Source organism: Tachyglossus aculeatus, chromosome 19 (genome assembly GCF_015852505.1).
Source record: "Tachyglossus aculeatus isolate mTacAcu1 chromosome 19, mTacAcu1.pri, whole genome shotgun sequence".
NCBI classification, from domain to species: Eukaryota; Metazoa; Chordata; class Mammalia; order Monotremata; family Tachyglossidae; genus Tachyglossus; species Tachyglossus aculeatus.
This window is the reverse complement of record NC_052084.1, coordinates 37,944,725-38,088,903: the sequence shown is the minus strand read 5'-3', so window position 1 is coordinate 38,088,903 and position 144,179 is coordinate 37,944,725.

The following is a 144,179-nucleotide window of genomic DNA, read 5'->3' as shown; positions in this document are numbered from 1 at the left end:
AGGGCTCTAATGCCTCCACGAGTCCCTTTCTGACTGATAATCTCCCCACCCTTTAACCCCAATTCCAGGACTTCCGCACTATCTAGACAAGACACTTAAATACACTCAACCACCATAGCACTTATGTACATATTATACTCTATCCCTTCCTCCTGCCTGTAATTTATTTTAGTGTCTTTCTCCCCAGCTAGACTATACCCTCTTTGAGGGCAGAGAGATCATGTCTACTAACTCCCCTGCACTCTCCCAAGCACTTATATTACAGAGCTCTGCTGCCAGCAGATTATAAACTCTTCAAGGACAGGGATCTTGTCTACCAACTCCACTGCAGTCTCTCAAGTGCCCAATCCAGTGCTCAGTATACATTAAGCACTCCCTCAGTATTATTGATCGATAGTAGGTGGCAGAGAGCGGGTGTTCCCGGTGGGGATGAGTGGTGATGGAGAGCAAGGGGCATCTGGTTGTGGGTGTAAACATTGGCCCCATCCATAGCCCATATGGGAAGCAGGGGGTGGTCACTACAGCTGAAAGGGCTGGAGCAGAGGCCCCCTCTAGGCTACAATGGTGAAAAAATATCAGAATTGAAGTCCATCCTAAATCCCATCCTGGTGGCTGGAAGTGAGACTCATCCAAATTTAGGGGATGCCTATCTGGGAAGTGTTATGCAGAGACCACAGGAAGTGTAGGATGGAGACCAGGATGGCCCAACTCTTAAAAGTGGAGGGATAAGGGGAGGGCCTGGGGAGGAAAGCACTATAGAAATCACCTTGCCTGTGTAGGCAGGGGCAGGGTTCATTCATGAACCTTTTCTTAAGACAGCTGGCTACGCCTAATGTATCCTACCCACTTTGGTTGTAAGAACTATTTAGACAATTGTAAGAAAAAACCCCCCAAAAGTTTGACATTATTGATAGAACATTTATTTCAAGAACCATGCCCCTTATTCCCCATTGATTTAATGATTTGGAAGAGATTTTCCGACACAAATTTTCACTATTTATTTGGGGTTTCACTCTTCAGATCATGGACAAAATGGTGCAGGTGGATGGTTGAAAGCAACACAAGTCATTTTCACAGTCTGGAACAGGTAATATTACAGCAGCGGGGCCATTGCTTTATCTGGGACATTTTCAGCTGTCTCACATTTGGGAGCCAATCACAATTACTGAGAAGAGTTTTGTGAATCTGGAAAAAATGAAAAAAGCAACTGAAAATAGGCATAGACAGGAAATGTAGTGATTTGTCTAGCAGACCAAAAAAAAAAAAATCTTCCCCCTAAAAATCAAATGGTCTGCATTCAAATTGGATGTTCTGAGCAAATGGAAAGACTAGGCTAGCAAAGTCCTGTCTGGACTTCCTCAGTGCAATGCTATTAAGAATTTAGGCTGTTGAATATAGTCCATTTTCATTTCATTGTTTTCAATGCTAATTGAGGCATTTCTTCTCATTTATTTCCCATCTTAAGGTACCAGAGTAGTTTCTGATGGGCTCCTTCAATTTCAGCTGGCTCTATTCAGCTGCATGTTTTCCAGAGGAGAATTTCTAAATATGCTCTCAGTATTATCCATATAGTTGCAGACCAGAGGGAAAGTACAGTAGATGTAGCTCTAGCTCAGGTGGATGTTGCCAGAACTAAATGGATGTTTGAGAAATATCTACTTTAAACATTTTTGAAGGTAGAATGTTATTCACAGAAGGGATAATTCCTTTCTAATGAAATGAGGGGAACACGAGACAGGCTTTGACCCTGGAAAAAAATGGAATGGAGTGCTAAATAATTGCAGGAGAAATCACAGGTAATAATAATAATGATGGTAACATAGGATCATAGAGTTGGAAGGGATGTCTAGATCAAAGGGTTCTTTCCTCTGCCTCTAGCCAGGGGACACAGGGCTGTGCTCAGTAGGTCTTTCTGTATATTATTTCCATGTTCCAGTGTCAGTGCAGTCCTTTAATGTGGGCCCAATTAAATTTTATTCTCCCAGGCTGTCAACAGTCCAATTTGAGAGAAGTTCCATATCAGTTGAACAATAGTATTTGTTGAGGGCCTAGTACTGCACAGGACCACTAAAAGTAGGAGACCCAGTCCCTGCTCCAAAGACCTTACAATCCTATGGATGGGACTATGTGATTGGAGAGAGGGCATCGTGGAAAAGGTTTCCCTAAGTCCTCAATTTCCCTATTTGCTTTCCTTCCTGTGTCACCTATACACTCGGATCTGTACCCCTTAAGCACCTGATATTTGTTCCACTCTCAGAACTACTGCATTTATGTAGATAGCCTTATATTCTCCCACTTTCCCTGTCTGTAATTAATTATAATGTCTCTTACCCTTTACACTCCATGCATCTTGTGGACGGGCATTGGGTCCATCAACTCTATTGTAGTGTACTCTCCAAAGCACTGAGTACAGTTTCCTGCACACAATTAAGTGCTCAATAAATAATGTAACCTTGAAAATAGTTTCACAGTTCTGACTAGCTCTCAAAAATATTCTCCCCTCCTGCCCACCTGGAGCCAGAGGACTTCCACTGTTTCCCTTCTTCCAAAACTGGTCATTCAGGTAGAAAGAAAACATGCAATGAAACATTCCTTCTTTTTACTACTATCATTGGATAATATAGGAAAAAATGCAAACTCCCATAGAATCACATAGGGATAAATTAAAGCTAGCAATTTTTACCAGCCTGCTGCTACTGTTGCTTATTTGCGAGCTTGGCCTTATTTACTGTGAGACTCAGGGGTACAATGTATTTAAATGTGTGATTAGGAATGGTCAAAGCTATTTGGAGTGCATTACGGTAATTTCCACAGACAGCACTGAACTCAGAAGGCTTATGAAGCTTTGCTTTCCTTGGGACCAATTTTCTCTCTTTCTTTTCTTTCTTAATCTTTGATTTTTGGCTGTCAATGCTCATCTGTTCCTGCTGTTGCTGAAGAATTGGAGTTTTGGCCCCATGCTTACACTGGATGAGAAAAATGAACTAAAACCCACCCAATCAATCATATTTATTGAGTGCTTACTGTGTGCAGAGCACTGTTCTAGCATTTGGGAGAGTACAGTGTAACAATAGACACATTTCCTGCCCACAAGGAGCTTGCAAACTAGAGGCCCCAAATAGTCTAAGCAACCCCCTTAGATTGGACTGGACCCTAAACAAGTTTCCAGCTGCTCAGAACGTTAGTGGCAAACCAGGAGAGTTACTGTTGGCCTATGATGTTGTGTCCAGAATATTTCCTCTGGAAAAGAGAATCAATATCTATTATCATCTTGGAAGGCCCTTGGTGTCTCAGCTACCTCAGGTTGTCTTTCTTGGGTGAATACATCTTCAAAGCAAAATATCTTGAGCTACATTGGCCAGGTCTCTCATACAGGGTGACTTAATATGGTACAGACATATAACAAACACAGAAAACTTGGAGCCAGACAACATGAGACACCTCTGGAATCAATCACTTATATTTACTGAGTGCTAAATGTGTGAAGATCACTGTACTGAGAACCTGGGAGAGTACCATACCATGGAGTTGGTAGACATAATCTCTGTCATCAAGTAGTTCACAGGCCACAGAATTCATTGCTTAGGGGTTTATTATTGGCCTCTTTCCTTCACACTTAGGAAGTTCTGACACAATTAGACTCTCCACTTCCTAAAGCAGAGTACTTTGTATCCATCGATAAAACAAGCTATTGACATGCCATTGGATGGATGCCATTGGCTTCAGGAGGTGTGATTCAAGTCAGTGTGACCTAGTGGAAAGAGCACAGACCTGGGAATCAGAAGCCCTGGGTTGTAGTGCCAGCTCTACCATTTGCCTATTTTATGACCCTGGGCAAGTCACCTAACTTCTCTGTGCCTCAGTTTCCTTATCTGTAAAATGGAGATTCACTACCTTTTCTCCCTCATACCTAGACTGTGAGCCCTATGTGGGATAGGGACTGTGTCTGACCTGAATATCTTGTATCTACCCCAGTACTTATCACAGTGCTTGGCATATAGTAAATGCTTTACATATTATTATTATTATTAGTCCTGGCCCTTCCAGACCCCTTTTGTCTGGATTGGGCTAATATTCAGACTAAAATTCTTTCCCAACAACCTGAATACCCGCTGACAGAAAAAACCCTTTTTAACTACACCTGACATGTGCAAGCTAGAGACTCTTAGTTCATATGCTTAACCTTGGTTTTTGATCATTTCAAATAAATGAAGAAAATGGTCTCTGCTTTTGAAACTTGCCAAGAAACCAAACAAGGAAGGAAGCCATAAAAAGTCAATGCTAGACTATTCAGGGAGAAGCAGTTTACTATGAAATGAAGCCTAATGTGTTTAAAATATAGATTAAGGGAGCAGAAACTCAATAGTGAGGCCAACATGGAGTGAGGACTGAACACTTCTAGCATTTAAGTACATAAATAGTAGCACTAATAACAGTACTTGTTAAGTGGGGTAGGCTAATGGAAAAAGCCCAGATTGGGAGTTGGTGGACTGGGTTTCTAATTTCAGCTCTGCCATCTCTGCTGTGTGACCTTCAAAAGTTACTTAACTTCTCTGTGGCTCAGTTCCCTCATCTACAAAATGGGCATTGACTACCCATTCTCCCTCCTACTTAGACTGTGAGCCCCATATGGCACCTGATTAACTTGTCTCTACTCCAATGCTTAGTACAGTGATTGGCACATACTGAACAATTACCACAATTTATTATTATTACTATTGTGCACTTTATCATCATTATCATCAATCGTATTTATTGAGTGCTTACTGTGTGCAGAGCACTGTACTAAGCGCTTGGGAAGTACAAATTGGCAACATATAGAGACAGTCCCTACCCAGCAGTGGGCTCACGGGCTAAGCTTCATGTGAAGTGCTGGAGTGGATCTAAAATACTCAGATGAGACATAGTCTCTACACAGAGCTCACAGTCTAAGGGAAGGAGAACACATTTTTATCCTCATTTGACATGAGGCGACTGAGGCACAAAGAATTTCAGTGACTTGCTTGTGGTCAAACAGCAGGGCAGTGGCAGAGCTAAGACTAGAACCTGTATTCTTCTGAATCCCAGTCCTGTGCTCCTAGGGCATACTAGCAGCTTTGGCTTATGAAGTCTTTCCAGTATGGGATAGATAATGAGTCTGGGAGTCAGAGGACCTGGATTCTAATTCCGGCTCTGTCCCTGTTTGCTGTGTGACCTTGGGTAAGTCATTTCTCTGGGTCTGTTTCCTCATTTGTAAAATGGGGATTCAATACCTGTTATCCCTCCCCTTTAAACTGTGAGCACCTTGTGGGACAGGGACTGTCTGACTTGATTATCTAGTATCCACCTCATCACTTAATACAGTGCTTGGCATATAGTGAGTGCTTAACGTATACTATCATCAGTATCATCATGAAATTTTTCGAACGTTGTGGTTGTGTAGGATCCAAATATCTGGTCTTGACTAGGTGGTAGAGTCATGGTGCTGTTGAGATTGCTAGTAAAGAATTTTAAATTTCTGCTTAACCTTTGCCCCAGAGAATGACTCTTTATAGCTAATGATCATTATGTAAAGAAGAAACAGAGGTTTGTGGACTAATACTGAGTAACTTAGAACTTTTAAGCTCATCCACTTTGATGTGAGTGGCCTAGTCCTGCCATTTGTGAGTTGACCTTGTGGCCTCTCTACTCATAACTCCATTTGGTCAACTCCTCTTCCATAATTGTCTGTGCCTTCTACTGCCTAACACCACTGCATTTGTACAAATGTTAGACTTGCAGGAGGAAAAAAATAACCTATGAAATTGTTTTTATAGTCTTATTTTAAAACCCAGGCCTCCGTTAGGATTCTGATAAGAATCCTAACCTGTCAAAATTCTGCAATATCTGGAGAAATAAGAGCAATTCTTTTGCTTTTAATTATATTGCTTGGCAGGGGGTGAGGAGCGGGGAGAGATGAAGCTTTAGGAGATAAAATATTTTGAGTTTAAGAGAACTCACAGAAGCTTGAATCAGTATTGTTAAATGAATGCCCGAATGAATAACAATAAAAACCATATAATGAAAAGTTTTTCCCCTCATTTAATTCTAATATGCTATAATGCAAGCCTGCATAGTGCTGGGAGTCTTTTCACATATAATTAAACTGTTGAAAAAAAAAAAAAGCAAAGAGTAAACTCTGAAGGCCAAGGAAGGACAGATAAATGAATGGCAAATTCCACTGAGTATTTTATCAGCTTCCTTCTTTTTTCTGAATGGTGTCTGATAAAAAGCTGGAAAAAAGGATCTAGTGCTTAAAGAGCCTGCAAAAGGCTGTCTGAAGGCTAATAAACAGCTTATTCATTTTAGGAGTCCTCTGAGGAGGCCCATGTTTTCCCATGGGTACAAATACCCGAATGCTTTGCTGACAGAGATCTCTAATCCCTCTGGCTGCTTTGGACCAGAGCAAATTTGTTTTGGGAAATGCCCTTGGATGATTCATTCATTCAATCCTATTCATTGAGTGCTTACTGTGTGAAGAGCTCTGTACTAAGCACTTGGGAGAGTAGAATATAACAATAAGCAGACCCATGCCCCACCTGAAGCAATATTGCCTAGTGGGAGTTAGAAAAATCTTGGTTCTAATACCGGCTCCTCTACTTGTCTGCCGTGTGACCTTGGATAAGTCATTTCAATTTTTCTGTGCCTATTGACTCATCTCTGAACCCCCTTTTAGACTGTGAGCCCGTTGTTGGGCAGGGAACATCTCTGTATGTTACCGATTCGTACTTCCCAAGTGCTTAGTACAGTGCTCTGCACACAGTAAATGCTCAATAAATATGATTGAATGAATGAATGAATTATGACTGTGAGCTACCTGTGTGATAGGAACTGTTTCTGACCCGATTACCTTGTATCTAACCCTGCTTTTAGAAGAGTGTCTGGCACATAGTAAATGCTTTAACAAATACCGTTAGAAAATAGAAGATGGACTGGACCCAAAGCACACGAATGACAATTCGTTCAGTTTCACCACGATTTTCTCTAATAGAGGGTGATTGCTATGGGGACTTAACCCTTTTGCAAGAAAAAGAAAAAGACTCTTCCACTGGGGGTCCCTTTCAACAATGGCTTTTTTAATGGTATGTGTCAAACGCTGTTTTAAGCACTGGGGTATATACAAGTCAGCTGTGTGACTTTGGGCAAGTCACTTAACTTCTCTGGGCCTCAATTACCTCATCTGTAAAATGAGGATTAAGACTGTGAGCCCCCCATGGGACAACCTGATCACCTTGTAACCTCCCCAGCGCTTAGAACAGTGCTTTGCACATAGTAAGCACTTAATAAATGCCATTATAAAAAAAAATTTAAAAAGTCATTCAGGTTGGTCACAGCCCCTGTCTCACATGAGGCTGGGTCTAAGTAGGAAGGAGTAAGATTTAATCCCTATTTTACAGTTGAGGGAATTGAGGCCCAGACAAGTTAAGTGATTTGCCCAAGGTCATGCAGCAAGCAATTGGCAGAATTGGGATTAGAATTTATGTCTTCTGATTCCCAAGCCCATATTCTTTCCACTAGGCTACACTGCTCCCATATCCAGTGGGAAAGGCATGCCATTATCTGCTGCTGTTGTGTTCACAGAGAGAACTTCTCTGTCCCTCAGTTACCTCATCTGTAAAATGGGGATTAAGACTGTGAGCCCCACATGGGACAAACTGATTACCTTACATCTACCCCAGCACTTAGAACAGTGCTTGGCATATAGTAAGCACTTAACAAATACTATAATTATTATTATTATTCTGTTCTGTGACCACAGGCTGGCTGACAGTGTTGGTAATTGTGATATCTATGAAGTGCTGTGTGCCAACTGCATAGATACAGGATAATCATATTGGACATGGCCCCCGGCCAAATCTAAAAGTTAGGGAGAGGCAGGTATCTTATCTTCATTTTACAGGTGAGGAAACTGAGGCTAAGAGGGAATGTGACTTGCCCAAGGATATGGAGTAGGCCAGTAACAGAACTGGGACTAGGAGGAAAAGGAAGAGAGAGAAGAGAGGCAACTGGAAGAAGATTAAGTGACTTTTTAAAATTTAAAGGCCCCTGTCCTGAGTACTCAGTTTTGAGCTAAGAAGAATGTTGCCTGATGGGTGGTAAGCCAAGTTTCTAAGCCCTACAGAACATTAGACAAATGGCATCCATTTTCCAAATGTCAGATATTTCCCTGCAAATGTTGGGTAAAATGAACACTTAAAAATTGGAAAGAGTGATTTTGGAAAAGGACATGTTTTTTGGACAAAGATTGTTTTAAGCTTTGTGATTTCATAAAGAGGATCCCTCACTCCCTCAAGAGCTGTAGGGGTCATTAATCATTCTTTCACCACAAAATCCAAATGAGTAACTAAGAATTTTTTTTCAAGTTGGTGCTTTGAAAGTCTTCATTGCTAGGAATTAGAAATCAGCAGTGCTAAGGGGGCTTATCTGAATTGCTCTCATAACAGGCTCTGGGAATGTAGTACTTGCCTATTACAGAAAGTTCTGTGATAGACAAAATCATATTTTAAATTAATTATTGCTACCTGGCTGAGCAAACCAGTTAAGAATCAGCCAACAATTGCCTCACTAATAAAGACAGAGGAAACTTGTATTCAGAATATGTACAGTGCTGGGCTTTTTCATGATCAAACCATAGGCTTTGCCTTAAAGCGTCATTTTTCTTTTCATTTTTCCCTGCTGTGCTTTGATAAGGACTTTCTCGCTCCTGGTTTTGTGAAGTCATGAGGAGAAAAACCCACTTTAGTCACAAGGCTGGAGGTAAGGGCAAGGAAAAGAGTCCCACTCGGGAATCTCTGTCTCTTTTCTTTGCAAGCTAAAATGGCAAAACCCACCCAAAGCTATGGTTCTTCCATGTTCTGTTTTCTGCCTCCACTTTTGCTTCTTCCCATATCGGGAACTGAGGTGTAGCTGATAGTTTTGGATTTAATTCATTTGCCCTGAATTTCTATGGATACCTTGTTGTTCACACTAGCCCTGATAGAATTCAAGGAGTGCACTTTTCTGTGCCTCTGTTTCCTCAGCTGTAAGTTGGGGTCTCAATACTTGTTTTCTAACCTGAATAAGCCCCATGTTGGAGACTGTCTGACCTGATTATCTTGTATCTACCCCAGTGCTGAGCCCAGTACCTGCAACATAGTGCTTAACAAATACCAGTAATTTTGGTTATTAGGGCCCACTTCTTCTTGGGAAAACAGAATTGTTTCTAAGCTCTGACCTATATATGTGCATTCCACCTACAGTAAATTATCCCTCTACTTCCCCAGCTGCTCCAGACTGAGTTTCTCAGTCCATATTACTTATTGGTATTGAACAAAGCTCACGACTAAACTAAGCATTACAAATCTATTGGGTAAACTTCCCCCCACCTCCTTTAAGCTTTAGTGTCTGTGCTGTATAGATTTGGCAGTTAATAAATCACTCTGGGGCCAGCCGGCACATTATATTCCTATAGTATAGACTGTCTAGACAAAGGGACATGGAGAGATGTTTCCACTTTAAGTGGGGTATAGCATTTGTTTGCAACAAATTGGTTCTGAATCAATTGCTCAGTTGCTTGGCATATACAGTCTGACTTGGTCTATGTGTGTGGTAAGGGCGGGAGAAAAATCTATAAAAGGCTCTGCTTCACTTCCCTATCATTAATTTAACAACCAAGGAAGTTAGAACTATACTAATCCAGTGAAAAAATACCCTGAAAGTGTCCTTTTTCCCATCCTGCCATTATTGCATTAGCCCTTCCTGAACTCATATAGTTTTTGGGGTTTGTGAAAAAGCTCTTGTTTTAAGAGGACATAGGATGGTGAGGTTTTCGTGTGGCTGTTTCTGTGTGGGTGGGTGTGGGTTGTCTGAGACAGCAAAAGAGAGAGAAGAGGAGGGAATGATAGCGGAAGACTCTTCAATGTGAGATTAATTCCACATTGCTTCTATCCTCTCCTACTGTCTTGTTTCCTTGTTCCTACAGTGTGATGATTTTTCCACAGTGCAACACTGCTCTGTTTCTCAAAAGAGCTCAGTTTGATGTTGGGGTTCATTGGAGGGGTGGGGGTAGGTTGACTGGGGGGAGGGGGTTGAAGTCTGCTACTGTTTGCCTCTCCTGCTTCATTTTTCTGCCATCATCCCACTTCTGCAGAGTTCCCAGAACCAAGAGTTTCATCCATCAATCAATAGCATTTATTGAGTACCTAATGTGTGCAAAGCACTGGAGCTAAGCACTTGGGAGAGCACAGAAGTACAAAGGGAAAAAAAGTTCCTTGTAAGTGCAGCAAGATTGCTTTCCAAATAGGGGCTCCTAAGGTTAAAGAAAGCTATGTCTTCCAGGATAGTACATCACCAATAGTGGACGTCACTGTAAATTTAATTAGCCAGACCTTTCTCATCCAAATGAGAATGCAGAGAGGATCAATCTTGCACACTGTGCATTTATAATGTCTATCGTCATGGAAAACAAGAAGCAGGAAACACACCACAATTAACAAAAGCTATTTTGGGTACTTAACTCGAATGCTCTCTTTCATCTTGAATCCATTTAAAAATAAGTTTGAGAGCTAATTTGTAAGGACAATTTTAAGAATCCCCGAAAATGGAATATAAAGTAAATCCACTGGCTATATGACTGAAATGGGCAGTTTTGAAGAAGGTTTTGCTAAATGTGAAGTCCGGCCTAATAAGTCTTCTCAACAGTGTGTGCTGCTGACCAAACACATTCTTCTGGGTTTCAGAGATCCAGAACCGCTGTCTCCCTTTGGGGTCTGGTGTACCTCAGCTTTTTGCTTTTGAACCTGGTAAGATCATCTGTGTTTCTGTAATTGAGCTTGGCCCCTCACGTGATCAGCACAAGGCGAGCAGTTTATAAAGGTGGAGGAGCCCCATGGGGCAGGTGGGCTGCATCGAACCTGGCTCCCAATCAATTGTGGGTATCACTGAGCAGGGTTGGATTTCCACTATGTCATCATCAATCAATGATATTTGAGTACTTTGTGCAGAGCACTCCACTAAGCACTTGGGTAAGTACAACAGAGTTGATAGATACTTTCCATTCCCACAGCAGGCTTACAGTCTAGTGATAATCATTGCTAATAGCATTTATTGAGCACATATAGTGTGAAGAGCAGTGTTTTAGTGCCTACTGGGTGCAAAGCACTGCTCTGGGTGCCCACCATATGCTGGGTGTTGTATCAGACTCCTATTGGGTACAGAGTACTGTATTAGGTGGTCAATCGGTTATAATGCAGAAGAGTAGAATGGATTAAATGTCAGTTACAAAACAAGGGGGATTGAGTTGTCATTGGTGTTTCATCATCATTAGTTGTGGTGACATCATTCAGTGTGGCTTGTGCACTGAACTCCTCACAGTTGACTACTCCTTATTTCCTGAAAGCTTCTGAACTTTCCTGGATTAGAGATATCAAGTGGCCAAGAAAGATCCTTCACTCTGCTCCTCATTCTGTCCTGATAAAGATGATCAAATTCCAGATATTTTCTATAGCATTTTGGGAAGGAGGAAGGGATTGTTACCAGGACTTTCTGTAGTGTAAGGGCAGTGGAGGTAACAGCCCAAGGCCCACCTTGTCCTGGGTTCCCCCTACACGTGTCGGTCAATTGGACTCCAGAGATGAGCCCCCATGCTGGCAGTAGGGGAAGGGCAGGGTTTTGACCGATGCTGTAGTCAAATGTCTCGTTCTTCTGCTCTCCTCTACATATCTCTGCTAGTCTCCCCTCCAGAATCTTATTCCTAGGGCTTGGGACTTTTTCAAGGTTGATCCTTGGATGGAGGGGTGAGGGGAAAAATTTAAGGGAGAATTTCCTCCTCTCAATCACTCGGTAATAATAATGATAGAATGTATTAAGCGCTTACTATGTGCAAAGCACTATTCTAAGTTATCAAGTGCATAATATCTGCAGACCATACTTCCAAGTGCTTGGGCGAGTACAGTAGTGTTGGGAGGCCCTATCTCTGCCCTCAAGAAACTTACAATCAAGCAAGGGAAGCATACAGTAAAATAAATTACAGGCAGCGGGAAGCAAAAGAGTAGAAAGGAGCTCGACAGAAGGCTGATTTCTGTAGGCTGCCTATGCCCTAGAAATGTATCTCTGGACGGTAGCTCCCAGGTGGCAGAACAAAGTCGATATAAGCAACAGTAGTAATAATGGTATGTACTGCACATCCACTGGGTGTACTGAGCTGGACTGAGCTCTTGGGAAAGTACAACATGAGGAAGTAGCACACAAGGAGCTTACACTCTAGCAGGGGATATAGACATAAAACTATTTACAGATAATCAGAATAAATAATGAACTATACAATTGATTATATATGTGCACAAGTGCTGAGGATGGCTATAAAAAGATATGTAAATGTTTCAAATGTTTTCTCTTGCAATAGAGCTATCATAAAGAATGCTAAGGAAAAACATTATGATGAGTCTGTGTGCTATGATGGCTAACTTTTGATTATCTGTGATAATAGAGGAGAGAAGTGATCTGGATAATAGAAAGTGATACAAAGTTCTAAACCAGGGGAGTGGTTTGAGCCCCATCGGTGGAAATTCTGTGGTTCTACCATTAGCCATTTTTGCAGCTGCAAACACGGCAGAGGAAGTGGGTTGGGATGGGCAGGCTGGAGGGAACTTTAAAAACCTGCGGGGGATGATCTAGAAATTGAATAATCTATCCTTAGGTGATGGAAAATGGGTCAGACTGGTTAATTCAGACATTCAGTTGTTCCCCAGGGGAAACATTTATGCTCTAAATGGCAACCGCACTGTGTTGTTTCCTAGACTTTCTAACCAAGGGTCAATCTCACATGATTCTGCATTTTGGTAGGCGACTCCATGCCTTAGGAGTTGCCCTTCATTCCTGGCACTTCCACTGGCCTTTAAATTCTAGCTGAGAGAGAGCTTTGATCCTAATCTATCGTTCCCCCTTCTCCCCTCCAGCCATCACTCTTGTAAAAAAACAGCTCATCAATATAAGTGTTTGTGTCTATGTCTGATTTGTTTCCCATGTTCAAAAGGAAAAAAAAATGAGATTGATTGCAGGGGTCATAAAAGTAATGATGCGTTTAATGAAAACATATATTTTATGGACAAAATAATTTTTTTAAAATTACTTGAAGCCGCTATGCTCGAGATAATGAAATGAAGCGTCCTTCAAAAATTTACTAGTTTAACCTTGAAGTCTCACTTTTAAGCTTTTAGCCCATTATGTGTTTGTTTAATTTTTATGACCACATTGTTTTTCCTGATCAGTTTCCCCTGTTAAACAGCCCTGCTAAGAATGGCCAATATTCCAAAGGGTCCTGTGGAGGCAGTGATGGAGAGGGAGAAGTTGGAAAGAGTACATCTCAGCTGTAAGGAGAAATAATTACACCTCTCCTCCTCATCTCTAATTATATGGGATCTCAAGTTTGAATTTTGGGATAGGTCACTGAAATTTGTATAATCTGAATGAACTTCTACCAATTAAAATAAAAGTATCCTGAAAGGTTTACATTTTACCAAAGCACTTTCATTTTTCTGATCCCATTTTGTCCTCACAACAGCCCTGGGAAGGTAGAAGAGGCAGGTAATGTCATTCCTATTTTACAGATGAGGAAACTGTGTCCCAGACTGCTTAAGTGACCTTAATGACAGCAACATTATTTTGTTGTTGCAGAGGCAGAATAGTGGGCCATTGGAAAGAGCATGGGACTGAAAGACCGAAGTCTTGGGTTCTATTCTCAGCTCTGCTACTGGCCTGCTGTGTGTCCCTGAGTAAGTCACTTCACCTCTCTCTACCTCAACTTTCTCATCTTCAAAATGAAAATAATACAGTTGCTCTCCATTCCTCTTAGAAGTCCCAGGTGGGACATGGACCATCTCTGATCTGACTTTCCTATATCTTTCCCAGCTCTGAATAAATGCCATTACAAGACAGGCTTACTAATCTGACCCAATAATGGCCCTGTATGTGTTCTTATTTTCACATGGCTTGATTGGTTGCTATCCAAAAATCTGAGTAAACAGCATGACCCATGACCTCCAAGAGCTTGCACGTTAGTAAATGACAACACGGACAAGACGAACAGAGATGACAGAGCACAGCAAAGCGACTGGGTGCAGAAGTTGAGATTTGACCTGGTGGCACAGAAACATTTTGAATATGAGGTGAAAAACATCACCGAACTGGTAACCTGGTTGTGACTAGCATCGAACTTTGAGAGCCTCTAGCCCTTTCCCACAACTTACAAAGAAATGTGTCTGGCCTGTGTCTGCTGCAGGACTTTAGTAGAGTGCATGGCACATAGTAAGCACTAAACAAATACCACAGTGATGATTATTACACAATGATTATCGCTTATCATGATCAACTCGAGTCAGGAAAATGAATGGTGTTATGTTTTTTTTAATGGCATTTATGAAACGCTTAGTATATGTCAAGCACTCTGCTAAGCACTAGAGTAAATACAAATTAGGTTGGACACAGACCGTGTTCCACATGGAAATCACAGTCAAAGTAGGAGGGAAAACAGGTACTGAATCTCCATTTTACAGATGAGGAAACTGAGGCACAGAGAAGTTGTCTTAACCAGGGTCACACAGCAAGCAAGTGATGGAGCAGGAATTAGAACCCAGTTCCTCTGATTCCCAAGACATGACTTCAGAAGATCATGTAACTTCAGTCTTCTAACTATAGCAGATGTTAGCTTTCAAAATGAAGTAAGGGCAGTTAGAAGCTACACTAGGCAAACTGTTCAGTTCTACTTCAGATACTGGGGATTTGATTTTGTTCAGATGTGCAGAAGCTGTACAACTTATTTCTTTCCCTTATGTTCTGCCTTCCCTCCCTGAACATATTTCTCTGTCTTATGTCCCTGGGTTCTGCTAGGAATCTTAAATTTCCCCAAGGTGAGCCTAGGGGGTTTGGATATTCAGGATCGATAAATTTCCCCTGTAGAGACAGCCATAAATTCCAGGATGATTGCAGCAGAGTGGAGAGCTGTTGGGTGCCTGGGCCTGTTGGCCTCTGCCATTTGGACTGACTGCACCCCTTTCCCTCTGGCCATGCCCATCTTCTGGAAGGGGATTTTAATACCTGTGGTAGTGTATTCTTCTTAATTTTCAGTGGCCCGTTCCCAACCATTCCATGCAGAGAGCTCTCAGAGGCCCACTGTTGAAAACCAGGAAATAGAAGCAGTGTGGCCTACTGGTAAAAGCACAGGCTGGGAGTCAGAGGACCTGGCTTTTAATCCCAGCCCTGCCAGTTACCTGATGTGTGATTTGGGTAAGTCATTTAACTTTTCTGTGCCTCAGTTTTCCCATCTGTAAAATAGGGACTTAATGCCTGTTCTTCCTCCTACTTAAACTATGAGCCCCATGTGGGGACAGGGACTGTGTCTGATCTGATTAACCCCAGCTCTTAGAATGGTGCTTGACATATAGTAAACACTTTACAAATATATTAATAATAACAATGATAATGACAAATCCCCAAGATTGTTCATGCATCTTTTTTTAAATGGTATTTAAAGCATTTATTATATGCCAGGCACTTTAGCGCTGGGTTAGATATGACAGCTCTTGAAAACCAAATTCTCTTGCTTCTCTCCAAATACAGTGAGTGAGAGGAATGCTTTTGAGGGACAGTAAGTAGACTGCATCTTTATACTTTGAGGAAATTTTTTCTACGAACCTCATACACTGTTCAACGGTCAGAGGATTGATTTTTTTTTTTTTTTAATGTAACCACCCTCCCCGTGGTTTGCAGTTTACAAGGGAAAAAGCAATCAGTAAGAGTTTCAAAAAAGTTTAATCTCTGTTCAGACTAGCCTTTGGGAGAAGCAGGATAACTCACTTGCCTTCACTTTATTGGGTACAAGCAACCATGTGAAAACCTATATAATCCCTGAGTAAATATTGACCATGCAATTACCCAGTAAATACAGTACTGCTTTGGGAGGGAATAAATAGTTGCTGCTCATTTCGGTCTTCCAAACTGCTATTTGAGGGCAACATGTGAGCACTGCAAATTAGATGGTAATTATGTTGGCAAAATCTTGGTCACTTTCAATATTGTCCCTTAGTCCTCTAATCTACAGACATTTAAATGTAGTGTTTTCATCATTGCTGTTGTGCAGATTATAGTCATTTCAGACATCACCTTCAATTGGGGTGTTTGAGAACAGCAATAGGTCTTGGGATAGAGAGGAGTCAAAGAAGCCAGTGAGATATTTAACTCTAAAACGATTCCTAGTCACTTTGCATAATTGAAAGATACTCCCTGCTCTCCAGGGAGAGGGGTGAGTGGGCAACCAGCTGATGTTTGTGTTAGTGTGTTCTTGGGCAAGTCACTTAACCTCCCTGGGCGTTACTTTCTTCATCTGGAAAATGGGGGAGTATGATACCTGTTCTCCCTTCTTCTTGAATGGTGAGTTCCGTGTGGCATAGACACTGTGTCTGATCTTATTTTTTGTATCTAGCCCTGTGCTTTTCTCAGTGTTTCAGTCCAAAGTAAATGTTTAGTAAATACCATAATGTTATGTGAGTAAAATAAAATAGAAGGGGGACCAGGGGAGAGAGTTGGAATTCCAGACCCAGAAACTGGTGTAGACAGCCCCTCTAGAGGAGCCAGTGTAGACCGAAGCCCCCCTAAAGTAGCTAGGAACTAAGGGCCTTAGGAGGCACAGATTGGGTGTGGGCACTTTAAAACCTGTGGCTCTCTGGGAAGCTTATATCAAGACCTCAGGTGAGTACACCCATGTTTTGCTGAATCTAATAAAATCCCTTAAATCTGCATCACCAAAGGAAAGGATGAATGAACTAGAATCAATCAATCCATGCTATTTGAATGCTTAGTGCATGCAGAATACTGTACTAAGAGCTAGGTAGAGTACAATACTAACATTGGTAGGCACATTCTCTGCCTAAAAAAGCTTACAATCTAGAAGAGGAGACAGACATTAAAATATAGTACAGATATGTACCTAAGTGCCATGGGACTGAGGGTGGAGTGAATATCAAGTGCTTAAAGGGTACAGATCCAAGTACATGGGTGATGCAGAAGGGAGGAGAAGTAGGAAAAATGATGGCTTAATCGGGGAAGACCTTGGAGGAAATAATAATAAGACTAGTAAGGAAAGATTTGAAGGTGGGGAGAGTGGTCTGTCAGATATGAAAGGAGAGGGAATTACAGGGTTTCATGCCAGAGGAAAGGACTGGGCAAGATGTTGGTGATGAGGTAGGTGAGATTGAGGTACATTGAGTAGGTTGGCAAGAGAGAAATGAATTGTGTGGATTGGTTTATAATAGGAAATCAGTGAGGAAAGGCAGATGGGGGCAAAATGATTGAGTTCTTTAAAGCTGATGTTAAGGAGTTGGTTTGTGGAAATGGATGGGCCACCATTGGAGATTCTTGAGGAGTGGGGAAATGTGGACTGAATTTTTCTTTTAAGAAAAATGATCTGGGCAGCAGAGTGAAGTAAGGACTGGAGTGGGGAGAGGCAGGAGGTCAGTGAGGAGGCTGATACAGTGGAGAAGCAGTGTGGCTTAGTGGAATGAGCCAGGGTCTGGGAGCTGGAGGACGTGGGTTCTAATCCTGCTCCACCGCTTGTCTGTTGTGTGACCTTGGGCAAGCCACTTAACTTCTCTGTGCCTGTTACCTCATCTGTAAAATGGGGATTAAAACTGTGAGTCCCACGTGGTACAACCTGATTACCCTGCACCTACCCCAGTGCTTAGAACAGTGCTTGGTACATAGTACTTAACAAATACTGTTGTTATTGTTGTTATTATTATTATTATTATTATTTTTATTATAGTTGAGGTGGGATGTCAGAAGAACTTGGTTAAAGAATAAACAAAATATAGAAATACAAATTTAGATTGGGGGGAAAAAAATCCCCTTTTCTAAATCTCATGAGATTTTTAAACCCATGATAAAACCTGGTCATATAGTCATATCTCTTTCTGAAGAAGACATTATCTCTAAATAAACATTAGTAATAATGATACTAAAGGAAGAAGAATATTTTGGACTCTAACAAATTTCCACCAAAGCAGGAACAAGGGACTCTTCCCACTCCATCATTTCTTTAACCAGTGGCTTGGTATTAGTATTAATTGCTCCCCACAATCCCATCTCTTTCCTTAGAGAAGCAGCATGGCTCAGTGGAAAGAACCCTGACTTTGGAGTCAGAGGTCATGGATTCAAATCCCGGCTCCGCCAATTGTCAGCTTTGTAACTCTGGGAAAGTCATTAAACTTCTCTGTGCCTCAGTTCCCTCATCTGTAAAATGGGGATTAAGACTGTGAGCCCCCCGTAGGACAACCTGATCAACTTGTAACCTCTCCGGCACTTAGAACAGTGCTTTTCACGTAGTAAGTGCTTAATAAATGTCATTGTTATTATTATTATTATTATTATTATTATTATTATTATTATTATTGAGAGTTTCTCCCTTCTCCCTTGTCTGCACTATCCTCTTTGTTCCCAATAATTCATTATTCTCTCTCTTGGATCCTGTCCATTTTTCATAGATTAGATTTTGGACACAAAGTGCAGTTAGGTAAAGACCAAAACTGAATGAAGGGGCTGCCTAAAGAAAAGATCCAGAAAGTGTTTTGCCCTCATTCTCAATTAAAAACATGGGTGAAGATGATAACCTAGCACTATTAAGCTATAAGCCTCTCGAAATTGTACCTTTTATATGTGGCCTAGTGAATAGAAGACAGGGCTGGGAACAAAGAGACCCATGCTCTAGTCCCAGTTCTGCCTTGGCCTGCTGAATGACCTTGGGCAAATCACCTAATTTAGTCAGCTCTTAATTTCCTCTTCTGTAAAATGGGGATAATAATACTTGCCTTTTCTTACCTCAAGGAGATATTTTGAGGATATAATGGAATAACTGACATGAAAACGTTTTTTGGGGAAAAAATGCTGAACAGGATGTGATTATTATGACATTTCTCTCAAATGAGCTCCCACCAAGTATTTAGTATAGTAGTCTGAACCAAGACAACACTCAGTAAATACCATTAATTGTCAGCATGAGATGTAGCAGCATGGTTAAGATATCAGATGAGCACATTTGCACATCACAGTGTTAGAACAATTCTCAGGCCAATGTTTTCCAACTTATTCATTTTTTTATTAAAAAAACCCAACAATTACTTAGAAGCTCCCATCCCTGACATGGTGCCAAAACAAGTTAATTTTTTTGTAGTCTGCTATTTTAAATTTGCAATGGAGTCTTATTTTGGTGTTCTTTTTGAAATTCTACACTTAAAAAAGATACTTCTCAGTGGTATTGATTGAGCACCTACTGTGTGCATAACTTTGTACCAAGTGCTTGCTGTCCCTGACCTCAGTGAGTTTAGAATCTGAGGGGAAACAGGAAGATATAAATATTCACATCAAGCTAAATATCAGTGAATTCACAAGAACTGAGGATACTCACTTGCTAAGAGTGGTCAAAGGCAAAGTTCAAGTTATGAGCAGTAGTTGGGGAGGTGAATGTAAATCTGTTGATAAAATTTAAGGCCATTGCATTTGGAAGGAAAAGATGACTCAGTATTAGTATGTAAACATGAACAGAGTCATCTTTACTGGAAGATTACAGTATCAAGAATCAGAGTACAGTATCAAGAATCAGCCAATCAATAGTATTTATGGAGCATTCACTTGGTGCAGGTCAGTCACACTGTGTTTGGGAAAGTACAATAGTGATAGTAGACATGATACCAAGCCTCAGTGACTTTACAACCTGAGGGGGACAGACACTAAAATAAATTACAGGTAAGGGGCAACAAGCATCATAAATGCTCTCAGGAATGTGTAGGTATCCAATTGTTTAGGTGGCACAGAAATGGCTGAAATAGTAGTAGTTGGGGAAATAGGGTGGAGAGATAAGAGATTTATCAGGGAAGGCCTCCTGGAGGAGATGTAATTTCAGAAGAGCCATGAAGATGGGGAGAGTGGTGACCTGCAGTTAAGTGGAAAGCATCACCCAATGTAAGCAGGCCAATCTTGACATTAGTTAGGGTTATTAAGAATGTGAAAGATGGTAATGTTCCTTTTGAGTAATGGCATGGATTTTAAAGGACATGGATTTGATTTGGGAGCAGCTCTGAACTTAGCCTTTCAGAACTTTTTTTTTCTAATTAGCAAATTGGAGTGCTCTTATTCATGCATTTTGAGAAATGGGCGTGGAAGATAAAAACAAAAAGCGGGATGAAAATGGATGAAAGGAGCTTGTCCTTTCAGAACCTGTCACTAGGAACCCCCCTTGGAAAGCAGACGTATAGACAAAATATAAACAGCCCTCGATAAAACTGCTAGGATTGGTATTTAGATTTCATTTCCCCAGTAAGCACAGTGAGCACTATTTTTTCACTGGTCTCTGACATGCAATTTTTGAAGGAGGAGAAAATGTTTTTGTTACCATGGCAACAATGTCCTTTCTCTTGCTTTCCATTACAGACCATAGTTTCTGAGTATAACTAGGAAAATTGAAAGTGGGCCGCTCTGGATGATAAGGCCAAGCATAGTAAGTATTCATCTAAATGAATATTTGTATCACCGTTCTTGCGTTCATCCTGAAGCTGAAACTTTCAAGGTCAGCATATCTGGTCCTGGTTTTCCCGGCACTGATGGCATATGATCACTGCCTCTACTGTATGGATAGGTACAATTTTCTCTAACTTGGATGCCATAAGTTAAGAATTAAAAAAGAAAAAAAAAAACTAAAAACACAAATCTATCTCAACCAGTCCATTTTTTGATGCTACTTATGCTTAAGAGGGCAGTGTGGCTTAATGGAAAAAGCACAGGCCTTGGAGTCAGAGAACCTAAATTCTAATTGTACTCCATCACAGATGTGCTGTGTGACCTTGGGCAAGTCACTTAACTTCTGTGCTTGTTACTCTTTCTGTAACATGGGGATTAAGACTGAGTCCCATATGGGACATGGACTCTGTCCAACATGATTAACTTGTATCTATCCCAGTGCTTAGTAGAGTGTCCAAATAAATGATTGACAAATGCCATTAAAAAAAAAAACAGCCAGAGAGGGGCTGGGAGTTAGACTATTTGCGTTCTGCTGTGCCACTGGCCTCCTGTATGACTGGGCGTAGGCCACTTAACCTCCCTGGGCTTCAGTTTCCTCATCTGCAAAATGACGTAATAGCAGCTGCCTCTCCCTACCTGTTCTGATGTTGTGATGACAAAAATGAGGTAATGGGAGAACGCTTTGGGAAACGAAGGCTCTCTGTAATATTCATGACATTATTTACCACTTCTCCCCATAAACAAATATTTATCTTGCAGAGTTCCAGCAGGGATCAGTCTGCTTCTGGCTGCCTCACATTCCCCTTTATTATAATAATAATAATAATAATGGCATTTATTAAGTGCTTTCTATGTGCAAAGCACTGTTCTAAGCACTGAGGAGGTTACAAGGAGATCAGGTTGTCCCACAGGGGGCTCACAATCTTAATCCCCATTTTACAGATGAGGGAACTGAGGCCCAGAGAAGTTAAGTGACTTACCGAAAGTCACACAGCTGACAACTGGCAGAGCTGGGATTCGAACCCATGACCCCTGCCTCCAAAGTCCGTGCTCTTTCCACTGAGCCACGCTGTTGCCTTTCCCCTCCCCACTTCCCACCCCCAAGCTATGATAACTGAAAAATCCCTGGGCCCATTCCCTGGGTCTAAGGGCCTGGCAGAAATCCTGAAGAACAGCTGGCCAGGGTAGACAGCAAAGAGTGAAGTCACTAATGAGTCAGCTTTCCTAGATTTATCAATTAGTCAGTGGTATTTCCTGAGTGCTAAGTATGTATGGAGCATGGTGCTAAATGCTTGGAAAGAATACAAGAGAGAAAATAGGTGTGATCCCTGCCCTCAAGGAGTTTACAATCTAATAGATTATTTCTTTAAACCTAGACTTTTGGAATCAATAAGTATCAATATCCATTTTGTCCCTCAATAATATGCAAGTGCTGCTCAGCATGCAAACATATCTATCATAATTTTGACATGGGAAGCTTTAGCATTTTACAAGCAGAAGCTTTAGCAGATTTATAATATAATAATAATGATGGCATTTATTAAGCACTTACTATGTGCAAAACACTGTTCTAAGCACTGGGGAGGTTACAGGGTGATCAGGTTGTCCCACGGGGGGCTCACAGTCTTCATCTCCATTTTATAAATGAGGTAACTGGGGCCCAGAGAAGTGAATTGATTTGCCCAAAGTCACACAGCTGACGTGGCGGAGCTGGGATTTGAATCCATGACCTCTGACTCCAAAGCCCGGGCTCTTTCCACTGAGCCACGCTGCTTCTCTATAAGGTCTAATAGACATGGGAAAAGTTTCCAAAAAGTCCTTCCTTTCTAACTTCTAGAAGATGACTCATATTCCTTGGTCCTAGTTATTAACTCTGTCCCTTCTGTCCTTTTTCTTAATTGCTCATTGCTTTTTTCTTTTTTTTTTTTGGTTGGGTAGAGTTGAAAAATGCCATTTTTTTTAAAGAACAATTTGAACCTCTGCACTATTTTGATGCGTTATCATGCCAAGATAAATTTAAGGCACTTTGGAGGATAAGTGCTATAATTTAATAACATACAGCTGGTGCCAAGGGAGGAAGAGCAAACGCTTGAATCTGTATGGGAATCAAATAGCACCTCTGGGAAGGGAGTGCCAATTGAAGGTACTCAAGAGTTACAGGAAGGGCATCTGGGATTGGAATGGTTTGATCAAAAAAAACCAATTAGAATGATATAGAATGAAGTCAGTTTCTGAGTGGCAATGTGGATGTAGAGTTCCAGTGGAGATCAGAGATCCGGAGATGATGTACTTGAGAGGCATCAATGCTCTGAGATCCAAAATGGGCTCTTCTTCCTATTTCATGCATTTCAATCACGATAATGGCATCAATAATTCATACCTGCCTAAGTTTTTCCATTTTTCTACATAGGTCTATTAGCAAGGGTTTGCAATAGAGTAATAATCTAATGGAAAACAAAGTGAAATCACTACTAAAGCTATGAGCATCCCAAAGAATGAATGTGGAATGAATGTGTCTTGAAGAAATTCATTTTGAACGTAATAATGATGGTATGTATTAAACACTTAATATGTCCCATGTGTTAGCCCAGATACAAGTTAATCAGATTGTACATAATCTTTTTCCCATGTGGGGCTCACAGTCTAAGAGGAAGGGAGGATCATAATAAGAATAAAAAAATGCTGTTTATTAAGCAGTGACTACCTGCTAAGGACTAAACTAAGTCTGGAATAGATACAGTATTAACAGATCTTCCCACATGGGGCACAGTCTAAGGAGAGAGAGAGAGCAAATATTTAATCCCATTTTAAAGATGAGGAAACTGAGGCAAGGAGAACTCAAGTCACTTGCCCAAGGTCACACAGCAGGCAAGTGGTAGAGCCAAGATTAGAATCCAGGTCATCAGATTCCCAGGACCTTTTCCTTCTCCTTAGGCCATGCTGCCCCCTACATTTTACTTTTTTAGGCAGAATTCCACCTCTAAGATCTGTTTAAATATGACTGAGTTTTTTTTCAAAATCTTGTTTATCCTTGTAGTTAAGGACATCTACTAGTTGGTTTGCTGAAGATACCATGCCATTAATTACACCGTTGTTCTTTCTTCTGCTCCCACTGTTTGTAAATTATTGGTATCTGACGCTCACTGTGGGCAGGGATTGTGTCTACCAACTCTGTTATAATGTTATATAGGGCTTAAAACAGAGCTCTACACACAGTAAGGGCTTAATAAATACCACTGATTGATTGATTTGCCTGTCTCCCCCATTCTGTAGTAAGATCTTTGAGGGCAGGGACCAGGTCTTTTCCGTCCAGTATACTCTTCTGAGTGTTGAGGACAGGGCTCTGTTTCCAGTGGGTGCTCATTAGATAACATTGTTGGATTGAAGAGTGCAGTGATGAAATCAATTCTGGACATCAGATCTTAGAAAAAGAAGGTGGTAGTGATGAAGTGTTTAATGGGAAAAGTAGTAATATTTCTAATTCCTGCCCTTCCATTCCTTGAAGTATCAACAGTAGTATTCAGGAAACATTACTAATAAAGTCACAAGAAACATCACTCTCTCCAGAGGATATAATTTCCTGATTCACCTTTTTGACTTGCTGGGTTCTGGTGATTTTTCAGGGACAAAGATCTATGGTATGCAAATTCTCATATTGCACAGTCTATGGATGGGCATGGACTGTCACCCAGGAATTAGCTTCCTACTACAAATTAAGGACTTTTTACAGTAGTTCTTGCTTTCCCTTGACTTCTGATAGTGCTAGTAGTAGCGACACTATTCACTAAGTGCCCCAGTGCAGGCAAAGCACTGTACTAAGCCCTGGGAAAGAATAAATGAGTGAGAATTAGAAATGGTCCCTTGTCCCCTTGACAAGGGTTCACGATCTAAGTGTAAGGAGTGGAGGAGAGGGGACTGGTGTCAGACACATAAGGAAAGATGAAACAATGAAAGTGCGAAAACAACGTAAAAGACAAGGGTGACGATAAATGCAAACAAGAGCTGTAGGGTACTATGGCTAGAGAAACAGAGTTCCTCCTTGTGGTTCAGAGGCCAATGGTGACATCAGTCACAGCCTCAGCCTTTTTGGAAAAGAGAGAAAACTAGAAGATTAAAAAGTGCCTGCATTTTTTGGTCATCAAGAAATTAATAATAATAATAATAATGGTATTTGTTAAGCACTTACTTTGTGCCAGGCATCATATTAAGCACTGGGTGGATACAAGCAAATCAGGTTGGACACAGTCCCTGTGCTGAGTGGGGCTCACAGCCTCAATCCCCATTCGACAGATGAGGGAACTGAGGCACAGAGAAGTGAAGTGACTTGCTCAAGGTCTCACAGCATAAACGTGGCAGAGCCGGGATTAGAACCCATGACCTTCGGACTCCCAGGCCCTTGCTTAGTCCACTATGTCGTGCTGCTTGAGAATTGAGTTTTAGCTGGATTCTAGTAAATACAGTTTTTTATCCAAATTCCCCTCTTTCAGATCTAATTACGGAAATTTTTGTGTGCTCACCAGCCTGTTGGAAAATATTCTGCTGTATATCACAACAGGGACAGTTTTAGTTATCGTGGAAATATCCTGCTGCCTCCAGCTGGGGGCCCAGGAGACCATGTGGTATTTTGCTTAGGCCAATTGTTCCTTAAACTACTTAAAGGGTCTATTCAATATGACAAGCAAATCAATCTTGCCCATTTGGGACCTGATGGAATTCTACATTGTATAAAACACTGATATGAGAATATCAGTTGTAGAGCTGGTTCTCTGGCCCATTCAGCATTAAAGTACTTGGATCTGCTAAAATTTATACAAAAGGAAGACCCCTGACCCAGTGAGGGAGTTAAGCATACATCTGCTAGACTGAAAACCCCATTGAAGGCAGGGATCATATATTTTACTTCTACTGGACTTTCCCAAGTCCAAAGTACAATGTCCTGCACACAGTAGACACTCAATATATATTTCCGACTGATAGCTAGATCCACCTAGGTAAGTGAGGTACTCCTCACTAGGTAACTCCTCACCCTGGGCTTCAAGGCTCTCCATCACCTCGCCCCCTCCTACCTCACCTCCCTTCTCTCCTTCTACTGCCCAGCCCGCACCCTCCGCTCCTCCACCACTAATCTCCTCACTGTACCTCGCTCTCGCCTGTCCCGCCATCGACACCCGGCCCACGTCATCCCCCGGGCATGGAATGCCCTCCCTCTGCCCATCCGCCAAGCTAGCTCTCTTCCTCCCTTCAAGGCCCTGATGAGAGCTCACCTCCTCCAGGAGGCCTTCCCAGACTGAGCCCCTTCTTTCCTCTCCCCCTCGTCCCCCTCTCCATCCCCCCGTCTTACCTCCTTCCCTTCCCCACAGCACCTGTATATATGTATATATGGTTGTACATATTTATTATTCTATTTATTTATTTATTTATTTATTTTACTTGTACATTTCTATCCTACTTATTTTATTTTGTTGGTATGTTTGGTTCTGTTCTCTGTCTCCCCCTTTTAGACTGTGAGCCCACTGTTGGGTAGGGACTGTCTCTATGTGATGCCAATTTGTACTTCCCAAGCGCTTAGTACAGTGCTCTGCACATAGTAAGCGCTCAATAAATACGATTGATTGATTGATTGAGGAGCCATCTTAGAACACTATATTGCAGGACTAGAGTATAGTGGTTCACTTTCTGAGTCTAGCACATTTCTACAGCATGAACATAAAGCTGGAAATCACAGAGCAATTTCTCCTATACTTTATTATGTGCTCAAGCACTTAGGATAGTTTGAAGCACTTACTGTACTTTGCACTAGTGAATGCCCAGTGAATACCATTATTGCTATCTTTAATGGTGTTAAGGGTTAAGCATATACTAGGAGTATTCTTTCAATAATGGGCATCTCTAGGCTAACCATTTTCTATCACATTTTAGACATTTTGTCATAACAAACATACCTCCTCAGAACAATTGCTATCACTGAACTCCATTGCTGCCTTAATGTTTTTGATTTTTCTTTTTTTTTAATTTGCATAATTTACTGGTTACATACTTTTCCATCTCTCCAACTTTGCTGTCTGTTTTTGTCGCTATTGGTAAATTACTTTGTGGCTGACTGCTCCATTAGCTTGTACTAACCTAGAGATGAATGAAATGATTGTTAGAGCGATGACAAATGATCAACCGTCAACTGGTGGTACCTATGGGGAGATAAGTTCTCTCTGAGGGAATGTCTGAACTCCATGTGGTTAAATCATTGCTTTCTGGTTCCAAGATGTCCTTGTTGCATAGTTGAATTGGGAGAAGACTCATGGTTTGGCTAATGGGAGGTTTGAAAATGACTCTCATTAGATCAGAAGATTTTCTAAGGGTGAGATGGTTAAATGATTATTCAGGTGTAATTAGGATTCTTTTTTTAAAATGGCATTTGTTAAGCACTTACTATGTGCTAGGTTCTGTACTAAGCACTGGGATAGATAGAGAATCAGGTTGGACTCATTCATTTTATTACCTGAAATCTTGCTGGGAGCATGGCTCAGTGGAGAGAGCATGGGCTTGGAAGTCAGAAGTCATGCATTCAAATTCCGGCTCTGCCGCTTGTCAGGTGTGTAACTTTGGGCAAGTCACTTAACTTCTCTGTGCCTCAGTGACCTCATCTATAAAATGGGGATTAAGACTGTGAGCCCCACATGGGACAATCTGATCACCTTGTATCCTCCCCAGCGCTTAGAACAGTGCTTTGCACATAGTGAGCGCTTAACAAATACCAAAATTATTATTATTATTATTATTATTATTATTATTGTTATTAAGTTAAGCACCATGCACTTCCCTTAGCTGCTAGTACCCAGTGCTATAGTAATAATGATTAATAATAATTATATTTGTTTAGCACTTATTATGGCCCAAGCACTATGCTAAGTGCAGGGCCAGATGCAGTGCAATCGGCTCGGACTCAGTCCTTGTCCCACTTGGTGCTCACAGTCTAAGGAGGAGAGAGGACATGTATCTAATCTCCGTTTTACAGGTGAGGAAACTGAGGCAAAGAGAAGTTGTGACTTGCTCGGTGTGACCTAGAAGGCAAATGGTGGAAGCAGGATTAGAATCCAGGTTTCCTGACTCCTAGTCTTATGCTCTTTCTATCAGGGCACACTGCTTCTAGTGGTGGTATTAGCAGCAGCAATAGTAATAGCATTTACTGAACTCCCACTGGATGCAATGCACTGTACTAAGTGCTTGGGAAACTGAAAACAAAGGGGAAGTCCATTCCCTGCCCAGGGGGAGTTTGCACTCTTAAGGGAGAGGCAGGTATACAAATATTGACTAAAAGAGTAGTTAAATTATTTGTACAGTTACATATACATGTCTGCTAAAGTGCTAAGGATGGGTATAAATTACTGTTAAAGATGACTGGGTTTATGACTTGGGTTGCTGGCAATTAGGGAAAGCTTGGGGGTGGAATTTCAGGAGGATTTCGAAAATGGGTAAAGCTGTTAAATTTGGGGAGGGAAGAAGTTTGGGAAAACGGGGGTAAGATGGCAGAGTCGAAAGTGGGGCATCGATAGGAAGAGGATGGAAGACAGCCAATTGGAGAGTAGCAGGTGAAGAGACAGATATATAAGGTGAGTTGGTGGAGAACTTTGAAATTAATCAATAGAGAAGTAGCATGGCCTAATGGATAGAGCACAGGCCTGGGAGTCAGAAGGTCATGGGCCACTTGGCTGCTGTAGTGACGTCCCTTCACTTCTCTGGGCCTCAGTTACCTCATCTGTAAAATGGAAATTAAGACTGCGAAGTCTATGTGGGACATGGACTGTGTCCAACCTGATTAGTTTATATCCACCCCAGTGTTTCGGTGCCTGGCACATAGTAATTGCTTAACAGATACCATTGAAAAAAAATTGATTGTGAGGAGATTTTGTTTTCCTCTTCCCTGTTTTGATTGGCCAACTCTTCTGCTTCTTTCTAGGCTGATGAAAGTGCAAAGGGAGAGTTGAGGACTAACTGACTGCTAGGTATTAAAGTATGAGGAAGGCCAGAGTAGAATGAATCACTTTCTTCCACTGAGGACACAAAACATCCAACTATTTATTACCTCTTTTGGTGACAGGGATTGGGACGAGAACATAAAGTCTCACAAATACGTCTCGGTGACAGTGATCACGACACGAGCAGGAAGGAATAGGCACATTAACCTCACCAGAGTCAATTTGAACATTGTGATCAGATGGCCCTTCCCAGACATCGCTTGGAGTGAGTGATTAAAGTACAGTTTCTCATTTATAGGTGCCGCTTTGGAGGAGGTGAAAGAATTGCAATGTAACACCTGACAAAAAGACTTGTAAGCTCACTGCAAATTCCATATTAGGCATAGATTTTTCCCATATTGCCAGGCTATTCTGGGCTTCCCATATTCCCCACGGTGTAAATCAAACCCAGGGCAAAAGGGTAAATTAAACTTTCAGGGAGCACAGCATGGGCTTGTTGTAGCTGTGTACAGTAGTGATTTTGGAATGAGATTTTACTTGAAATTTTGATACCCTGTACTGCTGTGGCCTAGTTAGTTGTGAATCAGTTCCATTTCTTAACAGAGGGTTAAGAAAGAGTAATAGTGCTCTCATAGCAAAGTATAACTCTCCAGAGAAAATCATGCAGAATGCATTATTATGTTGTCCAAAATCCAAGACATTGACCAAAACCATATAAATATATTGAACATGTTTTTAAATTCGGTATACACCAATAATGAAAGATGGAATTTGCTTTTTAATGTACATTTGTAAATGCTAACTTTCAGAGTGTTACCTTTCACATCCCATCGTGGCTCAGTGGAAAGAGCACGAGCTTTGGAGTCAGAGGTCATGGGTTCGAATCCTAACTCCGCCACTTGTCAGCTGTGGGAACTTGGGCATGCCACTTAACTTCTCTGTGCCTTTTACCTCATCTGTAAAATTGGATTAAGACTGTGAGCCCCTCGTGGGACAACCTGATCACCTTGTATTCCCCCCAGCATTTAGAACAGTGCTTTTCACGTAGTAAGCGCTTAACAAATACAATAATCATCACCATCATCAAAAAGGCACTTTGCTATCAGAGAAGACCTTACCTATGAGAAATCAATGTTGTCATTACCTAATATTAAATTGAAATGGGCTTTAATCAGTCTATTCAAGTTAGTCAAAATACTTCAGAAGAGGAGTACTTAAGCCAAAGTAAACATTACAGGGTCATCTCACACTGAGAGAGCTTTAAACAGTATGGGCATTAACATTCAATAGCACCATTATTATTGGGTTTTTTTGGTTAAAGGTTTATCCCCATTTTATAAGGAAGAATCTGAGGCGCAAAGAAGTGAAATGACTAGCCAAAGACCACATAACAGTCTAGTGGCAGAGCTGCCATTAGTGTCCAGGTCTCCTGACTCCCAAGCCCATTTTATTTCCGTGAGGCCATACTGATTCATTCATTCATTCATTTGTATTTATTGAGCGCTTACTGTGTGCAGAGCACTGTACTAAGCGCTTGGGAAGTACAAGTTGGCAACATATAGAGACGGTCCCTACCCCACAGTGGGCTCACAGTCTAAAAGGGACTGTGCTCTGTGGGACATGACTGTGTGTTATCTGATTCCAGTGAATCATCATCAGTCGTATTTATTGAGTGCTTACTATGTGCAGAGCACTGTACAAAACCCTTATCTGATTACATTGTATCATCAGCATCAATCAATCATATTCAGCACATTAGTGCAGAGCACTGTATTCTCACAGCTGAAAAAGGGCTCTTGGAGTGTCTATTATAACAGAGGTGGTTGCAATAGATTATAAAGATAGAGGTAGCATCGATTCTGGGTTTATGAATCATTACCATCTATAAATCAGTTAATCTGGGATATTAAACATCTACTGCGAGTAGAACACTGATTTCAGCACTCGGGAGAGCATAATAGAGTTTGTAGTCACAGTGCCTGCCCTCAAGGAGCTTACAGTCTAACAGGGATGACAGAAACTAAATTGCAGATAATAAATTACAAATCTCTCCTAATAATCAGTTGTTATTGATGCCTGGAAAAATGTCCCTGCTCGGTCATTCTTTGATATGTTATGCAAGACAAGAACATTTTCTTAGATAATGTCAAAACTCTGATCACAGTACCGAGGACTTGGCCAGTGTCCCTAAGTCCAAAGAGGGCATTAAGGCGGTGGAGTCGGTTTTTCTGCACGGTTGAAACAGGATGTCTCGACTCTCTCCTAAGCAAACACCAACCAATTTTGAGATGCTTTACTAGGAAACAGGGACCAACGACCGAGGTCCCACTTGATGGCGCTCTGACACAGCTGCACGCCACTCGGAAAAAAAACTAAGAAAACCGCATTCCCTTCTCAGGTTTCTGTCCGTGACGATAGTTCTCGTAAAAAATGCACAGATGAAATCCAAAGCTCAGAAAATAAGCCTTAAATAGTACCATGATCTGTTATTAAAACATGTAGTGCGTTCATGGCTGACTGCAATATTAGCAAGGGGGAAGGCAAAGTACAGCAACTACACATCTCTGTTTTAGCAAACGATTTCTTGGTGTAAAATGCTTTTCCTCAGAGTTCCTGGATCTTGATAATTAAACTAAATTTCCTAATAAAGCTCTATCTGGATTTTTTTTTTACATAGGGTTGTCACACCTTGTGAGCCCCATGTGGGACATGACTGTGTGTTATCTGATTCCACTGAATCATCATCAATCGTATTTATTGAGTGCTTACTATGCGCAGAGCACTGTACAAAGCCCTTATCTGATTACACTGTATCATCAGCATCAATCATATTTAGCACTTTAGTGCAGAGCACTGTATTAAAAGCTTGGGAGAGTACAACAGAACAGATTGTAACTTTCTCAGTGTTAGCACCGTGTTTGGCACGTAGTCAACATTCAACAATTATTATGCAAATTTACCACAGTTCTGAGGCAGCTAATAGTGCTCAAATAAGTGTCAGGTCACAGAAAGAAAGAGTTTTCAGCTCCTGTGTTAGTAATGTTTCTCGATTTGGAGAAACCTGAGTTCACTGTAAGTGAACAAATTCAGACTGATTGCTGCCTAAACAAATGCCAGGACAGGGCTCTTAGGGATATTTCAGTGTGAAAAATGAGATAAATTGGTCAGTTGCTCTTGAAGCTTGGAGAACGCTTGGTCTCTGAGGACTATCTGTCACCCGCTGCCTTAATAAGAAGAAAACATCACTGTATCGTACACATGAACTCAGTGTGAAAATGGCATTCAGAAGAGCTTGGGAAACATCAATTCGGGTGTAACATTCAGATTTTTTCTCTCAATTTTCTCCAGGGGATCAAATATATATTGCCTAGATTGGGACTTTATGTGGTACAGGGTTTGTGTCTGAGCTGTTATGTTTAATAACTACTAGTAGTAATTATGGTACTAAGCACTTACTATGTGTCAAGCACTGTTCTAAGCACTGGGGTAGATATAAGGTAATCAGGTTGGACACAGTTCCTGCTCCACATGGGACTCACACTCTTAATCCCCATTTTACAGATGGGGTAACTGAGCCCCAGAGAAGTGAAGTGACTTGCCCAAGATCACACAGCAGACATGTGGTGCCGTCAGGATTAGAACTCAGGTCCTTCTGACACCCAGGCTCGCGTTCTATCCATTCGTTCAATCAATCCACTAAGCTGCACTGTCTCAGTGCTTGGTACATCATCCTAATAGTAAGGATGACATTTACTGTAGCGCTTTTTAGGTACTAAGCTCTAGGGTAGATTCAAAGTTTAAAATTGGACACACTTCTTTATTCCACATGGGGTTCACAATCTTTCATATCCCTATTTAATAGATGAAGAAGCTGAGGCTCAGAGAGCCTGACTCATCCAAGATCGCACAGCACTGTTCTAAGTGCTGGGGAAGTTACAAGGTGCTTATTGTGTGCAGAGTACTGCACTAAGTGCTTGGGAAGTACAATGCTTAGTACAGTGCTCTGCACACAGCGTTTTCACATTACCTAATCCATCAAAGGTATTTATTGAGCACTGACTGTGTGCAGGGCACTGTAGAAACGTTATATGAAATTAAGATATTAATTTCAATAATTAATAATAATCATTAATCCCATGACTAAGTATTAAAGTACGTTGTCATAATTTTCTGCCCATTTTATTCTCTGCGCAAGACAGAATAGGTAATTTTACAAAAGAGATAGCTACGGCTCTCTGAGTCTGCTTTGGCAGGATAGGATCAGCAAAATATTGGCTATCATCCCCCCACCCCCCAACCTCCGCCTGGGACTGTATTCTGCACTGCCAAAGGAATTGACTCAATCAGCCAAATAGGTCTCTCATATCTCTTAGGGCTGTGAGTTCTCCTCTATTAATAAATAAAATTGAACATCTTTACTGCTTCTTTTATGCTGAAGACTGCTCAAAAGTACTTTGCATTTTTTAAAAAATGTATTAACCATATGGAAGTGGCTTTGTGCCCCATGGGAAAATTATCCATCATTCAATTAATCCATGGGGTTTATTCCATGCCTACTTCAGTGCTTTGTCCTGTACTAAGCTCTGGGGAAATGACAACTGAAGTAAGACACTTTCCCTGCCCTCCAAGGGCTTACAATCTGACAGTAGTATTTACTGAGTCCCTGCTCTAGGCTGAGCACTGGTCTAAGTGCTTGGGGGAGGACATGAGGTCAGACACTTTGGGTGAGGTGTATTTTAGGATGGAGAAGGAGCTGCGCACCCCTCTTTTGCCACTGAACCGAGACAGGCTTGTGTTGTAGGAAGAACACTCCCCAATTCTCTGATAATGCTCTACCGAAGTGCAGAGTTCAAGGACAATCTCTGGCAGAAACTGAGTGCATATACTAGGCATCTTGATGGGTGTGGAGAGGACTGAGTAAGAAGGAAAAAGTCCTATTCCATGAGGGTTGACTTCCCCCTCCCTCCACTCCCACCACCACAGGGGTCTTACCCACCCTGGACTTCTTACTATTCTTACTATTTAAGCTTTAGTTGATCCTACTCTTCACTTGTCCTTCTCCCTCCTCCCCCATCCCCCCTGCCTTACCTCCTTCCCCAACCAACAGCACCTGTATATATGTATATATGTTTGTACATATTTATTACTCTATTTTACTTGTACATATTTATTCTATTTATTTTATTTGGTTTATATGTTTTGTTTTGTTGTCTGTCTCCCCCTTCTAGACTGTGAGCCCGCTGTTGGGTAGAGACCGTCTCTATATGTTGCAAACTTGTACTTCCCAAGCGCTTAGTACAGTGCTATGCACACAGTAAGTGCTCAATAAATACGAATGAATGAATGAATGAAGTATTTCCGTGTCTGTCTCAACCTGCTAGATGATAAACTCATCGAGGTCAGGGATTGCATCTTCTAACTCTACCGACCTCTTAGAAAAGTGCTCTGCTTATTGATGGAGTGATTATAATAAGGATAATAATAGTTGTATTTAAGCACTTACCATGTGCTAAGCTAAATACAATCAGACCAGACTCAGCCCCTGTTCCATTGGGGCTTCCAATTTAGGGGTGAGGGAGAACGGGTATTTAATCTCTATTTTACAGATGAGGAAAATGAGGCCCAGAGAAGCTGAATGATTTGCCAGAAGATGTCCAGCAGGAAAGTGGCAGAACTGGTGTTAGAACCCAGGTCTTCTCATTCCCACATCCCCCCCATCTTACCTCCTTCCCTTCCCCACAGCACCTGTATATATGTATATATGTTTGTACATATTTATTACTCTATTTTATTTGTACATATCTATTCTATTTATTTTGTTAGTATGTTTGGTTTTGTTCTCTGTCTCCCCCTTTAAGACTGGGAGCCCACTGTTGGGTAGGGACTGTCTCTATATGTTGCCAATTTGTATTCCCAAGCGCTTAGTACAGTGCTCTGCACATAGTAAGCGCTCAATAAATACGATGATGATGATGATTCCCAGGCCTGTCCTTTTTCACAAGTCCATGCTGCTTCTCAAGGGTTGATTACATAAGTAAGTACTGACAACCCAAGATTTTGCATTTCACTAGAGGGTGTGCCTTTGGGAAAATGTTTTTAAGCAGCAGCCAAATTATGGCAGAGAAATAAAGAGGTTACTTTATATTGAGCAGGACAGTTTAATTTTTAAGCTTCTGAGAAGACAATTATGGAAAACACTGTCTATTCTTACATCTTTCTTGGAATGCTCTTGGAGCATCTCATTATTTATTTCATCCCTTTCAACAAATTGCAATGGCAAGGTATTTTAGTTAAGAATCCCAGAATGCCCAGTTGATGCTTAGGGCTGTCAACTTGGAAGCAACTTGTCCAGATTCACTTTTCCAAAGCACAGAACGGGTGAACAACTTTGCAGTGACTGAGCAGATAGTCTGCTGCAATTCCAAGAGTAGAATCCAAATGTCTCTGTCCTTCTCAGTGCTTGGGAACAAGCCTCCTGATTCTGGAATGACCTGCATGTGTGCCCCACCCCCACCCCTCCATTTCAAGGAATTGGGCTGAGACTGTCAAATCATTTGTATGACAATCACTGCTGATGTCATAGACTAATGAAGTGAGTCTTAACTAAGTTCTAGAGGATCAGGTAAATAACTATATCAAGACTGAGACAAACACATCTTTGCCAGTGAGTGGCTAATAATAATGTCAACCATGCTCTCATTATCGGTCTACTCTTACTGCTTTTTATCCCCCATTAGTTTATGCAGGAACAAAGCCCGATGATGGAGACACACGCTAAAATCAGTGAATTGAGCCACACTCTTCAGCAACAGTAGAAACAGGAATCATGGATACATTTGAGGGCAGAGTACCATGTGTAGTGCTTGCTGTTCCCCCAAGAGTGTAATCAGGCCGGTCAGCATTGTGCTTTGCTCAACAACGAGTGAATGGCTGAATTGTTAAACTGATAGCTGGGCTCCCTGTCAGGGTTTTGTCTGCTTAATTTAACTGTTACCAGTGGCAACGACATACATTATGTAGGTTACAGATGTCGCTGGGGCTGCTGCAACAAAGCCAGAGCTGGCAATTTTGTTACAAATTTAGGCATCCAGAGTCTTGCTTTATCATTTGCTTAAGAATGAAAATAGAGCTGTAGGCAGTTTGGAAGATAGACCTCTGGTCTACCCAAGGCAAGTGTATTCAATCACACCGAGTTTTCCCCGATGCCTTACTGTTGGACACAAAACTCTAGGGGAAAAATCACTTGCTCAGCGAGGATAACTGGGGGGTTGAGGCTCTATCAATCAATTAATCGATAATATTTATTGAGCACTTACTGTGTGAAGAGCACTGAACTAACTCATTCCCTTTCCACAATGAGCTTACAGTCTAGAGGGGGAAACAGAGATTAATATAAATAAACTACCGGTAAGTGCTGAGAGTTGGTGGGGAGATGAATAAAGGAGTAAATCTGGACAACACAGAAGGGAGTGGGAGAAAAGATAATGAGGGCTTAGTCAGGGAAGGTCTCAGAGCGTTTGTGCCTTCATTAAAGTGTTGAAGGGTGGCAACAGTGGTGCTCTGTGTCCCTGCCATCGTCCCCAACTCCAGTTTGGACTGGGCCAACAAAGATAATTTCTGGGTTTGCTTTATCCTTGGGGGGTGGGAGGGAGGGAGGGAGAGAGGTGTGTGTGTGTGTGTGTGTGTGTGTGTGTGTTTACTCCTGCTCCAGGCAGGCTCTCTCTGCCTTCTTTTCTGGGAAACCTGGTTGGGCTGGGCCTCTTTCCCTTTATTCATCCTTCTCCCAACCCCACAGCACTTATATATCTACAGGTGATTTATTTATTTATATTAATGTCTGTCTCCCTCTCTAGACTGTAAGCTCAGTGTGAACAGGGAATGTGTCTGTTTATTATATTGTACTCTCCCAAAAGCTTAGTGTAGTGCTCTGCACACCGTAATTACTCAATAAATAAAATTGACTGACTGACTCTCTGCTGGATTGTGGGGCCCAGGATTCCTTGGAGAGGCATGCCCTTGAGCATAAACAAAGTGCTTAGCTCGGTACCCCACATTCAGTGGGCCCTCAAATACTGTTAATATTTGTGCCGAGGCATTACTCTCTCTCTAGTGCCACCAGGACAGATGGAGAGGAGTGGTAGAGGTCCTTCAGGAGACTGGCAGGTAGAGCAGAGTGCCAGTATGCCACTAATTTAACCTTCAGACCTAGCCAAAGGACCATAAAACAGTTGCAGTATCTTACTTTTGATGTAGCTGGGAGACCAGGTTTTTTCCAGACACCACATTATATTCTAATGGGGAGACAGCCAAAAGAAATTACAGGTAATTACGGGAACAGATTTTTAGGCTGCTGGCTTAGAACTCAGAGCTTGATGCTTTTGCTGGTCTTTTCACTTAGTTCATGAATCTTCTGGTTTGTTTGAAGCAAGGTAATTCAGAGATAGGGAAATAATAATTTAGTCTTCTTTACCAGAAATAGAAGGTGACTTTTAATCTGATAATGCATTCCTCCCTCATTCCAGAGCTTAGTGAAGAAGGCAGCTATATCAGTTGCACAGTGGGTAATGATTCTGAACTAGGTATCGAAGGAAGATAAACTGTTTTGGGCACCATAAAATTGAGGGAAGGTGGGATCCATAAGAATGTAGCTATTTATGTTTTACAAAATAAATTATAGAAGGGCATGAGGAGATCCACTGTATTTTTCCCCTTGGGATGTTACCAAAGTTGATTGGTTATAAATCAATCAATCATATTTATTAAGCACTTACTGTGTGAAGATCACTGTACTAAGCCCTTGGGAGAATAGACAAATTCCTTGCCCACAAGGAGCTCATAGACCAGAGGGAGAGACAGATATTAATATAAAGTGTAGATATGATCATTAGTGCTGTGGGGATGAAGAAAGGATGAATAAAGGAAGCAAATGAAGGCAACTCAAGAGAGTGGGAATAGAGGAAATGAGGATTTAATCAGGGAAGGCCTCTTGGAGATGTGCCTTCAAAAAAGGTTGAAGGTGGGGAGAATAATTGTCTGTTGTATATGAAGAGGGAGGACATTCCAGGTCAGAAGTAGGACATGGGTGAGAGGTCAGATTGGTTGTTGCCTAGTTGTCACTGTTGTTGATGTGGTGTTTGTGGTAGAGCACCTGCTTTATTGTTATTCACAGCCAATCCTTCTGTTTAGTGTAATGGTTGTCTTCTTTCACTGTGCTTTCAGAAAATTCAGCACATTTGCCAGAATGGCTAATGGCTTATGGCTACATGACTTCCACGTGGCACTGAGTCAGAGAACACACAGCTCAGAGGGGTTCTAGCACCATTTGTAAGGCGACAATCAATAATAGCTTCAGAAACAATAGTCCCAATAATTAATAATGACTGTGAGCTCGTTGTGAGCAGGGATTGTCACTGTTTATTGTTGTATTGTACTTTCCCAAGCACTTAGTACAGTGCTCTGCACATAGCAAGCACTCAACAAATATGATTGAATGAATGAATACTGACGTCCGTACACTTCATTTTCCCTTCTTTAAAACAACTTTGTGGTTGTCAGTGACTGATCCTTGGGGGATTCTGATGAAGCCAAGATATCCAAACCCTCACTTCCCATTGTTCTTCTCCATTGTTCACCATGGGAGAGGACGTTGTGATCTTGAGTCAATCAATCATATTTATTGAGTGCTTAATGTGTGCAGGACACTGTACTAAACATTTGAGACTGTACAATACAACTGAGTTATTTAGAAACGTTCCCTCGGGGGAGAGACGTGAATATAAATAATTTATGGATATGTTCAATTATGCTGGGGCCTGAGGAATCTAAACTCTTTTACTTCTACACTGAGAAAAAGAGAAAACCTGGAGAGAATTATGCAGGTGGCTGGCTGCTGTGAGGTTGAGTGTTGTGGATGTAGCCTGAAACCCAATGTGTTAGATTTCAGAACAAGAACCCTAGGGCATCAGAGAAGAAGGTGGAAGGGTTACAATTGTTGAGTGGTTTTCATGCGCAATTCGGTAGATAAAGGTTATCAGAAAAGTCAATACACATGTGCCGAGAAAACATAATGATATAAGGAACTCCCCTGGTAGACATCTCACAAGAAAGCTGAGTTCTCAAAATGTTAACCTGAGAGATTCTATTTTTGGCTGTGTGAATAGAAGGAAAAGGATTTCCTTTATAGGAAAGTTCAATCTTATGACACAGGACTCACACCTTCAATTCTGGATATATCCTAAAGGGCAAAGGCCAAAGCCAGATTTATGATCTTTTCACTACTAATCTAAAGGGAAGCTGGGTAGATTTCCCTGGAACGACCATTTTGGGAGTGAGGAGACTTAAAGATTGGTGCTTTGAAGCTTGAGGGGTTAAATCCTGAGTTCATTAAAAACAATGAAAGCATTTTTCCCAAATTCTGACACCCCTCCCCGCTACACACACACACACACACACACACTTTCTCTCTCTCTCTCTAGCTGCTTCTGTACCTTTTTGGTAATTGATGGAGTCTCCTTCATGCAGATGATTGGCTCACAGTTCCTGTCCAGGAACTCTCCAAAGAAACCAAGTCAGCGGGTCATGCTGAAGTTATTAAATGTCCTCTGGGGAGAGGTAGTGAGGAGAAGGGAAACCATTGGAAAAGATTTTTGAAAGGAAGGTGGCATAATTGCCATGGCTGAAGGGCAGTGAGACAGAGGAGACTCTTATGAGAGATGAGTGACGTTCACTTGGACCCTCACAAGAAAGATGTTAGCTGGCTACTGCCATCTCACAGGAAAATCATTTTCCGAGAGATGGGTGCCAGCTACAAGTTACAGAGTCCTGTTAGCTGGAAATCACCAGCACTTAATTGATGCTAGGAAAAAAAACCCCGAGGGGAATAATGAAATTCTCTCTCATTTGATATCTTTGGATTCATGGAAGAGAAATTCTTGGTTTGAATTTACAATATCACTAGTTTTTAGACTGTGAAGCTGAAGGATCAATTTTTCCAGAAGAGAAAGAGTATGGGCACATTATTTGGGATGCTTTCAGGTAGGCAGATTTTCAGGGGGTTCCAGGACTCTGGGCAATGGGGCTCAAATGCAGGGAAAGAAAAAAGATGCAATTGGCAGAGAGAAGAGGGAGGAGAAAGAGAGGAGAAAAAAGGAGACAATTGAACAGAAACAGAGGCTGAGAGGAGGAGATAGAAATACAGAAAGAAACAGAGACAAGTTAAAAATAGAAGCAGAAGAGCAACATAGAAATCAATCAATGGTATTTGAGTGCTTACTATGTGCTATTAATGCCTGTCTACTTGTTTTGTCTTGTTGTTTTTCTCCCCATTCTAGATTGTGAGCCCGTTGTTGGGTAGGGATTGTCTCTATCTGTTGCCGAATTGTACTTCCAAGCACTTAGTACTGTGCACAAAGTAAGCACTCAATAAATATGATTGAATGGAATTAATGCAGAGTACTGTACTAAGACTTGGGAGTGTGATACAACATAATTAGCAGATATATTTCCTGAACATAACAAGCTAACAATATAGATGAAAGACACAAAGGTGGAGAGAGAACATAAGAGAAAGGAGGTGATAGGGTGGGAGTGGACACAGGCAACCCCTGCCCTTACCACTGCCCACCTGGACCCGTGCCCTCAATTGTCCAGACCCTTAACTGCTGCTGGCAGTACCTGGTGGTGTGTTCAATGGCTCTTCAGGCAAATCAGGTCTGTGGTGGCCTCGGAGTCAGGGGAAGGGCTTGTTCCCGTAACAAGTGCCATGAACTGGCCAGCTTTCCATGGCAGCTCTTGGGGGCAAATACCGAATGCTAACCTCCTACAGCAGGCAGAGCATTGTCCTGGGTATTTACTGTGTGCAGAGCACTGTTCTAAGTGTGTGGGTGTGTACAATTAAGTTAGTAGTTTACAGTGCACTGGGGAACATGGTCAAATGTCCTCTCCCCCTGGCCCAGTCCACCTGAGGCCTTTGGGTGGTAGGGCAGAACTCCCAAAAGCTTGATAGACCCACCCAGAGTGGCACACCTGGGCCCACTAAATCTGGATTGACCTAGTGCCAAATGGGACAAAGTAATTCAGTCATTTTGCCCTGACTATTGATGCTAGTTTTTTTTTATGGTATTTGTTAAGCACTTCTGTTTCAGGCACTGTACCAAGCGCTGGGGTAGATACAAGCTAATCAGGTTGGACCCAGTCCACATCCCCTCATGAGGCTTACAGTCTTAATCCCCATTTTACAGATGAGGTTTATGAGGCACAGAGAAGTTAAGTGACTTGCCCAGTATCACACAACAGACAAGTGGCAGTCCTTCTGGCTCCCAGGCCCTCAGTCTACCCAGTTGGCAACACTGCTTCTCTGGGGAAGTTTTGTTTTTTAGATTCCATTTAATTTCCACAGAAAACAAGCACGATCTTTTGCTCCCTGAAGTATGTCTTTCAACACGTCCCTCGTGTTCATTTCCTGCAGTGGATTTGAGCTCCTGGAAATCAGCGAAAACAAAAATGAGAAAGAAACTTACTGCAGGCAGGAGAATGAAAAGCATTTTCAGAAATAGAAGCTTTGGACTTGTAGAGAACTGCATGCAATTTTATTTCAATTTGTCATTTTCAATGAAGGCAGCTGGAAAAGTGCAGATTATTTCAGCAGGAGATAATACACTTTAATTCAGATTTCCTTGATTCTCTGAAGGATTTTGCAGACTCTGCCATTCATTGCTGGAAATTATATTTTTTTCAGCTGTTCCTAGTATAAGAATGTTGCAAAGGCTGACTATATGTCCCAGTTTAGCAGGACAGTTCTGAGGTTTTAAGCCAGCCCCAGATAGTTAAAACAGCATACAAATGGGACCGTGTTGCCACACAGATGTTCCCTAATTCCTGACAAACAGGCATGCCACCTGGCAGAGCTGGGTGTGCTTGGTGCCCAAACCCTTGTGGGCAAGCAGTGTGGCCTAGTGGAAAGAGCATAGACCTGGGAACCTGGGGTCCTGGGTTCTAATTCTGCCTCTTCCACTTGCCTGCTGTGGCACTTCAGGCAAATCACTTAATTTCTCTGGGCCTTAGTTTCTTCCTCTGTAAAATGGAGATTCAATATCTGTTCTCCCTCCAACTCAGACTGTGAGCAACCTGATTACATTGTATCAACTCCAAAGCTTAGTACAGTGCCTGACAAATAGCATAATTATTAATAGTATAATAATAATAACAGTATTTTGTTAAGTTCTTACCATGTGCCAAGCCCTGTTCTAAGCGCTGGGGTAGATATGAGGTAATCAGATTGTCCCACGTGGGGCTCACAGTCTTAATCCCCATTTTACAGATGAGGTAACTGAGGCACAGAGAAGTTAAGTGACTTGCCCAAAGTCACACAGCTGATAAGTGGTGGAGCTGGGATTAGAACCCACCTGTTAAGTATTAAGCTAACATCACCAATAGCTGTGACTCCTAGTAAGGTACTGCCATGGGAGAGATTGGTTTTGGGGCCTATCCAGAGCAGAGAAGCCTGGAGCCCAGACCCTGCTGCTTTGCTTTCAGCCTCTCCGGGAGGATGGGTGTAGGTGGGAACCAGGAATTAGCCCAGTGGCTTTTGAGGCCTTTCACTCCTGCTCCAGGCCAGTTGCGGGCTCTAGTCTCTCTGAAGAGAGGGAATTTGGCTTTTCAGCAGATGGTTGGCCGGAATCCCTTTGTAGGGGATGTCGGGGGAGTATTTGCCTCGTTAACACTCTCTCTTCTTGGATACAATTGAATAGAGGCTCCTCGCCTAGACAGCCATAGAGAGAACTATTTCCAACTCTTCTGACAACAGGAGATTCATTTGGTCCTTTAAAGAAGGAAGTGAGATTCCTACCAAAAAAAGCCTGGTAATGAATCTGTAGCCCTGACCTTGTTTCTCTAGCCCTGATCTTGTCTCTCTAGCCCTTACCTTATCTCTCTAGCCCCAAATTTATCTCTTTTTAGCTATGACTGTATCCCTCCCGGCTTTTTCTCTCTAGCCCTGACTTCGCATCTGATCTGCAATCCCACAATTCCTCTTCCCTCTAGCACATCTCTGTGGAAAGAGTGCAGATCTGGCAGTCAGAGGATCTGTGTTCTAATCCCAACTCTGCCACATGTCAGCTGTGTGAATTTGGGCAAGTCACTTAACTTCTCTGTGCCTCAGTTACCTCACCTGTAAAATGGGGATTAAGACTGTGACCCCCATGTAGGAAAACCTGATTACCTTGTATCTACCCCAGAGTTTAGAACAGTGCTGGCACAAAGTAACTGCTTAACAAATACCAAAGTATTATTAAAGTAATTATTAAAAAATAAACCCACTCCTCTCCCAAAATTCCAAGTCAGAGAGCTCTACATGATGACACTTTAGCTTTGGAAGGGCTATGCCAGGAGGGGGACAGTGATATCTGAGCCCCCATCTGAGAGAATGGGCCTGGGGCTGGGGGAGGGCAATGCTGGGGGTGAGAGGTAGACCTTGTTACCACCCTGCCTACTCCCCTGCTTCCTGTCCTGGGGCCCTAACTGTGTCCTGTTGCCGTGGCTGTTGTCCTCCTCAACCCCACAGCACTTATGTACGTATCCTTAAATTATATCTTTAAATTCTCAATCAACCATTATTCAGTGCTTACTGTGTGTAGCACACTGTATCAAGCACTTGGGAGAGTACAGTATAACAGAGTTCATAGACATGTTCCCTGCCCAGAGTGAAATTACGTATTATAGATTACTTATATTAATGTCTGCTTCCCCCTCTAGACTGTAAGCTCGCTGTAAGCAGGGAATATGTTGTACTCACCCAAGCACTTTGTACAGTGCTCTGCACAGAGTAAGCACTCATTAAATACCCTTGAATGATTGCCCTTAGGGATTCTCCAGACCAGGCAGTAAACATCACTGCATTTCAGAGTAGTGATCACATGACAGGGGCCGTAATCACCCAGTTTAGGGTGATCATCATTTAGAGCTTCGTTATAAAAAAAAAACATGGCCTGCTGCTTCCTAGATCTTTGAAGAGCAATAGGTTACCCAGCCCAGCCCCTGCAGAGGAGGGATAAAGCTGGTTCTTTCTGTATCAATTTTAGCATCTTCTGTATCGGTTGAGCTGTGGAGCCTGTCGGTGGAGCCCGGCTGAGTTAAGTGTGCAAAGCCGGGCTGAGCACGCACTGTAATAGATTTGACCTCCAAGAGCACTACAAAGAGAAATTGCAGATAACCGTCTGGGCTGACTTCTGAAGCTTGTAGCTCCGACTCCTAGGATACGGAGGGAAAAGGGAGAGGAAACAGACTGGAATGAACGACTCAGAGACACCAGATTTTTAAAAGCAAATATAGTAAAATAACAGGTGACTAGGGCAATCATTCTTTTCTTGTTTCTTCCCATGTTTTTAAAATGCCCCTGAAATTTGGCTTTGCATTCCCCTGGAAAAAGCATTAAGGTAATCCTGATCCTATTAACGGTAGGTAAAACGGGCATAAAAATGAAATAAATATGTAGTTGGGTGTACATCTATCTGGATGTTAACATCATTTGCAGTGCTACAAAGACAAAGTAGGTAGAAATACTGTAAAAATGCTTTTGAAATAATGGAATCAGAGCAATATATCAAAAGGTCCAGAACCTGCGTTGTTGTAAAGGAACATTTGCTTTTTTATAAGTCCTCATCTAGATAGATGCACAGAGTCTATACACACTGACTAATCAATGCAAATAGAGAGAGATGAGAGGGTTATTACAATAAACTCTGTGCTCTTCCAGAATTGATAAATGTACTCATCTCTCACCCAGCCCTGCACAATCAACACATTCTGTTAAAAAAAAAAAAATAAATACGTGGACAGTTCGTTTGATTGCCTGCTTGATTGATTGATTAAACATGTTGCAACCATGCTCATATTTTTTCTATGAGAACTCAATACCCCAGCAGTAGAAAGACTGGTTTCTCAGTGAGGTACTTTCCAGAGTGCTGGTAACTGAGAGAAATGGAATACTACTCTTACTGGTATTTTTTAAGCACTTTCTAAGTTGCCAAGCACTGTACTAAGCACTAGGGTAGATACAAGATAATCAGGTCCCAAATGGGGTTCAGTGTCTAAGGAAGAGGAAGGATGTGTATTAAATCCCCACTTTGTAGGTGAGGGCATTGAGGCTTAGAGAAGTTAAGCAATTTGCCCAAGATCCCACAACAGCAGAGCTGGAATTTGAACCCAAGTCCTCTGACTTCCAGACTTGTGCTCTTTCCACTAGTTCTGTGCTGCTTCTCATAGAGAAGCAGCATGGCTCACTGGAAAGAGCATGGGCTTTGGAGTCTGAGGTCATGGGTTTGAATCCCAGCTCCGCCACATGTCTGCTGTGCTACCTTGGGCAAGTCACTTAACTTCTCTGAGCCTCAGTTGCCTCATCTGTAAAATTGGGATTAAGACTGTGAGCCCCGCGTGGGACAACTTGATCACCTTGTATTCCCCCCAGCGCTTAGAACAGTGCTTTGCACATAGTAAGTGCTTAATAAATGCCATTATTATTATTATTATTGGAATCTATTCTTGTTCATCTGTGCTGACATGCTGGTGATGGGGAGTGTGAGCTTAACTTTGATTTCTCAGCAATGCCGGTCCAACAGTCCACTTGATACTGAGTCAGTGGAATGACTAGCTGGTTGATGGCTGGTATGTCTTAACTCTCCCTTGGCAGCCATCTTTAACACTCCCTTGGCAGCCCCCCCTCGTCCCCCTCTCCATCCCCCCCATCTTATCTCCTTCCCGTCCCCACAGCACCTGTATATATGTATATATGTTTGTACATATTTATTACTCTATTTATTTATTTTACTTGTACATATCTATTCTATTTATTTTATTTTGTTAGTATGTTTGGTTTTGTTCTCTGTCTCCCCCTTTTAGACTGTGAGCCCACTGTTGGGTAGGGACTGTCTCTATATGTTGCCAACTTGGACTTCCCAAGCGCTTAGTACAGTGCTCTGCACACAGTAAGCGCTCAATAAATATGATTGATGATGATGATGATCTTTATCACGGGGGCAGTGGGATGGGGTGAATAATGGGATATGTGTCTGGACTCATTCTTCCCTTATTCTCTTGGACTTCTTGCCTTGTCCAGGGAGTCTCCTATGAGGTACTGGCCTTTGAGTGTACAAGCTTGGAGAATTCCTCAGGGTAACAGTTACGTGAAGGCCTTTTACCTTCCTAACCCAGGCTGGAGAGAGCCTTAAACCTTCTCCAGAATTACATATATGTATTGTCGCACAAAAACATTAGGGTCTATCATCGGATGACTGGAGGATGTATGCATTGAAGGCTTAGAAAAATAAATTGTGGTCTTTTGGAAAGAGGACTGGGCTAGGAGTGAAGACCTGGGCTCTAGTCCCAGCTCTGCTACTAGCCTGCTGTGTGACTTTGGGCAAGTCACTTAACCTCTCTGGACCTCATTTTCCCCATGAGTAAAATGACAATAAGATATTTGTTTCCACATCCCTTAGGCTGGAAACTTTACATGGGGCAGGGACTGTTTCTGATCTGATGGTATTGTATTCACTCCAGTGTTTAGTACAGGGCCTGACCCACAGTAAGCACTTAAAAAACACCACGATTTTTTGTATTATTATTAGCATGGCTCTTGGCACACAGTAAGCACTTAGCAAATACCAATATTATTGTTATTATTTGTGACTAAAACAAGTGGAGTTGAAAGCAATAGGAAATCTAATCTGCTAATGGAAGTAAATACCCATTTTTATACTATTTGTTAAGCACTTAGTACATGTCAAACACCATGCTAAATGCTGGGGTACACACAAGTTAGGTTGGACACTGTCCCTTTCTCACATGGGTCTTCTGCCCCAAACTCACCATGCTGGTTCAAACCTATTTAAAGGAATGTCTTTTAGGCTGTAAGCTTGTTGCAGGTAGGGAATGTGTCTACCAACTCTGTTGTATTGATATTCCCAACTGCTTACTACAGTGCTTTGCATACAGTAAGCATTCCATAAATACTGTTGATTGATTATTTTGGGCCACCTTGGGGACTGGGTCTTGTCCCCCTTCTCCAGTGGGGTGAAGACGATGGGATAGGATCATTTTCCTCAAGCCATTCTGAAGGTAGGAGCAGCGTTTGCATCTGTCTTTTCTCCTGCATTATTAAAACCAACCTCCAGACTGAAGTTGGGAATCTAGGAAAGTTTTACCTCCTTCCGGAATGCAGAACACAAGCGGGACAAAGCAGCAGGGACAGCCTAGCCCATTGGGGAGAGAGAGAGAGGAGGCAGAGCCAGGGAAGACGATGTGTTTTCTCAACGCTTCTCCATGGCCGAACTTCCTGGGCTGTAATACATCTCTGAGATTCTGCTGAGGAAATTCAGCTCTCACTAGCTCTCAAAGTTTCTCATCTTCTCCCTCTGGGGAGTAGGCAAATGGTTGGCATTTGAGCTTTGTTGCTGTGAAGTACAAAGGAATAAAGTGATTTAAGGTCCTTTGAAAGACTTCAATAGCATTTGGAGGAACTATCTGCATCTTCCCTCGGATGTGCATTTCTTTGTTCTTTCACTTGGGCTTGGAACCTATAAGGGAGGGAAGGGGCCGGTGTACATAGTACAGCATTCTGCACATAGTAAGCGCTCAATAAGTACCATTGCTTGGTTGACTAGTGGAAGGACCAGTGAGGTCTAGTGGACAGAGCATGATGCTGGGAGTCAAAAGACCTGAGTTCTAGTCCAGTTCTGTGTATGTTGACTAGAAATAGAGTGGGGACTCAGTCAGTCAACAGTATTTATTGAGCACTTAATGTGTGCAGAGCAGTGTACTAAGCACTTGGGAGAGTACTGACACATTCCCTGCCCACAATGAGCTTGAAGTATTCATTCATTCACTCATTCATTCAATCATATTTATTGAGCGCTTACTGTGTGCAGAGCACTGTACTAAGTGCTGGGGAAGCACAAGCTGGCAACATATAGAGGGGGAGAAAGACATTACTATAAATAAATGACAGATATGTACATGAGTGTTGTGGGGCTGGGAGAGGGGGATGAGTAAAGTGAGCAAGTCAGGGAAATGAAGAAGGGAGTTGAAGAAAAGGAAAAGATAGCTTAGGGAAGGCCTTTAGGAGAAGTAGCATGGCTTAGTGGCAACAGCACAGATTTGGGAGTCAGAGGATGTGGGTTCTAATCCTGGCTCTGCCACTTGTCTGCTGTGTTACCTTGGGCAAGCTGACTGACCTCTCTCCACCTCAGTTACCTCACCTGTAAAATGGGGATTATGAGTGTAAACCCCAAGTGGGGCAACCTGATTACCTTGTATTTATCCCAGCTCTTAGAACAGTGCTTGGCACACAGTAAGTGCTTAAATACCATAGTAATAATTAAGAAGTCTCTTCCCACCCTAGCTTTCTCTGCTTTGGGTGTGGGAAGTTCTTCATAATCATCATTAGCAAAGGTATTTATTGAGTGGTTTCTATGTACAGAGTTGGCAGATATTTTCCCTGTCTACAGTGAGCTTTCAGTCTAGAGGGGGAGACAGACATTAATATGAATAAATTCTCCAAATTATCAGTCACCCTTTCAATCAGCCAGCGTGAGTTTGTCAGCAGAGGGTGAAGAAACTGCTTACTCAAAACTGCAATGGATGTTCTTCTCATTGACTCCAAGTGACCTTTTAACCCAGACTGATTAGCAAAGCCGTCAGCCCTCTGGCTTTGGCTCTGGCTAATAATGCGAATCATGTTCCACAAATGGCCACAGCTGCCATATTGTCCAGGTGGTCAGCTCTTTCCTCAGCCATAAATTCTGTGGAAAATGATTAATAATCTTCCTCTCAGGAATACAGGAGAGTGTGGAATCAGGAGGGAATAATGACAAATTTCTGGGTCACTCCAATGACCCTGGAAGCCTTTCAACCATACTTTCAATTCATGTTTATTATCAACAGCATATAGTCTGTCCATTTTTCATGACAGGAGGGAAACAGCCAAAATAGAAACAACGCCCCCCCCCACCCCAAATTATTGCTGAAACTTTAAATTTCTTGGATGCCAGGGTATAAGGAGTACTAGAGCTCTGTTCCATTTTGTTGAACATTTAGAACTGTCCCATATGCTATAACTACTCCATGTTATGCTTGGATGCATTTCCTCTCATATAGCCTGTCCACCTTTTTCAGGTCTGGAGTGACCTTCTTAATTTACTTTCTCTCCACTTTGAGCTTTCTCTATTTTTGAATGAAAGCATGAGAAGAAAAGACTTTGGCACCAGGTGAGACCAGGGATATCCAAAAATTAATCAGTCATACTTATTGAGTGCTTACTGTGTGCAGAGCACAGTAGTGAAAGCACTTGAGAGAGTGCAGTAAAACAGAGTTCAAAGACATACATGGTCCCTGTCTACAAGGAGATTACAATCTAGAGGGGAAACAATGGAATTAGCCCAGAAGAATCCTTCATTCTGATTACTTTTGAATGTTATGGAGTCTACCAGCAAGAAAGACTGAAGTAAAAGTCCAACCCTTCCCTGTAACCACTTTTCTTCTGAGGTTCTTTCACAGTAGAGGTATTCAATTTAAATGTCATAATGGGAAATAACAGTAGCAAAGTTTACTCTGCCTTAAATACCTCCCTTCCTCTCTTCAATCTTTGAAGTATTTTGACTAACTTAAATGGAGTGATTATGGTCCTTCTCAATCTAGCATTAAATAAAGCAGATTAGATTTAGTATAGATAATAACAGATATCTTTTTAGCACGAAGGGCCTTGTTAATGAGTAGGATGTGAAAGATGACACTTTGAAAATTAAATATTAAAATAGGTTCACATGAAAGTTCTAATTCAAAATTTTTATTATTTCCATGAATTTGCATTATTTGATTATGATAAAGCAACACTATTATGTGTTCATCATTGTACTCTCCCAAGCGCTTAGGACAGTGCCCTGCACATAGTAAACTCTCAATAAATTTCACTGATTGATTGACTGGAAGAGTAGATGGGAAAACAGAGATCCAGCAAAGCTATTCCTAATTAGATGACAATACAAGGGAAATTAACAGACATCCCCTGCTCGTAATGAGCTTATTGTCTAGAGGGGAGTGCTATTCAGTGCTCTGTGACAATATAGCATTCAGCAGAAGCGTGTTAGTTTGTCTTAGGAAATCATGTCTAGAGTAATAGTGCATTCCCCAGATCCAAAATATTATTCCCTATTTATACAAATACATGGAAGCAAACAATGATGAACATTTTAAAAAAACTGATCTGGGCAGGCGAGTGACTGGAGAAGGGGAAGCTGTAGGCAGGAAGGAAGTTGATACAATAATCAAGCTGGGACATGACCTGGACCAGCATGGTGGCAGTTTGAGTGGAGTGGAAGGAATGGAATGTTCTGGAGGGGATACGGATAGGATTTGGTGACAAACTGGATGTGGGCGTTGAAAGAGAGGGACTGTCCAGTGGGCTTGCAATCTCTCCCTCACCCCCTAGGAGTGGGGATTTATGTGACCAAAGTTGTCTTTTTAATTGAATATCCCACAGCAATCGGATTGAAGACTCAGATTAGTTCTGCCTCATGCTTTCTGGATTGCCAAATTCTTGTTTCTGCCATTCTATTTGGCTTGCCCACTTGGTAAATAATAGCAGATATGACTTTCTTTTCTTGAAGTGCCTCATTCAGTGCCCCACCCCAAATAAGTACTCAATAAATGCGACTCCTCCAACTATTACTTTACTTTCCACTGAGCAGCGTGGCTCAGTGGAAAAGAGCCCGGGCTTTGGAGTCAGAGGTCATGGGTTCAAATCCCAGCTCCACCAATTGTCAGCTGTGTGACTTTGGGCAAGTCACTTCACTTCTCTGGGCCTCAGTTACCTCATCTGGAAAATGGGGATGAAGACTGTGAGCCCCCCGTGGGACAACCTGATCACCTTGTAACCTCCCCAGCGCTTAGAACAGTGCATTGCACATAGTAAGCACTTAATAAAAGCTATCATTATTATTAGTATTACTTTCTGCACCCCAGGGAATCTTCCACCCCAGGGAGCAAACTGACAAGACTTAAGCAACCAATCTCTTCTTCTCTCTTCCTCTTGGCTCAAACCCATCCCGATTGCTGTAAAACTAGAACCTGTTTACTCTCAGCATGGTGGAATTGATTTTAGCCTGTGAGGCTTTCAATTAATTTACCTAATTTAACCTTTAAAAATGTCATCCTCTCTTCAAACTCAAGGAATAAATATGCTTTTTTCTGATTCAATTTTAGAAGCCTCTGCCTTTGCTTTCAGCAGTGGCTGCCCTTTGGGAAAATGAGGGGAAAGGAAAGAATGCTTTTAAAATCCGTTCTTTCTTTTATTTAACTTTTATTAGCACGGGCTTCTTACATTATGCTGCTCTACTGACTATGGACTAGTGTAGTCTCTGGAGGTGTGAAGGATAAATCAATGACAAGTTATTAAAACCTGTTTAATTTTTGAAATCTAACAAAATCTAGCTGTTCCTTTTCTCTCCTGGACAAAGGAATTCAGGAAACAGGGCCAGGGGCTGCCCGTTTGTGGATTTCTTTTGTGGCCAAAGCCGCTGCATGGGGATGACTGGAGGACTTGTAGTGATCACCCCTTCCACAATCACTTCTCATGGTCTGCCCACCCCAGTGCCTGAGCACAGCACTTGGTACCTATTAAGCCTTGATAAATACCATCTAAATGGGAAGGCAAGGTGGACCAGTAGACAGGGTATGGGCCTGGATTCAGGGAAGTGAGTTACAGTCCCAATTCTGCCCTGACCCACTGCATGACCCTGGGCAAGTCATAACCCCTCTAGGCCTTAGTTTTCTCATCTGTAAAATGGGCGTGCGATTCCTGCTCTCCCTTCCTCTTTGACAAAGCCCACTGTTGGACAGGGATTGTCTTTGATCTGCTCATATTGCCTCCACCCCAGAACTTGGCACAATGTTTGACAGCCAGTAAACCCTAAATTGATCCCATCATAATTATTCTTCGGTCCCTAGGCCTCACTAAAGCAGTCAATTGTCAATCTTTCCATGGCAGGGCTGTGGATTCCATCCTTGGGCACTCCATTTGAGGTTGAGAAGTTATTCCCAGGGTACATTCCTTTCTGCATTTGTTTCTAAAAGAGCATCGTCCACCAAGAAACCGACTTGCTGCATTCACATTTCCATGATCCCTGCTCTGTGTCTCTGCCATAAGGATTTTTTAAAATGAGGTTATATAAATTCGCTTGGATTTGGAAATAGCCACATTAGGCCTTATTTCACCAGGGTTTCCCCAAACCAACACCAACATGAAATTCTATTTGGTTGAGGCAGGGAGTTTATTACCACTTTAGCATCACATGCATATTCTTGGAGCAGCATAAAGCCTCAGCCTTTCCTCCCTGCCTTTGTGCCATAATTAGACTGGGGGAAGAGTTACTGTTTTGTGCTCATCCAGTTCGCTAATCTCCATCAGCTGTGGGCTGCCGATCCTCCCTCTAATGTGGTTTTGACAGCTAGCACTACACAGTGTGAAACGCGCAGTAGATTTGTTATTACATTAGGAGCTCGCCTTTCTAATAATCCTCCAAGGAAACACATGGAAGGGAGGTATAATTTATGAGCTGGCTGTACTGATGCCAGCCTGCTGGGGGATAGCTGAACTCTGCTAGAGAGCGACTCGAAGTGAATAGTGGCTTGTGTCCCACAGAGGCAGCTCCAATAAATTGTCTCATTTTAGCAATAAACCGTCACTCACAGGCTGTTACCTCATGGCTGGATATGTTGGCCCTTTTCCTGGAGCAATCTCATGGGGGTCTGGAATCATAGTGGTCATTCTTGCCTGTGTCCTGGCGGGTTCCCACGGTAGCTGCGGATCTTTTGGGGGTCATGTCATCAGCTTACCCGATGTGGTCCTTCCTGGAGGCAGGGGAGAGGACAAAATGGCCTGTAATAATAATAATTGTAGTATCCCTTAAACTTTTACTGTGTGCCAGGCACTCTATTAAGTGCTGGGGTGGATACAAACAAATTGGTTTGGACACAGTCCCTGACCTACATCGGGCTCACAGCATCAATTCCCATTTTACCGATGAGGTGACTGGGGCACAGAGAAGTGAAGTGACTTTCCCAAGGTCACACAGCAGACAAGAGGCAGAGCAGGGGTTAGAACCCACAATCTTCTGGCTCCCAGGCCCATGCTCTATCTACTATGCCATGTAATAGTAATGGTATTTATTAAGCGCTTACTATGTGCAGAGCACTGTTCTAAACGCTGGGGAGGTTACAAGGTGATCAGGTTGTCCCACAGGGGGCTCACAGTCTTAATCCCCATTTTATAGATGAGGAAACTGAGGCACAAAGAAGTGAAGTGACTTGCCCAAAGTCACACAGATGACAACTGGCAGAGCTGGGATTTGAACCCATGACCTCTCTGACTGCAAAGCCCGTGCTCTTTCCACTGAGCCACGCTGCTTCTCTAATGTAATGACCTTACACTCTCATTAGAGCACAAATCCTCTGTGGGCAGGGAGTAACTCTCTTTTTGGTTTTGAACTTCCCAAGTGCTTAGCACAGTGCACAGAACCCGGTGGCCACAATAAGTGTTATTACTGGTAATACATTCCCAATAGAGATCACAGTAGTTGTGTATGTGCTTAACCCTTACTATCTGCCAAGCTCTGTGCTAAGCATTGGGGTAGATGCATTCCCACCCAATCAGACTTGGTCTCTGCCCCATAGGAGGCTCACCATCTAAGAGGAAGGGAGAATGGGTATTCTACCCATGAGGGAACTGAGGCCCAGAGAGGTTAAGTGACTTTTTCAAGCTCACACAGCAGGCTAGTGTAAAATTGGAAGCACAGCTGCTCATTCCACCAGGTCATGCTGCCTCCGCTATGAATTTGTAGCCCAAGGTTTTGAGTATCTCCAAAGAGAAAAAACAAGAAGCCCCGAGTCCTGTGTCTTCTATCTTGTCCCTTTATGATGTATGGATGAACTGATTGATTGGTTGCTACTCTCTGACCCCTTCCATGGGGACCACTTCACAGGTCAGCAGGTGTGAAGCTCATCTGTCCTAACTCCATACTTCCTGTGGAGTGTTTTTCAATCTCTAGATTGAAAAACATAGGTGCCCCAATGAGGAAGTCACCTCCTAAGACACAACCTCACTCATAGCTTTCCATCAGCTCTGCTGCTCCTTGTTACCCACCTCGACATCCCCATTCATGATGCTAGGGACCCTTTGCCACTTGCTGATGAATTCTAGCTCCGTTGGAAAAAGCCTTCAAAAACCCAATTCTGGGCATTGATCCTACTGTGGGAAGAGTGGGTGAAAGACTTCCTTCAAAAAGACTGCAGTCATTATCCCTTACAGCCGGACAGAAACTCCTTGGGTGCTCCAGCAAGTCAGTCAATAATATTGAGCATTGATTGTGTGCAGAGAACTGCACTAAGCACTGGAGAGAGTACAATATAATAAAATGAGACGGATTCCCTGACCACAATGAGTTTACAGTCTAGAGGAGGGGAGAACAGGGGAAGAGGCCCACTTTGAACAGGTAAGTGTTAATTGTTCACTCACTACTGGCAACTGGCATGGAGTTCTATTCCCTGGCTGATTTGCTGGAAATAAAGTCCCTTGTAGGGCAATTTGGGATGGTTTGGAGAGTCAAGGCAACAGCAGCAAGCCCACTGTATAGTTATAAGACCTACCATTGAAAGATTTTCATGCCTGTAAGCTGGAGACAGTGCCGTAGCAACAACTGATTACACTTTCTTTCTACTGGACCCACTCTAAACCTTATAATTGGCAATTAAAAAGTGAGTCATGCTCTGACACTACTCTCCAGGGTGAAACCAAAGGTGAATATGGTGTCTCTTGCTTCCTTTAGTGTTCTTTTTCACTTTGGTGGTTTATTTCCATCCCCAAACTCACATAAACAAAAAGTTACAGCAGGAGATCCAGGTTCAAGTTCTCATTCTAGTGTAGAACTGTGGTGTCCACAGTGGATGCTAAAGGGAAACTGAGGGGAGGAGGAAAACATGAAGTCATTTTCTTGCCTCATTTAGACAAAGCTTTAATATTCCCAGAAATGTAAAGAGTCGTTGGATGCCAGAGCAGTAGATCCAGCTGACTTTTGGGAATCGGATTTATAGCAGAGAAGCACTTTCAAAGTGGATCTGTTTTTCTTAGAATAAATATAGTTTGCTCCAGCAGTTGATTGCCAAAGTCCAATCTCACTCTGTATTTGTTTTTGCTGAATGGCTTCCCATTTTACAGATGAGGTAGAGGTCAGCTTTCTCCAGACTTTGAGACCTGTGTCCTAAAGAGGCACCTGTATCCTCACTTTAGGCAGCACGATAGATGTGGATGACTCCTTTGGGCAGAAGTGAAAAGTTTGGCCTTTAATGACACTAAGTATGTTAGTGTGATCACATTTCTCAGATGTAGACAAATGATTGCTAATAGTTCAATGTATAGGTGAGAGTAGAACAAAAATCAATGATGTGAAGGGTAAAAAAATCAACTGTGTACCTTGATGCAGTTTCCAAAGTAGGCATCCATGATATCATTGCACCCCCCCGCCCCCACCGAGTTCTGACCCAGCGCACCACATCACTATAGTGTAACATAGATGAGACTGGCTCTTCTGCTGTGTGACCTTGTAATAATAATAATAATAATAATGGCAGTTTTTAAGTGCTTACTATATGCAAAGCACTGTTCTAAGCACTGGGGAGGTTATAACATGATCAGGTTATCCCATTGGGGGCTCACAGTCTTAATCCCCATTTTACAGATGAGGTAACTGAGGCCCAGAGAAGTGAAGTGACTTGTCCAAAGTCACACAGCTGACAATTGGTAGAGCTGGGATTTGAACCCACAACCTCTGACTCCAAAGCCCATGCTTTTTCCACTGGGCCACACTGCTGCTTTTAACTTCTCTGTGCCTTAGCTGACTCATTTGTAAAATGGCAGTTCAGTACCCATTTTCTCTCCTACTTGGAATGTGAGCCCTGCGAGGGACAGAGACCGTGCCTGACTTGATTAGCATTTATCTACCTTTCTAGGGTGTTTGTCAAGCTCTTACTATGTGTCAAGCACTGTTTTAAGTGCTGAGGGAGATAAAAATCAGGCCAAATACAGTTCCTATCCCATGTGGGCTTCACAGTCTAAGTAAGAGGGAGAACAGATATTGAACCTCATTTTGCAGTTCAGAAAACGAACCCAGGTCCTCTAACTCCCAGGCCTGTTCTTCATCCATTAGGCACACTGCTTCCCTCAGTGCTTAATACAGTGCTTGGCACAAAGTAAGTCCTTAACAAATGCTATTATTAAAGTTATCTGCCCTCTTTACATTGAAGGGGCCAGTGGTCCTCTGTCTGGCCATATAAAGTTAAAGCGGGTTTAGTTTTCTCTTTCTGGGATGTTCCTGGCCCTTTCTGGACCACAACAATATCCTGAACAGGGAGACTAAGAAAGGTGGTGCAATTGGGTCATTTTCTGGTGCCTTTGTGCATCCATGTTCCTAAGGAAAAACTCATTTGTCTCTCTCTCTTTCTTTCTTTCTATCCTGGTCTCTTCTGGGAGAGAATTTCACCAGACTAAGGGGCCCTTCAGACTCAAACCCACACTATGCTCTGTTAAATCTGGGAGTTCTGCTTTGCTGAGATATTAGGGTGTTTGGATTAAATCTGAATTTCAGGTTCAATTTAAAGCCCAACCTCTTAAACCTTCCATGATTGGCTTAGATTATGTTCTTGCTTAGCAGCAGGGGATTAATTGAAGAGATTGCTCCAGTGAAGATGCTATTTTGTGCCTTTTTTCCTCTCTCTCTCTCTCTCTCTCTCTCTCTCTTCCTCTCTCTCTTCCTCCCCCTCCCCCCGTGTTGGGGAGGGGGGAGCTGGGACACTGGTAAAGCCCATACTCTCTTAGATTGCAAGCAAATGACAATGCTGTTTGTTAAGGGGGAATTGATTAATGCTTTTGCCATTAGCATGCCCAATTGGAAAAATCTGCCACTCATTACAATAATTGTGGTGTCATGTGCTATGAGGTAAGGTAGCTACAAGATAATCAGATAAGACCCTGTCCCTGTCTCACAATGGGCTTTCAGCTTGTAAAGCAGCATGGCTTAGTGGAAAGAGCACAAGCTTGGGAATCAGAGGTCATGGGTTCTAATCCTGGCTCTACCACTTTTCAGCCGTGTGACTTTGGGCAAATCACAACTTCTCTGTGCCTGTTACCTCATCTGTAAAATGGGGATTAAGACTGTGAGCTCCATGTGGGACAACCTGAGAACTTTGTATCTACCCCAGCACTTAGAACAGTGCTTGGCACATAGTAAGTGCTTAACAAAAGCCACCATTATTATTATTAATAAAGTTTCTAACCCACATTTTGTTTCTGAAAGAACTGAGACACAGAAAAGTTAAATGACTTGCCCAAGGTCACTCAGCAGGCAAGTGGAAGAGATGGGATTAAAACCCAGATCACCTGACTCCGATTATTATTATTTTCTATGATTTAGGGTCTACTTGTGCCTGTATCTGTGCAAATTTGCACAAATCACCTTCTCATCATACCATGCATGTTATGGTCATTAAAAATGCTGATGGCAAACATTTGATTTATTAGCTCATGTGGAAAAATTATTTTTCAGCATTATAATTTTACAGATGTTTCACAGATGTCTTTGAGGATGTTTATGTGGCTTACTATCAAGATTGCCTCTGCAGAGCAAGGCGGATTTCCATGGAATATTAATGGAAGTCTCTTGGAATTGTAAATAAACATGTTTGGAGCAATCTAGATGAAGAGCAGAACTATAAAAATGGTTATAAAAATCTAATTAACATTTTAACAGTAAAAAAGCTTGCTACTTTGGTGCCACAAGAGAATAGTCTCAGTCAGTAGATAAAATTAAGTATTCCCACTTTGGTTAAGAGCGGATGAAACACTGCTATCAATATTTAATGGAATGTGTCAGAATTTACCACCATTTGAAAGAATGCAAATAGAGGTTACCATAGAAATCACCTTGACAGAATATTGTACAAAATGCAATATGAACTATCCCTCAAACCTCTTCAGAATTATTATGATGCCTGCTCTACTGTTTCTGTACTCTTTCCTCCTCTGCTTTCTTGTAACCTTTTGGTGGAGGGGAGGAAAATAGGAAGTGGTGTTTACCACTAAAGAAAATGGAGACCTAAGGCTAGTAGATTTTTGTTTGTCTTCTGTTCTAATTATTTTCGTAACAGCTGTAAGTGCTCAAGGCATGACTCAGATTTCATTTACAGAGAGAAAATGCCCCCTATCCGGTCAACAACAGGAGTTAGAGATGAGTCAATCATTTGGAAACCCAAACTCTCATACTGTGTACCATTTCCAATTTTTGGTGAAAAACCCTCCTGAAATATTAATGTGTCAGTGACGTTATTTAGAATGTATCCACCTTAGACAAAATTTTGTTTTCAAAAAAACTTCTCAATCATTAATTGATTCTCAAAGTCCAAAAAGTAATTATTATTTTTTGGGAGCGAATAGACCTTTAGTAATTTTATTCTCCCCCACTCCAGCTAAGGTTAACCAAAAAGTTCTGTGGTAAACTCTTGAGTTTGGGGTTCCAAGTCCTCCACAAATAGGCATCTGTGTACTTGATGAGCCTCACTTCCTGCTCCATCCTAGCTCATTCCATGTCTCTGGTCAATCCAGCTTCACTGACTTACTGGGACCTGAGCCACTGGTTACAATCAATCACATTTGAGAGCTTATTGTGTGCAGACCATTGTATTAAATGCTTGGGAGAGAACAATATAACAGAGCTGGGTAGGCACGTTCCTTGCCCACAAAGAGCCATCACCATCTTTCTTTCACCCTCCAAAGTGCGCTCTCTCATTCTGCTTTACCAACCACTTGGTACTACTTTCTCCGGAGAATATTTCTTCTTCCTCCTGCTCCAACATTTGTAAATACTTTAGTCTGTTTCACTAATTGGTTTTAAGATTCCTGGAAGCAGAGAGCACTGTTTTGTTTTTATTCTACTCCTCCAAGCACTTAGCACAATGCTTTGGACTCCACCACTCAATAAATATCCTTGGATTTATCTCAACGTCATGACAGGTTCTCAATAAGAGTTTTATTTTTTTAACATCTCCCCATTACTATTTGCTATTTGTGTGGCTTTCTTTTATCGAAGCAGAATATTTTTACAGTGGCTGGGGCAAAGTTGAGCATTAAATCCAAGATATTAAAATTGATAAACTCTGTTGTTCCTGTTGACTTTGTTTTAAATACCTGCTCTGTGGTAGCAGTTGATAGCCCTTGGCTTGTTCCAGAGCATAGAGGTTGTGTTCTGGCCTTCCTCAAAGATCCATAGTCCAAGCAACTCAAAGCTGACCTCTGGTTCCTTTTCTAGCCATTTCTGAAAAACAGTTCACCTGCTTCAGCTTTTTACTTCTTTTAGGTCCTAGATTTATGGCAAGTGGTTTGAGATTCCCTGATAATAATAATAATAATAATGATGGCATTTATTAAGCACTTATTACATGCAAAGCACTGTTCTAAGTGCTGGGGAGGTTACAAGGTGATCAGGCTGTCCCATGGGGGGCTTACAGTCTTAATCCCCATTTTCCAGATGAGGGAACTGAGGCCCAGAGAAGTTAAGTGATTTGCCCAAAGCCACACAGCTGACAAGTGGCGGAGCTGGGATTTGAACCCATGACCTCTGACTCCAAAGCCCGGGCTCTTTCCACTGAGCCATGCTGCTGATGAAGGGTAAGGTCATCGAGTGAATATTAAAATTACTCCATTTTCTTTGTTCAGCATGGCCATTCTTCTGCAGAAATTGAAGTTTTCCTAATGGCTAAATATCCACTTCAGCCAACTGGCTGTAATGTAGCATAGTTCCTTTATGCTACTCTGCTTCTCCATGAATCAGTTATTCTCTCTAACCCTCCTCTTTCTCACTTCCTCTTCCTCTCCTGGACTCCTATCCATGCAATCTTTCATTCCAGTGGAAATCCCATCTGGGGCCCTTCCGTTCTCTTCACCATCTTCACCTGCCCAAGATCTCCTGCTCTCTGAGCTCTTGTATCCAACATGGTGGCTGTAGAGTCACTTTTAGAGCATGGATGGAGTTTTCAGTGCAATAGACAAAAAGTTTAGGATTGAGATGAGTCCTGGAGGGAGAAGTAAGAGGAGCAGCATGGCGTAGTGGATAGATAAAGCATGGGCCTGGGGGTAAGAAGGTCATGGGTTCTAATCCCAAATTGGGCACTTGTCTGCTGTGTGATCTTTGGCAAGTCACTTCACTTCCCTTGGCCTCAGTTACCTTATCTGTAAAATGGGGATTGAGACTGTGAGCCCCACGTGGGACGGGGACTGTGTCCAACCCGATTTGCTTGTATCAACCCTGGTGCTTAGTACAGTGCCTGGTACATAGTTAAGCGCTTAACAAATGCCATCATTATTATTATTTCCAGAGTAAAGTGAAGATTTCCAGCAAGTAGTACTAGTTTTCCCCAGACTTATAGTTTGTGCTGTGTGTGTTAATTCATTCAGTTGTATTCATTGAACACTTACTGTGTGTAGAGCACTGTACTAAGTGCTTGGGAGAGTGAAATATAACAATTAGCAGATACATTTCCTGCCCACAACGAGTGAGAGAGTGTGTGTGTGTGTGTGTGTGTGTGTGTGTGTGTGTGTATACCCTCTCTGTTCTTCATGTTAGTTACTGTACCATGATCACCAAAGCTGAGCTGTACCTACATTTAGTAATGGTGGAATGACGTGTGTTTCTCAGAGTGCAGCACATTTAAGTTGTGATTGAATGTCACCAACCCATTGCCCTTTGGCTTCCTTTTTACGTTGGAATTGAGCTTCTTTTTTATTTCCCCCTAGCCATAACAGCCCTCATGGCTGAAGGTTTGGAATGGGACCTTCCAGCCACAGTCACCTGTGGTAGCGGCCACCATTGTCACATCCACAGGGCTAGGAATAAAAGGTCGAAGCCTTTCTCCTGCATTTCTAGCTATGCATGGTGGTGGTTTTAATGGGTTCAGTGAAGAAGTCCTAAGGAGATTCAGTTGATGGTGGAATTTTTCCATTATTCAGTGGTAGAGCCAAACTATCAATTGAATTTTAAGGGACAATAAAGAGAAATTACTTACTGATAAGGGAACACATGGTTCTTTTCCAGGCTGAATTGAAGTGCAAAGCACCATACTAAGAGCCTGGGAGAATATATTGGAATTAGACTGGATTCCTGCTCTCAAGATTGTGAGCCCCACTGAGGGACAGTGACCATGGTTAATTTCCACGTTTCTATTGTTTCCCAGAGCATAGTGCAGTACTATGCACACAGTAATCCCTTAAATACTATTACTACTACTACTACTATTATGTATTAAGTATTTACGTTAAATATTAAGTATTTACGTTATGATCGGGGAGATGGGACTTGAAATAATTTACAAGGTGAAGTGTACATATATGAATTATTGCTTTAATAACAGGGTGTGTAAAGAATTCCAAGACTTGATGCTCCAGCTAAAACAAAGAACCTAAAGTAACTCAAATAGGGGTGTGTGTGTGTGTGTATGTATGTGGCGGGGGGGGGGGGGGTTTAAGCTTTAAATACCCTTTACGGAAGTAGAACGAGAAAAAATCTTGCTTTTAGGGATGGAGTTCTCCTTTTGGAGTTTTAAATAAGGCCACTGTGAAATGTGGGAAGTAGCCTGATTGACTGGAAAATGAAAAGACTTTGGAGTTAGAGGACCTGGGTTCTGAGCCCACTATGCCACTTGTCTGCTATGTGACCTTGGGCCAGTCACTTCACTTCTCTGTGCCTGTTACCTATTCTGTAAAATGGGGATTAAGACTGTGAGCCCTGTGTGGGACAGGAACTGTGTCCATCTCAATTTTTATCTATCCCAGTGCTTAGCACAGGGCCTGGCATGTAGTAAGTACTCAAATACCACTGATTGATTGAAGATTCTTTTGTTATAACCTTTGGCAAGATACTCCTCAATTCACTTTGGACCCATCTGATTTCCTGCTTGACCTCTCTTGGAAGAGCTCTGGTGGCCACACTTTCCCAGTTAAACTACAAGGCTGTGGTTTGGTTGCTTGTTGCTGCTGCTGTTGCTTTTCTCTGACGCACATTTATTTGGGTCTCTAATAGGATATTTAAAAAATATCTTTCAGACCTTTTAAGGTGATCCATATATTTAGATTATTCCTTTCACCTTTTCCTTAAAGTTTTCAGTTTACGTTAGTACACTTGTTAGGTTTGTTTTTTTTTTAAGTATTCCCCTCCCCAGTAAGGATGCCAAATTGAACTGAATTGTGCTCCCTATTGTACAGTGGCTGTCCCATGTGTATTTTCCATTCTAGGTACAGCTCACTGTGAGCTTGTTGTTGGATAGGGACCGTATCTATATGTTGCCGACTTGTAATAATGATAATGATGGCATTTATTAAGTGCTTACTATGTGCAAAGCACTGTTCTAAGTGCTGTACTTCTCAAGCACTTAGTACAGTGCTCTGCACACAGTAAGCGCTCAATAAATATGATTGAATGAATGAAGCTAAATCCAGTATATTATTTTCCTTGTGGATTCCAGGAGGCTTCCAGAAAAGTCACTTATTCAGCCACCGTACCAGCCACTGCTTCTTTTCTAGGTGCATCATTCAGCACTTCTGTGTGATATTTCAATCTCCCTCAGTGACTGCTGACCATAATTTTGCAGCTTTCCCTATCTCCTCTAACATTTTCTGTTCACCTGGTCTGTAGTGAATTCCTTCTACAGTGTTGTTAAGATTGCAGTCTCCATCCAGAGGACTTCTGTGTTGCACCTCTTATAAAGTCAGATTTCTGTTATTCCTCCCCCTGCTATACTTTATTCCAGCCAGTCAGCCCTCCTCCCCTCCCACCCCTGCCCCCCTACATCTTTCTTAGAGACCTGTGGCTTGGCAGCTCTGACTCGCCCGGGTTTTCACCAAGTCTCTGAGAGGCCAATTATTTAAAATCTTTAGCTGCCAACCACTCCAATTCCCTTATTTTTTAAATGGGACTTTCAAGCATCCTTGTAGAAGTATTTGTATCTTTGGTTCTGCTTTGATGCAAATTCCACATTTGTCAGTTTCCCTCTTTGATAAGCAGGTCAATTTATCTATGGGATTTTTCCGACTCCATTCCGCTCCTTACCACCACCCAAATCATCTCCTGCCCTAGAGCCACCTCTCTCGGAATTATTGATCCAAATCCGTACATTCCTGCTCTTACTGGATACCCCTAGGTGCACTGTATTTGTAATTCTTGGGGCCAGCTATAGCAACCACCAGTGATCCTCACAGGACCAGGGACAAAAGTGTCGTGATGACAAACGTGACACTTTGGGGGAAGCCCATTGAACCCTGCAGCACTTATCTGAGGTGACACCAGTTTGCCAAGCATACTCTGAACAAACAGGTGAGCTCCCACCTTGCACTGGGGCTGTCATCTACATATTTTTAAGACCGGGGAGAGATTATTTGTTAACCACTTACTCTATGCCAGATACTGTCATAAGTGCTCGAGTAGATACAAGCTAGTCAGGATGGACAGAGTACATGTCCCAGAATCAATCAATCAATCATATTTATTGAGCGCTTACTATGTGCAGAGCACTGTACTAAGCGCTTGGGAAGTACAAATTGGCAACATATAGAGACAGTCCCTACCCAACAGTGGGCTCACAGTCTAAAAGGGGGAGACAGAGAACAAAACCAAACATACTAACAAAATAAAGTAAATAGGATAGATATGTACAAGTAAAATAAATAGAGTAATAAATATGTACAAATATATATACATATATACGGGTGCTGTGGGGAAGGGAAGGAGGTAAGATGGGGGATGGAGAGGGGGATGAGGGGGAGAGGAAGGAAGGGGCTCAGTCTGGGAAGGCCTCCTGGAGGAGGTGAGCTCTCAGCAGGGCCTTGAAGGGAGGAAGAGAGCTAGCTTGGCAGATGGGCAGAGGGAGGGCACTCCAGGCCCAGGGGATGACGTGGGCCGGGGGTTGATGGCGGGACAGGCGAGAACGAGATACGGTGAGGAGATTAGCAGCGGAGGGTGCGGGCTGGGCTGTAGAAGGAGAGAAGGAAGGTGAGGTAGGAGGGGGTGAGGTGATGGACAGCCTTGAAGCCCAGGGTGAGGAGTTTGTGCCTGATGCGCAGACTGATTGGTAGCCACTGGAGATTTTTGAGGAGGGGAGTAATATGCCCCGTGACGTGACTTGGCCAAGGTTCATTCAATTGTATTTACTGAGAAGTAAGGCTTAGTGAAAGGAGTTTGGCACCTCCTGCCCAAGTTCTAGTCCCAGCTCTACCACTGGCCTGCTGAGTGACCTTAGGCACAGACCACTACAGCTACCATTTGAAGCCATCTCAACAAAGAAGGATGGCTTGGCGAAGCTTCTAATCTTTAAACTCGATTCATCGGGTACTCTGGAGGAAGTTTGGCTAGTGACAGAACAGCTGAATTCTCTAAACCTTTAAAGTTTCCTTTGCTGTGGATGAGGTTAAAGGATTGTTTTGCATGGCTGGGTAGCCTTCTTTCCTTCTCTTTTCTACTTAGCTTCAGGTTGTCACGGAGGACCCCATTTCTGGCCAGAAGGAAGGAAGAAAGACTTGGGGCTACTTCTACAATCGATGCTAATGTTGCTCTCTCTTAGCTGGAAATGAACAGAATGTTTCTCTGGAGTCAAAGATCCTCCAGCACAAAGCTAACATCTCGCAGATCACAGCACAGTCCTATTGAGCCGGGCTCCGGGACATTTACATTTTAAATGCTTCACCAAACAAGTCTCCAACTGGCTTATTTTCTACCTGTATTGTTTTCCTTATGAAAGGAATTGCTGTTCTCTAAGAAACAGCCACAACTCCCATTTGCTTGGTAGGAATCCTACCCATACACTGAAACCAAGTGAGTATTAGGAGAGCTAAATAGGGGCAAGGGAATGGCCATACTCTTGTTTTGTTGTGCATAAACAGTTGGGTTCAAGTTAATGTTTGGGGCTGAATTTTGAGTTTCAGGTTCTCTGAAATGCAAAAGTGTATAGAAATTCAGGGTTTGGGAAAGAAGGCAAACACGTGCTGTGACAGAGACTGAGCAGATGAGGGGGTAGGTCATATTTTTGCTTGGGGTAAGCTGGAGTTTCCTACCCCAGACAGCACTCCTGAAGAACCCTTAGGAGGAGAGCTCATACTGTCACCTTGCTGTTTTTGACGCCTGTCCTAGACCATGGTCTTTTCTCCCGACATTGTGCTGAACCCAGGTGGACTGGTGCTGTGGGATGAGAATTCCCTAATTCCCAGGTGAAATTTCAGTCAAATGGCATGGTGAAAACACCCATTGTGGCCGAATGTAGTGGACTGGCATGCGTACAGTGAAAGATAAAATAGTGTTGATGATATGGAGAGGGATGCTTTAAGCTGAGCACTCTATGACAGTGTAGTCTAGTGGGAAAAGATTGGGATTGGGAGACCGAGGACCCAGGTCCTAGCCCCAGATCTGCTCTTTGCAAGCTGGGTGACCTTGAACAAGTCACTGAACGTCTTTGGGCCTCAGTTTCCTCACCTCTACAGTGGAAATGATAGATTGTGAGCCCTGTGTGGGACAGAGACTGTGTCCAATCTGATAACTTTGTATCACCCCCATCCTGAGCACATAGAAAAGGCTTAATAAATACCATTATTATTAAATTGGTAGGCCTGGTCACCCAGAATACCACTAAATGGTTTGGCTGCATAATTGCCCACAGGTGTGGGACTTCAAGAGTGTTGACTTCCCCTAAATTATGCTTCTGTAGCTAATTGTTCATCCCTATGCACATTCATGCAATTATTTTACATTGGAAATGCACAAATTGCATCACCAAGACCTTTGAACTGGTTTCCCAGTCTCTCAATCAGATGGTCTTGGGGTGAGCATGGCAAAAAAAGAGGGAAGCTATGTGAACTGGGTGCAAGAAGTAAAGAGTTTCTATCACTTTTACTGTGATAGGCAGCCCCTGTAGGGTATGAATGAGGATGAAAGGGTGTGATATCTGTATCTGAGAGAGATGGGAGGGAGCAGAAGACCTCCAAGGAGGTTCCTCTCCTCTTTTAGCTCTCAGATGTCACTCTCACTCAATTGTATTTATTGAGCACTTATTGTGTGAGAGCACTGTACTGAGCACTTGGGAGAGTGTAATACAACAGAGTGGTAGATATGTTCCCTACTCGCAGTAAACTTAATCAATCAATCAATCAATCGTATTTATTGAGCACTTACTATGTGCAGAGCACTGTACTAAGCGCTTGGGAAGTACAAATTGGCAACACATAGAGACAGTCCCTTCCCAACAGTGGGCTCACAGTCTAAAAGGGGGAGACAGAGAACAGAACCAAACACACCAACATAATAAAATAAATAGGATAGAAATGTACAAGTAAAATAAATAAATAAATAAATAGAGTAATAAATATGTACAACCATATATACATATATACAGGTGCTGTGGGGAAGGGAAGGAGGTAAGATGGGGTAACTTACTGTCAAGTGGGGAAGACAGACATTAATATAAAGTCATAGGTTATGGATATGGATGTAAGTGCTGTGGGGCTGAGGAAAGGTTGAGTGAAGGGTGTAAATTCAAGTGCAATAGTGACGCAGAGAGGAGAGGGAGGGGGGAAAGGAAGACTTAGTTGGGGAAGACCTCTTGGAGGAGATGTGCTTGCAGGGGAGAGTTGATCGTCTGTCAAATATAAAGAGGAAGGGTGTTCCAGTCACTCCCTGGGGGAAAACAATTCAGTTTGATTAAAATGATTATTAATCTATCATTCTAGAAATAGACATTCAATCACACAGGAGTCAAATATTTACTGGTGCATACAGACATTGTGTTTATCCTGTAAATGAAGCCCCATTTCCTTCTCTCAGATTCCTCCTGCCCTATCTGTCAGTGATAAATAGTCTCAAACTCCCCTTGGTCCTAGCAATAGCTTGTTTCTAAAGGTAACTTTAAAATGACTGCAAAGTAACCATTCTCCAAGCGATGAAAGTTTTATAGAAAAAGGGCACACGTTTTTCTTGAAGACAGCCCACCATATAAACAGAATGAACCCTGACACTGAGAGCTAATCTGTCAACAAATCTTTCTGGGCTCATTCTGTTTGATGGTTTTCTGTGTAAAATTGAAGGTTAATGTGAGAACTTCAAGGGCAGCTGCTTTAAGCCTCTTGAAAAAGCCCCTTGAGTGAACACCTTTTCCTTTAAGCAGATCGGAGGAGTCTCATGAGTTCTGACTTCAAATGTGAATGTTTCATCCACTTTTTCAGTAACAGCAGTTTCTCAGATCACTTTAGTAGTTTCTGGGATAGCTAGAATCCAATCAGGTTGCACACTATCCCTGTCCCACATGAGACACAGTTTAAAGGGGAGATAAAGCAGATATTTAATATCTGTTTTTCTGATGATGAAACTGTGACACAGAGAGGTTAAGTGACTCACCCAAGCTCATGCAGCAGGCAAGTGTCAGAGCCGGTATTTGAACTCAGGTCTTTTGACTCCCAGTTCTGTGCTCTTCCCACCAGGCCCCACCAACAATGTGGTCCCTCAGATTCTACTGATGAAGCTTCCTCTGGGAATGAGCCTTTGGACCTGAGAACAGCTGGGGCGGGTGTTATTGACAAATGACCATCGTGAGTGGTGCATATGAGGGAGTTGGGAGTATCCGTTACAAAAACCGACTGGTCTGATGGATCTCAGTGAAATCTTGCCCAGCTGTGTGTCCAAGGGAAAGAGCCCAGATCTGAGTTCTAGTTCCAGCTCTGCAGAAGAGAAGTGTCTCCTGAACTGAACTATTGCTGGGAAAAGTTGTTGTTCGAAAGGAGAGTGTTGCTTGAGATGGAAGGGTTCAATAGCATTCCTGAAAAATAGCTGGTCTGCATTACCAAGGCAACCGGTTGCTAGGGCATGATGCCATGGTCCAGAATTGGCACCGTACTGTGGTCGCTGTGGCCAGAAATAGGGCCCCAGGTGACCAAGGTCTCTGGCCATTATATAGCTAAAGGCAGAGAGTACTAGAGTGCTGTTGCGCAACTCTTCCTCCAATTTCTTCAGTAGTTTGTAAGTAGGGGCTTCTGCAGCTATTTTTTCTTGGACACTTGCTACAAGACTGCTGATTCACTCTGAAAATGTCCACCTAGCTCTCGCTTTTGGCTTTGACGACAGATGCTTTATGGATTCTATTCAATCCTGTAATGTTTCCAGACATCCTTAGTGGGGGTAATAAATCCCCATGGGATTGAATAATGTGGTAGTTATACTTACGGATCGAAGATGCCATGTTTTCAACTCGACGGCTTTGGAATATTGTGCGAGGGAAGACCAAACAGAATGGCAGTTGCTTTTCCCAAGTGTGAGCGTGTTGCCAGAACTTGCTAGCACGCGGGCTGCCACTATGCCCTCGGCAGGGGCAGAGATGGACCACCTACCGGCTTCTTGTCTGTGCAATTGGCTTGTCAGCTGTGGACACCAGTTGTGGTTTCCACATGATTCATCCAATCTTCTATGCACAGAAACATGATTGTTTTCCAAATGGATTCTCCACCCTACCCCTAGGCTTCTGTGTGCGGAAGTAGTTTCCGTGAATTATTTTGCAGCAGAAACAATTGAGGCACAGAGCCCTATTGTGTTCCCTTCCTGTAGGGCCAATAGAAGCCAACCCATTCCATGCTCATGCTGGAAATCAATCCATCACTGGTATTTAATGAGTACTTATTCAGTGACGAGCACTGTTCTAAGTGCTTGGGAGAGTACGTACAATACAGTGGGTAGACACAATCCCTCTCCACACTGAGTTTTCAGTCTAGAATCTATAGAACTGAGAAATGGAATGAGAATAATTAACAACTGTGGTATTTAAGGCCTCACTATGTACCCCACTGTACTAAGTGTTGGGGAAGATACAAGAGAGACAGGCTAAGAAGTTATCATGTAAGAAGATAAATGATAGCCATATTTTTGACATTGGAAGATAGCAGCCATTTTAGCATGTTCTTGTGGGCTCTGCTACAGTCTTACTCTATTAATCAAAGGTATTTTTTGAGCACTTACTGTGTGAGCAGAGCACTATACTAAGCTCTTGGGAGAATGCATTATAAGTTGGTAGGCATGTTCCCTGCCCACAGTGAGCTTAGATTGTAGAGAATAGACTGTAAACTATGTGAGGGTCCTTTCTAACGGAGTGGTCTGGCTCAAATGGGGCCCAGAGGTTGAACTGAACCCAGTCTTTAGGTCAGCACCAGTTCTGCCTCTGACCCAGTTGCCAAAGGGCTCTGTAGTCTAAAGTGGCAGGGAAAATGGATATTGAATCCTCGTTTTACAGCTAGGGAAGGTGAGGCACAGAGAAGTCAAATTACATGCCCAAGGTCATCCAGCAGGCAAGAGGTAGAATCGGGATTAGAACCCAGGTCCTTTGACTCCCAAGCCAATATTCTTTCCACCAGGCCGTACAGAATCTTTCCTTATGCTCTGTTGCTCTCCCAATCTGTAAATTATTTTAATGCTTTTTTTCTGCCAAATTATTAGCTCCTTGATGCCAGAGATCAAGTCTACCACCTGTATTGTACTCTTCCAAGTGTTTAGTACAGTGCTCTGCACATAGTAAGTGCTCAATAAATACCTTTGATTAATGGACTTATTTTAGATGCCTAGACCTAGATCTGTTTTGATCAAGATCAGCTGTAGCATTGACCTTTGGTCACCTTCCCTTGGAAACCACATTGAGACTCCCCCAAAACAGTGAGAGAGACTGAGGAAATCGGAGCATCTGAGGAAATTGTAGGTGTATGCTGGCCTCCATGGGGTGCTGACTAGCCCAAAGCCAGTTCCCTTGGTGCTTCAACCTTCACTCAGTTGTATTTATTGAGTGGTTACTGTGTGCAGAACACTCTACTAAACGCTTGGGAGAGTAGGATGAAGACTTGAGCCCCACATAGGACAACCTGATCACCTTGTATCCCTCCAGAGCTTAGAACAGTGCTTCATACACAGTAAGTGCTTAACAAATGCCATCATTATTATTACAGTATAACAATATAGCAGACACATTCCCTGCCCACAGCAAGCTTACAGTATAGAGGGAGAGACAGACATTAATATAAGTAAATCACAGATATTTACATAAGTGCTGTGGGTCTGGGAGGGGAGATGAATAGAGCCTGGGTGGTGGACTCAGTAGTGGACTGGACACCACTATGGAGATGTGGAGATGCCAACCCCCCTCTCCTTTTCTATGGGATAAGGATAAGCCTCCGCAGGCAATGGAGCACCCCCCTCTCCCCCACAACCTTCTCTCTGGGACTGGGACAAGCTTTGGCAGACAGTGGAGATGTTCCTCCCAGCTGGACCTTTCTGTTCCGATGCCAACAGGCCAAAGGTATGATCATTTTCCACAGCTTTGATCATCTTGGTGAAACTGGTCGGAGAAAAGTTCGTGTTTCTGCATCTGGGTAGGCTCATTTTACTTCCTAGAGCCCTGACTCTAGGCTTGAGAGAGAGCTGATGGCTGCTCAGAGCCTCTCATTAAGCAATGTTGTCAGTTTGATATCTCATGAGCATGAAATTCATTTCAAGCTCTTATAATTTTCATGCTACATAGTGTGCGTGCAGATGCTCTGGCTATTATTCAAACAAACGTCTAATCCTTTTTGAAAAACTTGCTAAGCTACTTGCCTCAGGCATCTCTCCTTTGGCACCAGATTGAATGGTTTTCTGAGTCTGCCACCAAGTGACACAGTCTTGGAAAGAGCTGTGAAATTCAAGCCAGGAGGCTGGTCCTGGTGCTAATGATCTTTGCCCCTTATCTCCTGTGGTCCTGGGATGCCTATCTTCCAAACCTCTTTTTCCCTCACCAGTCTCCCCCAATAGAGTATAAGGTGCTTGAGGGCAGTGAAGTTGTTGCTTCTTTTTGTAATTCCCAAGGACTTAGTGCAGTGCACACCTTGGGTGCTCGATAAATATGATTGCTGCTGCTACTATTACTTTCTGAGGAGCTCCAGTGGGAGTAGGTAGTGGCAGCATCTGGCATCTGGGCAAAGAAAAGATTTATTTAATTTTATGTTTTCAAGGTAAGCAGTAGTCCTGGTCCCCAATAGTCAAGGTGAAAAATCCTTAAAATAAATGAGGGCCATTTACTTTAACACAATACATCAACTGCTTTTTTCCTTAAATGCTGAGACCCATGTAGAACAGGGACTGACCAACATGATTATATTGAATCTACCCCAGCTCTTAGTACGGTGTTTGGTATATAGTTAGCGCTTACATAATATTATTGTTATCATTTATCCACTCTCTTCTCCCATTCCACCCCAGCTTGCACTCTCCTTTCCTCCCAAGCTCACCCTACTGTGCCTTGCTCTCGACTCTTCCTCCTTTGACCCTTGCTCATACCCTTCCTCCTGTTTTCTTCCACTTGACATCCACCAGAACACAGGTCTCCCTATGTTCAAAGCCCTCTGGAAATCTCACCTTCTCGAGGAGGCATTCCCTGATGTCTTTTCCCTAGTACATCTCCCAACTATACTTCTGCACTATAGTACCCATAATACTTTTGTAAATGGTGATTTTATCCCCTCTACACTTCACACACCTATCCATCTTTGCATTCTCCTTTTCTTCTATGTGCCTCTTGAATCTGTAAGCTCGTATCTAGACTGTAAGCTCATTGTTGCCAGGGAATGTATCTATCAACTCTGTTATGTTGTACTCTCCCAAGGATTTAGTACAGTGCTCTGCATGGAATGAGCGCACAATAAATGTGATTGATTGCCTGTCTTTCCCTTTAGGAAATAGGTTCTTTAAGGGCTGGGACTGTGCCTTTTACTTTCATTCAATAGTATTTAGTGTGTGCAGAGCACTGTACTAAGCACTTAGGAAGTACAGTTGGCAACATATAGAGACAGTCCCTACCCAGCAGTGGCTCACAGTCTAGAAGGTGGAGACAGACAACAAAACAAAACATATTAACAAAATAGAATAAATAGAATAAATATGTACAAGTAAAATAGAGTAATAAATATGTACAAACATACATATATACAGGTGCTGTGCTGAGGGGAAGGAGGTAAGGTGGGGGGATGGGGAGGGGGAGGAGGGAGAGAGGAAAGAGGGGGTTCAGTTTGGGAAGGCCTCCTGGAGGAGGTGAGCTCTCAGTAGGGCTTTGAAGGGAGGAAGAGAGCTAACTTGGCAGATGTGTGGAGGGAGGGTGTTCCAGGTCAGGGGGAGGATGTGTCTGCCCGCCACTGCCATATCTTTTTCTCTTGAGCCCTGGTGTTCTGAAATTGTTACTGTAATTCTCCTTCCTATCATTTCACAAAGGTTGGCTGGTACAGTTGACTTGGTAGCTCTAAAGAACTATATCTCTAGACTGTATGCTCACTGTGGGCAGGGAAGGTATCTCACCCAAGCAATTAGAGCAGTGCTCTGTGCACAGTAGTGCTCAGTAAATACTCCTGATTGATTTAATGACTTGATGTTTCCGGACCTGAGAATCTTGTAACTTGTTTTCTGATCCACTTGGGATCATCCAGGGTGGGATTTGTTGTTCCATCTTCAGGTCTATAGTCAGGATGCCTCCTTGGTTATCGAGCAGGATCTGGGGTGCACTTCCTTCGGGGGTGGGGAACCCTTCTTGGTGGCAAAGAGGACTTGGAAGTGTTGAGATTCATCACCATAGATCGTTGGCACAGAGACAGGGAGTTTATAGATCACAGTAAAATCATCTTCACCCAAGATACCTTATTATACCAAATTAACATAGCACCTCTCCTGACTAGCTGAACTTTCATTTATCTTAATCAGGTCACTGTCCTCTTTTTCTCTTTGAATAATCTAAGCTTTCATATAAATCTCAGATTTTAAATTCCTTGCCTGTGTTATGAGCCATTAAAGAGTGCAGAGCCCTGCTCAAATCTCTCCTAGATGGTAATTATTAGAACACCTTGAACTATCTTCCAAGTTACAGAAGGTTAAGACTGTACGAAGGGACACAGTAGGATTATGCTCCCACAGTTATTTCCCGATTTATCTCCAAAATCACCCCCAAACATGGCCCAGCCCCCTAGCTCGACACAGGGAGAAAATAGGAAGGCAAGAGATTTGTTTTTGCAGGTCCCTTGGTGCACATCAGTCAAGAGCCTAGCACATCTCTGAGTTGGGAAATGGCCTTGCTTAAAGGTCTTCAGAAAAAAACATAGTGCATCTGACTGGGAGTGAGTGCTGCACAGCTCCAATGCAATATGTCTGTCTAAACAGTGGGAAAAGGGTGGAACTGGGAGTCAAGAGACCTGGGTTATAGTCCTGTCTCGACTACTGGCCTGCTGTGTGACCTGGGGCAAATCATTTAATCTCTCTGGGCCCCAGTTTCTCCATCTGTAAAGTGGAGATTGAATGATTGGCTCTTTCTCCCTATTATTATACTATCATTATCCTGTGATTGTCACAAATTCCCACCCCAATGCGAGACAACTGTCTGTCTCATTGTGAGTGGCTCGGAAGCTGGAGTTTTCTGGATTTAAACCTTTCTGCATCTAATAATGTGGCTTCCGGCTGCAATAAAACCCAGTTTAGGGGGCAAAAATTCCATTTTTCAGCCCGCTTGAAGGGGGATAAATCTGCCTGTGTCTGTGGCAGGTATATCCCGGGCAATAGAGGTACATGACAGGACTCTGCACCAGTAAGTAATACAATTCCAGAAATAACCTATGTGGAACATATTGCTTCAGTTGCACATGTCAAAAAAGGGACTTTGATCGATGCTGTTGCCACGCAAAATCACATACTAAAACTTTTTAATTACGGTGATGGCGGAAGAGTGTGTCAGGGGCTCTGGGTATGTTCGCAGCCCATGGAATTAACAAATGGACAAGCCAGTTCCTTTGGGATGCGGTTCGGGGTCCTCTCTTCCTTGTCGTTGCTGCCATCAGCATAAATGTGAGCAGTAAGGCCTGCCAAGGGATCTGGGCACCCGACCTCCAGGCCCTAGAAGCATTCTCTAGGGGGGTGATTATCTCAAGATTATCCCACCACCTGCAGGGAACATAGTGCTGTTATAAATGCTCATCATTGGGAGGGAAAAATGTGCTATTCACAGGAGAATACAGGTAGTGCCTATTTGTGGCCTTCCCTTTTCATCTCTTGTATGTTACTGTGAGCCCCATGTGGGATGGACTGTGTTCAACAGGGCTTAGCACAGTGTTTGGCACATAGAAAACACTTACAACACACACACACACACCACACCACACCACCTTCCCGCCGCCCCCCCCCCCCCCCCCCCCCAACCCCACCCGACCTGGGAGTCAGAGGAACTGATTTCCTGGTTAAGTGCATTTAAAATGATCATTTGCAGAAATCTCTTTCCTTTCTTTCCTATTGATATCTCTCCCTGGCTGAAGTGTATGGTTCTTGTGGGCAGGAAATGTGTTCCTTCTTTATTCTGACTTTCCCAGGTCCTTAATGTAGTGCACCACACCAAGTGGGTGCTCAATAAATGCTGCTATTACCACTACTGTCAATCAGTCAATCTTTGGTAATTTAATGGGTGCTTACTGAGTGCAGAGCACTGTACTAAGGACTTGGAAAAGTACTTTATAATAGAGTTGGTCGATGCATTCCCTACCCACAAGGAGCTCACAGTCTACAAGGAATTTACCATCTACAATCTGCTAAGTTAATGATCTGTGCCCATGAAGTTCTTGTTTTAGAAGGTGGGGGAAGGGAGGGCTATTTGAGGAGTAAAAATGTGTGATTCTACTTGATTTATTAGTGGGGCATAGTGACCTGGGGGGACCTGGAGAGAGGGTGAGTGGGGCCAAGAAGAAAAAGAGAGGGTGAGAAGGCCAGGAATAAAGAGAGAGTGTGAGGCAGGGCAGGAAGAAAGAGAGAGTGAGGGAGGGCAGGGCAGAATAGAGAGGATGAGGGGGTGCAGGAAGGAAGAGAGAGGGTGAGGTTGGGCAGGATGGACGAGAGAGGGTGAGGGGGTGCAGGAAGGAACAGATAGGGTGAGGGTGGCAGGAAGAAAGAGCGAAGATGAGGGAAGGCAGGAAGAACCAGAGACGGTGAGGTTGGCAGGAAGAAATAGAGAGGGTGAGGGAGGATAGGAAAAACCAGAGAAAGTGGTTGGGGGGCAGGAAGGAACAGAGAGGTTGAGGGGGGCCAGAAACAGAGATGGTAGGGGGGGCAGTACTTGTCTGCTGTGTGACCTTGGGCAAGTCACTTCACTTCTCTGGGCCTGTTTCTTCAGCTGTAAAATGAAATTAAAACAGTGAGCACCATGTGGGACAGGGACTTGGCCCAACCCAATTATCTTGTATCTACCCCAGTGCTTAGTACGGTGTCTGGCATATAGTAAGTGCTTAACAAATATTACAAGTATTAGCCTTGACCTTTAACTCAAGATGCACTTTGATCAGTAAAAGGAGGGTCTTAATGATCCCTCCTCTGTATTCAGAGTGTCATTCCCTGGGCTGATATGGAATGGACTCAAACACGAAACACAGTGGTCTTCACACAGTAGACTCTCAATCAATGCCCTCCATCAATCAGTATTAATTGAGTGCATAACATGGCCCAAACACTGTTTCCTGCACTTGGACAGTTCAATAGTTAGTAGACATGTTCCCTGCCCTCAAGGATTTTACTGTCGATTGCTCGAATGATACCAGGAAGCTATGTGTGTATCTATCGATCTATCTGGTATGTGTGTGTGTGTGTGTGTGTATGCATATATATATATATATATAATACATTCATAATATATGTAACGTATAATATACATATATATATATATATATATATACACACACATCGCACATGTTTGTATCATATTACTCATAGTGGGTTACTCAGAAATGCAAATACAGAATGCAGGAAGTTGAATCAAGTCACTTTTTTATTCTCTATAGACAGTGATATTCATTTTTTCCCTTCTGGAAATGCCTTCAAATCTGTATTCTACATGTATTGCTGGGAATGTTCTGTGAAAATATCCATCTTTCCAAGCTGGCTCCTCTGTTCTTCCTGACAAGCAACTGGAAGACAATGGAGAATACAGGCCTAATAATAATAATAATAATAATAATAATAATAATGATGATGGCATTTATTAAGCACATACTATGTGCAAAGCACTGTTCTAAGCACTGGGGGGGATACAAAGTGATCAGGTTATCCCTTGGGGGGCTCACAGTCAATCCCCATTTTACAGATGAGGGAAATGAGGCACAGAGAAGTGAAGTGACTTGCCCAAAGTCACACAGCTGACAGTTGGCAGAGCCAGGATTTGAACCCATGACCACTGACTCCAAACCCCGGGCTCATTTCCACTGAGCCATGCTGCTTCTCGCTCTGTTTCTTATTATTGAACCCCAGAAAATATTTATCTAGGAGAAATTCAAAATAACCTCTATTATCTGAACCTAATATAACTTTAGGGGAATTTCAGTTTATTCTCTGCTATAGCATAATATCATATTAGAAAAGGACATTTCTGCAGATAATCGAATTCGCCGAACTGTGCTTTGTCCTTTCAAGTTCTGCATAAAACTTTTGGTTTATGGATTTTTTTCCCTCAGCAAGGCCACCAGCTAGAATATAGTGTTTGAAAATGTCATAGGGTACAAAACTTGGTCTCTCTGGCTTCATCTATGGCGGATTCTATGGTTCACGAGTTCTGCCTGGCAAGTTTTTCTTCATTGAGTGCCTCAGCTCACTGCCAGCTTCACAGCTGTTGAACTGCTCTACCTTTGATGGATGTTACTACATTTCCTTAGTGACTGATTTTTATTAGTTTCAAAAGATAACAGTATATGCATGCGTACACGCTGATATTTTTGAAGGGTATCATGATGAAAGATTAGAATGCTTTTTTCCTCCTTTCTGATCAAATAGGGGACAGCAGAAAGCATGGATGCATTTAGTTTCATGTTCTGAAAAGTAATAAACTCTGTTGACACTCTTACTTATCACTTAGTTACATTCATTCTTAATACCAAATTTGGATCATTCTGGGCTCATGGCAACCCCAGGAGATAAGGGTTCAGACCGCAGGGGCTGAATTCCACATCCAAGTTCAGATTACAGGAACTGTTTCTGCTGAGACAGAAGGTATTTGAGGAAAAAAAAGTGAATAGCAGTTGCACAAGTCTGCTAAGAGGGCCAGAAGACATGAATTTAATTCTGAGACAGGGAAAAATAGCACACCTCAATAAATGGTGCTTGAAGTACATTGTATACCAGGGCAATGTGGAGTGCCAGTAATAATAATAATTATGGTATTTAAGCCCTTACTACATGTCCAGCACTGTTCTAGTACTGGGGTAGATACAAGTTAATCAGGCCAGATACAGTTCCTGTCCCACTTCAGGTTCACAGTCTAAGTAGGAGGGAGAACAGGTACAGAATCCCATTTTTCAGTTGAGGGGACTAATATGCAGAGAAATGACTTGCCCAAAGTCACACAGCAGGTATGTGGCAGAGGCAGAATGAGAACCCAGGCCCTCTGACTCCCAGGCCTGTCCTTTCTCCTACCCTTCTTCTCAGTAATGAAGAAGGAACTCTTTTTGGGGAGGTGAATAAATGTTTTCCAGCTTTTCTTCCAAATAATAATAGTGCTATGTGCCAAGCACTGTATTAAGTGCTGGGGTGGATACAAGCAAATCAGGTTGGACACAATACCTGCCCCACATGGGGCTCATAGTCTTAACCACCATTTTACAGATGAGGTAACTGGAACACAGAAATGTGAAGTGATTTGCCCAAGGTAATACGATGGACAAGTGGTAGAGCTGGGATTAGAACCCAGGTCCTTCTGACTCCCAGGGCCACGCTCAATTCTCTAGGCCATGTTGCTTCTCCAGTAAGCCGGTCATCACGTGGTACTTGAATATGGCTATGGGAAGCAAAGCCAAACTTTGTGTGTGAGTGTTGTGAGGAGAAGTCATTGGCTCAGAAAACACATGCCATGGTCTACTGCATAACTATTGCCAACAAAGGAAAAGTGGGCTGTAAGTGACATTTATTGAGCACCTTGTGAATGTAAGAGTACTATACCAAGTGCCTGGGAGAGTACACTGAAAGTCAAACACATTTTCCTGTCCTCAAAGAACTACCAATATAATAGAGGAGCCTGGAAAATATTATTAACAACAAATCCACCAATCACGGAAGTTAAGCTCCAAGCTCTTACTAGTAATCCAACAGATGGACCCTAGTGATATGGAACACTCAGATTATGATGGATGTTTATCTCCCTCCTCAAACCCCCTGCCCCCTCACCTCCCCGCATCTCTTACCCCTGACGTGGTCACATACTTTATTGAGAGAATTCAAACCATCACACATGATTTCCAGAAGATTTCTCCTACTCCTCTCCAATCCCTCCCTCCTCTTGCCCCTTCTTCAACTCTTCCACCTTTCCCAGCAGTATATGAAGAGTAGATCTCTCGCCCTGTGCACACGTTACCAATATTAGAAGACAGAACGTCTGTAGTTGTGAGTTCAGAGGTCTTGGACCTGTTGGCGAGGTGCATAGAGGGATGCAATCATTGGAAAAGAGGATTCTGTCTATCATATCTGTGGTGGGGGACGGTTGGCACCCCCAGCCCTCTCCCTAATTGGCCATGTGCAGGACTAGTTAACCCTGTCATCTCCCCACCCTATTCTCCCTTCTGCTTCACCTTGGGTCCTTATCCTTTAAGCCGTTTGACCCCTACTGAAAGCTCCCCTACTCCAGGAGGCCTTCCCAGATTAAGCGCCCCTTTTTCCTTTGCTCCCCCTCTCCATTACCCCGACCCCCCTCCCTGCCCCACAGCACTTGTTTATATATGTGCATATTTATAATTGTAATTCTATTTATTTTTATTAATGATGTGTATAGATCTATAATTCTATTTATTTATAATGATGTTACTGATTGATGCCTGTTTACTTGTTTTGTTGTCTGTCTCCCCTCTTTCTAGACTTTGAGCCTGTTGGGGGCAGGGATTTTCTCTATTTGTTGCTGAATTGTACTTCCCAAGTGCTTAGTACAGTGCTCTGCACACAGTAAGCGCTCAATAAATACGATTGAATGAATGAATGAATCTCCTGCCTCCTCTCAAAATCCACTCGCTCCACCTGTGCCTCCAACTCTATCCCTTCGCACTTTATCAAAACCCTTGGCCTCTTCTTCCTTCTCTGACCCCCATCTTCAACTCTTTACTCTCCAATTCCCTTTTCCCCCACTGCTTTCAAACATAACCATGTCTCTTCCATCTTTAAAAAAAATCCTCCAAAGATTCCACAGCTCCCTCCAATTATTACCCCACCTATTTCCCACCATTCCTCTCCAAATTCCTTGAGTGAGTTGTCTACACCAGCTGTCTCAGTTCCGCTCCTCCAATTCTCTCCTTACCCCCTCCAATCTGACTTCTGTCCCCTTCACTCTACCGGAAACCACCCTCTCAAAAGTCAGCCATGATCTCCTTCTTGTCAAATCCAACAATGTCCCAAGGTCCTACAATAGGTCAATGGCAGAGCTGTATTTCGAACTCAGATCTCCTAACTCTCAGCCCTGTGCACTTTCCACTAGGCCAGACTGCCTGGACCTAAGATCTCCTGGCTTCCAGGCCTAGGCTCTCCCAGCTGCCCATTTCTAGCAGAAATCAGTGCTCTGCACATAGTAAGCGCTTAACAAATGCCATTATTATTATAATGTGGCTTTGTGCAGGGAGAGAAACTTGGCACACGCAAGCAGCTACATCTTTTCTTTAACATTGGAGACTTACAGGCTTAAATAAAAAGTAAACTTTCTTCTCACTCATTTCCCTCCCTCCACACCAAGCATTAGGGAATCAAAAACTCTAAAAAAAATAAGCAATAACAGGAATTACTTTGAAGCACCCAGGGCATGGTGCTTATAAACATTTCCAAATTGGACTTCAGCCTTTAGGTTTTTTGAGCTTCTACATAGAAATGCAAACTTTTGAGATTATGATCTCCATTTTAATATGGTGCAAGAGAGGACAATGAATGGCTGCATAGTGGTCAAATCCCCAGAAAACCTTCTGCTTGAATTCAGTCCTTCTTATAGTCCTGATTACTACACCATTTGATTTTTTTTCTCTCCTCATTTTTATTATTGAGCCAACTTTTCTTCCAGACTGCTTGATATACGTGTTTCCTATTTCCATCCAGTTCGGAGAAGCAGAAAAAAGCTGTCTTTTACTGGTAACGTTTGTGTCCATGCTGTGGTTTATAATGATTCTAGCCAGACTTCAGCTCATTCATCATTTTTATCACTTCTAAGTAAGGACTACTAAACTGTGATGTCTTTCGCAGTGAGATAAACCCACCAGTGGAGAACTTCGTAGCATCTAGCCCAGGGACACTTATGGGGAGAAATTAATGTAGTTTAATCAAAAGAAAAGTCAATAATAATAATAATTGTGCTACTAAGTGCTTATTATGTGTTTGTTAATGTAGTTTAATCAAAAGAAAAGTTGACAATAATAATAACAATAATAATAATAATTGTGCTATTAAGTGCTTACTATGTGTCAAGCACTGTACTAAGCATTGGGGTAGATACAACATAATCAGGTCCTACATGGGGCTCACAGTTTAGAGGTATTGAATCCCCATTTTACAGATGAGGTAACTGAGGCACAGAGAAGTGAAATAACTTGCCTGAAGTCACACAGCAGGCAAGTGTCAGATTCAGGATTAGAATCCAGGTCCTTCTGACCTCCAGGCCCGTGCTCTATTCACTAGGCCAGCCTGCTTCTCAGTACTTGGCATATAGTAAGTGCTAAGAGATGCTATCATTATCATTATTATTATCACTCTCATAATTATTTAATATAGCCTCTGGATACCTTAAGCACTCAATGGAAATATTGATTGATTGCAGTATGCTCTCCCCATGTCTCCAAAGCCACAAGAGTCGCACGGATTTCATTGTCCCCTCAAAAACATTTTACTCTCTTTGAGGGTGAAAACAGAGTAAGCCTTTTGAACCTGGAAGGTCAAGTGAAGAATGAGTGATCAGGACATCAATAGATGTAATACACATTTGGGGATAAGATAAAATAGTATTATACCTGTCAAAAAACACAGCAAATTAATTGCTTTTACAAATTGGGCGGGACTGAGGGTGGAGACAGTGAACCAGTTCAAGACTGGAACAATTTTGTGCCTTGGTTGTGAGCAGTATTTGTTTCCTTCCTGTTAATCTCAAGTGGGAAAATTTCCTTCTCTTGTCCTCACCTATGAAGCACTTATGTATATCATCATTAAACTCATTTGTTTCCCCTGCCTGTAATGTATTTTAATGTCTGTTTTCCCTGCTAGACTGTAACAACTATAATGCATGCATTATCCATTGATAATTCAATTGCTATAGTTGCTGAAATATCTCTATGTGTCTTTCCCACCAGAGTGTAAACTTCACAAGGGCAAGGCAAGTGTTGTGCTGCTTCTTTTTTTTCTATTAAGCACTTACTTTGTGCCAGGCACTGTACTAAGCACTGGGGTAAATACAAGCTAATCAGATTGGACCCAGTCCATGTCCCACATTGGGCTAAAAGTCTTCATCCCCATTTTACCGATGAGGTAACTAAGATACAGAAAACTTAAGTGACTTGCCTGGAGCAGCAGACACAGTGGAGCTGAGATTAGAACCCAGATCCTCTGACTTCAAGGTCTGTGTGTGCTCTTTATACTGGGCCATGCTGCTTCTCTGTTTCCGTTATACTTTCAATCAATCAGTCACTCATGTCAATCATCCAGTAGGTGCTCAATTACCATAATAATTATGGCATTTAATAAGTGTTTGCTCTATGTTAAGGTTGGGTTAGAGAGCAGATAAACAGTCACAAAGTAAACAATAACTACCACCATCAGTGCCCTTACTGGTGACTAAACAGACCAAGGACAAATGTCTCTGGGCAGTCTCTCCAATTCCGGTTCCTTTGTACCTTTGGACTCAGCAAGAGTTTGAGACAAGGAACAAGCCAACCCATGAGCCGTGGCCAGACGTGGGAGTTCCCACGTGGGAGCATTTGGATGAGAACGCCTTTCCAACTGAAATGGAATTGCTGCCACAGTTAGGGGGTTTGGATCAGCTGGGATCCGTGGGAGTTGCCTCGTGAGGTTATTTGTCTTTGGGAACCGGGCATATGAGGCTCTGTTAGAAAATGTAATATGACTGAATTGCTAAGGTTTAAAAAAAAAAACACCTGAAAAGAGATTCCATCTCGGTGGTGGGGATTCCGAAGGAAACTTGTATTCTGCTCAAGCTGCAGTTGCTTGTTAATGTTCTGCTTTTAGGTAAATGATGGTGGTTGGCTCTTTGGAAGCTGAGTGGAAGCAGATGATAGAAATAGTTGGAATCATTAAAGCAAGCTATATAAACAGCAGAATAGGCAAGTGGTCCACTGTGTCGTGAGCAGGTAAAGCTAATAAATCTGTGCCTGATGGGTCCGGTGAATTGTGCGTATTACGTGTTTTTTATTTAGAGTGAACTGTCAAGCAACATTTTCATTTCAATATGAATATCTTCTGGTGACAATTATCAGTTTAAAGAAATGGAATTATAGGGAAGGGGGTGCTAATTTTTGGTCGCGAAATGTTGAGCCTTCAGGCAGCACCCAGTTTGCTTTACAAAGCAGGATACATGCCCGATGGAGACAAGAAAATTAAATCAAGGTTCCCCAAAAGTGGAGGTGAGCTAAAGCCAGGATTTAGTTCTGTCTCCAATGCTGGGTGAAAAAGTAAGTGGCCAGCCATAAGGAATAAAGGAGAGCAGCCCATTTTCTTTCCATTTGTTTGAGTATTTAAAAAGACAATTACCTTCCAGGAAGCAGGAACATTTTTCAATTTTAGGGTAAAAAGCAGATATTAAAAAAATATTAAAAACCAGGGGCCTCTTCACCTACCCTCTCACCCCCCACCCAACCCAGTTTCAATGATTAAGTACTCTGAGCTCTTTGATGTTTTAAATTCCATTTCCTTTGTTGTGATTGTAAGGTGCCTTTGAAGGTTATTTTGCAACATTGTCACATTTTCTTCCCTAATAGTTTTATCAGGACTTGGTTCTATTACAAGTAGAGCACTTAAATGAAAGACATTATTTGAATGGGAAATGGAAAAGAAGAAAAGATTAAAAAAAATGCCCATCCCCTCCTCACTTGGGAGTACAATAGGGATGACTTGAATGAAATAACTAGAGAATAAATGCAGGCAGGCTTGGAAAATGCACTGGGCAAAGGAGAAGACTTTCCCCTCCCCCTGTGCTCTTTTATTTATCTCTTGACTAAATCCAGCCATGTTTTCTAAATGCTTTTTTCTCTCTGAGTAGCTCAAAGCTACTGTCTGTCTGATCCCTTGCAGAGCACACTCTGCCCACTTTGTGCTGATTGCAGCTGTTGTTTCCAGTGCTGTCTCAGCACCACAGTGGTCCTCTCAACACAGTTTGCCTATTGTGTGCTTGTATAGTGGCTACCACCTCCCATGATAGAGAAATCGGGGGCATGGTCCATTTCAGAGGTTAGAGAAGAGTAAAGGAAGCCCACCATCTTTACTGACTATCAGTATCTCAGGCCAATTTAATCACATAGGAAACTGAAAACCTTGGACTCATGAGGGTAAAATGCAGGAGTGCATGTAGAGGCTGATTGGTCCATATTTTGAACTGTGGACTAAATTCAGATGTGCAAACTTGGGAAGGGCAAGAAAATGAGAAGGTAGCACTGATTTGAAGCCATCCAAAGCATCACTGCCCTGCAAAGTCCCCTAGGGCAGAATCAATGACTATGTAAAAGGAGAAAATCAAACTATTCATATTCAGTTCATGCTCTGTGTCACTTAGGCCAAGAGTCAGTCTTCTGGTTGCTGGTTGGAATTGGCTTCAATCAGTCATAATTATTGAGCACTTTGTACAGATCCCTGTATTAAGCTCTCATGAGGGTACATTATAGCTGAATTGGTAGACATGTTCCCTGCCCACAATGAGCTCTGTGAAGGAGATCACTGGACTCAAAAAGAACTGAGGCAGGAAACAGGCTAGGTAGTGAAAAGTGATGGACCGTGAGCTCAACAGTAATTTGAAAATGGTGCCCTACCCAAACCTCCTCAAAGAGAGGGAGAGGAATTTTTGGCCTGAGGATAAGTGCTAAGGGACTGCATTTTCACCTAGACTGTTTGGAAAATCAATCAATCAATCAATCGTATTTATTGAGCGCTTACTGTGTGCCGAGCAGTGTACTAAGTGCTTGGGAAATACAAGTTGGGTTTTTGCATTTCATTTCTACAATATGAGTGACTTGCTTCTGGTTTGGAGCCAGGCTCACTTTACTCAGATTTTACTCCACATTGCCTTGGGTTGCATTTTTACGGTGCTGTAAGAACCGTTCTATAGTTGGGTCTGTTTATTCTGTGTCATCTGAAATTTTTTTGTCTTGCTGAATCAGTCTGCAAAAATAATTTAACATCTGTCTCCCCCAACTAGATTGTAAACTCCTTGAGGGCTGGAATCATGTCTACCAACTCTATGGTATCCAACTCCCCCAAGTGCTTAATGCAGAGCTTGGCACACCGTAAGCACTCAATAAATGCCACTGATTGATTGATCTATCTGCTTTTTGATTAAAGAATGAACAGTGATAACTCCTAGGTGAATAACCAGTGTTCACCAGCAATGAACTGTGTGACTTAGTTCATCTTAATGTCAGGGGTAATGGACATAGTGATGGGACTTCTTCCTCTGGTGCTTATTAAGTATTTAAATGAGCTGATAAAATTGAGCATCTCCCTCTTTTAGATGCCTCTTCCCCCAAGCCCCCATTTTCATCCCTCCTTTATTAAGAAGACAAAACCAGAAATGTTTCAAAGACAGCTTTCACAATTTAACAAAGGATGGAGAAAACTATAGAGCTTTCCCCAGATATAATTTTCAAATAGGCATGTCCTAATTTCCTCCCTGTGAAATTGTCTGTGTATGGACAAAGCCATGTCTATCTTCCTTCTCTTCCTCCTCCCCTCCCCGGCCTGCTTTTTTCTTCCCTCTGAAGCATCCCTTCTTTCTCTCCTCTGTCCTGTATAAATTGTGTGTGCTGGCTGCTGTGTTCTGGAAGGTGGCGATCAATCAATTATATTTATTGAGTGCTTACTGTGTGCAGAGCACTGTACTAACCACTTGGGATAGTGTGATATAACAGAGTGGGTAGACACATTCCCTGCCCACAAAACACCCAAGAATCAAGTAGGAAAAATAAAACCACTTGAAAAAAGGACTCAGTCAGTGTCAATTAAAAGGCAGCATCAGATGCAAATATCACATCACTACCAATTTTGTCACTTAAGAATTTTAAGATCAAAAGCAATTGCCTTCACTAGTACCTTGTTTTTATGTGTCTAGCCTTCATAGCCTGGGCTACTAACTTAGCCTACACCATAATTTACAGTGACATCTAATTTCAGCAGATCTGCGAGCAATCTAGTTGAAGATGGAGATACTGAGAAGAGAGGAGTCCAGCTTTATCACTGCAGACATAAAGATTCATTATTTTTGCCAATTCAGAAGGTGAATCTTATGAGGAATCTTGGCTTTTTCATCTGTTTTGCATATCTCATTACTTGAATTATTTCTCATTTTAGGCAAATTATTTTAGCCAGCAAACAGATTATTCAACACTACAGTTCTTCACAGAAAGCAGCTGAGTAGTGTAAGTGCTCACTCTGTAGATTTTCCATTTTGAAGGATTTCTGCAAAATGAGGGAACAGAAAGAGGGGGTGGAAAAGTGTGTGTGTGTGTGTGTGTGTGTGAGAGAGAGAGAGAGAGAGAAAGAGGAGAAAACACAGACATTGGTTGCGAATCATTTTCTTTGAAGTATAGCAGTTACTAAGCTATTCTGTATTATATGGAGATAATATTAGACTAAGCATATTTTAAGGAACACTTTTAATAGTTTATAGCTGTCAGGAGGGGCAGGTGTTTGCTGGGAGGACAGTTTTGTTTTCTCACAATCAGTAAAAATATCCTCCACCGGAGTGTGATAAATGCATTGTCTCTATTTTAGTCTAATTGCAAAAATGTGAACATGGAAAAAAATCATATCTTCCCACAGTTATCTGTCGGGTTGTTTAATCCTTATATTGACAAAAAAAATCTAAAGAGATGGTAGTGACGTTGAGCTTAACAAAAGTTTTGGCATGAGGAAAGGGAAAAAGGCATTTTTAACCCTTATTTTATAACTGAAAGAACAGAGCTGCTGAATTATGAAATGCTCATAACCTGGCCCAGATGTCCTTCCTTCTGTTTCAACCTCAAGACTGTTGAGGTTGAAACACCCTACACCCAACCTTTGATCACAGGAACAACCATCCTTTCATCTGGCTGTGTCTGTGTTTCACCAGGTCCCAAGGCTCAGCACAGAGCTTGGTACCTAGTAAGTACTGAATAAATGCCATAATTACAATAAGAGCGATGATGTTGGTTGGGCTAATAGTTGACGGGAATGAATGAGGGGCTAATTTCTTGAAATTTTTTATCATCATCATCATCAATCGTATTTATTGAGTGCTTACTATGTGCAGAACACTGTACTAAGCGCTTGGGAAGTACAAATTAGCAACATATAGAGACAGTCCCTACCCAACAGTGGGCTCACAGTTTAAAAGGGGGGAGACCGAGAACAAAACCAAACATACTAACAAAATAAAATAAATAGAATAGATATGTACAAGTAAAATAAATAAATAGAGTAATAAATATGTACAAACATATATACATATATACAGGTGCTGTGGGGAAGGGAAGGAGGTGTTTATAATTCTTTAGTTTCTTTAAAGAAGCAGTATGGCCTAGGGGATTGAGCATGGGCCTCAGGAGGACCTGGGGTCTAATCCCTACTCCACCACTTGTCTGCTGTATGGCCTTGGGCAAGTCACTTTAGTTCTCGGTGTCTCAGTTACCTCATCTGTAAAATGGGGATTAAGATTGTGAGCTCCATGTGGGACAGGGACTGTGTCCAACCTCAGCACTTAGTACAGTGCCTGGAACAGAATAAATGGTTAACAAATACCATTTGAAAAAAATGGCCTCAAATACCAGTTTCTCAATCAATTGGCTATTTGAGAGGGGGATTCCCTTTGATGCTTTTGTTTGGGACTAATCAGATTAATTCTCTGACTACATTAGAAAGTGTTGGCCACCAAAGATTAAATGGACATTATTTTGCTTTTAATAATGATGGTATTTGTTAAGTGCTTACCAAGGGCCAGACATTTCAGTCGACATGGTCATTCCACAAGCAGTTTCTCTGAGGAAGATGCCCTGTTGACAACATCTATGTCCCGAGCTCTTTTTGAAGAGCTCCATTCTGTTTGAAAGCTGCTAAAGTCACCTTCTTACACTCCTAAACTTTTTGATATGCCATTTGTCAAAACACTAAGGTTCAGCTGCTTTGAAGGGGGTGTTTAACCCTTTCAGTATGGTGTCCTATGTCTCTTTTGAAGAGGTAAGGGAGTTGGCACAGTCAAGCTCAGTTTTTCTGAGCTTTAACACAAGGTAATTAAAGTGAGATCTGATAAAATCTGGCATGGAGCCCTGCTCTTTCAATATTTCTTGCAGTCAGTAATTCGGTCAATCGAGATTGCTCTGGATATTTGAGAGCTTACTATGTGCTGAGCACTGTACTAAGCACTTCATTCATTGTCACTTATTGAGCACTTACTGGGTGCAGAGCACTGTACTAAGAGCTTGGAAAGTATAATACAGCAATAAAGACAGACATTGTACAACAAGAGTTGATAGGTGCATTCCCTACCTAGAAGGAGCTTAGTGAACAGCAGGAAACAGATATTAAAATAGATTAGTATAGGGGAAGTAGTAGAGTGTAAGGATATTTACTACTTCTAGACTGTGAGCCCGTTGGGTAGGGATTGTCTCTATATATTGCCAACTTGTACTTCCCAAGCACTTAGTACAGTGCTCCGCACACAATAAGCGATCAGTAAATACCACTGAATGAATGAATAATTACTCTGGGGCTGGGGTGACTATCAAAGTCCTAACATCTTGAGAGAGGTTCTGGTGGAAAGCTGCTCTTTTCACAGAGGGGGTTCTCATCACCTGAGGAGCTAACTGGAGGATTAAAAGCTGGTAAAGGAGCCAGGGGAGGCAGCCAAATTTGATGAGATAATCTGGACAGAGTTAACAGTGTGGGAGAAGCTCTGGGGATTAGGATCACCTTTTCAGATTCCCGTCTCTGAGAGAGGATAGAGGATGGATTTTTGGATGTGTGCAGGCACCACTTAGAAGTACGACAGTGAAAATGAAATTGGGCCACAAAGACTGATTAGAAAGTGAATCCGATTCTAGAATTGTGGGGGCTACTTGGGGCTCTCTTTAAGGAAAACTCAGGTGGTAGCAGTCACCCTGTGTTGGACACCCTGTCCATGGTCCTTTATCCTGACATTGTGCTGTAGCCAGACAGCCCTATGTTGTAGGATGAACATTCTCCAGTTCTTCGAAAGCTCTAGCTAAGGAGTCAAGGGGAAATATGTTTTACGACAGAGCTGAGCACACAAGCATGTAATAGAAAAAGAATGTGTTTCTAATGAAATAGAATTTTGTGGAGAGGAATCCAGGCATATGAAGCTTCTCTGTACAGACTCTAAACTCCTCAATCTCGGGGCCCAGTCCACAGCTGAGGTGCCCTCTCACTGGCAATGACTTTGCAGAAGGAAAGTGAGTCTCCCAACCACAAGTTCTGAGGAAAATGAATAAAAAGACTAAGTATGAAAAAGTGAAGATGGGGTAAGTCAGCTCCCTAAAAGTAGCAATCAGCCACCTCAATCTGGCTAATATTTCAACTTCCAAAGTGAATTTCCTTTGTTCCTGCCCTTGGTTCTGGCTACAGTGCAGGAATGGGGTAGGAACGTGAAGGGAATTCATTTGAAAAGTTGAAATATCAGCTGATTTGGGGACACATGTGCAGCTATCAGTTAAAGCTGCATGAACCATCTCGGCAGCCATGTATACAGTAGTAGGAGCAACTCAAATGCATGTGTAAGTAGCTCACACACTGATGATTTGTCAATCAAGGATGTAACAGACTGGCTCTCGGCTGTTTGGTAGAAATTCATTCATCCATTCAATCGTATTTATTGAGCGCTTACTGTGTGCAGAGCACTGTACTAAGCGCTTGGGAAGTACAAGTCGGCAACATAGAGAGAAGGTCCCTACCCAAATGAAATGCCTGCCTGTGGTGTTTGGTGGAAATTTGGTGAATGCTGGTCCAAGTTGCTCAACTGGAGAAACTCACATTTGGCAGGAAGTAGAAGTGTGTGTGCTCGCTTCTTACTCTGGGAAGAAATAGAGAGTCTGGGAGACAATGTTGCTGGAGAGAATATTATCATTGTTTAAACTGCTTTAAGTAAAATGATTTAAGTCTCTATTGCTTTGTCAACCAGTGATTCATTCAGATGGGACTGCAAGGTAGAGGCAGCTACCTTAGGCCCAGTAGCTGAGATTAAGGTGGTGTCACCACTCAGTGATTCTTATGTGCAGAGCCAGGCTTCCTTTGGACTCAGCCATACGCTACAGCTTCAAGCACAGTGACCACTCACTGGACAGAAATAGTGGATGGCCCCTCTTCCTATGTGGCTGAAATGTCACACTTGGGTGGACTCATGTTGACCCTAGGAGTACCTCATGTGAAGGTTTAGCTAGGGACGATTGATTGATTGGTTGAACATTGCTAGTGAGAGAGATCATGGTACATCAGGGTTGAAGAATATCAGCTGAAGAAAGCCCCTGGATGCCAAGATGCCTTTGGTATTAGTTCTCGCTCTGGAGTTTCCCCAGAGCTCTTGGTACATTCAGTTGGATGTGAAAGCAGCAGCAGTGAAAGAATGTGTTTGCTCCATCCCCACTTCTATTTCTTATTCGAGAACAAAGTGATTCAATTCCAGAAGAAAATGTTTAGGGGCCATTCGAATTCACTGCAAGCATCCTGGAGTCCCACAGATTAGTATGGTGCTGCCTGAAATGACATCTCTAAATTGGTGTCTCTGCAGCACTGTGCCTCCTAGAGTTTCCTGTGATTTTTATGGCAGAAGAAGCCATATTACTTACTGCCCACTGTGTGCAATGTTGTTGCTCTAATGGACATATTGCTGTGCGCCAAAGCATTACACAAGCATCAGTGTAAGTGCATCTCCAGCAGACAAACAATCACTGAACAACAGATGTATTCACAAGTGGCAGAGCTGATTGCTCGGTGGTCATTAGCCAGCATGTTTCTTTTAAAATCAATCAATCAATCGTATTTATTGAGCACTTGCTATGTGCAGAGCATTCATTCACTCAACGTATTTATTGGGTGCTTACTGTGTGCATAGCAAAATACTAAGCATTTGGAAGAGTACAGATCAACAGAAATAGCAGACATGTACTTGCCCATAAAAGACTTACAGTCTAGAGAACATAGAGATTCACTATTCTTTTTTTATGGCATTTATTTAGCATTTACTATGTGCAGAGCACTGTTCTAAGTGCCAGGGTGGTTACAAGGTGATCAGGTTGTCCCACCGGGGGGCTCACAGTCTTAATCCCCATTTTACAGATGAGGGAACTGAGGCACAGAGAAGTTAAGTGACTTGCCCAAAGTCACACAGCTGACAATTGGCAGAGCTGGGATTTGAACCCATGACCTATGACTCCAAAGCCCGTGCTCTTTCCACTGAGCCATGCTGCTTCTCAAGTGGTGGGGAAGATGCAGGAGAGTCCTCTAGACTGTCCTTGTGAGCAGGAAATGTGTCTACCAACTCTGTTGTTGTTGTATTTTCTCCCAAGCTCTCAGTAGAGTGTTCCACACAGAGTCAGCATAAATGCTATCGATAGATTAATCAGGTCATGCATAGTCCCTGTCTGACATGGGGCTTGTAATCTAAGAGGGAGGGAGAAGGAGTATTAATCCCCATTTTACAAATGAGGCATGTGAGGTATGGAGAAAATAGTGACTTGCCGAAGGTCATACAGCTGGAAGTGGCAGAGCCAGGATTAGAAGGTAGGTCTCCTGACTCCCAGCTTTGTGCTCTTTCCATTAGGCCACACTGCTCCTTAGCTCCGCTGTGTCAGAAACACCAAAGTGAAGTCAGGTAACCTCTTTGAAACCAATTTAAGAGGTTGATTTTTTTTTTTTTTTTTGTAGAAAGACTTCACTTACAGGGAGCAAGAGGAATGCGTCTCTTAGATGCACATGTGACCTTTAGGGCACATGTAAGAATTATGAGAGCCCACTGATGATGAACTGTCCTATCAAGAATGATGGGTGAGCCTTGGTCCTGAGATTTCAGGACATAGAAAGCACACAGAGTTATGGATCCTAGGGTAAGTGGCTAATTCAGCACTACCTGCATGCTCTCATCACTGCCCATTGTGTTATTGCCAAGGCACAGAGTGCAATGAGTGAGCATGTGGGCAGGGAGTGCAGCACAGTGTTGAATATGCTTGTGTAGTCTTCACCCATGTAAGCCAGTTACCTGCAGAACTGGGACTGGAACCCAAGTGTCCTGATTCCCAGAACCGTGCTCTCTTCCCCCCAGCCCGCAATAGGGCTCACAGCCCCTTTAAAGAAGGTTGTTAGGGGCGAGATTTGGGTCATGTTGCATTTTAAAATATGGGTAAGAATAAGTCCTTTTAGAAAAACACTTAAAATGGAAATGCAAGCTTCTTTGAAAAGCCTGTGCCAAAATGTACATTTTAGGACAATCAGTGAATGCAGAGGCAAGCAGATCACTTGAAGTGATTCAGGCTCATTTAAATCTTTGACACATCCACCACGCAGTTTGGCTTTCCCTGCTGAGGCTTCACACCACACACACATACACACACACACACACACACACACACACACACACACACACACACACACACACACACACACTCTCTCTCTCTCTCTCTCTCTCTCTCTCTCTCTCTCTCGCCCCCCCCCCCCCCCCCCCCCCCCCCATCCATTTAGGACTGTAAGGGGACTTGTTTGCTGCGTGACCTTGGGCAAATCATTTTTCTGTTCCTCAGTTTCCTCATTTGTGCATTAGGAGTAATAATACCTACCTTTTCCTACTCCACAGTGATGTTGAGAGGACAAAATGAAATGGGCATTTGAAAAGAGTTTGGGAAAAGTAAGTTTTCCTTATTTAAACTGTTTGTCGGAACCTAGATTCACATGCGAAATAGACCTAGAGCTATAACTTTTATGGATAAACGTGGACCTTTGGACAGAGGATTGAAAATTGTGCTGATGTCATCAATAACTGTGTGACTCTGGGAAATTTACTTAACCTCCCTGGGCCTTTTCTCCAATCATACTAATCTATCTCATGGAATTGCAATGATAAATCACTAAAAATGTTTGGAAAGCAGTTTTCAAAATCTAAAAGGTTAGGCATGGATTTAATAGTAAAATCATGGGGCCAAAGATTGCAGCAATTGGAAATATGACAAATTTGGTCCGATTTAGTCAAATAGCTAGGATCCAGCAATCGTGCTGATTTCAGCAAATAGCACCATAGTTAGCTGTGGGCATCTCCCTGAGACACACCATCACCCTTCAGGATCTTTCATTCTTAGATAAAACTTTCAGAAACTGCCTCAGGTGTCTGTGGCTTCATGCCATCTGCAGTTCAATCAGCAGACGTGACTTAGATACATAAGCACAGGAGATGAGCAAGAGAGGTGAGATGACGTAAAAGTGTATTTATAGCTCTAACTCGCATAAACCCTTTCCACCTGTATTCTTTCCTAGTCCTGAGTTCAGTGCCCTGCTCATAGTAAGCACTAAACAAATGCTATTACTACTAATAGTCAGTGGCTTAGGGTGCTTTTTCTGTCAGTTCTTCATTAACTTTGATGGAGCACCTTTTGTGTGCTGAGCACTGAACACTTGGGAGAGGGCAGTTGTGTTAGTAAACCTGATCCCTCCCCTTAAAGTAGTTTATAGTCTGCTGTATGCAGAGGATTATGTTGAGTGTGTGGGAAAGAGTATAATGATACTGGTAGATATGATCCCTGTCCTCAAGAGCACTGTACTATGTGGTCGGGAGAATCTAATCAAGTTAGTAGCTATGATCCGTGTCTTTAGGGAGTTTACAGACTACTGTATGCAGAGCACTGTACTGTGTGCTTGGGAAAGTACACTAGAGTGAGTAGACAAGATCCCTGCCCCCAAAGGAGCTGTTTCCAATCAAATTTTCCAGATTTTTTTTCCCTTCAGCATATTGGCTAATGAAAGTAAATAGTAAATGGGCAGTTCCACAGATGTGAGCAGCAGCAGTAGTAGCAGCATTTATTCAGTTGTGAGTTGATGCTGAGTAAGTCTGAAATGTGTGGACTCTGACATCACGCATCAAACCCAGTTGCTTAGATTGTGGGTATTTAAAATGGTATGTACTCTTCTTTTCTTAATGAAAGGCTACTGTGAAAATAAATTCAGGATCCACCCATTTTATATTAGTATTAACAATATTCATTGATCACTTAGCTCAGTTCTTGTAATAAGGTGCTCAGTAAATACCCTTATTCTTGGGGCAGTGATGGCTCTCACCACCTTCAAAGCCTTCTTAAAAGCACACCTCCTCTAAGAGGTCTTACCCTACTAAGCCCTCATTTCCTCTTATCCCACTCCCTTCTGTGTCATCCTTGCACTTGGATTTGCACCCTGTAGTCGCTCCCTGCTCAGTCCCACAGAACTTATGAACATATCCATAATTTATTTATATTAATGCTTGTACCCCATTCTAGACTGTAAACTTGTTATGGGCAGGGAACATGTCTACCCATTCTGTGTTATTGTACTCTCCCAAGTGTTTAGTACAGTGGTCTGCATACAGTAAGTGCTCAGTAAATGCGACTGATTGATTGATTGACCAGCATTTAACCCTTGCTCCATTGCACTGCCCAGACAAGATGCAATTATATATGCTGTTTCAAAACGTACTCATGGCCTAGTGGATAGAGCACGGGCCTGGGAGTTCTAATCCCAGCTAAATGAACCAGTGGAAATGGATTTAAACCTACTGGGCCATGTGTAGTTTTAACAAAGTTAAGCGAAGAGAGAATGGAAAGAAAAAGAATGGAGCCACAGATCAAGTATTAGATGAGCATATTTAATGGCTTCAGAAACAGAGATAATTGAATGACAATGCGTAATCAAGGAGAAGAGGCTACTTCCCTGAAGGAAAGGATTTGCTAATTTGCAGAATCACTTCAATGACTTTTAATCTTACATGAAATGAATAACAATTAGGAGTCTAGTTTTAGGGGTGGTACATTTTCTTCTGGGGGCGCTAAAATAGTGTACAAGAGAATGTATGTGTGTGCTTATGTCTTTTCCAAAGGAACTTTTGAGTTCCTCCTCATTAATGAACACTTTCTCATACCCACCTGTTAGCTTATCCCAAATAGATGTGCATAAGATGATATTTCAAATCTACTGAAGTGTTTGCTTAGGTGGTAACTTTGGCCTCTTGAAATCAAATCTGAAAAATCCTTTTCTCAGCTCTTTCACCCTTTCTCCTTCTGCTTCTGTTTTCTTGGCAGCTCAAATTCTGAGCTGCTTGGGAAATCCTTTTCCGTCAGCTGAGCTGCTTGTCAGTCAGCCTATTTCCCCATCACCTGCCAGGTATCCGAGTTGGGGGAAGACATTTGGAAGGAAAGGAAGGGGAAGAGTCAGATAACTGCTGCTACATCAGCTACTGTTTCTCCGATTTTATCTCTCTTTGGCCATTTCCTTTCTCCTTGCTTGGATTGTCAGCTCAAGCACTGTCACCTCTGATGGATCAAGCAATCCTATTTACAGTGTGCACGGCATTGTACTGAGCACTTGGGAGAGTACAATAAATTCAGAAGGCACAGTCCCTGCCCTCGAGGACTTTACAGTCGAATAGGGGAGAGAGAAATATACTAATTATGTACAAAGAGTGGGAATAGGAGAAAGAACAATGGTACAGTTGTTCATGGCCGAGATTTGCCGAAGTACATTAATATGTAAATGAGTGCAAGGTAACAAAATGAGATATACATAAGTACCAAGGATAGATTTGCAAATATGATGTCTGCCGCCCCTGTTAGATTGTAAACTCCTTAAGCGTAGCAATCAAATTTGTCTAAGTATTGTACTTTCTCAACCACTAAGTATAGAGCTCTGCACTTGGCCCTAAATATCATCAGTTGATATGTGTTCTGTGGATCATTTTCCTAAAATGTCATTCTGAACAACAGCACATCTCTCCAGTCTTCAAAAACTTCTCTGTTTCAAGCAAAAGCTCTTATTTGTTGGCTTTAAGGACTCAAACTATTCTCTCCTGCTTACCCACTCTCTTCTCTCACTACATCCCAGCCCACACACTTGTTTCCTTCCAAGCTAACTTATTTTCTGTGCCATGTTCTCAATTTGCCTATCTCTAACCTGTTAGGTCCTTTCTCCTTCATGGAACTGCACTGCATTTCACTGAGACAGCCCTCCCCATCTTCAATACCCTTCTGAAATCCCAAGTCCTCCAGAAAGACTTCCATGATTAATTCTCTTCTCCACAGACTATATCCAGTGAGCAGTCATCCCCTACATATTTACAGTCAGCTGTAGCATGTGGTCCATAACAACTTATACATTTTTACTATTTAACCACTTATATATTCATCTGTCCATCTTTCCATTCATGTTTCATTATCTTTTTTTTGTTTGTCTCCTCAATTAGATTAGACATTATTTGAGGGATTGGTCCTTGTCTTTTCTTTAACCCTCCCGTGAATTTAGCACACTGCTCTGCACAGAAAGCATGATCATGTATCACTGATATATTGAGTATGGGCAGTAGTTGATGGTTGATGCCATTTGGGAAATTGAAAATTAATTAGGGAAGGGAAAATTAATAAGGGAGGAGTAGGAATTCCGGACAGCTTTGATGATGGGGAAAGATATGGTCAGGGATATTGGAAGGGAGAGGGAGTTCCAGAAAGGGTGAGGGGGCAAAAGAGGCATCAATAAGTTGACCAAACATTTAGGTAAACTCCACTTCTTCTCTGAAGGAAATCTTGAGTCCTGCATAAGTAAACAGTGTGTCTCTGCTCATACATGTTGCCTTGCGGGTGACTAAATCACTGCCACAACCTGCTGTGTCCCTGGCCCATCTCTGAACACAGCTCAAAAGCTGTCCTGGTGACTTTGGGCACAAGTGTGATATTGGGTCTATTTACTCAGGGCTGCAGGGTGCTACCAGTTCATCCCTAGCCTGAGAGAAAAGCCAGTGAATCTGGTATTGTGTTGCTGACTCATTTGCTTTTGTGGTTTTCCCTGAGAACATGACTGCATTAATTGTAACATTAAGAAGCTGCATTTTGAAAGGTAACTGAGGGAAGATGAATTTGCATGGCAGCCCAAGTGGCAATGTCTATAAAATGGTTAAGTTGGTTCTGAGGAGTGTAAGAAAACATTTTGATCAACTCCCTGGGCCCTCAGACTTCCTTCTAAGACTTAACTCTCTGTCTAAAGCCATTTAAAGCACTAGGACGTAGTCTATGCCTCTACCTCATCCAGCAAATGCACAGTCCATTGAGGAGCATTTCAGGGGTATGGCTGGTAATGTTGCTTCCTCCGTGGGTTGTCCCATCCCTGCTGTGGGTCCAGGAGAAAGAGTGCAGCTCTGGGAATTGAGAGACCTGGGTTCAGTTACCGGTTCTGCCTGGGGCTGGCTAAAGTGGGCTAAAGACTGTGTGTGCACTTCATCCGTCTATTTAGTTGCACAGGGGGAAAGTGATGGGCAGGGACGAGGGAGCATGAGTGGAGTTGTGCAAGCTACTGGTGCTGAAATCAATTTTTTCATGCAGATTCTCAGTCCTGAAGTCTCAGATCCAGGCTCATCTTTCATTCTCGACAGGAGACTCCATCTAAGCCTCTTTTGGTCGGGTCAGTCATTCGTGATAATTTAGATTATTCTGTTCTCCTTGTCCAAAGTGGAATGCTAATTATTTTAGGCATCCTGGTTCCCCCCAAAATGTCAGTTAATTAAATGAGAAGACATGATCTGAGTAGTCAAAGTAAGATCACTTGTGTTTTACATCACGCTTCTCCTAAGGATTTTCTGAGTGCTTCTAATTAGAGGAAAAGAGATGAGACATTAGATACGCCCCTATCTGATTGTCAAACTGTCCTTTTCCTCCTGCCCAAGATTTCATGTAACAGTGAATGAAGGTATCAAGAAGATCAAATATTCTAGGGCAATGGGGCATTTTGTTTCACTGTGCTCATTAAGCAGGGAAATATGTTAATGCCTGGAAATTATTTTAGGTGGGTGAGGTTTTAATAGACATATGGAAATAGATTGTTCATGCTGTGCTCATGAAAAATGTAATTGTTTCTATCGTTCATGAATCTATCTAAAGGTAAAATATTCATGCTCATAAGAACACTGGATATTTCTAGCATTAAACAAGGAGAAGCACTCTTTGTCTACAAGGGGCTCTACTACTGCTGTAGATGAATTGATCAATCACTGATATTTGTTGAGCACATATTCAGTGCAGAGCACTGTACTAACCATTGGGAAGCTAGAACAGGAACCAAACATCCCATGGTGCCTGACTTGAAGGATCTTATACTCTATTGGGGGGGGCATACAGACAAAAATATGTAAAAATAAGGGGAGTAGGAGGAAGATCAAGGAGTCAACAAGGAGGGACAGAAGTGGAGGAAAATGAAATAGATGGCGAGGCCAGTGGGTGCGGGAGGATAGGAAGGAAGGGATTACAAAGTGGTAAATGAGAATCAGCACCTCAGTTTGACTTTTTCAGTGCACTAGTCTTGTCTTTTACTACTTGAACATCCTAACTCAATTTTTTTCTGAGTTATTTAGCCCCTTCAAGATTAAAGGCTGATATAAATATAATCAACACATTCATTTTACCATTCCTTGTGAAGAGAATCATTCAAATGTAATGATTTGGTTTTCAGTGTCCCAAAGCCAATTTCCAAGGTGCTGAGTTAGTTTCTTTATCTTCCTTTACTCAGTATACTAACACTGAACGTATATCAAGTGCAAAGGTGCTATCCACTCATTTGATAGTATTTATTGAGCATTTACTCTGTGCAGAGCACTGTACTAAGCACTTGGGAAGTACAAGTTGGCAACATATAGAGATGGTCCCTACCCAACAACGGGCTCACAGTCTAGAAGGGGGAGACAGACAACAAAACAAAACGTGGACAGGTGTCAAGTCTGTTGGTTCTATAGATTAGAAGAGAAATGATCGACTCAGATTTCTTTTAAAACACACCCTTTTTGACTATAGATGAGCCAAGTATTATCATTACATTCAGCATAATATGTTTTAGAAAAATTATTCTGTCTTGTGCACATATCAATATGTATTTTATGAGTGAGATAACCTCAGAGTCTACTATATGCAGTTAATGTTTGGAAATCAATACCCAAATATGCCTTAAGATGATCTTCAGGGCTTTTCCTTAAGATAATACTAAGGAAGAAAATTAGGGGCTTAAAAGTTCTAGTCATCAAAAATGATAAAGTCAGATTCCCAGAAAGTCCTATAGGTTGCAAATAAACTTTCTGCATTTTTTCCTCAAAATTCCACTTCCAAAACCCTTAGCATTTAAAGGGCTGGTATTCCTGACATGAATTTGTTTTGTGAAGAAAAACCCTATGACATACTCTACATTCTCCAGCCTTTATCCGTTGGAACTAATGAGCCATATCAAGGGACAGAGCAGAATTCTGTTATGACTCTCCTCGTTTAATAGAAACCTCATTAGACAGGGAAACTATCTTGGCATTGTAATGTGTTTTGACACTGAGCATGAGTGCAGTGAATTGGGCAAGTTTAGATCTCCTTTTTCCCCCTGGACCGCTTATGGGAGCAGCTGAATATTTTGAGTTTCTGGTCTTCTCATCTACAGAAATACTCTTTTCATCAACAACCCTTTCTGGATTCTTCTTAATCTTACACCATTTCCTTCCTTGATTTAAATTTGTCTTTCAATCCATGACTGTCTTAAAGTTTCTTTGGAAGATAATGTATTCTTGCCCTGTTTCTGAGTCTCCAAGAATAGAGTCCCTTTGGACTCTTGGATTGACCTCAAATCTATAAATGGAAATTATTTGGGGTTAGTGGTCCTGGAGCCTCAAGAGCTTTGCTGACCTTGTTGCTGTTTTTTTGAGAAGCATCAGAACCATTATATGGTAATTTTCCCACATAAAAGCACTCTGTCTAGAACTTTGGGACCTCAGTCTGTGACGGTTACACTGGTGTTTATTAAATGCTTACTATGTGTTCCAAATGCTGCACTAAGCATTGGGGTAGGTACAAGGTAATCAGATTAGATGCAGTTCTGTTTCATGTGAGCCTCATTCATCAAAGAGGGAGAACAGGTATCTTATTCCCATTTTATAGATGAAGAAACTGAGGCCCAGAGGGGTTCAGTGACATGTTCAAGGACACCCAGGCCAGTGGCAGAACTGGGACTAGTACTAAGTTCTCCTAAATGAGCCCCATGTTTTTTCCCCCATTCTGTACTACCTACCTATCTTAATTGGGAAAAAATGAATATATGAACCATCAGAAGTAGTACTGATCTTTCAAGTGCAATCTGTAATCCTTCAGTGGAGTTCATAGAGCTGTTGCCCAGCTAATAAAAGGAAACCTGATGAGGACACTGCACATGATGTACCATTGGTCTAAACCAGTCATAGCACTTACTTCCTTGCTTTAACTGAGTCCAAATACCTTAGAGAAAATGACTATGTCAGGCAATGAGTTTTTGGGAACTTGCCTGAAATGCTTTTAAGGGAATAAATGATGATGTCCATGCTTTGCTGCTGTTCACCTTTCCCTACCCCAAAGGTCTGTAAAATCACTGTATGATTTTAACTTTGATTAGCACACAATTGTCTTTTTTATGGTATTTGTTTTGTGCTTACTATGTGTCAAGAACTGTTCTAAGTGCCAGAGTAGAGATCAATCTGGTCAGACATAGTCGCTGTTCCACATGGGACTCACCATCTAAGTAGGAGGGAGTACAGGTACTGAATCCCCATTTTACAGTTGAGGAAACCAAGGCACAGAGAAGTGACTTGCCCAAGGTCACACAGGAGACGGATGGCAGAGCTGGGATTAGAACTAAGGTCCTCTGACTCCCCAGCCAGTGCTCTCATCACTAGGGCCATTCTGCTTTCATGAAACTTTCTTATACACTGTAAGGAGAAGGCTACTTCTTCTAGTATGTGAACCTGTTGTTGGGTAGGAACCGTCTCTATATGTTGCTGACTTGTACTTCCCAAACGCTTAGTACAGTGTTCTGCACACAGTAAGCACTCAATAAATATGATTGAATGAATGACTGAATGAATAAATGTGATTGTTTTAAAAAAATCCTTAATGAATTTCTGGTCTCTAGATCTGTGACCCAGGAGAAGCTTGAAGTGGTACCTGAGGAAAGCATAACAAATAAAATATGTTCAGGGAGTTCTCTTATATGAGGGCTGTGCTTATGTTATGGAAAAATCTTATTACAATAACCACAGATTAAGTGGGAATTGATAGGTCAGGAGATAGATGGCTAGAAGGACCCACCACGACTGACTTTAGTGTTTTTTAATAGTATTTGTTAAGTGCTTACCATGTGCCAAGTACTCTACCAAGTGCTGGGATAGATACAAGATAATCTGGTTGGATGCAGTTCCTGTCCCATCTCAGGTTCACAGGCTTGATCTCCATTTTCCAGATGAGGTAACTGAGGCACCGGTAAGTAAAGTGACTTGCCCAAGGTCACACAGCAGGCAAATGGCAGAGCTGGGATTAGAAACCAGGTCCTTGGACTCCCAGGCATGTGCTTTTCCTCCTAGGGCCTGCTGCTTCTCAGGAACAAGAAAGGAACACCATTTAGGGAGATGGATCAATGTTTTACAGATTTTTTTTCCCATTAGTTCACTCTGCTTCTCCTACATTCCTAAATTTCCATACCGTTAGGTCTGTCATTAACAGAATGTTTCACACCCTTACCGCTCATTGCTGTTTTACAATAATAAATGCAGTAAAGTTGCACAAACACACAGAGACATACAGTCTTGTGCAGCACAATCAAGCGGAGTCAAAGACTGATTGGTGTGACAGGGAATTCGGAATTAGATACATGTACTTTGGGAACACATATTCAATCAATCAGCAAAATGTATTGAGCTCTTACTGTAAGCAGAGAATATTCTAAGCACTTGGGAGAGTATAATACAATAGAGTTGGTGGACACAATTCCTGCCCACAGGGAGTTTACAATGCTTCTTGCCACCTGTCCACATGTTTTGTTTTGTTGTCTGTCTCCCCCTTCTAGACGGTGAACCCATTGTTGAGTAGGGACTGTCTCTATATGTTGCCAATTTATACTTCCCAAGAGCTTAGTACAGTGCTCTGCATACAGTAAGCGCTCAGTAAATACAATTGAATGAATGAGTGAGTTTGACCCTAGAAGTTCAGATATCTGAAGTCAGCAGTCAACAGACAGCTCAGCAGAACTGTGATTATTTCAGATTTCCACCCAGAATGATTAATCTAGATTTCACACCTGTAACGGAGAGGATTTCTCCCCTACATCTGTGAGAGACCCTCAGTTAGTAACAACAACAATAATAATAAAATAAAATAATAATAATAATAATAATAATAATAATAATAATAATAATAGCATTTGTAAAGTGCTTACTATTTGCCAGGCATGGTGCTAAGTGCTATGGTGGATACAAGCAAATTGTGTTGGACACAGCCCCATCCCATGTGGGGCTCACAGTCTTGATCTCCATTTTACAGATGAGGTAAACTGAGGCCCAGAGAAGTGAAGTGACTTGCCCAAGGTCACACAGCAGGCAAGTGATGGAGCCAGATTTAGAACCCATGACCTTCTGACTCCCAAGCCCATTCTCTATCCACTACACCAATTCTGCCTGAGACTCCTGCTGTTTCCTAGTTTAGTGCTCCAGTGGGCTATGTTTTATACAAACATTCAGTCTGTACCAAGAAAAAACTGGGGGTGGCACCCTAGCATTGGAGAGGGCCCTCTCCAATCCTGTTCTGGTACCTGGGAGTTTAAATGATACAAAATTAGGTTGTCATCCTAGTCTTTGTGGTTGAGTGCTTGTAAGCAATAGCCTGCTATTCACTGAGCTCTCACACAAGAGATTACAGTAACTCCTTTCTCATGGTTGTGATTGCTCTTATTTCTCCCTATTGGATTTGGAGCTGTGGGCAGGCGGTGGGAAAGAACAACTCTCCAGGTGGTGAATTTATGTTTATTTTGATAAAAATGGATAGCTGTGGAAATAGCTTTATGTGAGATTTTGTTTAGGATGCCCCTTCGAATGCATCCCAAACACTAGATAATTTTATGGGATGCTGAAAGAGATCATTTAAGCCAGAAAAGCAGCATGGACTATTGGATAGAGCGCAGGCCTGGAAGTCAGAAGGACATGGCTTCTATTCCAGGCTCTGCCACTTGTCTGCTGTGTGACCTTGAGCAACTCACTTCACTTCTCTGTGCCTCAGGTACCATATCTGTGAAATGGGGATTAAGACTGTGAGCCCTATGTGGGACAGTATTTTGTTCAAACTGATTAACTTGTGTTTTACCTGCAGTGCTTAGTACAGTGTCTGGCACATAGTAAGCACTTAACAAATATCATTATTATTATTAGAATTACATCTACATAGTCTTCTGACCATTTCTATGACAAACTGACAGATTAGGTTTTGGTTCCCAAATTAGGGCTGTTGGGCCCCACAGTCCAAGAGGAGGGAAACTCCAGGAGGAAGGACATTTACATATGTCCAGTTCATTCTTTTTAACACAGGGTCCTACCACAGGGTAGGAGGAGGAAGGTTCAGGCAGAGCTATTGATAGTGATGCATGGAAAGAAAAATGGTTGTATTCTTCTGAAGTCCCAAATAAATGTAATCCAGTGAAGACGTTTCAATTCATCAAAATTCCAGCATAGATTGAAAGAGTCCATTATGCAGTAAAAGCAGCATGGCCTAGTGGAAAGAGCATGGGCCTGGGAGTAAGAGGACCTGGGTTTTAATCCTGGTTCTGAGGCTTGCCTGTTATATGATCATGCACAAGTCACTTAACTTCTCTGGGCCTCCTTTTCCTCATCTGTAAAATGAGGATTCAGTGCCTTTTCTCCCTCCAACTTAGACTGTGAAATCCATGTGGGACACGGACTGTGTCTGACCTGATTATCCTGTACCTCCCGCAATACCTAGTATAGTGTTTGGGACATAGTAAGTGCTTAACAAATACTTTTCTTCTTCTTCTTCTTATTATTATTATTAGTAGTAGTAGTAGTATGTGGTCCATAAAGCATATGCTCTTGGGAGATAAATGATTGATCAACTGAGCAGCTGTAATGGTGGAAAATAAAAGGGCCCTTTTTTCCAACATGTGTGAGTGTGTCCTTGGCTGAAGATGAAGTTAATAGTAATTGTTGTTTTTGTTATGCCAAACACTGTACTAAGTGCTGGGGTAGGTACAATATGATGAAATCAGACAAAGCCCTTGCCCCACGTGGGGCTTCCAGTCTAAGAGGGAGGGAGAACAGGTATTTTAGCCAGGATTATTGTTATTATTATTATTATTATATGCTGTCGAGTTATTTCTGATCCATAGTGATTTTATGGATATAATTTCTCCAGAATTTCCTATCTCCTTCCATTATTTGTAACCTTGTTAACAGTTCTGGTTTCTATCGATGTAGCTGCTGGTCTGTCTCTTCTACATTTTCCTTGAACTTTTTCTAGCATTAGTGTCTTCCCCAGAGAATTAATCCTCCCAATGATGTGACCAAGATACACTACTCTAAGTTGAGTTATTTGGCCTTCTAAAGACCACACATTAGCTTAATATGCTCCAAAACCCATTTGTTTGTTTTTCGGGCAGTCCATGGTCCTTGCAAAAGCCAGGATTAGAACCTAGGTTTTCCTGTCTCTCAGTCTTATGCTCTTTCTACTAGGCCACACTGCTTCTCAGTGCCATAGTCATGACATTTATTGATCTTCTACTGAGTGTAGCTCCAGGACTATCTGAAATTAACAAGGAAAAGGAAGGGATGCACTTGGATGTTTAAGCATTTCAGTACCACAGTCAGTGCTGAGGAATTGTTTCTTTATTTGCAGTTTCACCCCTTTCAAAAAGAGTTGAAGAGGGAATATGGTGACCCTGTTGTGGCTTACTGGCATTCCTTATTTCCAGGGAGGTGCTGGACTGACCCCCTCCTCACACCTTGAACTACTTCTTGCCAATGTCATCAGACATCAGGTGCAGGAATAGCAACTGTCAGTGGCAGAATGAGAAACAGTGTGGCTTACTGGATAAAGCAGGGGTCTGGGTTCCAATCCTGATCCATGTCTTATTTGCTATGTGACCTTGGGCAAGTCACTTCACTTCTCTTTGCCTCAGTTACTTCATATATAAGATGGGGATTGACTATGAGCCCCATGTGGGACATGGTTTATGTACAACCTGATTAACTTATATCTATCCCAGCACATAGTACAATACCAGGGGCATAGTAAATGCTTAACCTAAACCATTAAAAAAATGGCATCCAGTTACATGGTCTTGCCCTGAGGCAGACTGTGAGGGAACCATTCATTCATTTGTATTTATTGAGCACTTACTATGTGCAGAGCACTGTACAAAGCACTTGGAGAGTGCAATACAAGAATAAACAGACACATTCTCTGCCCACAGTGAGCTTACAGTCCAGGGATGCATGAAATGGGGTGCTACCCCAAAGTACACATGTGTCTGCTAATGCTGTTGTATTGTACTCTCCAAGCACTTAGTATGGTGCTTTGTATATTGTAAGTGCTCAGCGAATACCATTGATTGATTGACCAATTGAACACAGTTCCCAGTAGTGCACAATGATCTGGGTGATGGTAGAAGGGCTGATAGAATACCTCTGATCTCATTCCTCCCACACTAGGCACAAAATATAGTGGCACAGTAGGTCCTGTCAGTCAGTCAATCAATGATATTTACTGAGCACTTACCATGTGCAGAGTTTTGCACTGAGCACTTGCCCTCAAGGAGCTTACTATCTAGCAGGGTAGGAAGACATTGAAATAAATTACCTGTAGGAGGAAGAAGATACTGGAAAAATGGATATGTGGTTAAGGAATTGCTTAAATAGAGTATGTAAATGGACAAGTACAGAAAGGGTGTGAGTGTGGAGGTGGTGTTTGCTGCTCAGGGCAGTGGCGGGACCCAGCTTTAATCCACCTATTTAGGCAACTAAACTTGGGAACGCAAGTGAGGGGGCAGCTGATTTGGGCCAGGCTTCTACCCCTTCTGCAAGCTCAGTTAAATCATCAGCCTCTGATCATCACATCTCTAGAATAAAGAAGGGAAACCACAACAAGCTCATTTGGTTATTTTAAATCCACATTTCCTCTTTGGACCATTAGGTTGTTTACGTACAAACTCATGCTTCTCTGAAGATGATTTCAAGCCATTTGAAAGTTTTCCAATTTTATCCTTCATCAACTATGAGCTCAGTGTCTTTTTTTGTCATTTGTTTTTTGCTGATTTAACATGAAATTATTTACCAAGTAACTCTCAATTTTACTCCTGGGGTTCAGTCTGAAAGAAGAACCAAAGTTGATTCTTGCCTGTGGGAAACTGGTCTTCCATTGGCCTCAACATAAAGTTAAGACTGTAAGCTCCTGAGGGCAGGGGCCCAAGCAACTCTCTAAAGGGGGATACAGACATAAACATATTTACAAGTAATAAAAATAAATAATTGCACATTTGAATAACTGCATATGTGCATGTGCTGAGTATGGGTATAAATAAGTATGACATTGCTGGGGATGGATGCTACATTTGCCCAATTTGGGATGCTGGGAATTAGTCTAGGAAAATTTGCTGGAGAAGGCAGGATTGCTTGAAATATGCTGGCTAATCCTGGAACCCAAGGAAGTGATGATGATGATAATGGTATTTGTTAAGCGCTTGCTACGTGCCATGCACTGTTCTAAGCGCTGGGGGAGATACGAGGTTATCAGGTTGTCCCAGGTGAGGCTCACAATCTTAATCCCCATTTTACAGATTAGGTAACTGAGGCACAGAGAAGTTAAGTGACTTTCCCAAAGTCACAGAGTTGACTAGTGGTAGAGCTGAGATTAGAACCCACGACCTCTGACTCCCAAGCCTGTGCTCTTTCCATTAAGCCACGTTGCTTGCTCCTGGTGAATGACAGGCCAAGTAGAATAGATCTTAGGTGTACTGGTTCAGAGATGCTCCCAAGGCTGGAGGTGATCCAAGGGGCAGGGACCCTTGTGTTCAAAGCTAAACTCAGAAAGGCGATTACACATGGCCCAGATGAAATGGAGGTATTCAAAGTCCCAGTGGGTTTCATTAATGGAATTTGCAGCAGTAGAGAATGAGGTGGTATTATTGGCTTTCTTCTGGAGGGACAGATGAGACCTCTGCCCCTCCCTCTTGCTTCAGGTTTCCCTCCCAGTTCTCTGTTCACCTAGGTACCACTTTTGACTTGAATGGAGGGAGGCTGGACACTTTCCAGTTGTAACTACGGTCATCCACTCCCACGAGCATCTTGTGGCAGCAGCCTCTATAGCTTACTATCTGAAGCTGGCCCTGGCTCTCAGCCCAGTGGGACTGTGGCTTCCTGGGGCCTGAGAACAATTATGGATTTCTTGGTCCATCCCAGCACTATGTGTGCATGACTAGAGCTAACCTATAGTTTCACAGGTGATTTGACCTCTGGCTTTGGTGAGATTTTTGTCAGTGGGGCTAAAATTTTCATTTATTCCACATTCTTGATGTTGTTTAGAGTGAAGTTATTTTCCTTTAGCTTCTTTTTGTAGTGAGTAGAAGTTTGTGCACTAACTCTTCTCAGAGGTGTAAGGATTCTCATGACCAAACTGGGAGTTAGAGTACCGGTAGAATACTGAACAATGGCAAGTTTTCCAAATGGAAAACAGAACATGCCCTGAAATCATTTAATCAAATGCTGTGAGTAGAGAATTTGGCCAGAACACCCAATAAAATGTATGTAGAGCAGTGTGAGAGAAAACTCATTATGAAACGATCACTTTAAATGGAAGTTCACATGGGTTATTAAGTATCAAACTGTGTGTGTTTATTGCTCATTACTATATTTAGGGGTTTAAATAGCTTCACTGCTTCAGGAGGCTGTTTCACACTTTCAAACATTTAAAACCAAAATGTCTAAAATGTTCATTCATTCCAAGTTCACAATTTTGTTTGGAGAGGAGTATTTTTCTTCTGGATCTTTCAACAGGGAAGGAAATGGTGGGAAGTGACCCTTATTGGGGAGTCTGTCTACATAGGGAAAAGGGACAGCTGAGTCCATTGTTCAGAGAACAGAGGGTTCAGTTAGTTATGGTATTTATTAAACATATTATATGTGCCTGGCACTGTGATAAGCATTGAGGTAGATATCAGTTTAGCAGCTTGGACACAGCTCCTGTCCAATATTGGGTTTACAGCTTAGGTGGAAATAGTCAGAGGAGCACATCTGTTGAGTCAGACTAGACTGGGCTCCTAAAAGGCAGGGGTTGTGTCTCTTAACTCTATTGTACTCTCTCAAGTGCTCAATGCAGTGCTCTGCACACTGGTTTTCAATAAAAACTCTGGATTGATTGATACTCAGGGGAAAAGAAAGATTTTGTTTGGCATGAGTGATTACGTTGGCTGAAGACATTGACTTCCTTTCCTGGACAGCTGCTCACTGCCTACTTAGACACAGCTTTAGTACAAGCTAATAGTCATACAATTGAAGGGATGTTTTTCAAGTGGTCAATCCATCTTGTGTCACTAAGGCCCAGGGAACCTATCAAAACCTTTTGAAAACCTAGTCTCATCAAAGACGACTACTGTTGGGCACCCTTCCTTGACTGAACAAGGGATTCCCTCTGCCACCTCTGATTTCCCTGTTAAGTGTTTCATTGGCGTGTGAGTGGTTAGTTTGCTGGCTATGAAAGAGCGGCATTAATTACAGAGCAGATGGAGGGAGGAAAGAGTCCAAGGACTGATTGATAGAACATCCCAAGTCAGGTTCCCTTTGACAGGAGTCTCCTAATTGTAATGGACAACATTTTCTTTCCAGGAGACCCAAATGACCACAATTGGTTAAAGGCATTATCTTTCTCCCCTAATTGCAGCTGCAAAATTGATGTCTCTCAAAAAGAAGATTACCTTTGAAAATTGAGTCACTAATGTGAAATTCTTTAGTTAATATGATATTGCCTTCAGTTAGCTTTGTCCCCTTCTCTCTTTCTCAGGTTTTTTGGCTCAGGTATCCATAGCAACACTTACTTGTGCTTTAAGGAAAGAGCTCAGCTACGCATCCGCCAGTAACTATTGTGTTGACTTAGGCTGCAAACCTACATAATCAAGGACTGAGTCCCTGAAAGCAATCTTTTTGCTTCTGCAGCACAGAGAAACACAGCGACGTAGGATTTGGGCCCCATTATGACTGGCGATTTGGTCGATTTAAGGGCTGCTCTTCCAAAGCAGAAGATGTTCTAGGTAGTTCAGATAGCACTCCATATGCAAGGGTCTACCATGCCTCGAATAATAATCATACCCTGAGTTTGTATAGTGCTCGCCATGCCTCATCAGTTATTCACATTCCTATCTAGGTGGGAGAGTTGGGTGTTGATATCCCTATTCACCAACAGTGAAACTGAGACAGAGAGTGGTGAAGTGACTTACCCAAAGTCACGTGGCATGGGCTAGTGGAAGAGCTGGTAGAGTTGTTGTTTTCTGACTCCCAGAACAATGCTTTTCCAGACTGTCACAGTGGGTCACAGATTTTGATCCAATTTCCTTCAATTACTGGTAATACTTTTTCTCTTTTCTCTTTATAGTGAAATAGCATAGAGTTTACTGTTTTTGATGCTTATGAGTAGTTCCTGACCGCAACAAGAGTGTAACACGTTTGTACCCAGTGGGACTGGAGGCTTTGGATCGGTATAGAATGAGACCAGGGGAGACCAGCATTACTGTAACTAGTCGGCTCGGTGGTCATTTGGATTTCCAGAGTGGTCAGAGAGGGATTCTGGAAGGGGTCACTGAGGCTGGAGCTGCAGAGCTTTGATCAGATCTTTTGTGGCTGCAGGGACAAACCAAGGGAAGCTTTTGTGAAGGATGTGTTTCAGACACCTCTCCCCCTCTGCTTTCTCTACCTCCTGCTTCCCTTGCTTTGATGCTGGTGGGGTGCAAACTGTTCTTTCTTTTTTCCTTTGTTATTCCTTTGCATGTTTATATATCCTGCTACAATCAAGCTATCATATTTATTGAGCACTTACTGCGTGCAGAGCACTGTACAAAGTGCTGGGAGAGTGCAGTGTAACAATATAATAGAGCTGGCAGACATGTTCCCTAGCCACAGTGAGCTTACAGCCTAGAGGGGGAGACAGGCATGAATATAAATGAATAAATTTTGACTATGTACATAAGTGCTGTGGGGTTGGTGGAGGGGTGAATAAAGGGAGCAAATCCAAGTGCAAGGGTGACTCAGAAGGGAGTGGGAGTGGAAGAGGAGGAAATGAAGGCTCAGGGAAGACATCTTGGAGGAGATGTGGTGGTGTTGTCACCACGGACCACCTTACTTATCCAACTACAGGATAGAGGTAGATAGGTAGCTCTAACTGCTAGCGTGGTGTTGAGGATTCAGGTATTAATATCTGTGAGCATTCTAAGATGTTGAAAGTGGAACATTAAAGTGTGCATATCAAGGAGAAAGATTTGTGGGGGAGCAGGGAACCAGAGAGAAAAAAATAATCCCCAACTAGTCATTTTCCAAGATTCAAAGTGAAAAATGTGCCACTGGATCCAAAACACGGAGAGCCCCTTAGAAGACTGCAGTATAAACAACTGTATGAACCTTTTGAAGCTTTCTTACCACCAGTATTTAGTTTTGGGGGACACAGAATACAAGAGGGCTGCTAGCAACATAAAGGGGTTAAAAAAAAACAGGACAACTTTCCTCACATAGAGGGAATTGTTCTTATCAACCTCCAACTCCCAGATGGAGATAGAGAGAACTAAAACCCATAACAGTAATCAATAGTAAGGTATTACTCTCCCCCTTTTAGACTGTGAGCCCACTGTTGGGTAGGGACTGTCTCTATATGTTGCCAACTTGTACTTCCCAAGCGCTTAGTACAGTGCTCTTCACACAGTAAGCGCTCAATAAATACAACTGATTGATTAACTGCTTATCATGTGCCAGAGCACTATGTTAAGCTCTGGGGAATATAAACAGAACTGGTACAGTCCAAGAGGTGGTGAGAGCAGGGATCTTCATCCCCATTTTGCAGATGTGGAAGCCTAGGTCTGGAGAGGCGACATATGATCAAGTTCTCACAACAGAGTAGCGGCAGAGCTAGGATTAGAATCTGGGTCTCTACCTCTCAAATCCCATGCTCTTTCCTCTAGGGATTGTTGGAGGGTCTGGAGGGTGAAGAGGCAAGATCCTCTCCTTGTTATATAGGAAGGATTAATTTATTCCACCAGTGATATTTATTGAGCGTTTACTATATGTAGCACTGTACCGTGTTTGTCTGTGGACCAGGCAGAATTCAGCTCATCATTTTACAGCTACTTAGGAATGAAAAGGCTCTGCTGATAGGTTTTGGCAGAAGGAGTTGGAAGCAGATTTTCCCGTAGCAGAGCTCAGCGACTATTGCTACGTAGCTGGCAATGTTAGGGCATCCTCCTTTTTAAAGAGAGAAAGATCAGTGACTGACTCTATCTCTCCCCCTCCATTTTTTTCTTTACTATATTCTAGGTACTGTACCAAGTGGTGGGGTAGTTACAAGCTAATCAGGTTGGATGCAGTCCATGTCCTACATGAGGGTCACAGTCTTAATCTCCATTTTACAGATGAGGTAATTTAGGCAGAGAGAAGGGAAGAGACTTACCCAAGGTCACACAGCAGACAAATGGTGGAACTGGATTTAGAATACAGGTCCATCTGACTGCCAGGCCCATGCTCTATCCACTCGGTGATGCTGCTTCTCTCCAATATGCTGTGGGCATCACATATTCATTTGGGAGTGGTCAGGAAAAAGTTACACTTTTACAGGTTGAAACTAGGCATAATAATGATAGTATTTGTTAAGCACAAACTATGTGCCTGTACTAAGTGCAATGGGAGATGCAAGATAATTACAAGCAGCGTGGCTTAGTGGAAAAAGCATGGGCTTGGGAGTCAGAGGTCATGGGTTCTAATCCTGGTTCTGCCACTTATCAGCTGTGAGACTTTGGGCAATATGTTGCCAACTTGTATCATCATCATCATCATCAATCGTATTTATTGAGCGCTTACTATGTGCAGAGCACTGTACTAAGCGCTTGGGAAGTACAAATTGGCAACATATAGAGACAGTCCCTACCCAACAGTGTACTCACAGTCTAAAAGGGGGGAGACAGAGAACAAAACCAAACATACTAACAAAATAAAATAAATAGAATAGATATGTACAAGTAAAATAAATAAATAAATAGAGTAATAAATACGTACAAACATACATACATATATACAGGTGCTGTGGGGAAGGGAAGGAGGTAACTTGTACTTCCCAAGCGCTTAGTACAGTGCTCTGCACACAGTAAGTGCTCAATAAATACGATTGATTGATTGATTGATTAACTTCTCTGTGCCTCAGTTACCTCATCTGTAAAATGGGGATTAAGACTGTGAGCCCCATGTGGGACAACCTGATTTCCTTGTATCTACCCAGCACTTAAAACAGTGCTTGGCACATAGTAAGTGCTTAATAAATACCATCATTATTATTATAATTGGGTCAGTCACAGCTCCTTTCCCTTATGGGGCTCACAGTCCAAGTAGGAAGGAGAACAGGTGTTGAATCTCTGTTTTACTGATGGGGGAACTGAGGCAAGGAAAAGTTAAGTGACTTGCCTGAGGTCATAAAATGGATTGGTGATTAGAGCCCAGGTCCTCTGACTCCCAGGCTAATAATTTTTCCACTAGGCCATGCTGATCATTAGTGAGCCCTCTGAGGGACAGGGATCATGTTTAATTCCCATGGGTATATTCTCTCCCTGTGTTTAGTACAATGCTGTGCACACAGTAGGAGCTTAATGAATACTATCACTAGTCCACTGCACCCAGTCCTTGTTTCTTTGAGACTGAGGTGTCTTGTGAGAGAAAACTTTCTCCAATCCTGCAATTTGGCTCTAACCAAAATGTGTATTGAATGCCTGCAATATGGTGGACCATACTGTACTGGACTGAATGGACCATTGATCTAATCCAGTAGTGACTTATTCTTTTCTGTTCCTGTGTTTATTTTCATGTTTCATGGGTACAGTACAATGTGGAAATGCAAAAATAAAAGTAGTAATTAATTAAAGTCATTCTAAGCACAATCTTAAATGGCTTTTGAAAACAATAGATTTCATATTTATTAACAAAATCCAAATGATGCTTTTAAAAAGCTATCCCTTTTAAAATTTAGAAACCTGATTGTATTTTGCTCAGATAAAAGTTCAAAACCCCCAGAATATACTCCGTGTTCTGACTGTATTTTAAATTTAGAAAACTGTTGTCATCTCCTCCTGTTACCAGAGTTTTGAAATTGTAAATAAAACATTTGCCGTAGATAATGATATTTGGAGTCAAAGATTATGAATTACAATACTTTCTGGTCATAAATAGTATATCCATGATCAGTAATAAAGCTAGATTTCTTAATTACTTTGTTTTTAACCATCTGCCAGGAAATGATTCTGAGAATATTAGACAACAGAAATATTAGACAACAGAATGAGCTATAAATCTTGCCTGAAGCTTTCTGTGCTGGATTTGAAGATGAACGGTAGATGGCTTCATTGAACCTTGTATTCTGTGTCGTTTCATGGCAGAAAATGGGAAGCATGCTGAAAAGTGGGTTGAAAAGAAGATCTGGGCTGAGGTTGTCCTTAGACTCCTTAGTAGGTGTTTTGGAGGTGACTCAGTCCTTTCCAGAAGAGCCCTTCTCCTTATTTTTAATGGTATCTGTTAAGTGCTTAGGTAGATATAAATTAATCAGGTGGGAAACAGTCCCTGTCTTACGTGGGGTTCACAGTACAGGTAGGAGGGAGGACACTGAACGCTGAATACATGCCTAGCACTGAACTAAGCTCTTGGGAGAGTACAGTGCAGCAGAATTTTAGCAGACACATTCCTTGCCCATAACGAGCTTGCAGTCTAGAGGAGAGGTATTGAATCCCTATTTTCCAGATAAGGCAACGGGGCACAGAGAGTTAAGTGACTTGCCCAGTCACACAACAGGCAATTGGCAGGGCTGGGATTAGAATCCAGGTCCTCTAACTCCCAGACCTGTTTTCTTTGCACATGGCCACACTGCTTCTCCTCTCCACAGCTTATATCCCCACCCCAACTGCCGTTTCAGTGTGTCACACCCATCATACACTTGTGTAGCCACAACTTTCCGTGTCACTTCTGTGCATATTGCAAACATCCCATTACTTAAGCACTAACTCATATACAGATCTCCTTTTCCTTGTCCCTTATTCATTCATTCATTCAGTCGTATTTATTGAGTGCTTACTGTGTGCAGAGCACTGTACTAAGTGCTTGGAAAGTACAAGTTGGCAACATATAGAGACGGTCCCTACCCAACAGTGGGCTCACAGTCTAGAAGGGGGAGACAGAGAACAAAACAAAACATATTAACAAAATAAAATAAATAGAATAAATATGTACAAATAAAATAGAGTAATAAATATGTACAAACATACATATATACAGGTGCTGTGAGGAGGGGAAGGAGGGGGGATGGGGAGAGGGAGGAGGGGGAGAGGACGGAGGGGGCTCAGTCTGGCCTCTGAAGTATTTTAGGATACATTGCCCCTCCTACAGTTTAAGCTTCTGAGGATAGGGATCATGTCTATACTGTGAGCCCCATGCAAGTTGGGGATTGTGTCCAACCCAATTATCTAATATCTCCCCCAGCACTTAATACAATGCTTGGCACATAGCACTTAACAGATATTACAATGATTTTTACTAATTCTGTTGTACTTTCCAAAACACTTAATAGCACACAAGAATAATAATAATAATAATGGCATTTATTAAGTGCTTACTATGTTCAAAGCACTGTTCTAAGCACTGGGGAGATTACAAGGTGATCGTGTTGTCCCACAGGGGGCTCACAGTCTTCATCCTCATTTTACGGATGAGGTAACTGAGGCCCAGAGAAGTTAAGTGACTTGCCCAAAGTCACATAGCTGACAATTGGCAGAGCCGGTATTTGAACCCCTGACCTCTGACTCCAAAGCCCGTGCTCTTTCCACTGAGCCATGCTCAGCAAATACTATTGATTGATTATAATTCTTCATGACCTGTTTGGAATAAAACAAATCCAAACTTTTCTTACCAAGAAATATCCAGCCTGCAGCCAGACCATCAGGAATTAGATTATCTTCCTTTGCATCACTTTCCTGATAGTAGATAGGTTTTTGTGGAGGCAAATTCACTCTTTAAAGCCTTGGGGATATCACATATTGCACCATGATACTGTCTTTTTCAAAGTACGCTTGTTTACTCCTGGACCATATACAATTGAAGAAGCAGAAATCAGACAAAACCTCTTGATAAATGAGCTGTGTAACCCCTTGGTTGGTCTAGAGATGGAGACATGTAGGAAAAAAAAATGGGGAGTAAAGAGTTGAGTTACTTCTGCATCTGAAAGGTCATGAATCAACAGAACCTTAGCTCAGAAGGAAATCCTCATCACTTAGGAGGCTTAACTGAGAGCTTGAAAGCCTGACAAGTCGCATGTCTGGGGACAGCAGAAGCCAGGGTTAGGGTGGATAAAAAGCTGAGAGAGAAGAGGTTAGATCAAACCGCTTTGGGCAAAATGTTGAATTTTGTCTACTTCTATTGTGCCCTTTTCATCCAATCCCCTGTTGTACTTTCAATTTATTTCCATGACCATGAACGGACTGAAAACATCTTTTCCATTGTGGACATAGAAGTATCGAGCAAACCTTTCTCTTGTAGGGTGTGGTGATCCCAAGGTAATTGTTTTGTTTTGTTGTCTGTCTCCCCCTTCTAGACTGTGAGCCTGTTGTTGGGTAGGGACCATCTCTATATGTTGCCAACTTGTACTTCCCAAGTGCTTAGTATAGTGCTCTGCACAAAGTAGGTGCTCAATAAATACAATTGAATGAATGAATTGGAGACCTCATTTGTCACATTTGTCTGGGGGCCCTGGGGGTCCAGATGGGCAAGGTTGGGTGGGAACACATTGGTAGCCTCCTCCTTATTGAGTTACCCCAAAGAGATGGTGTTGCAGTCCCTTGGCGAGCACAACAAATGAGCCTTGAGTCAGTCACAAAGTTTTTGGGGCCAAGAACCTGTGCAGAGCAGTTGATTCTAATACTAGTGGCTTGCTCAGCTCCCCTTTCACTCTCTCGTCCCTCCCTGTCATGTACCAGCAGAAGTACGGAGTGCAATGAACGAGAGTGGGCAGGGGTGCAGAAGCATCCCTCCAAAATTTTTTGGGGCAAATTCATTTAAATGTGTGAGACATAATAGAGTGCTCTGCACTCAGTAAACACTTAGTAAATACAATGATATGTTTGGTTGATTTACAGCCAAAGTGACCGCAACACAGTTCCGACACAGCACTGTAGACTCCAGTGCCTCAGATAGCACTCTGCAATTGAAAAGCACTAATAATGATATGATGATGATTATCTAGTGGAGTTGTGGGGGTTAGAGGCCAATGACTGGGTGATAAGGAGCTAAGATCCAGCCATAAAAGAGACTCTGAACCCATGGCAGAGGCTGAGCAGATCTGTCTCCCCAAAACACAACTACTTCTATCCCCTTCAAAGATCTGTTTTTTTGAAATTGGAGTTCCTTCTACTCTCTCCTCCCTAATACACATCCCTCCATTACCATCTTAATAAGCACCCTGCCCTTGCTTTTTGATCCTTCCTTGTCTCTCTCTTACTCTCAGCTTCTTTGCAAGGTGAACTTCTCTTATCTTGGTTGCCTTGGTTACCACTTATTGCAATCTGGTGGATCATGGCCCTTCTCTTCCCAGACCATGTTTCTGCATCCCCAGCCCTCTCCTCCATCCCATCAATGAGGTGGTCTCAACCCCCTGCCAAGTGTCCTCAAGTAACCACATCTGATTGGCCTCAGGGTTTGCCATGGTCACTGCAGGGAGGTCAGAAGGCCTGGGAATGATGGGGCTGGGTGGAGTGATAATGCAAACTGGCAGTCCCAGAAGTGTATGGGCTGGGTGGAGTGATAATGCAAACTGGCAGTCCCAGAAGTGTATGTAGAAAGGAATTTACAAATCTGTGGAGTCAGACAAATCTAGGGATCCACACATGGCAGAAACTGTTACACAGCTGACACTATGAAGGTATAGAAAGGAACCCAGTAGGGTTAGGTTAGAGAGATCACAGGGGGTGCTGGGGATTGAATACCTGAAGTCGAATCAGTGAATTTGCTTCATCGTGAGCTATTGGGAGCAGTTTGGCTTGGGAGAGAAGTCAGTGGTGAGGTGGGGCAAGAGTTAATTGTCCTGTTGGTCTACTGTTCTGAGCATGTAGCCCTGGAGATCACCATGTCTAGTTCTTGAATAGCACACTCCAACACCGAACTGAGCTAAGTAACTACAGAGCTGTATTGTAGAGTTATAGTTAATGATAATAATGGAGGTGGTATTAAGTTCTCACTGTGTGACCTTGGGCAAGTCACAACTTCTTTGTGCCTCAGTTTCTCCACCTGTAAAGTGGGGATCCAATACCTGTTCCACCCCTTTAGACTGTGACCCCCATATAGGGCGGGAATTGAGTCTGATTTGATCGTGTTGTATCTGCTGCAGTTTTTACCGCAATGCTTGGCACATGGTGAACTCTTACCAAAGACCACAATTGTTATTATTGTTACTATTATTTTCTCAGCTTGAGTTGGAGTATGGAAAAGATAGAGCAGCTAGTTTCAGGACAATAAGAAAATCTCCCCTCAAGCCCCAAGTGACTTCAGATTTGATGAATAATAATAGTAACTGTGGTATTAATTGAGTGTTTACTTTGAATCAAGCATTGTGCTAAGCACTGGAGTACATACATGATTATCAGGTCCCACATGGGGCTCACAGTCTTAGTAGGAGGGAAAGCGGGTATTCACGCTCCATTTTTCAGATGAGGTAACTGAAGCACAGAAAAGTCCAAGGTCGCACAGTAGGTAAGTGGTGGAGCCAGAACTAGCACCCAGCTCCTCTGACTCCCAAGCCTGTGCTTTCCGCTAGGTCACATGGCTCATACTGCCGAAATCACTTGAGTGGAAAGAAATTGGGTTTGCATGAAGGGAGAAATGTGTTGGATGTGCGCACAGAAGCTGGGATGGGGCTCATTAGATCAGTACCTAATACAGTGTTTCCTTTTCTTTATACTTGTAATTGTTATTGCTCTTGTGAGGTAGGGCGGCAAATGACAACACATACCTGTCTCAGAAGCAGGTGGTTTCCATGGAAACAATGCCTGGTAATGCTTCCATCCAGGCTTCTTTATTTTGAAATATTCTCCAAGTTCAGAAATGATCATACAGGCTCTTGAAGTGGACAGGACATTTATTCTAAGTGTGCCACTAGGCAGAAGCATCTTGAATATTCCTTTTCTCCTACACTGCAGAGACTTCTATGTTCTAAATATTGACTGAAGCTACTTTAAAAAAGATATTTAATTGCTTACTCTGTGCCAGGCACTGTATTAAACAATGGGATAGGTACAAGCTAATTGGGTTGGACCCAGTCCATGTCCCACTTAGGGCTCATAGTCTTAATCCCCATTTTACAGATGAGGTAACTTGTTGCTCTGCCAAAGTCAGGGATGAGGAAGATTTGAGGAACACTATGGTGTGAGAATTAGTTGGGATCAGTTTCACTGGCTGGGTGGGCGGGGAGGTGGTGAAGGAGAAAGAATGGATTCTTTTGAGGAGACCCTGAAAAGATCTATGGGCTTTATTAAAAGCTCAGCCCATGGTCGGGTCCATTTTTCTCTCTGAGTTCAGCAATGATGAAAGTTAGATACTTAGACCGGGTAGCTCAGGAGGACATTCATAATCTCCTGATATGAACGGTGCTAGTGATGAGTGTCATCAGTGAACCGGCAGGCCTGCTGAGCCTGAGGTAATTGCGGCTTGCCTCACAGTTTCCTGTTTCTCCAGTGATGGTTATTGGCAAGTGGGGAAGAGCCTGTAACTAATCCCTTTCTGATTTATAGTGTTTCTGGGCATGATGGTGTATATGGGTCTCTGCTCCTGTGCCTTAGGTGCAGCTTACATGATGCTCCCCATTGTGCCCTTTGGTGCCAAAGGGTCAATGGATTTAGGGTGATGAGAGGGAAGCACTGTAGCCTGTGAAGCAGTGTGGCCTAATGGATAAAGCAAGAACCTGGGAGTCATAAGGACCTGGGTTCAAATGTGCTGTGTGACATTGGGCAAGTCACTTCAATTCTCCATGCCTCAGTTCCCTCATATGTAAAATGGGGATTAAGACTGGGAGTCCCAAGTGGGACAGGGGCGGTGTCCAACCTGGTTAGCTAGTATATACCCCAGTCCTTAGTACAGTGCTCAACACATAGTAAGTGCTTAACAAATACCATCATTATTATCATTAGTATTAGAGGAAGCATTGACAGCCAGTGAACAATCCCTGGCACGCCGCTTCAAGAGGAGAATGATGCCTGAGGGATGATGTTTCCATTAATGTCTGCTGATGTTACCCAGGGTGTGCCATCTTACTACTGGTCACAACTTTGGGCAATTAATGACTTTGTTTTCTTTGACTCTGGGGAACCATTTCCTTATTCAAAGTTTCACTGAGGGTTGTGGGGGGAACATGTACATCATTTGTATTTATTGAGCACTTACTGCGTGCAGAGTACGGTAGCAAGCATTTGGGAGAGTACAATATAATAGAGTTGGTAAAGATGTTCCCTGTCCACAATGAGCTTAGAGTCTAGAAGGGAGACAAACCTTAAAATAAATTCAGGGAATGGGAGTTTAACTTCTTTGGCCTGTGACTGAGCATAATATTGATACAATCAATCAAGGATACATATTGAACACAATATGTGCAAAACACTAAACTCTGGGGAGAGTGCAATAGAAGTAGAAGACGAGGTCCCTGACCTCTAGACTGTAATGTTCTTATGGGGAGAGAACATGTCTACCATCTTGTTATAGTTTACTCTCCTATGTACTCAGTACAGTGCTCTGCACATATTAAATGTTTAATAAATACCATTAACTGATTGATGGATTGATTCAAGGAGTTTTAAGACCTACCAGGGGAGAAAGAATCAGATTTAATTTTAAATGGTAAAGCAGGAGGTAGTGCATGACTTTGATTTGAACCCCTTGTGCTATGTTTTTGGTGCAAAACAAGTGGAAGAAGGAGAAACTGACAGAGACTCCAGAGGCTCCACAGTAGATGAAGTTTGAGATGTCAAAATGGAATGGGAAAAGGCTGACAAACTAGTCGGCGGCAAGTCAGTTGAATCTCATGGGTGTGTGAGAACAGAGCATTGTTTGAATCGTGTCTCAGTTTATCTGAAGCGAATCCCAAGCTCTCATTCCAATTTATTTTGGGAAAGTTTGGAGTAACTCATAGAGTCAGGAGATAAAGAATCAACACAGTAAAAACTTAACCCATAATGAGGCCCTATCCACTTCCAAGAGGCCATTTAATGCCCTGGTCACTAAAGATATATAGTCTAACAACCAACTCATTTTCTTTCTTTTCTGTGGACTTCACCTATTACCCAAAGTAACTTCTCTCCTTGATCAAATGGCTGTCGGCCTTAGAGTTGATAGGGTTCTGTCAGATACAATTTCAGTCATTGGTGAAGTGAAACAGCAATGCACAATCCAGTCAGTTACGTCTCTGTAGGCGTTCTGCAAGACACAATCACAAATTTATTTCCTAGGGTCAGGTGGGATAAGCAGTTGATCATTGGGGAAACCGTTGGCAATTTCCAGAGTTTATGACCACTAATGAAGGATGTCAAAGCCACCTCACCGGAATGAGTTGGGACAGGGGCCTCAGCGTTCCTTCTGGGGCTGCCTTCTTGGTCGCAGTCCTCCTTCGAGGCTTTGGGGGCCCTGGGAACCTCAGGCTGCAAAGGTTGTGTGGGGTGTGGTAAAGTTAAAAATATTCAAACGGGGGTTGGGGGTGCAGGATTGGTGTGGGTGCTGGAGGGCTGTAAGCTCCTTCTGAGCAGGGAATATGTCCACGCATTCTGTTGTATTGTACTCTCCCAGTGCTTTAGTACAGTGCTCTGAACATAGTAAGTCTTCAATAAATACCACTGACTGGTTGGTGTCAGGGAGCAGGGAAGAACTATGGGAAGGCTTGAGGGGAGATGGTTGGGAGGATGGTGGTTGGGCTAGGGACCACAGGGATGAAGGGAGAATTGGAGTTTCTGGCTGGGGCAGAGAGTGAGAGACCCCAGGATGTGAAAAAAATCCTCACCCTCGCATAGTCACAAATTGGAAAACACCACAGTGCCATGCCCTGTTATGGCTCCCACAGTGCCTCCATTCATTCATTCATTTGACTGTATTTATAGAATGCTTACTGTGTGCAAATCAGTAAGCACCATTAATAAGTGCCAGTAATCAGTAAATACCATTAATTGATTTCTTTCGTGCCCCCCTCTTGACTTTAGCTCAAGTCTGAATGGTTACATCCTACTTCATTAGTTGGAAACGATGGTGGAAAACAAAACAACGTGGCCTAGTGAGAAGCAGTATGGCCTGGCGGAAAGAGCACAGGCCTGGAAGTTGGAGCACTTGGATTCTAATCCTGTCTCCGTGACTTGTCTATTCTGTGGCTTTGGGCAAGTCACTTAACTTGTTTGTGCCTCAGTAATCATCATCATCAATCGTATTTATTGAGCGCTTACTATGTGCAGAGCACTGTACTAAGCGCTTGGGAAGTACAAATTTGCAACATATAGAGACAGTCCCTACCCAACAGTGAGCTCACAGTCTAAAAGTAATCTCAGTAATCTCTTCTGTAAAATGGGAATTAAGATTGTGAGCCCCATGTGGGACATGGACTGTGTCCAACCTGCTTAGCGTGTATCTATCCCAGCACCTATTTCAGCACCTGGCAGATAGTAAGTGTTTAACAAATATATATATATATATATATATATATATATATGTATGCATATATATATATATAAATAACACATATATATAAAACATATATATATATCATAACATAAATATACATATATATATAACAACAAAAAACCTCTTTTGTTGAGAGTGTGTTAAGAAGTTGCAGCTGCCCCCTCCTTCCAGAGGCCCAAGTGGAGGAGCAAGTACTCAACAGTGATATGCATTGATCTTTGCTGAAGGGACATTTCAGGCAATAAAATCACTATTCATGTGGTATTTGGTTCTTGTTTTGGATAAGATTGGTGCACATAGGATATGATGGCATTTGCACTTGGTATTTTATCTTTCTCCAGGTCCTTTGGTGTGGGAGTTCAGTTCTAATAATAATCATGATTGAGGTTTTCATTAAGTATTTGCTATGTGCTAAGCACTGGGGTAGATCCAGGATAATCAGGTTGGACACTGTCCCTGTCCCACACAGGGCTCACAGTCTATGGACCTGGATAATATATTAATGTAAAGCTCCTCAGGTTGAAATGAGAGAGTTAAATTGAATCAAAGTGAAAAATTCAATTTTTTCTGCCTCCTCCTCCTTGGAAGTAACCTAAAGCAATAGATTTCTACAGCTGAAGGGCAGCAATAGTTGTTTACAGAAGTTTCCTATCCTGATAATTTTTTTTTTCGATGGACACCATATTTAACACGTTCTCCAGCAGGGTAAAAGTAGAAAATACTTTATGTTTTAAAACTGGTCTCTTCCTTTAAAATGAAGGAAAACTTCAGGCAGGCTTACTGAACTGTTGACACAGCATGGCAGGGAACAGCTGCTGTTGGTTGACAGCCTAAAGGGCAGAAAAAATCATGGCAATTGACATTCCCAGTCAAACTGAAAACTCTCATCCGCTTAGAATGACCGGGGGCATTAGAGAAAGCGAGGCGATAGCAGCCTAACCCCTCCTTGGAAAAGTCATTGGATGCATTGGATTGGACTGTTGTAGAATCTTTAATGAGAAAATATTCTTATTCCATGAGTTCTTCATGACATTACCTGCTGATGTATGAAACATCCCTGCCCTGCTCTCCCCATCTATTTTTAGCCCAAATTCCCCTATGGGAAGGTGGGCGAGGCCACAGCAAGCTTTCATTCTGTTTCAAGTTTTGGTGAGAGGCTTTTGAAATGCCATTTGTGCTCTTTCACCTACCACACAAAGTTGAAAAACAGCTCTAAGATGCTTTGTTATAGACTGTTAATCATTTCCAAGCAGCCCTCCACCACCTCCTCTACAACACTTCACTCCCCTTCTTTCTCTTCCCTCTCCTCCCATCATTACAGGGCTATTGAATCCACTCCTCCACGAACTGGAAAAAAAAAAAAATCTATCCCCAAGGCATTCATAAGCTAGTTGCAATCATGGGCATTGGTGCATAGTTTACAGAAAAAAAAAGACCGATGTACTGAAGTTTGGCCCAGAGCTGATTTGGGACCTTTGTAAATTTCTAAATCTCCCTCCTTTCTGAATTCGGTGGAGCTTGCTGTACTCTACAGGACCTGTTGAAAGGCCTCTCAGATCAGCTTAATCTATCATAGGTATTTATCAAGCACTTACTGAGTGCAGAGCACTGTACTAAGGCTTGTATCTCCTCCTGCCTTCAAGCAGCGTGGCTCAGTGGAAAGAGCATGGGCTTGGGAGTCAAAGGTCATGGGTTCAAATCCCAGCTCTGCCGCTTGTCAGTTGTGTGACTTTGGGCAAGTCACTTAACTTCTCTGTACCTCAGTTACCTCATCTGTAAATGGGGATTAAGATTGTGAGCCCCCCGTGGGACAACCTAATCACCTTGTATCCTCCCCAGTGCTTAGAACAGTGCTTTGCACATAGTAAGCGCTTAACAAATACCAAAATTATTATTATTATTATTATTATTATTATCTGTATTTCTGCCCACCATCTAAAACTCAACATGTCCAAGACTGAGCTCCTTATCTTCCCTCCCAAACCCTGTCCTCTCCCTGACTTTCCTGTCACTGTAGACGGCACTACCATCCTTCCCGTCTCACAAGCCCACCACCTTGGTGTCCACTCTCTCATTCACCCCACACATCTTATCTGTCACCAAAACCTGCCGGTTTCACCTCCACAACATCGCCAAGATCCGTCCTGTCCTCTCCATCCAAACCACTACCTTGCTAGTTCAATCTCTCATCCTATCCCAACTGGATTACTACATCAGCCTCCTTTCTGATCTCCCATCCTCCTGTCTCTCCCCGCTTCAGTCTATACTTCACTCTGCTGCCTGGATTATCTTTATACAGAAATGCTCTGGGCATGTCACTACCCTCCTCAAAAGTCTCCAGTGGTTGCCCCTCAACCTTCGAATCAAGCAAAAATTCCTCACTCTCAGCTTGAAAGCTCTCCATTACCTCACCCCCTCCTACCTCACCTCCTTTCTCTCCTTCTACAGCCCAGCCTGCACACTCCGCCCCTCTGGTGCTAACCATCTCATTGTGCCTCGTTCTCGCCTGTCCCGCTGTTGACCCCGGCCCACATCCTACCTCTGACCTGGTATGCCCTCCTTCCACACATCTGCCAAACTAGCTCTCTTCCTCCCTTCAAAGCCCAATGAGAGCTCACCTCCTCCAGGAGGCCTTCCCAGACTGAGCCTCCCCTTTTTCCTCTCCTCCTCCTCCCCTCCCCATTGCCCACCCCACCCTTTCCCCCTTCCCCTCCCCACAGCATTTGTGTATATTTGTACGTATTTATTACTCTATTCATTTTATTAATGATCTATATATTGCTATAATTCTATTTATTCCTTTGGTCTTGACACCTGTCTACTTGTTTTGGTTTTTTTTTTTGTCTGTCTCCCCCTTCTAGACCTTGAGCACATTGTTGGGTAGGGACCGTCTCTATATGTTGCCGATTTGTACTTCCCAAGTGCTAGTGCTCTGCACACAGTAAGCACTCAATAAATACGAATGATTGAATAAATGAATAAGCACTTGGGAAAGTACATTAAAACAGGGTTGGTAGTCATGATTCCTTCTTACAAGAAGTTTACAGATTACAGCTAGCTTGGGCTAGCATTTGGGATCCTCTCCCATCGAGGACCATTTGATAACCAGTGAAATGAGGATTTTAATCTGATGATTCCCATAATTGCAGTGTGAGGAGAGAACAAAATCCTTTCATGTCAATGATTTTAGGTTCAATTTGTGCATTTCCGAAGATCATAGAACTGGCTTAATAGAATTATAAGGCAGAAAAGTAAGCCAGCGGGTATTTCTCCCCACTCCTTCATTGAGCTGGCTTGGTTGCCTGTCTAAAGTGCAGCTGCTTAGTGAAGGATATCAAGTGGGGTAAAGGTGTTGGCCAGCCTACACTTTGGAGTTATTCTTTGGAAAATTGAAAAATGTATAATAACAATAAAGCACTGAGAAGCAGTGTGACCTAGACGAAAGAGCACAGGCCTGGGAATCAGAGGACCTGGGTTCTAATTTCAGCTTTGTCACTTATCTGTTGTGTGACCTTGGCATGTCCTTTCTCTGTGCCTCAGTTTCTTCATCTGTAAAATGGAGATTAAGACAGTAAGCCCTATGTGGGACAGGGGCTGTATCCAACCTGTCTTGGTATCTACCCCAGCATATAGTACAGTGCCAGGCACGTAATAAACAGTGAACTGACAAATAATTTTAACTTTCCACAGTCCTTTTTTTGCAAAACAGTCCCATTTGTTCTCTCTGTATTGCTGAAAGAAAGGGAGGAACAGGCACTATTACCCTTATTTTACAGATGGGGAGATGGAGACTCTGAGTTTGACTTGCAGCCCATCGTCCAGGTTAAGGCCCAACACTCCTACTCTCAGGCCTGCACTGTCCACGAGATCAGTAGCAGAAGTCAAGTTGGGTCATAGGTAATTCTAGACTTCAAAGTATCTAGTTCAGCTTTTAGTTATTTTGTTCTCTAGATATCTAGTAGAGAATGAATAGCACTTTAATGAAACATGCTGATAATACCATTTCAAGTGAGTTGCCAAGCCACAGAAGGGCTGAGGAATTATAGAGATGTACTTAGAAATATCAGTAATAAATTACAGACTGAGATTTGGCTTAGAAGCACACAAATGAACCCATCTGGAAGAAATAATGAAAGTCACAGGGAAGCCAGTGGCGGAATCCATTAGGAAAGTAGCGATGGTTGAGGATTATCTAGGTGAGTAATGGCCGGGAGTGGACAGCAAATTAAATACTAGTTTGCAGTCTGGTCAGGCACTCAGAATGGCATCTTTGGAAATGCCTATGCCTGCACCACACATGACATTGGAGGAAATTGTTCTCAGGATGTCTCGGTTAGGGTGGAGCGAGGGGGCACTGTATCCAGTTTGGGCTGGGGAGACATAGGCCAGATGGAAGGAGATAGCAGTGTGGAGAGCGATGGACCTCAGCGAGGGCTGGCTTAAGAAGAAATTTTCAAATCATTCAATATATGCAACCCACTGAAGTGAGAATTAATGGAGAGACACAGTGAAGGTATCCAGAGAGGGCAGGCCCTGGCAAAAGGGGATTATTTATCCTGATTTAAGGAGTCACTGTTGGAAATTAAGGAAAGGAAATGTGGGCTAACTTTGGGAAACTATGGATGGATGATAACTAAGATTCCTGTGAGGACATTTTTTGAGATACAGAAATGTGAAGGGAAGACCCACCCAGTCACATAAAATGGGTCCAAGGAATAAACTAATCAATTTTTGGTGGCGGAAGCAAGGAAACTGGGGTTTGGAACTTCAGTTTTGTTGGCCCCTTTATCATTTCTGTTGGCTGAACAAGTGCATCGGCTTGATTCCTACTGAGAGTTATAGATTTTGTTTTAACTTTCTGAGGGGTAAAAAGTTACAAGCGGAAAGTAAGTGGGCCTGGAGAAGGGATTTTAGCAACAGAACAGTGACATCGGGTCAGTGTGAGGGCTCATTTATTATTGTCACAAAAGTTCTCTGTGGAATCTGTATCCCTTTTGACTCAGGACCATGGGTAGCAGGAGTAGAGGAGCAAGGGTGACTCTGACTTTGGTTTCCCGAAACACTCCGGTGGCCAGCTGCTGTGTCCTCTGTCCCCGCTAGACCTGAAGGTCCTCGAGAGCGGTGATTATGCTTTTTAGATCTAATGAACTCTTCCATGTGTTTAGTGCAGTGCTCTGCACCCAGAAGGTGCTTAACGCATCCTATTGTCTCCCCGTTTTAGACTGTGAGCCCACTGTTGGGTTGGGACTGTCTCTATATGTTGCCAACTTGTACTTCCCAAATGCTTAGTACAGTGCTCTGCACACAGTAAGCGCACAATGAATACAATTGATTGATGATGATGATCTCTGGGTCACACTCAACGCTGGGTGCCTACATGTCCAACATTTTTATTTGAAGCTCCTGGCTTCCCTCCGCCTTGGCTCCTGCTGCAGAGCCCTGCCACTCGGAAGTGGTGCCCATGTTCACCTGCACCTGTGAGGGAGCACACTAGATCTGGAACAAGTGAGAGGATCAGGAGCCACCCCCTGGAGAGCCCCTCTAGGTACAGGTAGACCTTTGCACAACTTTACCATTATAGCATATTACAAATGTCATATGGCATATTATGGCATATTGAAAAGCCATTATGGCCTAGTGGAAAGAGCTTGGGCCTTGGAGTCGGGGACATGTAGCTAATCCCGGCTCTTCTTCTAGACTGTGAGCACACTGTTGGGTAGGGACCATCTTTATATGTTGCCAACTTGTACTTCCCAAGCGCTTAGTACAGTGCTCTGCATACAGTAAGCGCTCAATAAATACGATTTGATTGATTGTACTTACTTGCCCTGTGAACTTGGGCAAGTTTCACTTAACTTCTCTGTGCCTCAGTTTCTTAATCTGTAAAAATGAGGGATTAAATTGAACTCCATTTATTCAGTTGTATTTATTGAACACTTACTGTGTGCAGTGCACTGTACTAAGTGCTTGGAGGAGTACAATACAACAATAAACAAACACATTCCCTGCCCACAGTGCACTTACAGTTTAGAGGGGGAGACAGACATTAAATAAATAAAGTACATATATGTTCATAGGTGCTGTAGGGCTGGGAGGGGTGATGAATAAAGGGAGTGCTTGGGAGAGTACAATAGAGCTGGTAGACCCGATCCCTGCCCTCAAGGAGTTTCCTGTCTAGGGAGGGGAGACAGACAGTAAAATAAATTAGAGTGAGGTGGGTAAAATGCAGAGCACTGTACCAAGCACTTGGGAAAGTATGATATCAATCATATTTATTGAATGCTTACTCTGTGCATGGCACTGTACTAAGTGTTTGGGAGAGTACAATATAACAGAGTTGGTAGACATGTTCCCCACCCACAAGAAGCTAAAGTTAGAAGATGAGAGCTGTGCCCACTAGGAGTTTATTGTTAATATTTTCATTATTTCTACAGGAAAGATTTCTTGTCAGAAGTTCATGGGTTCTAATCCCTGCGCCTCCATTTGTCTACTGTGTAACTTTGGGCAAGTCACTTTAATTCTCTATGCCTCAGTTGCCTCATCTGTAAAATGGGAATTGAGACTATGAGCCACATGTGGGACAGAGACTGTGTCCCACCCCGATTTGCTTGTATCCACCCCAGTGCTTAGTACAGTGCCAGTCACATAGTAAGTGCTTAACAAATACTATTATTATTTTTACTATTATATGTTACTGGGAATTTTGAAACCGCCTATTTCTGTCTCTGTACCCTATCTTTATCCCAGGTAGCATTTATCATCTCAAACTGAGCTGCTGGTTATAGGTGCTAATTCTGAAATCAAATATGTTACATCATAACGAAAATACTGGAAAGTCTCTCTTTTAATTAGCTCCCCTTTCATTTATCTTTTCAATGGACAGAAAATAATAATTTCAATGAAAAGCATTAGTTGCCTGACATGATGACTATTTAAGCAGACTCATTTTCATGATTTAGTTTGATTCTGTATTCCCAAAGGGAAAATATGGCCATGAAGAAGTGGTCTCAGTGTTGGCTTGGGTTCTATTGCAGGCTTGAGGGTATTTCCGTGGAGACCATGAGAACATCTTGCACCTTCAGCAATGTCGAATTGACGTTAAGCCTGAATATTCTTACCATTGGCCGTTTTGGACATTCCAGGTGAAAGGGTAAGCCCCACCGTGGGTGGTTTTGGATTTCCTGGCTTGGATTTCAAGCAGCGTGGCTTAATGGAAAGAGCACAGGCCTGGGAGTCATCAGGACCTTGGTTCTAATCCTTGCTCTGCCACTTCTCTGCCGGGTGATCTCGGGCAAGTCACTTTACTTTTCTGTACCTCATTTACCTTATCTGTAAAATGGAGATTAAGACTGGGATCCTTATATGGGACTGGGACTATGTCCAACCTGATGATCTTGTGTCTACTCCAGCGGTTAGTGCACTGCCAAATACATAGTAAGTGCTTAACAAGTAGCACTGAGAGAAAAGCCCATTTGAAAATTATGTCTTAGATATGACTAGCAGTGCAAAGAGAGAGATGCATTCCAGCTACCCCTCCAGCCCCTGACTGTGGTCACCCTTATGCACATATCAGATACATATGCTCTACCAGTTTACCTCCTCATCCAACTGTCCACATTTTCCCTCCTAACTGTAATAATAATATTCTCTTCCATTTGATTGTAAGCTACTTTAGGGCAGGGGCCAGGTCTACCGATTTTATTGGCAGTTTAAAGCAGTGCTCTGTACTCAGTAGGTGCTCAGTGCTCTTGGTTGATCACTAGGACACTGCTGGATCAACATTAGCATGTCGAAGGGAAAAACAGGTTTAGGTTCTCATCATTTACCAATTCTGTTCTCTCCAGATTCACTTGCAGGTCTTGTGGGGAATTACTCCCTACAAATATGTTTTAGACTGGGAAAATTTGAAGAATTTATGGGAGATAAGTTCTCCTTTTTGCTAGGCTCTGAGAACTGGTGCAGGTAAAGGAGAGAGATTAGAAACAGGGCACCAGAATCTGAGTCCTTGCTCGAGTCAGCTGGTGGAGTCTGTGCTGTGTATGCAACTAATCTGGAGTTGTCACAAGAATCATTTTCCCTTGTTTCTCCATGTGGAAATTGAACTTGGCTTCTCACTGCTCCCTTAAACCAAATGACTTCTTCAGGAACTTGTGTTCTAATTTGGCAATTCTGTCGAGATTATGCTGATCTTTGGGACACATCCATTTCGGGAGAGATGCATTGCATCTTGCAGAAGAAAAAAATTATGAGTCCTGTCTGTTGCTCCATGTTGAAACTGCCACTGGCTCCATTTCTCAGCAAAACAAGGCAGGGGTTGGTGTCTGGAATTTTTCTTCCTCAGTTCAGCACCTGGTCAAAGTGAGATTAAGTGAGGGCATTACAGTGGCAACTCCTTGTGGGCAGGGAATGTATCCTGTGCTGCCATCATACCTTCCGAGGATATGATACATTGTACTCGGTAAGTGCTTGGTGAGACTGTTACTATTAACTGTTGGCAGCTACTGCCTTGGGAAGAGACTGAATCTGCTCTCCTTAATCCATCTGCCAGGCTGCCTTAACAGTGCTCTGGAAGCTCCCTGCTGGAGGAAAGGGCACGGTGGTGCAGGCAGAAAGGCAAGGAATGTGTCTAGTTATTGTTGTATTGTACTCTCTCCAGTGCTTAGTACAGCCCTCTGCACACAGTAAGTGCTCAATAAATACGATTGAATAAATGAAAAGGCCTAAAATGTGGTCCAACAATCAGGCTGAAGTGCTGATGTCAAGGTTCTTCTTAAGAATTTAGAGATGGGACTGTGTTGGTGTTCTTTGATCTACATGTCTTTGGAGTTTACTTTGATAATGGACATTTAATAGTAGGGGAGGCAGCACAGCCTATTGGAAAGAGCATGGAACTGGGAATCAGGGGACTCGGGATTGAGTTCCAGCTCAGCCACTGACCTAGGTAATCTTGGGCAACCTGTTTACCTCTCTGGTCCTCAGTTTCCTCATCGGGGAAATGGGGATATGCTAGATTGTGATTGTGGACCCTATGTGAGACAGGAACTACTCTTGAGTTAACCAAAGGATGACCCCATTTGGACTCCTTTATACAGGGTCATAGAAAACAAAGCCTCACAACATGACCAGACACATATGAAAACATAGATAATTTTGCTTCTAATTACCTGGGTACATTTGCTTAATGAGTGTGAATGGAAAGTGCTAGGCTCACGCTCTTGTGTTACAAAAACCTCATCACAAATGTGATGACTGAAGTCCTCACAGAAAACCTGCAACCTGTGTGTGTGTGTCTTGCTATCCTTTGCTATTATTTCAATAATTCATCTTAAACTAAGATACACTTAAAAATTTTAGCATCAGGCATATGGATAGAGCACATGCCTGGGAGTCAGAAGGTCATGGGTTCTAATTCCTGCTCTTGTCACTTGTCTGCTGTGTGACCTTGGAGAAGCCATTTAACTTCTCTGTGTCTTTAGTTACCTCACCTGTAAAATGGGGATTAAGATGGTGATCCCCAAATGGGACAACCTGATTAGCTTGTATCTACACCAGTGCTTAGAACAGTGCTTGGCACATAGTAAGTGCTTAAATACCATGATGATAATAATAATTACTATTATTATATTTAAGAAGCATGAAGACCCTGTTATGTAAGTATTAACTGGTGTGCTTATCCCCTTTTCTTCCTTCCTTCCTACCTGTAATTTACTTGTCTGTCTCCCCACTAGACTGTATATACCCTGATTGTAGGGATTGTGTCTACTAATTCTACTAATAATGCCCTGCACATTGAAGACACTCAAAACAGATCCCACTAGACTAAAACTTCTTGAAGGCAGGAATCATGTCTAACAAGTTTATTGTATTACATTCTCCCAAATGCTTAGTACATTGATCTACACACAGTAAGCATACAATCAATAAAAATAATTCATCAATTGATTGATTTAAATAATGTTCAGGGGGTTTAGGAGTTAATGTTGGTCCCCAAAATGGTTCCTTTTTTTCCCCCTATTATTTGGAATGACTCTGAATATACATCACACCCGTTCAATGTTTCTCCAACATGTTACTTTAGTGGTGAAGTCTAATTATGAATCTTTCACCATCTTCAGCAGTTCTCAGGAGGTATCAGACCTTTTCCATTTTCAAGGTGGAGTAGTCTTTCTAAAATGGTGATCAAAAATAAAAGCAGGCACCCTGGAGGTCTTTTCAGGAAGAGTGAAGTGGTGAGATTAAGTAAACGATCTGGAGAATTCTAACAGAATGGATGAGCCTTGGAAGTATTTCCCACCTCCTAGCACATTTTGTCCAAACAATCTCAATGACTCATCTCTGCTTCTATGGCCTGCGTAGACATGATCTAAATTTCCTGTTAATAGGTCATCACTAAGCACCACCACCCCGGGTTATCGCGAGCAAATAATCAGCAAGAATATAATCCGGATAATTGCTTGGAAATAAAATTCCGAATCATAAAAAATGTACCCCCTCAATTGATGAAAGCTAGCTAGATAGCTGGTTTTAAATTAGCCCAAATCCACACTGGACAGCAAGGTACCACATTACTGTTGAAGCTGTATGTTCACTGGGCAGAAAATATGAGTTGCATCAAAGTATTACTTGAATATCTATTTTATGAGATGGTTAAGAGAAACTAGTTAGAGCCACCAATGGTATGCAATAAAAGCCATTTTCTTTGCTGTGATTTGAATCCATTTGTATTCCCTTCGGAGTAAGGTTCCTTTCCAGCCTAACATTGTATGTGCTCCCAGCATAGACTAGGTGGCAAAGTACATCAACTGAACTGAAATGCTGGAGTTTAAGGTGGAAGGATGGAAAAGCCATCACTCCATTCTGTCAAGAAGAGGTAGGGGCTTGATGCTCCTTCATAAAACTTTTGTGAAGAAAAAGTCTGCTGTGAAGTAGTGCGTACGTGATGCTGGGAACTGCTGTATTTCCTGATAGGTGCTTGTTTTATACTCTCCAGTGTTATTTTAGATAGACAATAAAACCGTTTCATTTCCAATAAACATGTTTATGAGAGATTTGGAAGACGAGCGTGAAACGGCACAGTGTGAAGACAGAAAGCACCAAGACTAATGGAGTGGAATTCACGGTCTGTTTTCCCTCCGTTCGTGACTGATGTTCCTGCAGAAGGGGTTTTCTGCAATGAATCTATCATCCTCATGGCCATAAGCATATACACTGACTGCACAGCTGCGTGGTGCGATTGAAGAAATGAGTTTGCATTGTAGACTGAAGTGTAGGGAAAGATTTCCTCAGGTCTGCGGCATTCTTATAGCTTCCACTTCATAAAATAGTCCTCTGTGCTAGGAAGGCGGCAATTCAATAAGAATAAAACCCCCACTGGCAGTCCCATCACACACTTAGCTGGAGCTCCCCTAGAAAACAACTCTGCCTCTTTCAGAAAAGAAGGGTTTGTTCAGCTCCTTCCAGAATAAACAGGCCCTCTGCAGACTCTGGAAAGAGGCTCTAGATCTCCAGTGTGACTCCTAAGATTCTAGAACGGCCTACTGGTTCTAGATGGGAGTGGATGATGTGTGAAAACTGAATGGACTGACCTCACTTAGAGCAGGTATGAAACAGACAGTCAGTGATTAAAAATGATCCCAGATGAGGTGGGGGCAACTTCATTAAAGTGCCAAGCATCAGTCATTCAAAAACAGGACTGCACTAAATTACTCTATTAAAAAAACAGGGCTGGCTGTCATTTTCTAACATCATCTGAAGGCCAAACCAGTGTTTTCAGGAGGAAAAAAAGGAGATCTGGATTATCTTTCATATCTGCCCAGAGTGAACTGGATGACAATAATAAGGAGACTTTGTTTTTGGGTGAGGCCACCCTATCAATCTCTGGATTTTACCTATGCTGCTATGCTGTCTCAGAGGGAGGCAGTGTGGCCTAATGGCGAGAACCTGGGTGTGGGAGTCAGAGGACTTGGATTTTAATCTCAGCTCCGCCACTTGTCTGCTGTGTGACCTTGGGCAAGTCACTTCACTTCTCTGGGCCTCAGTTACCTCATTTGTAAAATGGGGACTGTGAGCCCCTCGTGGGACAACCTGATTGCTTGGTATCTACCCCAGCTCTTAGAACAATGTTTCGCACATAGTAAACACTGAACAAATACCATCATTATTATTATTGTTATATTCCAGACACTGTATTAAGACACTGCACCCATTAAGTGCTCAATAAATACCACTTACTGATGGAACTCAAATGGAGGAAAATGCCCTAGATTCAAAAAACAAAACAAATCACCACTTTTGTACATTTTGAAAAGGATGGGAGGGAAAAAAATCTTTGAGAAGAATCTGAAAGTTTGAAACTCTTTTATGGAGTTTCAATGTATTTTAAAACAACAATTAGAACCACATAGTACAGTGCTCTGCACACCGTAAGCGCTCAATAAATACGATTGAATGAATGAACAGACTACGGTAATAAAAAACCAACCTCATTTGCTTTCATGATTGGCTGGAAGACCAAGGAGGGAATGCAGGAAAAATGTAATTTGAAGAATTGCTAACCAAATAAATTTCACCCACAGTAAAATGATACCCAAGTGGCATATGGAATAGAATTGAACAAGACTGAGTACTTGGTTTATTTCCTTGTAGAAGCCAACATCCAATTTTGATGGCCTCTGAAATTAACACAATGCTCTGCACAAAGTAAGTGCTCGATAAATGTGATTAAATGAATGAATTACTATCACCTAAAATATATAGCTGAGAAGCAGCAGGACATAATTAGAAAAGGCCTGGGCCTGGGAATCGGGGGACCTGAGTTTTAATCCCTGCCGTGCCACTGGGATACATAAAGTATATGCCAGACACTGTTCCTGTCCCAGATGAGATAACTGTGGCACAGAGAACCTAAGTGTTTTGACCAAGGTCACAGAGCAGATGAGGGGTGGAACCAGAATAAGAACCCAGATTCTCTGACACTCAAGCCCATTCTCTTTCCACTAGACCATACTGTTTCCCCTGGCTGTGGTATGGTGTGGGTTAGGCTCTGCAGAGGTTGGTGGCTAGAAGACAGAAAGATCATCACAACAAGACTCACCTACCTCACATTATTCAAATGCAAGAAATGGTGCCTCCTCCTTGGGCCCTTCTTGGAATAGTTGTTTGCACACACATTCTTTCAAATTAATGGAAGAGATATGAGAGAAGGAAGAGATAGCACCCTATCACCACAAAAGAGTGACAGATCTCCAATACTATAAATCAGTCTTTTTCTTGAACCTAAAAACTAAGGTGTTTTTTCAAACAGTCTCCATGGCGGAAGGCAGTGGCAGAAAGATATCTCTACTGTTGCTGAATAGAGAAGCAGTTCAGCCCAAATAGACCTTTTGTGTTCAGAAACTACTCTGGGCAGAATTTGGAACAAATTCTGAGCTGGGAAGGGAAGCATAGCTGATCAGATGATTCATTTCCTGGGAAGAAAGAACAATATTCCTATAAAGGTAGTTATTGTCACTCCCCCAAATCTATAAACCTAGCTATGTGCTTAGCTTATTATTTTAATTTAGAGTTTTAGTAATAGTATAAATTGGAAAGATGGGGCAGAAGTGTTCCATGTAGTTTCATAGTTTCACATTTTTAACGAGAAGCCATTGTGTTGAACACAGCATTTGACGCATTTGCTTAGGGAAAAAGATGTGTGCCCGGAACAAATGTGATTCTTCACATGGTTATTTTTGCTTTCATATGAATGGGCAATCCTGCATGAGGATTAAAGAGGTTGTGTCTGCTGCAGCTAGCCCTCAGCCATGCCAAAATTTATATCTGCCTCCTGGAGCCGTGACCCTCCAGAGATCTTAGTTTGATAGTTCTGGAAGCAGGTTAGAATTGTTTCGGCCTTCATCCACTGTTTCCTGTTCTAGTTTGTTTCATTCCCTTCAGTGGATATTGCTTGCAACTGTAATTCAGATGTATATGATTTAGGCCTCAGGTCCTTTAGGAGTGGGACAGAGTGAGAAGATGACTGGACTTGTATCTCCCCATCAAATTGAAGCTCTCCAAGGCCAGGGTGGGTCCAGTCTTGTGCTCATCCAATTTTCAAGTGGAGAACTGTCTCCACAGTAACACAGCTGGTGGGGTCTAACAAGAGAATCGACAATGAATAGAGCCATTTTAGGGGCCAGTCAAACAGGTGATTATCTGGTGCTGCCAATTTTATGAAGAGAAATCCAATGAGGAAATCTCTCCTGCAATTGCTGGTAGTTTTGTTCCTCATCAGTAAATTTCTTTAATGCTTATTCTGTGCAGAGCACTGTACTAAGCACCTGGTAGAGCATTCATTCATTCAATTACATTTATTGCATTGTACTCTCCCAAGCGCTTACTACAGTGCACTGTATACAGAGCACTGTAGTAAGCGCTTGGGAGAGTACAATGCAACAATAAACAGCACATTCTCTGCCCACAGTGAGCTTATAGTCTAGAGTGGGGGCTAGACAGACATTAATATAAACAAATAAATGATAGATATGTACATAAGTGCTGGGGGCTGATCTACTCCATCAGTCCCACAATTTACTTAGCGTAGTGCTCTCTGCTCATGGTAAATGCTCAATAAACACCATTGATTTATTCAATCCTTGGGCCTGCTGGTACGACTCCAGACTGGATACGAGTGCAAGCATTGGAATCAATCACTGAAATTGCTCAATCACAGCTGGAAGGGTCAGCCAATGTAGGCTGACTAGCTTAATTGAGCCACTCTAATTCCGGAACATACAGAGACTTTTCTAAAATGGACTTGGAGAACCAACAGTACAGTCTAGGATGCATGTCCAGTCTTAGTGCCTATGTGCCTAGGTGTTTCTCTGATGTGAAGGAATTACAAGGTAAATATTAATTCTGATCTTAAAAAAGATGTTGATTTAGCCTAATAAGCTCATTTGTTTGGTGCTTTTGCAGTCATGAAATAAACTGAGACAAATGTACTTGAAGCAAACAAATATTAAATCCTAATTCTTTATTGGACTTTCCCTCTGCACATAACTGCCACAACTAATAATAATACTATTTATTAAGGGAAGCAATGTGGTCTAGTGGAAAAAACATAGACTTTCGAGTCAGAAGACCTGGATTCTAATCCTGGCTCTGCCAGTTTCCTGTTAAGTGAGTTGCCCAAAGCCATACTACTTCTCTGGGCCTCAGTTTTCCTACCTATAAAATGGGGATTAATTCTCCCTCTCCTCTAGACCGGGAACCTCATGTGGGACAGGGGTTGTGTCTAACCTGATTATCTTGCATCTATCCTGGTACTTAGTACAGTGCTTGGCACATAGTAAGGGTTTATCAAATGCAATAATAATAAGCACTTACTATGGGCAAAGCATTGTACTAAATGCTGGGAAAGAACAAGTAGGAGTGTTACCTATAACTGCATAAATTCCAATGAAAATTTTATGAATTTAAATTTATGCTATTAGTGGAAATTATTCATTCACTACAAGAAGGGCATGATCAGGCTAGGACATGTAAAGACTGGCTCACGTATGAGAGGGTGGCTTTGAAGTGTCCCAGTGTCCATTTGTGGAGATGGGCTCAAATGCACAAGCCAAACAAACGATGTTTCTGGAATGCATTTGAGAAGGAAGGAGAAATTCGTGGCCGGATGGCCCTCTGGCTGTCACAAAGGAAAAGGAATGAAAAGAACGAGGGGGAATGATTTACTTGTCCAACACCAGTGTCCAATTTGTTAGCAACCGTATTTCCAGTGTGATGATAACAGATAGATGTGATGCTAAACCTCCCAATCTCCTTCAAATGGACTCTGGCAATTATGTCCCAGGTTTAGACTGTGAATCTCCCCTCTGCCCAGCATCGAGAACACATCTGTCAGGAAATATGGCCTTTTTATGCAATCACTCATTGATTTATGGCCCCCGCACAACAATAGAAATAAAAAATAAGAAAATAAAACATGAAGCACAGTAAAACTAGAGCACTGTCTAGAGATAATGGGGAAATTCATTCTAACATTGAAAATAGGAGAAACCGTTGCTTATCTTTGGGTCCAGCATGCCACCTGGAAGTGAGTGGAAGTTTTGCCTGGGACCTGGGAGTAATTCTGGGGATTTTTGCCTGGGAGTAATGCTGGGGACCTTTGGAAATTATTTAACAGCTCAATCAGTGGTAATAACAATAATAATTGTGGTACTTGCTAAGGATTTTCTATATGCCAGGCACTGTACAAAGCGCTGGGGTGGATACAAGCAAATCAGGTTGGAAACAGTCCCAGTCCCACTTGGGGCTCACAGTCTTAATTACAGATGAGATAACTGAGGCCCAGAGAAGTGATTTGCCCAAGGTCACCCAGCACACAAGTGGCAGAGCTGGGATTAAAACCATGACCTTCTGACTCTCAGGCCTGGGCACTAACCATTGTGCCATGGTGCTCATTGTACTTAAGTGCTTACTATGTGCCAAAAAGTGTTCTAAGTACTCGGGTAGATACAAGATAAGCAGGTTGGGCCCAAGTGTTGTAAAGTGGGAAGAAGAGATAATCTCCCAAAACCTTGATCTCTATTTATTTGCCCTAATAATAAAAATAGGGAAGCAGCATGGCCTAGTGGTAGAGCACCAAGTACCTGGGTTCTAATCCCGGCTTTTCCATTTAATAATAATAATAATAATGGTATTTGTTAAGCGCTTACTATGTGCAAAGCACTGTTCTAAGCACTGGGGAGGTTACAAAGTGATCAGGTTGTCCCACGGGGTATTAACAGTTTTAATCCCCATTTTACAGATGAGGTAACTGAGGCACAGAGAAATTAAGTACCTTGCCCAAAGTCACACAGCTGACAGTTGCCAGAGCTGGGATTTGAACCCATGACCTAATAATAATAATGGCATTTATTAAGCACTTACTATATGCAAAGCACTGTTCTAAGCGCTGTGGAGGATTCAAGTTGATCAGGTTGTCCCACGAGGGGCTCACACTTTTAATCCCCATTTTACTGATGAGGTAACTGAGGCACAGAGAAGTTAAGAGACTTGCCCAGAGTCACACAGCTGACAAGCGGCGGAGCAGGGATTTGAACCCATGACCTCTGACTTCAAAGCCCTTGCTCTTTCCACTGAGCCACGCTGCTTCTCAAGCCACACCACTTGCCTGTGGTGTGACCTTGGGCAAGTCACTCAACTTCTCTGGGATTCAGTTTGCTCATAGAAAAATGGGGATTTGAAACCTGTTCTTCCTCCCACTTAGACTGTGACCCTGGGCAGGAAAAAGACTGTGCCCAGCCTTATTATTTTGTATCAGCATGGTTCAGTGGAAAGACACGGGCTTAGGAGTCAGAGGTCATGTGTTCTAATCCTGGCTCCGCCACATGTCTGCTATGTGTCAATCAATCCATCAACCATATATGTCGAGGGCTTAGTATGTGCAGAGCATTTTACTAAGCACTTGGAAGAGTACAATATAACAGAATTGGTAGCTATGTTACTTGCCCACAGTGAGCTTACAGTCTAGGGGGAGACAGAAATAAATATAAATACATTAGAGGGATATGGACATAAGTGCTGTGGGGCTGAGGGAGGGGTGAATAAAGGGGGCAAATCCAAGTACAGAGGTGGCACAGAAGGGAGTGGGAGAAAAGGAAATGAGGGGTAAGTCAGGGAAGGCCTCTTGGAGGAGATGTGCCTTCAATAAGTCTTTGAAGGTGAATATGAAGAGGAGGAGGAGCATTCCTGGTACTGTAATTTTTATTACTATTATTAGTAGTAATAATAATAGTAACAATGATGATGATGTTTATTATGTACCTAGTTAATGCCAAGCAGAATGCCAAGTGCTGGGGTAGATGCAAAATAATCAGATCGAACATGGGCCCTGTCGCCCATGGGGCTCACAGTCCTAGCAGTCTTATCACAGTTCATTCATTCATTCATTCAATCATATTTATTGAGTGCTTACTGTGTGCAGAGCACTGTACTGAGCGCTTGGGAAGTACAAGTTGGCAACATATAGAGACGGTCCCTACCCAACAGTGGGCTCACAGTCTAGAAGGGCAGAAGCTCCCAGTTGGGCAGATAAGGGTGCAGAGGCCCAGAGAGGTGAAGTGACTTGCTGAAAGTCACACAGCAGGCAGACCAGTGTCGGGTTAGTGATAGAAGGTGGGTTTTTTTGACTCCCAGCTCTCTGTGTTTTCCACTAGGCCAGGCTGTTGTAATTTGGACAGTTCTAGAGCTAGAGGTTAACAAATGAGGATGGGAAAGCAAATGGAGAAATTGACTTTTGAAATCTCTGGGACTGCTCTGTCCTCCACCATCAGTTGCTAATTTTGGGTCAAGTTCAGTGTTCCTGTTTGTGTTAACTCCAGTGAAAGCAGATCAACCTAATTTTTCTTCATTCATGAGGTTCCTGAAATATTAAGCACAGGCAGGAGAGATACAAGGAGGTGAGATTAAACTGAATTCCATTGGCTAGTTAAATAATTGATGTCAAACTGAAATATTAAAATCATTATAAAGTTACACATGATTTAGCAAAAGGGTCTTACATTTATTAAAAAATGTTAAGATCTAATATGCATGGAATGTGAATTAAACATGTCTAAGATAACAAGACCTAATTTATAACAATCATCGTTCAGATGAATTTTAACAAAACAAAAATGCACCCTAAGTAGTGGGGCTTGTTTCTCTTTTAGCACAAATCATTTACTTTGACTTGTTTTATTGCAAATGAATGGAATCAACCCTGAATGAGATCTGTGAGGCCAATTCATCCTGAAATTGGCCAATTTAAAATGGCATCTGTGATCTAGGTTGAGTGTTAGTTGCAGACATGTCCCTAGGCTCTCGTCACCCAAAGCCATCCTACGTATGAAGGAGATAAAGTCTGCAGCTCCAATCCAAGCCACTTTTATTTATTTATTTTTTGAGACTGAAAAAGCCATGGCTAATCGATCAGTGTTTATTGAACACTTACTGTGCAGAGGACTGTACTAAACACTAGGGAGAATACAATATAACAGAGTTGGTACACCTGTCCCCTGCCCATAATGAGCTTTCAGTCTGAAATTAGTCATGCCTGTGAATCAATTCTGCAGCCAATTATTTGCTCTTAAATATTTTGGTGTCTCTCTTGCCTATTAGAATGTAAGCTCTTTGTGGGTCGGGAACATGTCTTGTGTATCTGTCGTATTTTCCCAAACACTTACTACAGAATGTTGCATCAGTGGGCGTTTTCATCTTGACACCACCACTTGTCTGCTGTGTGACTTTGGTCACTTCTCTGGACCTATTACTTCATCTGTAAAATGTGGTTTAAGACTGAAAGCCCCATATGAGACACAGACTCTATGCAACCTGATTCGCTTGTTTCTACCCCAGTGCTTAGTACAGTTCTTCGCACATTGTAAGTGCTTAACAAATGCTACAAATGTTATTGCTGTTACTGTTCATTACTACTGCTAGTAATGAACTAGCTACTACTGCTAATGGAAAGTGGTCTCGGGATTAAAAGGTGGAACAAGTTTTCAGGACAAAGTTCTGATGCTGTTAATTGTCACTGGAGAAGTCTGATTTCTAAAATCTCTCTATAGCAATTGCCTTGCGCTTTTCAGATCACTCCCCAGTCAGAAGCAAAGCTATTGTTCCAGAAGGGTAGAGCCTCCTGTTCCTTCAATTCAGGCTCTTTTAATCTAGAAAATCAAATAAAGCTCAGGAATGCAGATAATGTCAAAAATGTCCTTTCCTCATCGACATTCTCAGTGGAAGTCCTCTCTCGAAAATCATTGCTCAGTTGAGTTCTGATATATTCCACAAACCATGAAAACATCATTGAGACATTCTTGATGCACATCAATAAGGGGGAAAGATCTCTAACAGGTATGATAATGATAGCCGACTGCAGGGGTTTTGTGCGATGGAATTTAGATGTGTATTAAAATAAAATCAGATTTTGTGTGCATGCTAGTCTTCCTAAATACCACTTCTTTAGGGAACATAATATCAGATTGTATTTTTAGTGAGGTAAAAGTGAGCAGAATATTGATTGGGTGTCCTGCTGGGGCTTCTCCCATCCTGTGAGGACAGGCCTGCCTCAAATCTGTAAGCCAGATTGTCATTTATGCTATTAATCTTCCATGGTAAATATTTTTCTGTCTCAAGCAGTTTAAATGTATACAAAGTTGACGATAGCATGCTTGTTTACATTGGATGGGGAGGCTGTGTGGTCTAATGGAAAGAGCACGCAGCTGCCAGTCTAGAGACCAAGATTCTAGTTCCACCTCTGCCACTGGCTTTCTGTGCAGTCTTGCGGAATAATACTAATAATAATAGTTATGGTATTTAAGTGCTTGCTATAAATGAAATCAAATATGGGTAAGTACAAGAAGTAGCTATTTGGTTACTGTCCCCTTAAGAATGGATTAAGGAGGGGAAATCTGCAAGGGTACATTATCAAAATCACATTCCTATTTGATCAATTGCTAAAATCATGGCTAGGAGGTAGTGTGGTGTATTAGGAAGAGGATGGGACTGTGATTCAGGAGACTCAGCTCTACCACTTGCCTGCTGTGTGACTTTGGGAAAGTCACTTAACCTATGTAGGCCTCAGTTTCCTCATCTTTAAAAATGGGGATAAAATATTCGTTCTCCATCCCTCTCAGGCCATGGACTCATGTGAGACAAGAACTGTATCTAATTATCTTGATTATCTTGTATGTACCCCAGTGCTTAGCATAGGGCCTGGTTATATATGCATTGTACTAAGCGAACGGACAGATACAAGATAATCAGGTCCCACTTGGGGCTCACAGTCCCAAGTAGGAGGGAGAATAGGTATCAGGCAAAAACTCCTCACTCTCGGCTTCAAGGCTCTTTATCACCTCACCCCCTCCTACCTCACCTCCCTTCTCTCCTTCCACAGCCCAGCCCGCACCATCCACTCCTCAGCAACTAACCTCCTCACTGTGCCTCGTTCTCGCCTGTCCCGCTGTCGACCCCCCGGCCCACATCCTCCCCCTGGCCTGGAATGCCCTCCCTCCGCACATCCGCCAAGCTAGCTCTCTTCCTCCCTTCAAAGCCCTACTGAGAGCTCACCTCCTCCAGGAGGCCTTCCCAGACTGAGCTCCCTTCTTCCTCTCCCCCTCCTCCTTCCCCTCCCCACAGCACCTGTATATATGTTTGTACATATTTATTACTCTATTTATTTTACTTGTACATATTTATTTTATTTTATTTTGTTAATATGTTTTGTTTTGTTGTCTGTCTCCCCCTTCTAGACTGTGAGCCCACTGTTGGGTAGGGACCGTCTCTATATGTTGCCAACTTGTACTTCCCAAGTACTTAGTACAGTGCTCTACACACAGTAAGCGCTCAATAAATGCGATTGAATGAATGAATGAATGAATGAATCCATTCCCCGCTGACCCATGATTGGTCAGTTCCCCCACCAGCCCATCTTTCTGTGGGTTCCTTCTCCCCCCACCAGCCCATCTTTCTGTGGGTTACTTCTCCCAAGGAACAAACAGCTCACTGCAGTTGATTTTGATTATGTCGATGAGTGAGATTTACACCACTAAAACCCAGCTCCTGGCAAATGAAAATGGGATTGGAAATACCTGAGAGTTTGTCATTTAAGATGTCGGTGAGGGCTTTGTCATGATCATGATGTAGCTAACTAAGGCAATAAATCCTGCTTCGTCTATCTAAGTGATCTCTTCTGGGTAACTAAATGCTGGAGGGGAAGCAATAGAATGCAGCATTTTAAACTTGTTATGAACTAAAATCATTCCAGTGGTAGCTCTTTGAAAGACGACGACAAAATTATTGAATTAAAGCTGACTGCCCCTCCTGCAATGCATCTTGAGCAGAACTTTATGCTCCCTATTAATTAGGATTTAACCATTTCCCCCATGGCACCACTGGATGGATACAATAATGACAGTATTTGGTCAGCAATTACTGTGTGCCAAGCACTGTACTAAGCGCTGGGATAGATATAAGATAATCAGGTTGGAGACAGCCTCTGTCCCACAGGAGGCTCACGGTCCAAGTAGCAGGGACTGGGCTTTAGTCCCCATTTAACAGATGAGGAAACCAAGGCTTAGACAAGTTAAGTGACTTGCCCAAGGTCCCACAGTAAGGCAGTAGTTGGACTAGAACCTGGCTCACCTGACTCCCATGAACTAGTTACTAAACCTGCCTGGGACTTCTCCGGGAACTTCTTCCAGCCAAATCCTCTAGGCTTTAACTCACCCGACTTTCACAACTCTCCTAAATCCCTACCTCCTTCACGAAGTCTTCCCTGATTAATTCCCAACACCTTTCTCTCATTTGATCTATATTTTTTATCCTCAGCACTTTGGTTTTTCACAACGAGTGGAGTCTTCTTTTAGTCTGAAGGACAGATGACTTTGGTATTTAGAATGAAAACTCCTGCAGAAACATGAGGTGGGGGATTGTAAAATCCAGATCCTAATTAGAGCTTCTTGGCCATCTTGACTCCATTACCTTACTTCTAAACTTGCCCTGAGAGGTCAGAGCTCAATCCTCATGTGTCTGTGGAACATAAAATTAATGGTTTCAACTACAGAGAACACCATGCACCCCCAAGCATAATATTTTCCTAAGATAACCAGCTCATAGTCTTACTAAAAATGACATCACCTCCCTATGGCAATCCTTGTAGCTCAGAGAAATTATGTCTAGCTCAGCATTAGAACTTTATATGAGACCCTGGGGTGACATCAGTAATCCAGTTAAGAATTATTCTCTTTTGTCCAAGAGAGAAGTCGGTACTGTTATTCACAATAGGATCCTGGGATAACTTAATGAAGAGCTTGGGTGAGCGCTTATTCCATTCAAATAGGCACTTCGGGCCTTTGTCTTAAGTTAATTAATAGTGATCCTAACAACATCTTGAGGTTCTGGCTTATGGCAAATGGCTTCTATCTGGGGAGCGATTTGAGGTTCAGCTGAAGAAAATTAACTCCAGTGCACACAGCCTCAGCTCCAGTGCAAATGGGCATCTTTGGTACCCATAGACACATGGCTGTCATTATACATAAAGGGTCTGATGCCAGTCTAGTAGGGAAATGGGATGTTCTGGGATACCTGTGACTCTTCACACTGCCCTGACCTCATGAGCCTAATTCTCCTACTCCTTTACCTTCACATGCTGCCTGTTAGTTGTTTCCCCCATTTTCTCAGTGTACTCGGACAGTCAAGACATCAATTACCAGAGTGTTCGAGCCCCTCCCTCCCTGCCTCTGGCACCCA